The following is a 144,179-nucleotide window of genomic DNA, read 5'->3' on the forward strand; positions in this document are numbered from 1 at the left end:
TCCGCAGTGTCCAAACAGTTACAAAGTCCGTGATATTAAGACATATTATAACTTCGGTGGAATAGAGTTCCCTGTTAATATGGAGGACATAGCTAAATTTTAGGTGCAGAATACTGGAATACCGGTTCACGTTTATGGCCTGGAGAAGAAAAGCAAGTCAAATGAGCAAGAAAAGCACACCGTCGTCGGCCCCCTCCATTTTTCAAAATTTGCAGATGAGCGAGAGCTGCATGTAAACATGCTGCTCTCTCTGAAGGTAATAATTATTACTATGTTTGGATCAAAGACATGTCCCTACTCCTTTCCTCCAAATTGTCAACTAATTGTCAGCCAAAACATATTTGCTTAAGGTGTCTGAATTATTTTTCATCAAACGAGTTATTAGCGATTCGTCTATAAGATTGTGCTTCCAAGGACCCGGTACGTGTCATTAGGCCCACAGAGGAAAACAACTTCATTTAATTTCAAAATGCTCACCACCAGCGGCAACCTTCACACAAAAACACGTACCTTGTGCAGCACCATTCAGAATAGGTAACCCATGGGTCTGGAGAGCCGCTGGCCTCTGTGTGCTTGATGACTCAGCTACGGTTTCATTCCGACGCTGTCATATCTCTCGCATTCGCTAGCCACTGGAGCTTTTACGCTTTTTTTCCCTTCGATGCGAGCTTTTGTATGATTTACATTCGATGTAATTCCTTGCACATTTATTAGTCATGTGAGACGATATCTTTCGTTATTTCGTAATTTTCAATTTAATACCGATTTTCACTTACATTCTAGAAACGATTTTCACTTACATTCTAGAATACTTTTGCTGTCTCGTTTTGAGTCCTAGTAGTGCTGGAGGAGGAGATTAGTCTTTAACGTTCCGTCGACAACGATGTCTTGCAGACTGAGCACAACCTCAGATTAGGGAACGACGGAGAAGGAAATCAGTCCAGCTGTTTCAAAGGAATGATCCCGGCATTCGCCTTAGGCGATTTAGGGTAATCACGGAAAACCCAAATCTGAATGGCTGGACGCGGGTTTGAATCGTTGTCACCCCGAATTCGACTCATGTGCTAATCACTACGCTAAAATGATTTAGCTGACATGGTGGGCAGCAATCTGCTGTTGTCTGCTGGTGATGCCGTGGTGAAAGTTAAGGTGTTGAAGATTAGTGACTGTAGGAAGATACAGAGCGATTTAGAAAGGATTTCCAGTTGGTGTAATGAATGGCAGCTGGCCCGAAAGGAAGAAAAATGTAAGTAAATGTGCATGAGTAGGAAGATAAAGTCTGTAATGTTCGGATACAGTATTACAAGTGTCCTGCTTGACACAGTCAAGTCGTTTAAATATCTGGGTGTAACGTTGCAATGCAATATGAGGTGGAACGATCATGTGAGAATTTTGGTAAGGAAGGCGAATGGTTGACTTTGGTTTATTGGGAGAGTTTTTAGGAAAGAGTGGTTCACCTGCAAGGGAGACCGTACATAGGACGCTTATGTGACCTGTTCTTGAGTACGACTCGAGTATTTGGGATCGGTACCTGGTCGGATTGAACGAAGACATCGAACAAATACAGGTGCGGGCTGCTAGATCTGTTACCGGTAGGTTCGAACAACACCTAAGTGTTACGGAGATGCTTTCGGAATTCAAATGTCAGTCTATGGACGGAAGCTGAAGTATTTTCCAGAAACACTGTTGAGAAAATTTACAGAACTGGTAGTTGAAGCTGACTGCCGGACGATTCTAATACGGAGGAATACAGAGAGTTGTTTTTACCTCGCTCTCTTTGCTAGTGGAACAGGAAAGGAAATGACAAGTAGCGGTACGGGGTACCCTTCGCCACGCACCGTACGGTGGCTTACAGAATATCTATGTAGATGTAGAAGTAGAGTATCCACTAACAGATGTCCGGTTAACTGTGATCAGTGTATATGCTGCATGAACCCTTTTTTGTACAATTAATCATCATTCTTTTCCTTCAAAAGGACATCAAAAGAATTCTGAAAGTATTTTACTGTTTACTTTGTGAGGCCAATATTTAATACTCAATTTCAAAATCAGGTCTGATATTCGTAAACCCACATGTACAAATTAAATTGCAGGAGACCACATCTCAGACAATGTCTAGGCAATGTTTATGCGAAGTGTTGGTTTGGGAGGAGTAAGCATCTAATCTAGTTACACGTTTCCCCAAAGTCACTCCTAAGGATTTCCTTTTGTTAAGAGTCACCGACGACATTCTAGAAGAGGTGGTTACCAGTTTGGTTGAAGTTGTAGTCACCATTCGCGAAATACCTGGTTGTTTTGGCGCGTTAGGTCGTCATTAGCTCTCAAATTGCAGTTGTAAATAATTTTAAACATTTTCAGCGACATCTCTAAAACAACACTGTCATTACAACACCGTTTCTGAATATCACTAGCGTCAAAACCTTCAATTAGCCGCAGCGGGCAAACAATGCATGTGTGATATCTAGGTCACATAGCAAAGTAGTTATTTTCGTTTCTTCTAAACCTTCTAATATTTTGTGTACTTGGTTCTTTTACGCCCTGTATGTATACTTCCAGTTTAAAGAGAAACAAGACGCAACTTAAATGAAGGAAAACCCTTAAACTAGGGAGAAGTAGACTCGTCCAATTTCCTGAAGTGAGGAGGAAACAAAGTATGTTGTCAAAAACTGTAGTATTCGAAAGATAAGCACACACAAAAAAGTTTTGGTAATGCTTGTCTCAAGTGAGAATAAAGATCCGTCACATTTTACCCTAGCAAAACTATAAAGTCTGTATTACATAAGAAAATTTACATAATTGCCGCTGAAGACGATAGGAAATTTTCTTGTAAGAGTAGCAGCCCTATTTTCAGAAGAGATTGTGACTGTGTTCCGTAGAGCAGATCATGTCGGTCGTGGCGATGGGATCTGTGATGGAAGTTTGATTGTCTTTGACCAGTGAAATATGTCAGATGGCGTAGGAAGTGACTTTTCACATTGCTAATAAACGTTTGACTTTTGTGATAACACTACTTTCAGATTTAGATGTGATCAGACAATGCTTAACACAGCTTACGCCACTCCCCTGTGCCCTTTCTCGCTATTGTAATGGTCTCGCAACGAATGAGTAAATAAAACACAGGGAAATTAATAATTCTGGTTTAATATGGTGCCAAAACAGTGAATCGGTGTCTTGACATTTTTATGAGTACAGCCCCGAGTGGTAGTAATATTTTAACAGTTTCTAACTTCCACCTACGTGTTTAACTGTTCATGGATTTCGCGGGGTTACATAATTAGTCACGACTCACGACGTGACCATAAAATAAAATCGAGACATTCGAATAACCAATTCATCCTGAATCTGGGCAACTATGACCACAACCTTGGTGGAAGCCCAAAAATACTTTTCCCTAACCACTTTTGACAGGCTTAAATTAGGAATACAAACAATACAATATGGGCGAACGATTATGTCACAGCAAGATGACTGGCACCGCCAGCTGCGCCCATACAGTCAACCAAACGGCAAAGACGAGAAAGTCGAAAACAAGCTCCACATGACGAGCAGTCAATTTATGATCAGCTGACTACTGAGATGACGACCTGGCATGTTACAGGTATGCTGACGCTGTAGCTGGCCAAGGGGACATCATCGGACGCCAACCACAACGGTAATAGCTTTCTACTAATCTTTCCTGCATCCAGGCATGAATTGGCGCTGCTTGTACAGTCCACTAGCAGACCTGCTACCAGTCCAGAGTGTCTCAGAGGTTTGTCTCCTATGGCGTTTACTGTGGCACTTTTTTCCCCTCTGCCCTTAAAAACCACTACTCTTCATCCAATTACGTCTACTGTCCCCTAGATGTAACCCGTTAAAAACAACTACTCTTCAATCTCTTATGTCTATTCTTCTCTAGATGAGACCCTGTTAGTGGGCGATTGCACCCATTCTTATGAACAACATCGAAGATGCGCATACTGTGATTTTGCGAGTTCTCAGAGAGTACTTTGGGAATACAATTTTTTGCCGTTTTCTTGAAAGTTTATTGGGTTATTGTGTAGATCACAAGTTACCTTGAGCAAGACGTTAAACTTATTTTTATGAATTTAGCTTTAGGCATTGGGTCTCAACAATATCGTCTCTTATTATCAGATTAGTCGGGTATTTGCTTATAGTCTAACAGACCTCTTCCCTGGCCTGTGATTCATCCTAAAGAAAACATGTGCACCGTAAGGAGTGCAACGTCAGATGAACTAATACAGTAAAACAAGCTTCTTGGGCGTACCTGAAACAATAATGGCCACCTCTGCAGAGAGTGCCTCTTTATACATACGTTGATAATGAAACCTACACTTCTCCGCAACGAAAAATTACGTTTCAAACAAAAGATTTTCCTTGAGCTTTCAGGAGAAGTTCTTACACAACATTCCAGCTCTTCCACTTCATTTGCTCGTATTGTGCCACAGTAAACCTCTACTTCTTTACTACATTTTATAAACTTCATCAATTTTAATTACATTCAGTTTATATTCCTTAAGCGTAACAGACTACTTCATTTTTCATACAATGGAAAACTGTACCATCCAAACAGAAAACATTTTCAATAAATATCTTATACATTTATGTTACTAGCAACAAACATGTTTCATATTTGAATTATTTGAGAAAATCATCCAATCAGTCGCCGGTGACTGATTTTCTCGAATCATTCATTTCCACTCACCATTGTGGAACAACAGTTATCACCAGTTGGAGTCTTTTCGTCATGCCAGGATCTATATTTTTGCACAAATATTTATGATGATTTGTGAATGTTTGTGCCTTATTGCTTGGATAGCCCATTGGCGTTTATACACTGAAACGCCAAAGAAATTGGTATAGGCATGCGTATTCAAATACAGAGACATGTATACAGAATACGGCGCTGCGGTAGGCAGCGCCTATATGAGGCAACAAGTGTTTGGCGCAGTTTTTAGATCGGTTACTGCTGCTACAATAGCAAGTTCTCAAGATTTACGTGAGTTTGAAAGTGGTGTTCAGTCGTCACACGAGGAATTGGACACTGCATCTCATAGGTAGCGATGAAGTGAGGATTTTCCCGTACGACCATTAGAAGAGTGTACCGTGAACATCAGGAATCTGGTAAAACATCATATCTCCGACATCGCTGCGGACGGAAAAAAATCCTGCAAGAACGGTACCAACGACTGAAGAGAACCGTTCAACGTGGCTGAAGTGCAACCCTTACGAAAATTGCTGCAGGTTTCAATGCTGGGCCGTCAACAAGTGTCAGCGTGCGAACCACGCAACAAAACATCATCCATATGGGCTTTCGGAGCCGAAGACCACTCGTGTACCTTTCTACATCTACATCTACATTTATATTCCGCAAGCCACCCAACGGTGTGTGGCGGAGGGCACTTTACGTGCCACTGTCATTACCTCCCTTTCCTGTTCCAGTCGCGTATGGTTCGCGGGAAGAACGACTGTCTGAAAGCCTCCGTGCGCGCTCTAATCTCTCTAATTTTACATTCGTGATCTCCTCGGGAGGTATAAGTAGGGGGAAGCAATATATTCGATACCTCATCCAGAAACGCACCCTCTCGAAACCTGGCGAGCAATCTACACCGCGATGCAGAGCGCCTCTCTTGCAGAGTCTGCCACTTGAGTTTATTAAACATCTCCGTAACGCTATCCTTTGATGACTGCATGACACAAAGCTTTTACGTCTACAGCGACGTTGGACTCTTGATGACTGAAAACATATTGCCTGGTCGGACGAGTCTCGTTTCAGATTGTATCCAGCGGATGGACGTGTGCGGTGAAAGGTGGCTACACTGAGTCACAGCGTCAGAGATTGCGCCAAAGATTATTATTCCGCCGCCTCCACTGGAGCAGTAGTAGTTCAGAGGTTGCCGTGGGCAGTGCTTGTTGAGAATGTCGTGGGCAGTAGTAGTTCAGAGGATGCCGTGTGCAGTTGTTGTTCTGTTCGGCGAGACAGTAGATGCTGTTCGGTTGGTGTAATGTATAGATAGAAAGTGTTGCAATGATCACAGTGTTTTCTCGTCAATATAGAGGGTGTTACCAACAGGTACGGCCAAACTTTCGGGAAACATTCCTCACTGATAAAGAAAGAAAATATGTTATGTGGACATGTGTCCGGAAACGCTTACTTTCCATGTTAGAGCTCATTTTATTACTTCTCTTCAAATCACATTAATCATGGTATGGAAACACACAGCAACAGGACGTACCAGCGTGACTTCAAACACTTTGTTACAGGAAATGTTCAAAATGTCCTCCGTTAGCGAGGATACATGCATCCACCCTCCGTCGCATGGAATCCCTGATGCGCTGATGCAGCCCTGGGGAGAATGGCGTATTGTATCACAGCCGTCCACAATACTAGCACGAAGAGTCTCTACATTTGGTACCGGGGTTGCGTAGACAAGACCTTTCAAAAGCCCCCATAAATGAAAGTCAAGAGGGTTGAGGTCAGGAGAGCGTGGAGGCCATGCAATTGGTCCGCCTCTACCAATCCATCGGTCACCGAATCTGTTGTTGAGAAGCGTACGAACACTTCGACTGAAGCTTGCAGGAGCTCCATCGTGCATGAACCACATGTTGTGTCGTACTTGTAAAGGCACATGTTCTAGCAGCACAGGTAGAGTATCCCGTATGAAATTATGATAACGTGCTCCATTGAGCGTAGGTGGAAGAACATGGAGCCTAATCAAGACATCACCAACAATGCCAGCCCAAACGTTCACAGAAAATCTGTGTTGATGACCTGATTGCACAATTGCGTGCGGATTCTCGTCAGCCCACACATGTTGATTGTGAAAATTTACAATTTGATCATGTTTGAATGAAGCCTCATCCGTAAAGAGAACATTTGCACTTAAATGAGGATTGACACATTATTGGATGAACCATTCACAGAAGTGTACCCGTGGAGGACAATAGGCTGCTGATAGTGACTGCACACGCTGTACATGGTACGGAAACAACTGGTTCTCCCGTAGCACTCTCCATACAGTGACGTGTTCAACGTTACCTTGTACAGCAGCAACTTCTCTGGCGCTGACATTAGGGTTATCGTCAACTGCACGAAGAATTGCCTCGTCCATTGCAGGTGTCCTCGTAGTTCTAGGTCATCCCCAGTCGCGAGTCATAAGCTGGAATGTTCCATGCTCCCTAAGACGCCGATCAATTGCTTCGAACGTCTTCCTGTCGGGACACCTTCGTTCTGGAAATCTGTCTCGATACAAACGTACCGCGCCACGGCTATTGCCCCGTGCTAATCCATACATCAAATGGGCACCTGCCAACTCCGCATTTGTAAACATTGCACTGACTGCAAAACCATGTTCGTGATGAACACTAACCTGTTGATGCTACGTACTGATGTGCTTGATGCTAGTACTGTAGAGCAATGAGTCGCATGTCAACACAAGCACCGAAGTCAACGTTACCTTCCTTCAATTGGGCCAACTGACGGGGAATCGAGGAAGTACAGTAGATACTGACGAAACTAAAATGAGCTCTAACATGGAAATTAAGCGTTTCCGGACACATGTCCACATAACATCTTTTCTTTATTTGTGTGTGGGGAATGTTTCCTGAAAGTTTGTCCGCGCTTTTTTGTAACACCCTGTATAACAACTTGAATTATAAAACCAAAGTGACGAGTTGGTTGTACGGTAGCGAAAGACTGTAATTTGTTCGCCCACGCTTCTAAAAGACATACTTTTTTTTTAACAAGAGAACTATCTCTCTTCAACTTCCCTTTCTGTATGTTTGCGCCTTTTCTCATATGAGCTATAACTGTACACCGTTATTAGCAATTCCTGTTACTGAGCTGAAACGTATCGTATTTTAATCATAACTTTTATAATACTTATTTCAAAGGCACGTTATCTTTTACTGTTCGTGGCTTGTAAATACCATTTTATATGTATTTGTATCGTTTCAGTGGACGCACGGAAAAGCTTGAGAGCCGATCTTTCGGTGATACAGCGACAGGAGATGTTACGTGTTCTTTCGTTATCTGTTCATTATTAAAAAGCAGAATCGCCCTGAGATTTATTTACCGATCATTTCAACTTTCTTGTGTACATTTTCAAGTAAGAGTTTCGTTAACTGATCTGTCAACTATCACTGAACAGTGACATCATCAATCGCCTCGCTGGTCTGATGTACCATCATGTAAGCACGTGCTGGCTTCTAACTGTTCTGAACGTCCAGCGTACTATTTAGAAAGACTTCTCTTTCTCGTTGTAGTATTCGAGTTACGCATAACTTTTTTTCACGCATAGCTTTTTTATATCGCCACTTCCTGAGGAAAATTTTTAATCAAATACCTCAGTCAATAGACTGACAAGCAGGAAGGCTGCGCTATTCTCATCATCTCTATCCCCGTTTTAGCCCTTTACTTGTCTTTACTGAAATTGTAAATTAGTATTTTACATGATAACTACATTTCATTTCGTTCATATTCAGGAGCGAATTAAATTTCAGAACCATAATCTACTCACACGAAGATAAAATACTGAAACGTGCCGCGGTTCCTCTGAAAACACACGTTAACAGGAGCCATACTGTCATGTGGCATTTCGTGGAGCGAACTCTAGGCATCAGCTTTAGGGACGCATTCTCCTTAGTTTACTGCTATTTTCGCTTTTAGTGGTTATAACGGCAGACCCCGTTCCGAATTAACCATAAACTGCCAATTTCCTCCGCATCACACGCCGGAACATTTGCGTCGCTCTCGTAAATCGAAAGTATTTGCATAATGGAGTATACTTCATGCTATAAAACTGATGTCGTTATCAAGGATGCGCCACGGCTTACTGTTTACAACATGTGCATTACATTCTGATATTACACATTTACGGTGTCGTATTCTCTCGTAGTGTGATCTTGTGACGGATTATGTTTCATGACTCTTCTTTGAGGCAGTGTACTAGCTCTCGCCTAGCCTTCGATGATTGTCGTGTATACCGGTGTTGTCAGAATGTGCAACGTTCGGTGGCAGAATCGTTGCCTACGTCAACTTCACAGGAATGTCCTTATAACCTAATAGCAGATAATATTCGAGTATTGTGACTGTTTCTTCAGCGTTCACTGCGCGTTAATTTATATATTAAATTTTTTGATGATTATGTCTAACTATCGTGGTGCTTTCACACTCAAATAATTGATAACTTTTCCTTCAATTTTTACACACTTCAAGAAACCCTACCGATACTGCTAGCACTTGCAGAAAGAACCACAATAATAAAAAACTTTAAAGGAACATATAAGGGACTGAATTATCAACAAAATTCGTTATGAGGTGAAATTACAGCAAACTGTGTGCACGTTTTGTGCCTCGAACATGTGGTTCATGCACGATGGAGCTCCTGCACATTTCAGTCGAAGTGTTCGTACGATTCTCAGCAACAGATTCGGTGACCGATGCATTGGTAGAGGCAGACCAATTCCATGGCCTCCACGCTCTCCTGGCCTCAACCCTCTTGACTTTCATTTAAGGGGGCATTTGAAAGGTCTTGTCTACGCAACCCCGGTACCAAATGTAGAGACTCTTCGTGCTAGTATTGTGGACGGCTGTGGTACAATACGCCATTTTCCCCAGGGCTGCATCAGCACATCAGGTATTCCATGCGACGGAGGGTGGATGCATGTATCCTCGCTAACTGAGGACATTTTGAACATTTCCTGTAACAAAGTGTTTGAAGTGACGCTGGTACGTTCTGTTGCTGTGTGTTTCCATACCATGAGTAATGTGATTTGAAGAGAAGTAATAAAATGAGCTCTATCATGGAAAGTAAGCGTTTCCGGACACATGTCCACATAACATATTTTCTTTCTTTGTGTGTGAGGAATTTTTCCTGAAAGTTTGGCCGTACCTTTTTGTAACACCCTGTATATAAGGCAAAAAGGAGAGTACACATTGTATCGTTGCAAAAGTACGTTCACATGAACGAATTTCTTTTAAGTAGATGAATGGTTGATACTAGCTCTCGCATCCATAAAACAGGTAATGATATAGTAGGCATTTCAGTGAAGTCACCAGAAGACAGATGAGCAAGAAGGTTCATTTGTGTAACACAGACAAAACTGAGTAGCGGTAAGGAGAATGAAAGAGAAAATACAAGGTTTATTTTCTTTTTCCTTCATCATAGTTTAATTCTTGCACTATCTGCAGAGCAAAAGAATAAAAGTGTTGTAAAGATTAAGTTTCTTGCACGAAGCACGACACTTTCTAGAAGTTAGTTCCTTTGTTACATACGATGGCACTTACATTTGCCCAATTATGATTATGACATTACGGGTAGCTAGCTTGCTTAGAACACTGGTAACTCTAGGTTTTATTTGACGAGACGGCTGGATGCCACTGGGGAGTGAGATGGCTGTAATTTGCCGGGAGGACCGCAAGCGCAGCCGAGTGGAGACGGGCTCAAGCAGACAGACAGCAAGGAGCGGTCAGCGGGAATTTCCCAAGTGGACGTGGTGGCATGGGAACAGCAAGCGATGTGCTCGCTCAGTGAGCTAATCCCTAGTCTACAGTATCTTAGACAACGCAGACAACAGTTTAATACTTACTGGAAATAAATCAAACGACATACAGACATGCTACGAGAAAACTTAAAACAGTTAATGATCTTTCCTTCACGGAAGGCCACAGTCATTTAGATCTTTTTGACAGAAATTTCCACCATTTGACTGTAAATTACTGTTGACTTATTTCACACAATCTTGACTTTAGCTTTATAACCATTCTCAAGCGCATGCAGAACTATCTGCATGATATGTCTCCGCGGAAAAGACGTGTTTCTTGTCTTATAGACCAGTTGTCGTATTACAGGATATTAGTAGATATCGAAGATACATAAAAAAAACTGAAAACAGCTATGAACTGCAGCGGTGAGACAAGTTCATTGCAAATTAAACCTGACAACTCCCTCTTGATGGTTTCAAGGGCCGCCCCCGGTAGCTGAGTGGTTCGGTCTGCTTTCGGCTGCGGTGGGGCTTGGACGTCCGATGCGCCCCCCCCCCCCCCCGCCCCCCCACCCTTCGTGCCCGACCGTGAGCGCTTGCTTGTGTTTACCTTCTGGCGGCGCGAGTTGTATTTGTTCCTAGTTCAGTGCGACTATGGCACACATGCGCCACGATACGATCAAAATTACTTTCCAACCAGATCACGCGCGTCCTCGAGCCTATGAAATAGAACAGTTCATACGCGACGATCTACGTTTAGATCCGGCGACTATAGTCGGAATACATTTTTCTATAACGGCGAGCGTGGTTTATGTTAAAATGACCAGTGCAGAGGTCTGCGCGGCAGTGGTGTCTAAATACTCGAACTCACTCAGATTCAAACATTCTGGCGGGCATATCGGTGCAGTGACGGTGGATCATGCAGGCATGGGCCTAAGGACTGTATGGGTTTTTGAGCTCCCCTTCGAGGTCCCAGAGGAAGTTGTCAAGCACGCCTTCCGACCATATGGCAATGTCATCAGTCACCTTGCAGAAAAGTGTCAAACTTTCTCGACGTATAAGGTCTACAATGGTGTGCGCCAAATTAAACTTGAGCTCAAGAAACATGTGCCGTCCTATTTGAACATCGGTGGCTGTCGTGCAATCATAATGTACGACGGTCAACCGCGTACCTGTTCCGGATGTGGGCAGGAAGGCGATGTTCGATCGAGCTGCTTACAACGTAGAATTACGCAGACACCAGTGGGAGACTCCGTTTCCCCGACGGAGACGACAATGCTGCCCCTCACGTACGCTCAGACGACGATGCGCACCATAGATGAGGACGAAACGGGCGATCGAGCACATCCATCGTCGTCAGAAGGACCAAGGGAGGAAGAGGAAGGACCCCAGATGCCAACCCACATGTCGCCTCCTCCGCAGCAACAGTCCCACGGAATCCAGACGCAACATAATCAGAAAGAGATGGACGTGGACGCGAACATTGTCCCGACCGCGGCTTTCCTAGCGGAAGGTGATACGCTGGATTGCCTCCCACATTCGGATACGGATGTCCACGTTTGAAAGCAACGTTCGCCTCGACGACGCAAGCGACGTCGGCGGACCCCTTCTGACGATTGCCTCCTACACACGGCCGGTCAAGAAGGTGACATCTCGTCAGAGGGCATTGATGCTGCGCCTGTTGAGGATCTAAGTGGTGTAGACGGTTCACTTGCGCATACTACGAGTGCTCAGTTACTTCTTGCAACACAGATGCAGCAGGTCGCGTCGATGGATGGCGCTCCGTCTACCTCTACCAAAGACGAAGTGCGTGAGAGAAATTTCGGTGCCGATCAGCTACACAGCATCGTGTTGTACCCACTGTGGTCGGAAAATGTTGAGGAACTTCCTGGAGAGGGCAGGGGTGACAGGGGAAGGGGTGGCATTGGGGATGACACTCCTAGCGTGAAAGACTCATAATTTGTCACGGGTTCGGTGGGTCTGGCATCTCTTGCGATTATCTTCGATTGCCATGGCGTCTACCCTAGGTGAAGAGGCTAGGCAGCACACCTTTCGCCTTGGCACAATAAATATCAACGCGATAAGGGCACCACACAAACTGACAATGCTACAACGCATGCTCGATGCGGCGGACATCGATGTGGCCCTCTTGTAGGAAGTATGTGTCGCTAGTTTCTCTGACTTCTATGGACATACCGCCCACATCTCCCACGCCTCTTCTATCGATTGTGGTGTGGCTATCCTGCTAAGGGACGGCTTGGCGGCTACGGACGTACTGTACTTACCAAGTGCAAGAGCCATGGCAGTAACTGTCAACGGTGTACGACTCATCAATGTATATGCCCCTTCAGGATCAGGGAGACGGAGAGATCGGCCCCGCTTTTTTTCGGAAGATATTACGCCTCTATTTATGGGCCGCATTGACGGTATGGTGATCGGAGGAGATTTTAACTGTACATTATCTCCGTCTGATCAGCAGCCACATCACGTCCCGTGTGCGGAATTGGAAATCCTAGTGCGTTATCTCCACCTGATCGACACGTGGTGCCATATCCATGGCCCAGCTCCTCGTTACACCCATTATACAAGTCATTCTTCAAGTCGGTTAGACAGGATTTACGTCACAAGCACCCTTTCGACGGCGACGAGAGGAGCAGAGCTCTGGGCCACTGCATTCACCGACCACACAGCCTATATTTGCACCATAGCCCTCCAACCTGCACGTGTGTGGCGCAGTAGGCCCCCCCTGGAAACTGAACGTCGCCCATCTGGACGAGCCGGCATGTAAAGGTGCTATCGAAGAGTCGTGGAACGCGTCCTTACAGCGTCGTGGTCGTTACCGATCGACCCTCAGTTGGTGGATTGAATGTGCGAAGCCTGCTCTTAGGCGCACCTTCTTGGCTTACGGCCGGGAAGCTGTGGCATGGAGGAGGAGCACGGAAAACTTTTATTACACCGTCCTACGGGAATGTCTTGCTATGGAGCCCACACCAGACAGGCAGATCATCGTCAATCGCGCGAAAGCGCAGCTCGTCTCCTTAGCACGGCGTCATTTCCATGGCGCTGTTATATGGTCGCATGCACCAGATATGATACAATCAGGAAGGCCATCTATGCACCACGTGCTCCTAGAACGCAGGAGGCGCCGTAGGGCACTGGTAACCGACATGATAACGGACGACGGTCGACACGTGGTACAACAAGCAGATATAGCAGACGCCTTTGTAACCTCCCCACAAAATAAAATAATTAATATGAAATAATATTCACGTTTAGTGTAACCTCAAAATAGAAAAATTCCTAAACCTCTCAACAGTAAAAATTATAATTATGTCGTTCACATTCAGTGTAACGTCCCAACAAAAATAATATTCAGTAACCTGGCAATAATACAATGTAACTAACCTCTCAATTAAATTGTCGCTCACTTATAACTTTTCAATAATTGACTGTGAATTTAGCCTGGTAAATTTTGGACGTCAGCAGTGCTGCGTCATGGCTCTGAAAGATCATTCTGAATAAAAAGAGAAAAATTCTTACCTCAGTGAAGTCGCCGGATAACGCATATATATCTGATCTTACAATAAATTCTTCTGGCACAGCCCTGTGCAATGCTGGCCGATAGATTTGTCATTTATGAAAGGGAAACAACTGATTTTTCGTTTGCAATAATCGGGATGATCATGGATTGGAGAAATTAGTAAATTCTTTAAATTGAAATGAATGGTTGTTAAAATTACTTTATATGAGAAAGATTATTATTAAGACATTTTAAAAACATTTACATGGGACGTCAGATAACATTACTACATATGCGCGAGGCTGATTTTTACCTTATACAATAATACTCAGCCTCCGGCATCGCTGCACCGCGACCGGCCCAGCCAACACGATACACCAGACCAGACCAGAGCAGACTGCAGACTAGCCACAACTTACTGCTACAGCTACACAGTTCCTACTGCAGTCAACACTGCTCTCTGGTCAGCGATTCTTAAACCTTGCATATTGCAGGCAGCGCATGAGCAATACATCGAAATTACATCTGCTCGGACCTCTTATACCTTCTATGGGCATTACGCTCAACTTTATTCAGCAGTGCTCCCTGATAAGGCGACGGTAGACACCGTTTCAGCACATGTCCACGGTACAGTTCCACCAGACATGGTACCGACTTTACTGGGAGATGTGACAGAAGAGAAAGTGCTAGACACCATTGGTAAAGGTGCTCCCCATAAATCACCAGGAATCGACGGATTACGATTAGAGTTCTATCGAACCTTTAAACAACTGTTGGTATCGTGTTTGAAATTTGTCAGGAATTGATGTCCCCGGGTGTAACATTGCCTGCACCGTTCTTGGAAGGTCTGATTGTCCCCATCCACAAGCCGAAGGGACGGAATCATGTCCACGATTATCGCCCCTTAACGTTATTGAACAGCGACTTCAAGATCTTTCCGAGGCTGCTATCAGAACGTATTCGCAGCACACTATTGCACGTCCTGTCCAGCGATCAGACGTCCTTGGGGGGACCAAACAACATCAGAACTGCGTTATGTCGTTACAGAGATCTCATCTCCCTTGCACGGGTGAGACGTTTGCCGGCAGCCCTGGCGTCTATCGACTTTAGCCAGGCTTTTGACCGTGTGGGCCACACTTTCCTCACGGCCGTTCTACGGCGCATGGAATACCCCGACCCCTTTATCACAGTGTTGACCCGCCTTCTGCATGGTGCTACTTCTCGTGTTCTTGTTAATGGAAGACTGACGGCACCCTTGCCGATCCGCCGAACAGTACGACAGGGATGTCCATTATCAACATTGTTATTTGCATTGGCCTTAGAACCTTTGTTGTGTGGTCTCCGGGACAGGCTCACTGGGATACCGTTCGGTGGCTCCATCTATCGCTGCACGGCCTATGCGGATGATTTGATGATCGTCATACGTTGACAAGTCCGTCGCCTTGAGCATCGGGATTGGGCACCCGCAGGAACACATTGCCCCTTTACGCTTCAGTGATACTGTACGCTGCTTGGGCTTAGATTTCATGAGCGACATGCGACGCGCGACGACGCTCAATTATCGACGCCTTCTTCACCAAATTAGGGCCGGAATTGCAAATCAGCGCTTCCGATCCCTCAACATCGTTCGGCGGGCGTATTATGCCAATGTATACCTTGCGTCCCGCATACCGCATGTCCCCCAAACACTACCCATTCCAAAACCCTTGACTCGTAGCATTATGGCAGCTCTGGGATACTTCGTCACCGCTGGTATGTTACTGAAGATCAGATACGTGTCTCTTACCCTCCCCAAGGAAAACGGTGGTCTCGGCCTAGTTAACGTCCATGATGGGGCCATTGCCCTCTATGTTAGCTCACATTCATGTCTGCTGCGTCGTTGTCCTACGAGCCTCACGAGTCTGCTTCTGACGGCGCTACGACCTGCTTCACTAAGAGCGCCCGTGCCATTACGGGACATCCCAGAGCCCCTCTTTTACATAGGATGTTTCTATTTAGAACAAAGTTATTGCAGTGTAGCGCTCACTATATCACGACATGCTGCAACGCCGCCCCCTAAATGTGGTCGAACTAAAATATTCTGACGTACGATGGCGCGTGGTGTGGAAGACTGTACACGATGCCATACTTGATTCCGATGTTATTTCCCTGGTTGGTTGGTTGTTTTTGGGGGAAGAGACCAAACAGCGAGGTCGTCGGTCTCATCGGATTAGGGAAGGACGGGGAAGGAAGTCGGCCGTGCCCTTCAAAGGAACCATCCCGGCATTTGCCTGGAGCGATTTAGGGAAATCACGGAAAACCTAAATCAAGATGGCCGGACGCGGGATTGAACCGTCGTCCTCCCGAATGCGAGTCTAGTGTGCTAACCACGGCGTGTTGTTTCCCAATGGTACGTAGTCGTTAATGGGAAGCTGGTGACGCAAGAACGTCTCTACAATACCCACATGGCAGAATCTCCCAATTGTGTGGGTTGTAATACTGTAGATTTTGACGAGCACCGCCTCAACTGTGGAGAGGCGGAACCGGTTTGACACCTTGTGCGGCATATGCTGGCTTATCTCTTGCGAGTTAGGCTGGAGCATATATCTGCACGCACGTTAATGTTTCCGGATGAGACATTTTACCCCACGACCCGAACCAACTCTTTCACCTGGATACGTGGACATGCGGTCCATTACCTCTGTCGTGACGGACACAAGAATTTACGTGACTTCTGGCTCTATTTGCAAGAAAGACATCATGCTATTTCCGGGCATACCAGATATCGACAATGCTTCGCAAACTACCTTTGGAGTGCCTTTCACAGCCCGCCGTGTAGCTGGAATGTTCCAGGCAGTGGTAGATGAGGTCAGAACGAAATGCAGACGATCATATATTGAACAATCTTTATCAGTGGGTGCGGTCGCTGGGAAGCCTAACTACGAATTGGTCGCTTTATTTTCATGTCATTTATGTTTACTATCTTCGATGGTGTCTTCATTCTGTTTTAGTTTTCCAGGCTTGATTAACTATGAATGTTCGCACATTGATATCCACATAAATAAAAAAATAAAAAACAAAAAATTAAAAATAAAAAACAATAAAAAATAATTAAAAATACCTTCTGCGCCCTACTAGAAATACCCTCCCCCCATTCCTTTCATCGTGTTTTTGTGGGTTGATGCACACACGCTATCCCGTATAGTGTAGTGTCTACACATTTTCGATGGGGGTGGTTACATATAGTTAGGAAGGCAACGCCTGAAGAGGTAAGAGTTCATTTTTGGTTGGCAGGGACACAAGTGGCGGTGCCCCGTAGGGATGTCTATGATTTTGTTTTATTTCTTTTGTTAGGAAAACAAAATAAAAAAGGGGTGTAGGGTAGCAAAAAAAAAAGTGGTTAGAGAAAAAAAAAGTGGTCAGCGCGACGGAATGTCAATCCTAAGGGCCAGGGTTCGATTCCCGGTTGGGTAGGAGATTTTCTCCGCTCACGAACTGGCTGTTGTGTTATCCTAATCATCGTCATTAGATCCTCAAGTCGCCGAAGGGGCGTAAAAAGAACAAAAAAGAAAAAAATGTTCCCTGCTCGGGAAACTAATTATGAGTCAGTCATTTCTATACGATATGCCCTATTAATTTACATGTACGCAAATTTAGGTGTTTAACGTGATTTTCTAGCCATAGATCATAAAGTGGGGGCTTTGCATGCTAAATAATTGGATACGATGATTTCTAAAAAAGAACGATCTTTCGTTTAAATGCACAAGTTTATTTCAACGATTATGACCCTTACTACAAGAAACAGAGAAAAACTGAACAACGCTGTTTATGTGAAAATAATTATTATTGCTTATTTTGGACAACTTGAGCCCAGTGAAGTTAACTTACGTGCACCCCACGAGTTCCTGACAGTAACTGTAACTGGAACCTACTTGACCGCTGGCGAAAATCATGCACCCAACAAATGTACTCTGATCTGAGACTGGCAGTCGTGTTGAATCCCTCAAGTGCAGGAGAAACTGACCTATCTGGCCCGTGCCACCTGCAGTGCTGACCATGAATTCTCGTACGACATGGGGAACGGCGCTAACGTGGATGTGGCTTTGCTAAGAAGACTATGACATGTAGCGATATCTGCAACTATGTTCCCTGCTCGTCTGTTTAACCGTGCAGCTGGCGTCTGCAATCGAATCTCCGACTTCACACCTGGTCCGGGTCCGAACGTCTAAATACTCTCGCCTACGGTCGGCGACCGAATCGTTCCAAAATGTCTCACTTTCTTCTCTTGCCTGGACTCTGTTTCCCTCTGAGAAATGTCTTTCCCCAATAGAAAAATTTGCAGAAACACTGCAGCCCAATAGCGAAGGTACCCTCCAGAACAGAGTTCCACTGAAAGTAGAACATCGTCTTCCGATGCCAATCAAGGTACACAGCGCTTCCCTACTACTCAAATACGAGCGCCCTCGACCCTGTGCCCACGACGTCACATTCAGACACTCAAATCCCGCACCTTGCACCCGAGGGCTTTCAATATGAGGAAAACGCTGCTCGCGAGCCTAGCCCGTTATCTTGTGAGCCTCGTGTTTTCGAATGCAGCCGATGGCTGTCTCCAAATCTGCTCTGCAAAAACATGCAGAAACGTCCCAGGCCTCCTTCTCGTCCCGGCCACCACACGCAGCCAGAGAAGTTGACACCGGACAGTGCCCAGCGCTCTCCGAAGGTACCTCGGCAGCCCCGGTTCCAAGAATTTGCCGCTCTTGGCAACATTCCCTGCTTCCATTACACTACGTCTTCTCACAACGGGAAAAACATTCAAAACGCATGAGTGCTTCATCAAATTAGAGGCAAGAACGTTTATATAGGGCACCATGCTACCAGCTATTGTGGCACATGTTCATAGCAATCTCCATTGTTCTCTTTCTTTAGATTATCAAATCCATGGCAAAATAAAAATGAGACAGGCATGCAAATATTTCTGTGGTTTTCAAACCATATTTATAAACACAATATTAATAAAATTATTAACATTTATAATTACTACGCGTTATGAAAAATAATAATATCTGAATGTATTACGCAGTTTACAGATGCGATATATCAAATGAAAACTGATGATGCCAGCAATCACAACAAGTTACTTTTATTATTAAGAAATTTTTTTAATAACTATAAACAGGTTACTTCAGTTCCATGCAAATTGTGCCCACAAGTATGTATTTCCCCACATGAACATATTACGTAATATCAACATTTATATTCCAGTTCATTATCCGAGTAATTCCTATGTTTAGTCGACAATACCTAGGTGTTTATCATGTTTTTAAGATGTGTGAACTGACTAGAACCACTTTGCAGTGTTGGACATGGCAAGAATTTCGTAAAATTATTGATCGCTACAAAATGAAAATACCAGTGTTTTAGCAGGAGATCACAACTTGACCGAGAGTATTTACTATGTATACTAATACACATGTAGGTTAAATTCATGTTAATATCACCTGAATAGTTGTCGTGTTACAAGTATATACGTCGACTAGAGTAGTGCTCATATGACTGAGTCTTTAAATAAGCACTATATGTACAGCAGAGCTGTGTGTCTGTTGTCGATGAGCTGTCAGAGTACAAGAGGTTGGCGAGTGTACTTGGGCGGCCAAAGTGCTGCTGCCCTTAACCAGCTTGTGTTGCAACTTGAACACTTGGAAACATTTCAGTACTTTGAAGTTGGACGGAACGTAGAATTTTCAATACTCTCTTTGTGGCTAATTCTGTGGAGACCTTGCGAACTTTATCGTTATTTAACTATTTATAAGCAGCTGTGAATTTGCTTTATTTTTTATTTCAGATTCGGTGGAGAATTTGTTTTGTATTAGTAGCGATTGTCTTCATCGTTATGATATACAGATTTTGCTGTGAATGTCAGTAACAATTTGTGCCAACAGACTCTGAGATTTTGCTACTGCTTATTCGTGAATTAATGTGCGGCTGTACACACTTGTTCTGCACATGCTACTGTTCGCAAATGCTCTGTTTGCGCTATGTAACTACACTTCTGTTGATGATTTAGTTATCACGCAACTGATTTATCGAATTTACTTATGTAAGACCACCATTATCATATTCATGTGCATATTGCAGAAATAAACATCTTGCTCAAAATTAAAAACAAGCTGATTTAGTGTACAATATTAACCAAAAAGGATTTATTTCAATATTAAGCCGTTATCCAGTTATTTGTCATTTACTTTATTTAATTTCGCTAACTTGCCTCTCCGCTAACTATATTTTTCTGCATTAATCTTGTGTCAGTCCTAGGGCATACAAGCGATGCGCACGATATCCCTCTACAGATTTCAGAGAGCTATTCTAATATCTTAGACAGTACATTGACCACATCAATCTCACTGCGCAGTCGCAACTGACAAGAGGAGACCATAACGTTCGGATTACGAATTTACTTCAACATTCGAAAACACTTGTAACAGTCCACTAGAATAACATAATGTGGAACCAGTAAGGCGTACTACTTGTGCGTCTCTGAGCACAACATAGCGGCCGTCATGAGGTTAGCGTTCATGTACTGGATCGATTCTCGCTCATTTTCTTTTAATTTATATTTTTGTCCACACAAGTCATATTTTTTCGTGCATATTACATCTGAAAGGTAATATGATGAAAAGACATGTAAATTGCATGACTTTTTACTGAATTTTCAATATTATTTGGTTATGTACTAATTTATATTACCACAAAGAGTGGAGAAAAATTGTGTCACGAAATTTTAACCCTGGATATCTGATGCTAGTAGGAACAAAAATTAATAATGTTGTGTAGGTCGACAAAGCATCATTTTTTAACTACGAAAACTTGGCACCACGCGCTCCGATTGGCCGTGGGATTGCCCTATTGCCGACCGTCGGTTGACGGGCAACGCTATGGATGTCGCTTCACACATACAAAAGTCCCTTTTTTGTGTGTGTGAACCTACAACTATAGAATGAATTTTCGCCCTACTGTGGAATGTGCGCTTATTGAAAGTTTCAGGTAGATTGAAGGTGTGAGCTCGACTGGGACTCCAACCCGTAGTCTTCCTGCACTATCTAGGCACGTTTGAAGTTTGGTAGTTTAAATGGTAGAAGAGGGGTAACAGCGGAAGAAAAGTAGTAAGAGCGTGCCGTAATCGTGCCTGAGTAGTCAGTGGCTATAGCACCAGTCAGAAGACCGCAGAGGTTCTCCGACTTGAGTTCCAAAGGAGACAGGTAGGAAGATTAGAGTCCAACGTCCCGTCGAAAACAAGTGACATAGCACAAGCTTGCATTAAGAAAGAACAAACAGGAAATCGGCCCTACCCTTTCAAAGCAATCATCTGGTGCTTACGAAAATCACGAAAAATCTAAATCTGGCTGGGCGGATTGGGAGTTGGAACCGACGTCTTCCAGAACGCGAGTCCTGTGTGCTAACTTCTTTCTGTCTCGGTCCAGCGCACAGTTTTACACGCCCAGTCACGTTAATGTGATCACCTGTCAAGCATCCAGGTAACGACCTCTTGCAGCGCAGACGTGCAGGAAGAGCGCCAGTGACGTAACGAGAGGTACCGACAGAATGAGGAGCCATACCGACACCAGTGCTGTGACCGGCTACTCTAGGCTTCTCGGTTGATTATCCATGGCACAAACAGTCTGATCAAGGTGGTCTCACAGGTTATCGATTGAGTTTAAATCCAGGGAGTTTGGTGGCCAGGGCTGTACAGTAAACTCATCCTGATGCTCTTCAAGCCACGGACGTGCATTGTGAACTGTGTGACACGTTGCTCTGTCCTGCTGGTAGATGCTACCATGCCAATGAAAATACAAACTCCTTGTGGAGGTGAACATGATCCCCGACGGTAGATGCTTAGTTGTGTTGATAAACTGTTCGTTCCAGAACGACGCGATCACCCAGGGAATGCCACGAAAACAATCCCTTGCCTACAACGCTCCCTCTTCCGGCCTAGATCATTACGATGATTGTTGCAGGGTCGTACACACCAACGGTCATCTCTCCGATGGAGCAAAAAACGTGACTCATCCAAAAGGTCTACCTGCCGTCAGTCAATGGGTTCAGTTGCGGTAGTGGCGTACGAATTCCATCCTTCGTCACCAATTAACAGTGTTCAATTGCGTGTTTAATTGCGTGCATGAACCAGGCGTGTGCTGCGGAGGCCTGTACACAGCAACGTTCGCAGAGCGGTCGTTGAGGAGACACTGTTGGTAGCCTATTGCTTCATAGTGGAGGTCAGTAGTTCAATAGTGGCACACCTATTCGCCCGTACACATTTCCGCAACCATCGTTCATACCTTCAAACCATGATCTGTGGCGCATCATGTTTTCCTTAGCACCAGTTTTGGATTGCGCCATATGCTTTGTACGGCATACTCAAACCACGGTGGCACGGAAACAATTTACAAACTTAGTCATTTCGGAAATGCTTCCACTCGTGGCGCAAAAACCAATGACCTTGCGGTTTTGGACGTCAGATAAATCACATCATTTCCACATTACTACAACGACTGCACTATTTTCCACTTCCACTGGACACCTTTTATGTAGGATGATTCAGCTGTCCCTAGCGATTCGTTTTATGCAGCCCCGCACTAATTCCGTACCAGCTATAGTGTCCAGACAGGTGACAGCCACGTAATCGACATGTTTCCTCTCAGAACTTCGAGCGTCTGTTAGCAAACGGAATCATACTGTAAAAAATACAAGTAAGGATTTGCCATACCAAGATATACCTCACTTCTGCCACACTTATCCAAGTGTCTTCCATCGTTCTTTGTGTAATTAGCGGTGTAGTCATACAGGTTTTGGATATCTCTGTAAGCTTAAGACAACAAGAACAGTGACCAGAAGAGTAAAAACATCCTGGAAGTCTTTCCGTAACGTATAGAGAAGAAGTACAGGTAAAAATAGTAAATTCTTGTGGCATGAATGGCTGGGAGATTCCGAAGGGCAGGTTCAGCCGCCTAATTGGAAAGGATATCCCTATCTTTCGCTACCACAGGCACCTTTACTTCGCGTAGTTCAGAGAGCTGCATGCGTAAGTGTATCTGTTCACTTTAGGTGGCTGTAATTGGTATGTGTATGGTGTAGTGTAACATTCGAGATGATGGGATAAAAGAGAGGGTGAGCCGGCCGCTGTGGATGAGTGGTTCTAGGCGCTTCATTCCGGAACCGCGCTGCTGCTACGGTCTCAGGTTCTAATCCTGCCTCGGGCATAGATGTGTGTGATGTCCTTAGGATAGTTAGGTTTAAGTAGTTATAATTTCTAGAGGATTGATGACCTCAGATGTTAAGTCCCATAGTGCTCAGAGCCATTTAAACCATTTAAATTATCGTTTCGTGTTACGATTTCCATTGTCAATAGTCCATGTGTGTCGTCCTGGAGATAGAGATGGAGCCGAATGAACACATCTCCAGGGCAACACACACAGACTAACAACATTGGAAATCGTAAGTAAACAAACAATAATTTAGCCTCATGAAACTTGTACTGCAAAAGTTCTTTCTACCCTGAAAAACAGGAGAATAACAGGAGAAAACGTGTAGCAGTAACATGCTTGTAACTATTACGTAATGCACTTATCGTACATATAAAGATAAACAAGTATTACGGGGCACTTAAGTTGGTTCATAAATAAAAGAAGCGGAATGCGTCTGGCAAAAAAAGAAAGAAAAGCCTTTCCTCCAGTTTCAAAGCCTCAACATACCTCCATTAGCAGCCTCGTCTTCTGAAGCGGCCAAACTTCGCTTCACTAGTGTCCTATATTGGGTTATTCGTTTGGTGGTTTCTTCCAGGAAAAACTTCAAGGGCACTTTCATTAATGCTAGACACGTCTATGGCAAGGGGCTCAACTGATCGACATAGTGGTTCGTTGTGTAGTCCAATGCCTCACATGATTCTTTCACCGCTCCTTCTGCAGGTAACAGAATCTAATGACCTATTACACGCTTTCAAGCTATTCTGAAGATTTTTTCTTCGCAAACTTTTATGGTGTCAGTTTCTGTAACGTCATACATTTTATAGGCATGATAAGTTTTTACTCAAATGGTAAAAAAAAGGTCTCAAAAACCCACGACGCAGTTTCCACATATGACGCACAGCTAGCGCATTGGCGACCACGGCGTAGATCCTATGGAAATTATTTCCATGCAAGGACGCTTGCGAGAGCGCTATCCAGCTCGTGCGCTATTTACCTTGCATTTTGGGCTACACTGCAGGATCAGCGCCAGCGAATTAGCCTAATCTTCGAATCTTTCATACTTAAGCTGTTTGGCAAAGTAACAGCGACGCTCTAAGCTTGCGTGGACGGCTTACCGAGGCTATCGTGAGTTTCCTATTTTGTTCTCGTTTTTTTATAGCTGGCTCCTACCGGGATTACTTAGAAGCGCTTAGCTTCTTCCACTTAGGAGAGCATATGTGGAATGACGCACCATAATGAGTCCCTTTAAAGGTGCGACCATAAACTCTAGTCATCTAGTGAGAGTGTTCAAGAATACAAAGTGCCTTCACATCAAATTAAATTATTCACATTAATAGAACTGATCATATTTCCAACAATGAGCGTTCACTCGTCAGATTTTTACAGCGTCAAGATAATTTTGACAACAGCGAATGCAATAAAATTTGCAGGTACAAGCACTGTGCTTAGTGGTTTTTTTATTTTATTCTTTTTTTGGATAGCTATTCCTGAAATATTGGAAAACGTCCAGAGAAAATGTTTACGGTACCTGACACCAACGTTTTGCTAATGATTTATAGCATCCTTTTGTTTTAAATGCTGTAAATTAAGTGAAACCTCTTATTATTAACTTAATTTCTCTCTGAGTCTTCTATGGACGTACATTTTACATGCTTTATGTTTTATTTCTTTCTTCTTCTCGGCCAGTATTCTTACCTTCATTCATTCCCTACCCGCTTCTTCTTTTCGTATGTCTATGTATCAGTCCCTTACTTTATTTCAGTTACTTTTTTTTCTTCGACCTTTATTTTTTCGCTGTAGATCATTTTCTTTTACTCTTTCATCTAGGATGTTGTTACCAGCTTCCCACTTATTAACCCATTACTGGCCTTGTCCCTTTTTTGGGACGCGTATGTTTTACTTATTTCTACGCAAGCAATGGAGCTTTTGGCCTTAATTGTTGCACCTGTAGGTTCAGCTACCTGCTATAATGCCTGTAAATGTAAAATAAATAACTTTTTTCTAAGTACTTCACGTCAGGAAAATTATAAACTTGCCGATTTTTTGTTCTCGCACTTGACATCACTGTATGTCTGCTGGTAGTTCCTGGACGACAATGAGCTGTGATTTAGTTGTCTGGGCGTGTTTGTTATGAACATATAGATGTCCGTGTAAGATTAAGTATACTTCAGGTTTTTTCAAGTAAGTGCGATATCGATATATTTTATGCGTCTCAATAATGGGACAATGGCATGTTACACTATCATTTATTGTTGATGTGCCCTATTCTTGTATACACGTATTATACAGAGAAGAATTGCATTTTGCGTTCTTTATATCTGCTTTTTTTCATATTCTATTCGAATTTTACGATTTCAACAGAATAAAAACATGCCGCGGGGACTTACACTTGAAGAAATTCTAGGAGTACTAGAGAACCATCAAGAGAGTGACGATGACGATGATGACGTAGAATTGGCGATTATTCCACCCGATGCAGATGTAATAACAGATGGAGAAGACATTGGCGAAAATGTACTGAACAATGAGTCTGTTGTACAAGATGTAGCCGGTACTTTAGAGCCCATAACCAGCCAGTACTTTTACCCCTCTGAGTTCTACTAAAAGATACTGACGGGCAAAGAAAACGGAAATATCTGTTACAATGCCACATCTCATTGAAGAATACAATGCCCATATGGGTGGCGTAGATCTACTGAACAAGCAGATATCACTTTATAGGACGAGGATAAGGTCAAAGAAATGGTGGCGGCCATTATTCAGACAGATGATAGATATCTGCGCAGTAAACACATGGCGTGCATACCAAATTGTTAACTCTAATGAGAAGCCCTCACTTTTGCATGTCCGATGGAGAATAGTGATGTTTTACCTATCAAAGAAAACAGGATCTGTACCAAAATGCAGAGAACCACAAGGAAGCAAATTGATGGGAGGACGGGTGAGCACAGATGTAAGACTAGATCCAGGAAATCATTTCACTGTGTCAAGTAAAACTGAGAAGAGATGTGTTTACTGCAAGAAAAAAACAACAAAACTTTTTGATAGGTGCAATGTTGGTGTACACAAGTGTTTTGCTTCATTTCATACGGAATAGACATTCAATAATATTAAAACATTCTTTATTTATTGTTTTGTTGTTTCTTACAATATTATGCATGGAGAATAAGGTTGTGAATTTGGATAGCGCATTTGGCCAATGTCCCAAAAATGGGACGGTCTGTAGTTGTTGTTATAATAAACTGAAAATTTTCAAAACAACTTTTTATTCAATTAATCACTCACTGTAACGTATTTATGTATAAAAGTTTGCAAAAACTGATGCCACAGAGTTTTGGCCAGTAATGGCTTAAGCTGAAAATTTGACTAGTTAAGCTTTGACAACCGCTAAATCCATGTCTTGTGTCTTAATATTGCCGTATTTTCTAAAATCTCCAATATTTCCGTTTTGTTTTTGTTTTTTTCATTTTGAGACTTTCTACGCGAGGTCTTTGCACGGCTGGCGATCTGCAGCACCCTTCCGAGGACTGACTTGAGTTCCCTGGTCTGGAGCTGACTAGAGGATCAAAACTAGACACTTCGTCGGTACCGTGATGAGCAATTATTATAGTAGAGTGGACAGCAAATTCGAAGAGTGAGTTGTACATTAGCTGATACAATGTTTCCAAACCTCAGAGGTAACTACTATTTAGTTACCTGTACATCACGCTAGGATCTGACAGTTATTTCTAACAAACAGAGAGCATGCAAATATTCGAAACGTGTGGAACGTATAGCGGTAAGAGAATAGACGCCTAAGGAGGATGAATGTTAATAGCTACGAACAGAAACATTATGTATATTGGGGTTCGAAACGAACCTGGCTGAACTAGAGTAGCAGGGGTCGATGGAATTGAATTGTCACCTGGATGTGCTCTGTTACGTTTAATCGGTGTCTTTGATCAATAGAGTAGTTCGGGTTGTTGTTTCGATAATGTGCATAATATTTGTCCGACCGACCCAGCCATCTGCTTCAGGTGCCGCTAGTGGCGCTGTTATGGGTGCTCGCCACCTGGACTCAATCAACAGTGTGGACTACTGCTGGATAAGCGTTGCTATTAACAGGTGATTGTGACATCGACTCTCGACACCCAATATGGCCTCTGATGCTCTTTGGCTTTTCAGAGCACGTTCTCTTTGGCTTTCCCAGCTCTGGTGGAAGTGATGGTTGGCGATATTTTTATAAATTACGGTACCTGACTCTAAATTGACTTCTAATTTGAAGTCTCCGTCCCGATTTATTCGGTTTTCTAACATTTTTATTTCGACTCTGTCCTTATATGCTGCCCCGGAAACTTGCATTTGCACTGTGACACTGGTGTCATATTTCACCGAATCATTATACACTACTGGCCATTAAAATTGCTACACCAAGAAGAAATGCAGATGATAGAAGGGTATTGATTGGACAAATATATTATACTAGAGCTGACATGTGATTACATTTTCACGCAGTTTGGGTGCATAGATCCTGAGAAATCAGTACCCATAACAACCACCTCAGGCCGTGATAACGACCTTGATACGCCTGTGCATTGAGTGAAACAGAGCTTGGATGGCGTGTACAGGTACAGCTGCCCAGGCAGCTTCAACACGATACCACAGTTCATCAAGAGTAGTGACTGGCCTATTGTGACGAGCCAGATGCTCGGCCACCATTGATCAGACGTTTTCGATTGGTGAGAGTTCTGGAGAATGAGCTGGCCAAGGCAGCAGTTGTAAAGTTTCTGCATCCAGAAAGGTCCATACAGAACCTGCAACATGCGGTTGTGCATTATCCTGCTGAAATGTAGGGTTTCGCAGGGATCGAATGAAGGGTAGAGCCACGGGTCGTAACACATCTCAAATGAAACGTCCACTGTTCAAAATGCCTCAGCGTGAACAAGAGGTGACCGAGACGTGTAACCAATGGCACCCCATAGCGTCACGCCGGGTGATACGCCAGAATGGCGATGGCGAATACACGCTTCCAATGTGCGTTCACCGCGATGTCACCAAACACTGATGCTCTAAACAGAACCTGGATTCATCCGAAAAAGTGACGTTTTGCCATTCGTGCACCCTGGTTCGTTGTTGAGTACACCATCGCAGGCGCTCCTGTCTGTGATGCAGCGTCAAGGGTAACCGCAGCCATGGTTTCCGAGCTGATAGTCCATGCTGCTGCAAACGTCGTCGAACTGTTCGTGCAGATGGTTGTTGTCTTGTAAACGTCCCCATCTGTTGACGCAGGGATCGAGACGTGGCTGCACGATCCATTACAGCCATTGGGATAAGATGCCTGTCATCTCGACTGCTAGTGATACGAGGCCGTTGGGAACCAGCACGGCGTTCCGTATTACCCTCCTGAACCCACCGATTCCATATTCTGCTAACAGTCATTGGATCTTGACCAACGCGAGCAGCAATGTCGTGATACGATAAACCGTAATCGCGATAGGCTACAATCCAACCTTTATCAAAGTCGGAAACGTGATGATACGCATTTCTCTCCTTACACGAGGCATCACAACATCGTTTCACCACGCAACGTCGGTCAACTGCTCTTTGTGTATGAGAAATCTGTTGGAAACTTTCCTCATGTCAGCACGTTGTAGGTGTCGCCACCTTGTGTGAATGCTCTGAAAAACTAATCATTTGCATATCACAGCATCTTCTTCCTGTCGGTTAAATTTCGCGTCTGCAGCACGTCATCTTAGTGGTGTAGCAATTTTAATGGCCAGTAGTGTATTCGAGACAGCGGTCGGTGACTGCCGATTTGCTCTATTGTTTCAGTCGGGTGTGTCGCTGACGCTCCATGCATCCTCATAACTGTCCTAATAGTCCGTCATATGTAAGACATTTTTTATTTTTTGTTTGTTTGATGCGGCCCGCCACGAATTCCTTTCCTGTGCTAACCTCTTCATCTCAGAGTAGCACTTGCAACCTACGTCCTCAATTATTTGCTTGACGTATTCCAATCTCTGTCTTCCTCTACAGTTTTTGCCCTCTACCGCTCCCTCTAATACCATGGAAGTCATTCCCTCATGTCTTAGCAGATGTCCTATCATCCTGTCCCGTCTCCTTATCAGTGTTTTCCACATATTCCTTTCCTCTCTGATTCTGCGAAGAACCTCCTCATTCCTTACCTTAACAGTCCACCTAATTTTCAACATTCGTCTGTAGCACCACATCTCAAATGCTTCGATTCTCTTCTGTTCCGGTTTTCCCACAGTCCACGTTTCACTACCATACAATGCTGTACTCCAGACGTACATCCTCAGAAATTTTTTCCTCCAATTAAGGCCGGTATTTGATATTGGTAGACTTCTCTTGGCCAGAAATGCCTTTTTCGCCATAGCGAGTCTGCTTTTGATGTCCTGCTTGCTCCGTCCGTCATTGGTTATTTTACTGCCTAGGTAGCAGAATTCCTTAACTTCATTGACTTCGTGACCATCAATCCTGATGTTAAGTTTCTCGCTGTTCTCATTTCTACTACTTCTCATTACCTTCGTCTTTCTCCGATTTACTCTCAAACCATACTGTGTACTCATTAGACTGTTCATTCCGTTCAGCAGATCATTTAATTCTTCTTCACTTTCACTCAAGATAACAATGTCATCAGCGAATCGTATCATTGATATCCTTTCACCTTGTATTTTAATTCCACTCCTGAACCTTTCTTTTATTTCCATCATTGTTTCCTCGATGTACAGATTGAAGAGTAGGGACGAAAGGCTACAGCCTTGTCTTACACCTATAAAGGCACATTTGCATGCCGAGCGTGAGTTTCCTCGGAAACGCGAGATATTAATTAAATAAATAATCAGTGACAAATAAATAAAGCCTATGGCACACAACTGCAGCGCTGTGTCGCTGATAAAACAAAAGCACAATTACGTTACTCGTATGTTTGATTAAGAAAAGAGAGCTCTGGTTGAAGTGGTGCGAGAAGCACGTATTTTAGTTTATTGTCTGGCACACCGCCATATTTCATGTTATAGAAAATTACTGCGAGTTGCAACCACACTAGGCACTCGATTCTGTAAAGAATTTATATTTATAAAAGTAAGTAGGATTATGAACTGTAGGCTTATTCATTGAATATATCTGATTTAACTAACTGTGTAATTTTTTTGTTTAGTAGACAATCACCTCTGTACAACGTTTTGGCATGGCTGGCAAATTATTGTAATATTGAGATTTAGATTATGAGTCCGCACCTACCGCAGCAGTCTTTGGAAACGATTTAATTACGAAGTCCGATTATTTCAGTTTTATTTCACGGTCAACTACGAGTAACATTGCCTTTACGAAAAAGCCATTGTCAAGCGTCTGATACCGAATAATTAAAACCTGACGACTCATAGGAGAGACAATCATACAAATAAAATAATTAATATTTTATTTTATTTTATTTTATTTATTTTATATTGGCGACTGCGTGTCGGACTTGTTATTTTGTCATTTGTTACATTGTTCTCTTTGTTTCATGTGAAAAATCAACTTTCTGGACCTGGACTTGACTATATGAGAAATAACAAAAATCAGAAGATATTTGCCAATTATAAAATTTTGCGGGAAGACGCAAAGAAACTTCCAGCAAAATAAGGTAAGACGCAGCATCTTTGCATTAGCAGGCTTGACCAGACGTATAATTCAGTGTATTAGCTTTTCAGTAAAATTCTGTAGTGTTTCTTTTCCGCATAACAGTTTCAGTGATAAATTCCATTCTCAGTATTTTTCCATAAACAATAACGTATGCAACAATACCAATACACGAGTGTACAATATGGCCGACTTCTGTACGATACATAATAACATGGCCAGCAGCCATTACCAATAATCTCAAATTCAGTTTATATTTTTAAATTAACAGACAGCCATTGTTGCTACGAGCGATTCATGCTCAACTGCATTTTATTTTAAAAATCAGTGTCAAATATTTTCTTGAAACATATATCACGTGTGGCATGGTAATAACTAGAAAACAATACGCAAAAATGGAACAGCAAAGACGTACTATTCAGACGCAATCCGACTCGGACGAGAGACAAATGTTAGAAAATGACTTTACGACAGCAACCGGTAGTGACGATTCATCAAACATTGACGCAAGTGTTGACGAAAATTTTGACAATAGGCCTTCCACCACAAAAATTTCAAAGTCTCAATCAGAGCCCATGTTAATGCATGACGTCACGTCTAATGACGCGGCGGGGGCAGAGACCTTGCAAACGGTAAACATTGCCGACATGTTACAAATGCTAATGAAACAAAACGCCGAAAACATGGCAACCTTACAGACGCAAAATGAACAGTTAAAGACACAAAATGACGAAATCAAATCTGATCTCATAGCACTCAAGACAGGTAATGACACTTTATGTAAGCGTGTGGAACTTATAGACGCCACACTGACCAAACAGATGACTGAACTCAGTGCTAAATTTTCCCAGCTTAATACGAGACAAGAAAAGACTACAACTGACGTAGCACTTTTACAGACACAAGTAAAAAACCTTAATGTCACGTGTGAAGTTCTTACTGAACAAATTCAAACATATCCTTCAGTACATGACAACCTTGAAAAACGAATTACTGACGTACAGAATAAATTTGACAATGTTGAACAACACCTGACTGACATCTTACAATCTGATGCCACAGCTCATTTTCAAAATATTAATAAAGAATTTCATGATTGGGTAGTCAACAAAGACAAACATTTTGATAGATGCTTACGTGAAAATTTACCAACAATTGTGCACGACTCCGTAGCGCAATACATTACTAATAACAAACAGCTGATCAGTGACGCAGTACAATCCGTCACTGCACCCATGAGACAATTCACCGATCGACCACAGTCTGAATGTAACGAAAATATCAGTCAAAATGCACAGTTCAGGAACCAATATACATTCGAGTATGACACACGCATACCGCACACGACAAATACACAAGAACAAAACACACCACGACTACAACACATACCACGATGTGGAAACACAAACACAAGCTATTATCATGGTAAACCACAGCAACATTATCGTAATTACTCGCCAGCTGGACATAGCAGTAATTACAGTGGGACAAATACATATCATAATGCAAAGGAAGACGAAAGCTTAATGAAACACAGGCAATTTCAGATTTTTATCCCAGAAAAACGAACCATTCATCCGGTGATTTTTCTCAAATCTTTTAGTAACGCATTTCCACGCACTTGGAGTGACCGGAAAAAGATTTCATATATTGTCGGTTACATCCAAGGCGATGCAGCTGTCTGGGCATACAGTCAAGCTGACGTATGTACCACGTACAGTGAGTTTGAGCGTGCTTTTCTGAACAAATTCTGGTCGCAATCCGTTCAGGAGCGACTCAGAAGACAAATTTTAGAACCTGAAACATTTAACAGTAAAAATGGCAACTTACGCAGATATTTTGAAAAATACTTGAACATGGGACATTTTTTAGACGAACCAGTCGCAACGCGAGATATACTCCGTGCGTTGAAGGCCAAATTGCCTTTCAACATTAAAGAAAAACTCCTACATATCCCGGATGACGATTCAGATTATTTTTTAACAGCTTTAGATTCGGTTGACATGTTACTTGAAGATCAGCGCTTCGCGCGGCAAAACAGCAGCCACAATGTTTACACTAGTGGTATGCAAAACATGCAGGCTTGCCAACACAATTCCGGCGCGCCCACAGTTGGATACGCGGTACAACAAAAACAGCAAACTCACATGCCGTCTCAGTACGGAAATCAAAATCAACACGCGTATTCCAATACAAACAATAGTTACAACAGTAATAACATTTCATGCGGCAATCCATACAAGAGGCACCGCGGTAATAACTACAACGGTAACAACAGATACAAAGGTAATAACAAAAACACAAACAGAAATAGAAATAATAATAACTACGAGCCAAGACAGCATCAAGGTTGGACTCGTAACGATCAGTACCTTCATTTAAACTCTGCTTTACCACAGCAGCCACCAGGTCAAAATTGGAGCATACCATACGACCGACAGGTAAGTTATAATGCGCAACAGCAACAACAACCGCAAAAGTTTGGAGATCATAATAGGCAATATCCGAATGTGAATATAATAGAAATGACACCTGATGCACAACCTCAATCTGTGTCAGTACCTAGTACAAATGCTAATCCAACAAACTAGAAACAGTCACTACTTTGCCCCAGGTCGTGGCTGAAGAATCCTTGGGGGGCGGCTTCAATGTTAATCAGTTATTTGACACCACACTTGAACAACAGAATAATGATATGCCGAGTAATTCTAAACAAAAACTACCTGTTTTATTTATAAGATACAACCACAATAACAATATATCAGATGAACTTTTACAAGACAGTACACAATGTCGTTTAAACACAAATGAAATTGTTTTAGCATCCACTACTGGTGTAGTAGGTGGGATTCCAACTACTATTATCCTAGATACAGGTGCAGCTGTGAGCGTTTTATCTTTTAATTTTTATAAAAAGATGTGTGAATTGGAACCTGTGCCTGAGTTTCCTGCCCAAAACTGTAAAATAACTACTGCACTAGGTAATAAGTCATGTAGGGTTACGAAGCAAGTTTTTGTAAACGTTAAAATAGGTAATGGAACCGTACAATGGCCATTCCTGGTTGTACAAAACCTTGTGACTAATTGCATATTAGGAATAGATATTATGAGCGAGAAGGACTGCATTATAGACTTCTCCAAAGGTAAATGTATTTTAAATGATAAAAGCAGGGTAATTATTATTGATTTGGACGGGAGAACTCTAAAGCATGACAAACACTGTACAGGGTACAAGGTTCAGTTAGTACTTGACAAAGACATTCAAGACATGCAAACACACTCATCTGACGCAGAGCTAATGGACTTGAAAACATTGCTTGATCGTAAGATAAGTGAAGCTACAGCTCTCAGTGTACATGAACGTATAAAACTACAGGAAGTGTTATCCAAATATTTACAAGTTTTTACCAAACGATTAGGTGTTATCAACACGTATGTGTACAAGATTGAAGTTAAGCCTCACAAGATCTTCTACCATAAGACATATAACGTACCGTTATCTCAACGACCTGCTGTGTGGCAAGAATTAAAACAAATGTTAGACTGGAAGGTCATTGAACCATCCACCTCACCTTATTGTAGTCCTCTACTTGTTGTCAAAAAATCAAATGGAAGCATTAGGTTAGTGTTAGACGCACGAGCTATTAATGAAATGATTTTACCGGTTCACACAAAACCTGAAAATTTAGAAGAGCAATTACAGAAATTTCTAGATGCAAAATATTTTTCCACAATAGATATCGCTAATTCGTTTTGGCAGGTGGGTATCACTCCTGATTCTCGGAAATATACTGCATTTATGTTCGGGGGGCGAACCTATCAGTTTTGTGTTCTACCCTTCGGACTGAATGTCAGCTCTGGGGTATTCATTACAGCCCTGGATACCGTGCTTGGCGACGATTTAGTTGAGACAGTCACACACTAGGTAGATGATATACTGATAGCTACACAATCCTGGAATGAACACGTTGACACACTTCAAAGAATTTTAGAAAAATTTGCACAAGCTGGAGTCACAGCCAATCTTAGAAAATCAAAGTTTGGTTGCAGTGAGATAAAGTATTTAGGACATATCATTAATTCACAGGGCATACGTCCGGATCCCAGTAAATTAGATGCTATCAGAAACTTTCCTAGCCCTCGAACTAAAAAGCAGTTAAAATCATTCCTTGGGCTATGTTCATTTTTCAGACGTTTTTTGCCACAACCACTTTTGAACAGTAAACATTTGCTAAATCTACTCAGAAAGAATCAAGTTTGGATCTGGTGGGAACAGTGCCAGAATGACTTTAATACAATTAAACATGCTTTAGTGAATGCTAACATATTGAGCCATCCAGATTTCAATTTAGATTTTTGTATGACTTGTGACGCTTCACGTACTGGCTTGGGATGTTGCTTATTTCAAGTTGTAAAGAATAAAGAAAAGGAACAGATAAGAATTATTGGGTTTGCAAGTCGTACTCTAACTGAATGTGAGCGTACATACTCCACTACTGAGTTAGAAACACTTTCCATAGTATGGGCATTCAAGAAATTCAATTATTATTTATTTGGAAAACATACAGTAATTTACACCGATCACCAGGCCCTGACATTTTTGTTAACTTGTAAACTTGTACATCCTAGACTATCACGATGGGCAGTTACACTTCAGAACTACTCTTTTGGAATTAAGTACATAAGAGGTAAGGACAACACCATTGCAGACACTTTGTCTAGACTTCCACAAGGTATGAATGATACCAACAGTGACTTAGAAAATATAAATGACTACAGGATTCTCTTAATGCAAGACAAGCAGTATCACCAATATTATATTGATATGTGCAGAGACATGGCTGAATTACAAAAATCTGATCCTCACTGGTATAAAATTATAACATTACTGGTAGAAAAACACAATCATCCTTTGACTAAGTATTACAAGTTACACAATGATGTGCTGTTTTACCGCCGACATCCAAATGCTACTAACTGGTGTGTATGCATTCCCAAAGAGTCTGAACGTAATTTAATTTGGCACACACACTTAGTTTGGGGTCATTATGGGACAAAAAAGTGTTTAGCGAAGCTCAGTACATACTGTTATTTTAGCAATATGAGAAGAAAAATTTACAGGGATCTGAAAACATGTGTCATATGTCAAAAATCAAAACCTCAGAATTTATCCACAAAAACAGATTTACATTCTATTTTACCTAGTAAACCCCTGGAAATTCTGTGTACTGACATCAGTGGACCGCATCCAGCAAGCTCTGGAGGCGTCAAATATATCTTAGCTTTTTACGATATATTTTCTAAACATGTTAAACTTTATGCTTTAAAATCCGCCACTGCAAGTGCTATAATACGAAGATTCTCAAGTGATTACCTGACGCACGTGGGAAAACCTAAAGCAATTCTATCAGATAATGCAGCATACTACTCTGGGTACAAATGGAGAAATTTCTTGAAGGACAATAACATTAAAAGTATATTTATTTCGAGGTTTAGTCCACAATGTAACGCGACTGAGAGACTTTTCCGAGAATTAAATCGTTTCATGAGGACCTATATTTCATCAAAACATACTAATTGGGTGTCCTACCTAAGTCTTTTCGAAGACGTACACAATAACTTAAATATTTACGATACAAATTACACACCTAACGAGATCATGTTCAATTGCAAACAGAACGATCAGTGGATAGAACCATTACCTAAGTTGTCAGACAAGGAAATCACACCTGAACAGAAAATAAAAGAAGTATTGACTACATTGACACATCACGCACAAATACGAAACAAACATCACAGAAACATAATAAAAAGAAAACAAAAATTCGAGGTAGGAATGCTTGTACTACTTCGTACTCATCATAAATCTGTTGCACTCAAACGACGCAACGCTAAGTGGCGTCTGCTATATGAAGGGCCTTATATAATTGTTAACATACCGCACCCTGGTGCGTATCTGTTACAACATCGTAGAACTAACAAAATTATTGGGCTATACGCACACCGAGATCTTAGAGCATTTCATGCTGAATAATGTCAAAGTCATACCCATCAAAATATTGCTAAGCAACTCGAAAAACTCTGTTGCTACAACACAGATAAAAAGTAGTATAGAAATTTTCATTTCAGCGTTCCAGAGTCGCAGTTGAAGACAGAAGAACTTTTCTTTCAACGCCGCGGCTCCACCGAGAAGACTGAATATTAAAGTAAAATTTATGATTACGTAGCAGTGAATGACATATTAATTTTTCACGGAACAATTGTTATTATAGGTACCACTGACTTGGTATGACACCTGACGAACTGACAGACGTCATCTGTGAAGCGATCTTTTACTTTGAGAAATAGATTAGACGCACATCTCTCAACACGAAAAGCATCTATCAGTAGTCAAGGCCACACAGACACTCTACACACACGCACAAAACGCGAGGAATCGAACATTTTCTCTCTCTTACTATTTTGAATATTTATTGAGTAGTGAAAACGCCTGGTCTTGCCTACTGATGTAATGAATGTTGTGTCTAACCTATCTTAATTTCAGATGACATCACAAAAAACATCGATAATATCCCAGCAAAACCGCTAAAGAGGATGTAAATATCTGCAACTCATGTAATCAAATGTGACACAATGTAATAACCTATAGCGATGTAATGATGATGTAAACATGTTTATGTGCAACTGTATTATGTTTATACTAAGAAAATATGTGACGTGTGTATGTATAATTACTTTTTTTTTTTTTTAACTGATGTATCATGTAAAAATTTGAACAAAACGAGTGCCAAAAAGACATTGCATAGTGAACCTCTGTTCACGGACATTAACGAACATTACTAACTCTGCAACTACGCAGAAACCTATGTGAAGGAAGCGGTTAATGCCATTCATTATGCATCGTACCTATGTAAACGCGATGAACGATTTCCTTGATTAATAACTACGAACATTTAGGTGAGCTATATTCAGCAAAAAACTGAAGATGTGAAGTGCATAATTCGTGCATCGTCTAGTGACATTACTACAGTACCCAACTTCAAGATGTTAACTGGATTAAATGGACACAAAGTGCCTGTCCAGAAAACAACACGACGGGTGGAAGAATTTTGGTTGGAACTTCAGGGAATGAAATGTTCTCGAAATGTGACGGACACTCTTACCTGGACTGTCCAAGGATCGACGCCAGCTATGTGCCGTCCGAGGTTCTGCAACCAAGCTTCCACGGAATGTAAAAAACGATCTGCACGTGGACCAATCACTCGACGGTGACGTCTGATCTGTAATAAGCAATGCTTTTACTCACAACAAACTGCATCACAACGACTATAATGGAAATAGGAAATGGACACGCTTATGTATTAATCACGTTGTTATACAACGATGTTACTCTGATCAAAAAACTTTACCACGACGATACTAACCTGTAAAAAATTATTGTGCAGCAGATGAATATGAACTGCGATAACGACACGATGTGTATAGGTCAACGCACCTGAAACATACGGACATTTTTCTTTGAAGTATTTCAAAACAATACTATGTAACTAAGAACATTCAACAATCTAAGTTGTATTGTGTTATAACGAATATTGTAAATTTAAAACTAAGTTACCTGTCATAGAATGTAGTCTTCATATGTAATCTTGGTTGAATATTTTCTTTGTGCAACGACTGAGAAACGCGCGCACACGAACAATATGAACTGCAATACTGTGCCGCGTGATCTAACTGTACGACATAACGGCAGTCACACAGACGCTTCTGCGCATGCGTGCACTCTATCTGCCAACATAAGAACTTTTACGGCGCACCCGCGTCATTCAAAGTTGTATATAATGTGTATAATGTGTATAATGTAGGTCATGTAAATAGTTGTAGATAACTTAGATTTTCTTGTGCCTTTACGTGAATTGCTCGCCTGCAGGTGTGTCCTTTCGCCTCGCAATTCAGGGGGCAATATAAAGGCACATTTGCATGCCGAGCGTGAGTTTCCTCGGAAACGCGAGATATTAATTAAATAAATAATCAGTGACAAATAAATAAAGCCTATGGCACACAACTGCAGCGCTGTGTCGCTGATAAAACAAAAGCACAATTACGTTACTCGTATGTTTGATTAAGAAAAGAGAGCTCTGGTTGAAGTGGTGCGAGAAGCACGTATTTTAGTTTATTGTCTGGCACACCGCCATATTTCATGTTATAGAAAATTACTGCGAGTTGCAACCACACTAGGCACTCGATTCTGTAAAGAATTTATATTTATAAAAGTAAGTAGGATTATGAACTGTAGGCTTATTCATTGAATATATCTGATTTAACTAACTGTGTAATTTTTTTGTTTAGTAGACAATCACCTCTGTACGACGTTTTGGCATGGCTGGCAAATTATTGTAATATTGAGATTTAGATTATGAGTCCGCACCTACCGCAGCAGTCTTTGGAAACGATTTAATTACGAAGTCCGATTATTTCAGTTTTATTTCACGGTCAACTACGAGTAACATTGCCTTTACGAAAAAGCCATTGTCAAGCGTCTGATACCGAATAATTAAAACCTGACGACTCATAGGAGAGACAATCATACAAATAAAATAATTAATATTTTATTTTATTTTATTTTATTTATTTTATACACCCTTCTTAATACGAGCATTCCGTTCTTGATCGTCCACTCTTATTATATCCTCTTGGTTGTTGTACATATTGTATATGACCCGTCTCTCCCTATAGCTTACCCCCACGTTTTTCAGAATCTCGAACAGCTTAAACCATTTTATATTGTCGAACGCTTTTCCCAGGTCGACAAATCCTATGAAAGTGTCTTGATTTTTCTTTAGCCTTACTTCCATTACTAGCCGTAACGTCAGTTTGCCTCTTCGTCCCTTTTCCTAAAGCCAAACTGATCGTCACCTAGCGCATTCTCAATTTTCTTTTCCATTCTTCTGTATATTATTCTTGTAAGCAGCTTCGATGCATGAGCTGTTAAGCTAATTGTGCGATAATTCTCGCACTTGTCAGCTCTTTCCGTCTTCGGAATTGTGTGGATGATGCTTTTCCGAAAGTCGGATGGTATATAGCCAGACTCATATATTCTACACACCAACGTGAATAGTCGTTTTGTTGCCACTTCCCGCAATGATTTTAGAAATTATGATGGAATGTTATCTATCCCTTCTGCCTTATTTGACCGTAAGTCCTCCAAAGCTCTTTTAAATTCCGATTCTAATACTGGATCCCCTATCTCTTCTAAATCGACTCCTGTTTCTTCTTCTATCACATCAGACAAATCTTCACCCTCATAGAGGCTTTCAATGTATTCTTTCCACCTATCTGCTCTCTCCTCTGCATTTAACAGTGGAATTCCCGTTGCACTCTTAATGTTACCACCGTTGCTTTTAATGTCACCAAAGGTTGTTTTGACTTTCCTGTATGCTGAATCTGTCCTTCCGACAATCATATCTTTTTCGATGTCTTCACAATTTTCCTGCAGCCGTTTCGTCTTAGCTTCCCTGCACTTCCTATTTATTTCATTCCTCAGCGACTTGAATTTCTGTATTCCTGATTTTCCCGGAACATGTTTGTACTTCCTCCTTTCATCAATCAACTGAAGTATTTCTTCTGTTACCCATGGTTTCTTCGCAGCTACCTTCTTTGTACCGATGTTTTCCTTCTCAACTTCTGTGATGGCCCTTTTTAGAGATGTCCATTCCTCTTCAACTGTACTGCCTACTGCGCCATTCCTTACTGCTGTATCTATAGCGTTAGAGAACTTCAAACGTCTCTCGTCATTCCTTAGTACTCCCGTATCCCACTTCTCTGCGTATTGATTCTTCCTGACTAATGTCTTGAACTTCAGCCTACTCTTCATCACTACTATATTGTGATCTGAGTCTATATCTGCTCCTGGGTACGCCTTACAATCCAGTATTTGATTTCGGAATCTCTGTCTGACCATGATGTAATCTAATTGAAATCTTCCCGTATCTCCCGGCCTTTTCCAAGTATACCTCCTCCTCTTGTCATTCTTGAACAGGGTATTCGCTATTACTAGCTGAAACTTGTTACAGAACTCAATTAGTCTTTCTCCTCTTTCATTCCTTGTCCCAAGCCCATATTCTCCTGTAATCTTTTCTTCTACTCCTTCCCCTACAACTGCATTCCAGTCGCCCATGACTATTAGATTTTCGTCCCCCTTTACATACTTCATTACCCTTTCAATATCCTAATACACTTTCTCTATCTGTTCATCTTCAGCTTGCGACGTCGGCATGTATACCTGAACTATCGTTGTCGGTGTTGGTCTGCTGTCGATTCTGATTAGAACAACCCGGTCACTGAACTGTTCACAGTAACATACCCTCTGCCCTACCTTCCTATTCGTAACGAATCCTACACCTGTTATACCATTTTCTGCTGCTGTTGATATTACCCGATACTCATCTGACCAGAAATCCTTGTCTTCCTTCCACTTCACTTCACTGACCCCTACTATATCTAGATTGAGCCTTTGCATTTCCCTTTTCAGATTTTATAGTTTCCCTACCACGTTCAAGCTTCTGACATTCCACGCCCCGACTCGTAGAACGTTATCCCTTCGTAGATTATTCAATCTTTTTCTCATGGTAACCTCCCCCTTGGCAGTCCCCCCCGGAGATCTGAATGGGGGATTATTCCGGAATCATTTGCCAATGGAGAGATCATCATGACACTTCTTCAATTACAGGCCACATGTTCTGTGGATACACGTTACGTGTCTTTAATGCAGTGGTTTCCATTGCCTTCTGCATCCTCATGTCGTTGATCATTGCTCATTCTTCTGCCTTTAGGGCCAATTTTCCACCCCTAGGACAAGAGAGTGTCCTGAACCTCTATCCGCTCCTCCGCCCTCTTTGACAAGGCCGTTGGCAAAATGAGGCTGACTTCTTATGCCGGAAGTCTTCGGCCGCCAATGCTGACTATTTATCAAAATTTAGGCAGTGGTGAGGATCGAACCCGGGACCAAAGACGTTTTCATTATCAATCAAAGACGCTACCCCCTTTTTTTTTCATTTTGTTCGTCATTGATCGTTGTGTTTGGTCGTTGCGGACGTCGCAAGACAGCCTGTTCAAGTTCGGTGGTTGATCGTCCCACTTAGTTTTTTATTATAGAGGCCAACCGGCTCTCTGACCGAACACGCTGAGCTACCGTGCCGGCTGCCCCTAGACCACGGATCACTTTATGTAAGACATACCACATTGTAAAGCAATGTTATATTCACCCGGATTTCGGAGACGTATATCGCCCATATTACAAAGAAGACCGTTTTTTTGTTGTTAGGGGTGAAATAATGTGGATGCGATGTTTCCGTTAATGTATACCCGTTGACCCGTATATTGAGCCAGCATAATGTAAACAAAACAAAAGATTCTGTCTTCTCTTTCTTTAATTCAGAGTTAAACTCTCTGGCAGGCGTTCTTGATTTTGGCCTCAACGCCAGCTCACTTTGACGATCTGAGTACCCATTTCTTCGGAACAATGTTCGCAGGTATCATTCTTCGGCGCGGTTCTCCTTGCCTAAAGGTGTTCGCGCTCTAGGGACCAGTGTGTTAGCATCAAAGATTTTTGTGACGGCTGGTAATGGCTTGAGGCGTGGAGATAGACGTCACTGTGCGAGGATTTACACTTTGACTCACGGATCCGTGTGCTCTTCTCTTAACGGTCGACGAAAGGTACCTGGTCTTCTTTTCCCAGTACAGTTGGGGATGTTATATTAGGATAGATACAGCCTAAATGCTCCAGGATGTCTTCAGATTTCTTCGATCCATGTGGCCGCACCACAAACGTGTCGTCCAAAAATTGATAGTAACGCGTTGGTTTGAACTTATTGGATTGTAATCCATTTGCTTCATAATATTCCGTGTGTAGGTTACCCACAATGGCGATAAAGTATTAACCATCGCCACGCCGTTGGTCTGTTCATAATGTTCTCCTTCAAACACAAAAGAAGTTGTGAAACTAATGTCTTTACTATTTTTTTTTTTATTATTTAAACACTGACCTACAGAATTTTCCCTGCCAAAGACAATTCAAACTTAACCTATTCATTTATTACCCACAATATACGAGCCCAAAGAAATCTGACTGCTATACAGTCACAACATGACTTCCAATAATTAACACAAAAGAATGGCCCTGAATTGCGAGAAATCCTAACAATAATAAAATTCCAAAAAATATGAAATTAAAGAAATATGAAACTACCTAGAACTCTGTTAATTGCCTGATCTCATTTCAGTCAAGAGCCCCATTTATTTTTAAGTCACTTACCTCATAGAAAATGTTCATAACACGAACTACAGCAATTACAGGAAGCAGCAACTACAACCAGCTACATAAAAAGATTCTAACTACTACAGACTCTAACTACTAGGAGACATATGGTTAGTAAAAGAAAGATTTTGTTGAAGAGCAAACAATGTGTTTAGAAAATTTAACCTTATTCATATTGAGAGAGCAGTGCCTTATAATTTCCTTGGGACTGTACGGTTGATCGAAGAATCGGTTCTTCCTGGCCAGGGATTCGAAGAATTTGACAGTACAGCGGAATCGTGACGCTTCTAAGTCCTTTCCTAACATGATCTCCTGTTGTTTCCTCTCCTGTGTGTCTTGCGACCAACATGTCTAAGGAATGCGTCCTTAAATTCTTGGTAGGAGCTACAACTCCGCGCAGTTCCTCTGTAATCGAACCCTATAAGAAGAAACAGATAAACTGGAGCTTGTATTTCAGTGGCCAATATTCTGGTAGCACGTAATCGTACTGTGTCATCGAGGTCTTTGCATGTAATGCGATGTTTGCCTCCTTATAGACTTAAAAATTCTGGATGGTCAAGAAAAGTTTGTTTTCGACGTATTCGCAGTACGAATTTTCCCTCTGGTTTGCGGCGCGTGATTCCTTGTATCTGTGCCCCAACGATCCTCCTGCAATGTTACGGTATTGCCTCGTGTTGTCAGATTCACGTAATGACGTTTCTGACCTCCGTAGACGTGTACAATTGTTTTCCGGCTCTGTCTCTGACAAGCTGCGTGTTACCGATGGAGCATTTTCTATTACGCGTTTCGTCGCGGCAGGAGCATATTCCTACTGCATTCGCCCATTTGCAGGGGATGTGTCCTAATATAGCGGTTCGGAGAGTGGCAAAACATTTTCTTCACTTCTGTGATGCTCTCTATGGAGCTCTACAGGACGAGATTGCGTCTGCAATTGCGCGAATCGCTCATGTACCTGCCGAACGTCCTTAGCCAATTCGTTTTGTTGCGCGATGACTCGGTTCTGCTGATATTTAATTTAAGAGATTTCGGCCTGTTTGATTTCTGTTTGTTCAGTTCGCTTCGCAGCCTCACTCATTTTATCCTGCGTTTCTTGAACTTTTTTTTTTTTTGCCTTGCTTTTGGAGAGTTGCAACAGCATTTTTTTCCTTACGCACATCAGTTCTTGCCAGTTTAACATGTTCTTTGGCCAACATGCGTCCTTTCGTGCTACTTGCGCTACCAATCGCGCTGTTTTGGCGTCGTGCTTCGCCTGGTCCGCGACCTCACATGTTTCTATGCTCGTTTTCTTGACATTCTCTAGTTCTTCTTGGATTACTGCGATCTCTTTCTTGACTCCATCTATAGCGTCTGTGACCGTTCTTATGACTAATTTGTGTCTTTCCTCCTCTTCCTCCTGTCTCTTTTTCTCTGCCTCTTGTCTCTTCCTTTCTGCCTCTTGCATGAATTGCATGACAGCCTCAAACTGAGATCCACACCTTCCGGACTAGATGAACGAGATTCCATCATGATGTGACGTTTCGTTCGTGATTCTGGTCTGCCAGTCTCAATGATGGTGCGTCTCGCACCAGAAGCGCCTACATCTCGTTCTGCTGTGGTCTCCCGTTCACTTTCGTCACCTGGCTGAGTCATGCCGTCATACTCTGCAGGTTCAACGTTCGACATTTCTGCTCGATCTGCAGCTGCATTTACCTGATAATCATGTGTAATATCTGCCTGGTCACCACTAATAATCTGACGTGGATCCATGGTTAACGAAGTACAATTACTTCTGCAACTCTGTAGCAAACGTGCCTTGCTTCTTGTAAGCATGCTCTCTAATTCTGACCCAAAAGAATTTAAAAACTACACATTACTGTGCCACACAGATTCTACTCTAAATTACCCTCCCGTGAGATACTGATTCCTAGTTCCTGGCCGGCCGAAGTGGCCGTGCGGTTAAAGGCGCTGCAGTCTGGAACCGCAAGACCGCTACGGTCGCAGGTTCGAATCCTGCCTCGGGCATGGATGTTTGTGATGTCCTTAGGTTAGTTAGGTTTAACTAGTTCTAAGTTCTAGGGGACTAATGACCTCAGAAGTTGAGTCCCATAGTGCTCAGAGCCAGCCTAGTTCCTGACAACAAATTGAAATAACAGCACATTTGTCTATGCTCACAAACGAAAATCTCAATCTATCCTAACAAATCAGCACAACGCCGTTCTCCGTAAGGAACAAACAATCAAGCGACACAGAAGTCACAACCACAACATGAAAAATACACATATACAATAATTAAATATTATAACTATGTCTAGGCGCCGACAACGCGAATCTATTCTACCCAGTCCACCACATGAAACATGGAAAGCAGAAACTTCACTAGGCAGCACTATCTACTATCAGACGGTCACAGAATGTGCTATCAATTCCAAATTCTGCGCAAGGGACGTCAAATTGAATTACTACGCTAGGAAACACGATCTGACAGACACAGAAGGAGCCTTCAATCCAAGATCCTGGCAGGAGACGCCACAATGAAAGTTAACCCAGTCGGGACTACATGAATGATTAAGAATGTAGGCAGAAGTTATAGAGGTCTAACAACATTTAATTTTCAAAAGAAAAAAAATTGTGCTATTCAAATTATTGATTGAATACCATCAGCAACTAACAGGTGGTTCAAGACCACAATGGGCAAGGATCCTGAGTGGCAGAAGTGAGTCAAGAACTCTGTCCCTAAAAATGTGGATAACGCAATCAGAATTGATCGACGCTGAGCAAACTTTGAAGGGTCAAATCTACGGAAGTTTCTCTATATAGGTGCAGCTGAGAGTAAGTGGCGACTGAGATCTGCTCGCCCTGATAATGCCGGAGCAACAGTACGGTCCCCTGTTTGCTTCGTGCGACGATGTAACTTGCTGCTGGCGAGATGTGTGCGGTGGAGGCGAGATGTGAGGCGGCACCTGTGAATCGATGGCGGCCGTGAAAGAAATTCAAAAATCTCACGGTGTAGTGATCAGACAGGCGGATCGCAGTTTACTCTCTACCAGAGCCCTGAAATCATGGTAGATTTCAGTGTGTGCCACACCCGTTCGCTGGTCGTACCAAGGACCAATTCGGTTCACTTAAACGACAGAGCACACGAGGATACCAAACGTCAAGATTGGTAAACCAAAAACGAATAAGTGTGCCCTCGGCAAACGAGTAGTCGGAGGCGTTTGAAGTCACACTGTTGATACAGTAAGAATTTCACCACAGGCTTCTCAGTCTAAACTACTCACAAGTGAAGTCAGTCTTAGGAAAGGTCCGAAGCACCAGCCACACATGCCAGAGCATCAACCAGAGCTGCTTACCAGACCAAAGTCCAGCACCCGAGTGCTTCTCACCTCCAGAAAAAAAAAAAAAAAAGTTTTCCCACAAAGTGCACGAACGACACTGCCTTCACGCCGTCTTCAGCCAATCACAGGGCACTAGATGCGCTAAATCTCCCCTCCCACATGACAGTACAAACTCACGTCGAACCAGGGCAAGAGATAAGAAACCTGCATCCCTGGGAAACGAAGAAGCCGCCAATCAGTGTATTTTTAAAGTTTTTTGTGGTGGAGGGGTAAGATGATTTTCTCCGAAGTCGTGTCACTTCTCATGCCAACAAGCGAACAGATACAATCTTAAAGATCTGTATCTAAATCGCCTGTGCCTTGGAGCTTGTTAGTCCTAACTATGAGGTGTGATAAAGATTGTATTTCTGAACATTTGTCAAACACCGGAGTTTCTTATACAACTGAGGCAGCTGATGGAAGTGGTTCACAGGCCCATTTGCAGTATCGGCGACATGAAAACCTGTGAATTTTTATTATGCGTGGCTCTGCACACAATGCCTGGTTTACAACTCCACTGCATAAATGCGTTCCTTCAGTCCATCGCCCCCAGCCTAGCCTTCCACTGGTACCACTGCAGGTATCTCAGCACTGATCTGCTGGAGCCCCGTCTTGACAAGGGGCTGACCTGACTGCCTTGCTCGGCTGTGGGCCTGTCTACCAGGATTTACTGATGGATGGGCTCACTGCTAATTTCTCCCAACTCCCAACAAGCTGTTACTATGAGCTAAGAACCTTAAAAATACCTTATGCTTTTAGTGCCCTACCAGGCGCCATCAATATCTGCTCAGGCCATTAAATTTCTGAAGTCTCACTCATGCTGCATCAGGTTGTAACAAAATCTTTAATAATTTTCCATACACAAAAAATAGGCGAGAGAGTAACTTGTCCTCTCTCACTGCTCTCTACCTGCCATTGATTTCTGTGTAGGTAGTGTCTCACTTCAGTATTGTTAAGAGCGACATGAACTAGAGGGAATGATTGAAAATAGTAGGAGAATCTCATCCTGATAAGAGATATATATGTGAAAAGGTAACTTTGCCAATCAGGATTGCCCATGGCTAAAACTCGCCCTAGTTTGATCTCATTCATTCCAGGAGTCATTCACTCACATGAAGCTACAAACCAGTGAGTGTACTCAAAAACTTTTTATGAGTAGTATGAATTACATTAGACCCAGGGGTCATTGCTGCATCACAGACCTCCGATAAACACTTGATATGCGGTTAAAAGGCCTTGTGTCAAAAAAATATACACGTTCACACCGTATTCTGAGGTCAGAGATATCTATTGTCCCTGATCATTTACAATGTCCTGGAGTATGAACGGTTCTCAGCTCATTGATTAGCCCTTCTCTATCACTTTTTAATGTGTGTGAAATCTTATGGTACTTAACTGCTAAGGTCATCAGTCCCTACGCGTACACACTACTTAACCTAAATTATCCTAAGGACAAACACACACACCAATGCCCGAGGGAGGACTCAAACCTCCGCCGGGACCAACCGCACAGTCTATGACTGCAGCGCCTTAGATCGTTCGGCTAATCCCGTGCGGCTCTCTATCACTCATTTGGTCTCAATCATCAAACACGTACATTCTAAAATTCTCAGTGAGCAAGAAAATCACATGTGTAATCTGTTTGCCTTATTACCTAAGTTGTGTAAATTTGTGTCTTATTTTCTACAACATGAAAACAAATACAGGCACGTAACCAGGGCATTAATAAATGTGCAGAACAAACATATACATCACAATCAAGACAGTTCAATTGATACATACAAAACACAAAAAATTATTACATAATGATATTACAGAAGGGTATCCTATTGCTCCCTCCACAAGGGTACCTGGGGAGACAAATTTACAATTGAAAATCTCACACAAATTGAGAACATTGCACTAATGCACACGCACAAACCGTGACTGGTAGGACTGAAACATCAATTTGCGCCGGAGTGGAATGGCCTCTCACTCAGCACATGACGTGGCAAAAGTAGTGGCAGACATCTCTGGCATTTCCTCTCCTCTCAGGACAGTATCTGGTGTTGGGGCAACATCCAGCATCTTCGACAGCTTACAGACCACAGCTGGACCCTTGGCGTCATGCTGGTCAGGCAGCAGCTAGCCGTCAGTGACCGGCATGACAGCATTCCATTTGACGTGCTTCCTGCCCCCTGGCGTAGAAATCCATTCGGCATTAGTGGGACGTGGGACAGCCCTGTTTTTCCTGTTCACCTCCGCATAGTAACGCAATTGGCATCCGAGAGGACAGTCGAAAAATCTCGGCAATTTCAGAGGCAGTAACAGAGATCGCAGTTTTAGGAACTAAAGAAGTTACGGCAATAATGTCGATTCCAATAGATATCAGTATAACGAAAGAAATAACCGTAACTGGCGTGAAAGACGAAACCTTAATTCAAATCGAGAAACTAAGAACACTGGTTTCAGATCACATGACTATCATTACAACCAAACACGAGATACTTCGCATGACCATAACATTTTTTTACGGAAAAATCAGGAGAGGCGCGATCGTGGAAATTTTAGTCCTCAACAACGTGCCGAAGTAGTTGGGATTAGATCACTTAATCCTCGTGATATTGTTAAACTTCACAGGCCATCACAGGGACGTGTGATGGCACATGAGGCAAACGACTCGTTTCTCGATACAAAGAATTCCTCCATTTGTGCCATAAAAATCATACATTGTGAACCATTAGTGGACAAAATGAACAGTGGTTGCCTATTAGTAATCTAAATGAGGGACAGATGTTAGGTGAAACTGACCATAATCGTATCAATATACATACTACTGAGGACTTAGCGCTATGTTTAAAGGGAATTAGCGCTTTTGATTGGGTAACTTTTACATACCTTGGTCAGATGGTGATAGTGAATGTGAAACAGATGCATGTCGACAAGCTGTAGATAACATTTCTAATGATATGGTACTGGATTTTGGTGACACTTTGCTTAGAAAAGCGACAAGGATCCAGAGAAGAGTAGAAAAAATTTTGTCCAGTTTGATGCTGTTATATATCCCTTCTTGGAAGAGAAGATGGGCAATCAAAACATCTTAATCCATTTTACAGTGTCAGTTTATGTTGGACTGTGGTTTTTATCAGCAGTGTTAGACTCAGGTAGTCCTACTTCGGTTATCAGTGAGGCCTCTTTCATAAATGTCAGGAATTAACTGTTTGTCCAACATTTTCATTGCAACGAACCACAATTAAGGCTACGATTTCTGGAAAGACTGGAGATCAGAGACCAAACACGTTAGGATTTCGTTTACCAAGCTCATCAGTTTCCTGCCACCTTCTCAATTGTGACCCTTCTTACTACACAAATGATACTAGGTGTTGATTTCTTGTCTGAAAACGATGGCAAGCTAGCCTGTTTGAGGTTCGAGGACTGGATTTCAAAGGAGGAAGAAGACGTCAACTGTTTGAAATTTTTATCTTCGCCAAAAGCACAAACTTCCACTGAAGCCAATGGTCATAAATCAAATATTTCTTAGGAGACGCAACAGTCTTTTGATATCACTGAAATTGTACATGAGAAAGTAGACAGTGTAGAGGTTGCCTCTGAACTAGATAGACGAGCTTTATTCGATATCTTACAGTCACATTCTGAAGTCATATAAGGATTGTGTCAGAACTCTCCATTACATTGAAAAAAATATATACGACTTAACGCTATTCTTTGCATTATGTAAGCACTCAGATATCGATAGTAACAATCTGAGGGCGGAAAATGGGAGCGCGATTCTAAGCATTGTTGTGAGGCGAGGTCTGTCTGCGAGAGTAGTAGCGTCGGTCGAGAGCTCGGAGACAGAAGACGTGTCACGCTGCCCTCATGTCGTTGATGGCAAGTCCTACCGCACTCAAGACCCGATTTCATTTATATAGCCAGGAGAGATTTAAATGGCTTAAATGCGCTTGAAGATGGAATTCAAGGAAAAATTCGCAAGCATTGCGCAAAAGCAATTGCAGGGTTATGCTTGTGATTGCTAGTCTGAGTTCGCAATAATCCAACGTTTTGCTTGTCAGTTAAAGAAGCCTCATTATCTTCCAAATAATTATTATTATTCTCCACATCTAATTTATATATAAATGCTATGGTCATTAAATGTTAATATAACTTCAAAATTGAAATAATTTGTTAATCTGGCACTCAGCCATTATTGATACCTATGTCATTGTAATTGTTATTGTCTATTATTGGTTATGGATTATGATGATTCTGGAATTTGGAAATAGACTTAATTTATGAAATACCTTCTCTCAAGTTATTTAGTAGTTAACTGACCCAAGCGAACTCTTTTTTATTAAATTCGTTCTTAGTAAAAATACGCTTTAGCCGCTACTGCAGCATGCTGCTGCGAATTGCTGTAAATCACATGGAAAGAGGCAGTCATTTAAAGAGGTGAGTGCAAAACTTAGGGCCAAAACACAGACTCTGACACACCACAACATGTCATGTACTCTAATCCAGTAAATCCCGTTGCACAAGCCAGATTCTGTTTCACTTGTAAATTCATATTCAAATAGCTTATGCAAACGTTAGTTTCAAGATTTTCATGTAACGATCTGTTGGGGGCTTAAATGACAGTGACACTGACACTCATACAACACGCACACACTGTTAAGCAGGCTAGATTCTGTTTACTGACAGCTCACGTTGCTTATCGAGTCTATTTTCACAGATGAACATAGGCAATATCAGCTGTAGCTACGTGACATATTGGTTGCATAATTATACATTACACATGACGAACTCTGTTGCTACACACCATTGAAAATTACAGAAACAGAGTAAGATCTACCAGGCATTTAAATGTGATTTGCAGAGTACCCATAGACGTAGATCAACGTTACACACACGGTCGTTACAGCTGCACTGCCATGTTACTAATTATATATGGACTTTCTTTTTCAGCGATAATCTTGTATTATTGTCCATGTATGTTAATTATAAGAATTGAGTGTGATATATTTCATGACTCATTCCCAAGGTGCTAAGAGTTAGGAACATAATTTCTTTGCGTGTGACATTCCTGATGCTAAGGGCAGTCAATTTATCTTGCGTTAGCAGAAATCATTATCTCTGTTTTGTAAGTGATTTTTTAACGAGATAGATTCGTTGGTGAGAAATTATTTTCTGTCATAAGTATTTGATTATTACTAATAATGGCTCACAACACGAGATCCGCTAATCGCATTAGAGACCTCAGGGAACTTCCAAATGCAGGCACCACTAATGACGAGATTAACTCTCCAGAACATTTCCAGCTGGTCGAACAATGTAATGGATGACCTCAGCGGCAGTGTAGAAAGCACTGCCGAATTAACAAGTAGTGAAGTATCACAGCACAGTGACACATCACGACAAATCATTTCAGGAACAGTTAATTCAGGTTCTGTAACTCATTCTGAGGTACAAGAAGCACGTCAGATGGCTTCACATATCAGCAACGTTCAATTTGCTACGAATGACTCATTGCAAACATTGTTAGAAACCATGTTTAACGAGTCTAAACAGGACACACAAACAACAATAGAATGCCCACAAGTGCTTTTGCACTAGTGCCCACTGGCCTGAATATTACACTAGGCAACAACCAAAACAATCGATGAAATTCTATTCCCCCAATTTTGAACCAAGAAAGGATGATAGGATCGATTACAAACACTTCCTTCATGTATGAAATTAAAAATATTTCATAATGCTAGTAAAGAAATAAATGCAAGGGCCTGGATTGATCAAGTCCATTATTCTTTACCCTCTGAAAGGTCGATTGCAAAGCAGTTGGAATTCATGTGCTCTGATTTGGAAAATGAGCTGGCTTCTAGAATGCGTTCAATAGCGCAACAATGCAGATCATTGACAGAATTTCAGCAAGCATTTTTGACGGTATACTGATCTCTCACATCTCAGTCACACGTAAAAACCAGCATATTAAACCAGAAACCGTTCGAAAGATCGGAATTTACCACCCCAACATTGTACTTCGGGGACATGGTGCGTAGAAACCAGTATTTAGACAATCTGTACAGTCCTGCAGAACGGGTATTTGCATATCAAAACTGTCCACTTACATAATATATGTCACTGTATCTAGTGGACGCAAAGACAATACTGACGAGTTCACAGGTCTTTTGCAAGAACTGGAAGTTGATGCATACCAACATGACTATTCGCAACAATTTCCAAAGAACCCACCGTTGGCCCAGAACAATCAGCCTATGCAAGGTTTTAACAGTAGTCCTAACAACTGCAACAGTTATGACCAGAAAAACCATCAGCAAACACATTATGATAAAGATAGTGTGCCCAATCAACATTTCAATGGCAACTCTGGTAATTTTCAAAGAAACAGACACAATGGAAATTTCCAGAATGGACACATTAATGGTAAGAAAAATTTTAGAAACACCGGTAACAGAAGAAACAACGATAGTTTCCAGGGAAATAATTCTCCTCAGACAACAGCAACCACCAGTTTCAAGCTGACAACCCAGTGATGATGTAAAGCTGCAAAAATAAGATCACCAGATCCTCGAAACAATACCCTTGAAGTAGTACTGTGACTAGCACTGCCAGTAACAAAAGCATGCTATAGTAGAAATGACAATGCGGTTTTACTGGAAACTTTACGTACTCACAAGACTAAAGGCCTATGTCATATTTTAGACATACAGCCATTGACTGAATAATCCGTGTATTTTCAAGTGTATTCTTTTATGTACATTTTCTATATCAAATGTTAGTTTTAAGATGTATTTTCTTCATTATGTTAAAAACAAGTCTCCACTCAAGGTAAGAAACTACGACACCGCAATAAGCTTTCGAGAGACAGTGAAGCGAGAGTGAACTATTTTAATTTTTCCTTTAGCTTGACACAGCTGGCCACAAGGTTGGTGAAAGCCAAATGCATGAGCGGCAGTTCGTCGCCCAGCTTAGGATGTTGTAACCAGTTCACCTTTGTTTGTGTGTAAGTGCAGCAGACAGGTCGTAAAAATACGTCACAGCCTTAGCTGAAGCTTTCCTTTTAAAAGAGAAAGAGATTTACTACCTTGTCTTCACGGAAAATATTTCAACTGTCCTTCAATTTTTAAATAATAAACGATACTGACTGTTGTATCATTAGCTTAATAAAATATTTCAGCGCTTACTAAGTGATGAAATGATTATTCTTCACATATTACGAAGAGACATGTTATGTATAGAAACTTCTAATTGCTAAAGCATAACGTCAGTTTTCAGAACACTCCAACAGTTGATACATAATAACACTTATCATTGGTGAGCTGCCAGTAGGAACAGATGTTGAAAGCACAATTAAAATAACAAGATGACACCACTCCCAGAGAAGGATTAGTGTTAAGTAATACAAGAGGATTCAAAGGAATTCCTCCATATTAAAATAAGTAAATGAAGGTCAAATGCCTTGAAGTCCATTGCAGATGTCTTCAATAGTAAATATTTTGTAAGCACATCTGTGGAAGACACTTCGATTATTATATTATTAATAAATCATCATTGTTACGATTATTCTAGGTTAAGCAAACTTTTTTGAGGAGTCAGTGGAGTCGCACACAAAAGTAGTTCAGCGAATAGCTCTAAAAAAAGCAAAAATGCTAACAATGCAAATTTTGTAGAAAGGTAAAACTAAAATTGTGGAGCAAGGTAACATTCAGGTTAGTGTCGTATAGTTTTTCACTGTCACAAGTAAACACAGACAAATGCAGTGCTGTAGAATTTATAATGCATAAACGTATGCCACTAATGAAATCTTTTCAGGTAGTAATAGAAATCAAACAAGGAAGGAAAGGAGCAGAGATGGGAGTAAATCATATAAAATGAAAGCAAGAGAACCACAAAGGGTTAATTAAAAATTTAAAAATATTTCCTGTACTAATAATCTTTTTGCAGGTATCAGAGAAAACTGAACTTGGCAGCCAATCCAGAAAGAAGAAAACTCATTATTTGTTAGCTTAGACACTAACGAATTTCTTCCTTTAGAAAGCAAAATGATGACAATAAACATTCCAGCACCCATTGCGATGTAAACCATGAATGTAAAAATAGGACATAACAACAGTTTCTCCGAATAACTGAGGATTTCTTCCTTTAGAAATCAAAATGATGACATAAAACATTCCAGCACCCATTGCAATGTAAACCATGAATGTGAAAATAGGACATAGCAAAAAGTTCTCCAAATAACTTGAGCTGATGATCTCCATGAGGCGAAAGAATTTTATGTAACATTTACACTACTGTTAGTATAAGACCTAATCAATTTTTTTTTCAGATGAAAAGCCAGGAGACAACATACATTGAACAGTATTCCATAGTGAATACAACAATGAAAAAGCTAACTATCCCAATCTCCTTTACTACAGTCCATATGCTGTGGAAAGATGGATCCCATTTATGTGTAGTATAGATCCCTATGTGTTTTGTTGTAGTTAGGGTGATGGTAGGACAGTACTTCCATTCCCCAACAAAAGTGCCAATCTGACCATACAAATAACTGCTAGAATATATTCAATATATGATTATTAAGACATTAAGGTTACTTAAGAAAAACATTGATATACATCATTGTTAAGATTTTTAATCAATATACACCACATACTGCCTGCGCAGAACAATATTTTTTTACAATTCTTGCATATAGCTGCTTCAAGCAACATATCCTACGTCCATATTATATATATATATATATATATATATATATATATATATATATATAACATTTGTTATGCAGTATAATATTTTTTGTGTATTTTGTATATGATGCCGTGATATGCAAAGCATTTCCTAGGCAATAAATTTTTTGTGTCATTTTGTGTGCAACACTGCACAATACAGCCCACTTTGTTAGATGTTTATATTATAAGTAAACACTGCATATTCAGAATTACTTAATGTTCAATTTATAATTTTTGTTTACCTTAGTAAGCTTCATGAGCAGATTTCTTAATTAGTAACTAAGCAGTTCTCATAATGCACACATATAAGTGTGATGTACAATAATTTTTGTTTCATGTTAATATATTTGTGTGTCATATGAAACAGTTCACAAACTTTCATTCATATAAACTGCATGTGCAGTTACTTACATGACGATCTTCACTTACGTTTACAAGAATATGTAAAAAATTTGTAAAGTTGTTACAATAAGTGTTTTCCTTCCGTAGAGTACCAAGTAACCAGGATCTTCCAAGGCACAGACAAATTACAAAATGCACATGCACACCTGATGTATGCAGCAATCATGTCACTTCCAATGACAGCAGCAACCAAGGAGGACTGTCATAATGAAGATGCCAGCAATAAATACCTGCTCTTCAGTGACAGTCAGCAACCAAGGCTGAGCTTCGCCTATGAGAGCCACAATTACACAGTGCTGTCTCAGTGAAAGGACACTGACAATACAAGACGCTGTGTCAACAGGAATGCAGATTCTCCAAGTAAGGTGTCAGTGAAGTAGACACTGTACACAGTGCTGCATGATTCTTCTACACTCTACGTTTCTACATTAAGGTGTTATTGATAGACGCACTAAACACACCTCCACACACAAAAATCTCAGTCAGTCCTAACAAATCAGCACAACGCCATTTGCCATCAGAAATAAACGGTCAGTGACTCTGAATTCACAATTTCGACATGAAAATACATACATACAATAATTAAATATTAGTACTATGTCTAGGCGCCAGCAAGGTGAATCTGCTCCAGCCAGTGTACCACATCAAACGTGGGGAACACGAACTTCATGAGGCAACACTATCTGCGATCAATTCAAAATTCTGCCAAGGAACGTCAAATTGAATGACTAGACTAGGGCAATGCAATCTGATGGTCACAGAAGGTGCCATCAATCCGAGATCCTAGCATGGGACCCCACAATGAAAGATAACTTGTTTGGACTATTTAATTGATTGAGAATATTGGCCAAATTTAGTGTATTAACAACATTTATTTTCCCAAACAAGACATAAAATATGCTAAACAAGCTATTGAATACCCTAAACAACTAACAGGTGATTTAATGCACCTCTGGGTGGATCCTGGTTGGCTAAGACAGTTTAACTAGGTGATCAGTGAGTTAAGTACTCTGATCCCACAAAAAGTGGATAACGCAAGTTCAATTGATCTGACGCTAGTCAGACTTTGATTGATGAAACCTACTGAAGTTTTCTACGTATGTGCCGCTGAGAGAAACTGGAGATTGAAATCTGTTCGCCTTGTCAATGCCAGAGCGGCAGTGCATTACCCTGTTTACTTCGTGTGGCGAAGTGACTTGCAGCTGGCGAGATGTGTGTGGCAGAGAAGGTGAGATGTGGAGGTGGCACCAAGGAATCGATCGTGCCCACGAAAGAAATGCGAAAATCTCATGGTCTAGCGATAAGGAGACAGATCGCAATTTACTCTCTACTAGAGCCCAGAAAACTCTGTAGATTTCAGTGTGTGACACATCTGTTTGTTGGACACCACCAGTTACTGGGTTTTTTAAGTTTCTACAGGGGGGAAGAGACGATTTCCTCCAAAGTCGTGTCTCTTCCCAAGGCAACAAGTGAACAGATACAACCTCAAAGATCATTATCTAAATCGCCTGTGCCTTGGAGCTCGTTAGTCCTAGCTAAGAAGTGCAATAATTATTCTGTCTCTAAACGTTTCTCAGTCACTGGAGTTTTCTTGTACAACAGAGGAGACCGAGGGAAGTGGTTCACTGGCCTACTTGCACTATCAGCAAACATGGAAACAAGTGAACTTTTATTACACATGGCTCTGCACACAATGCCTGGTTTACGACTTCATTGAGTAGAGGCATTCCTTTAGACCGTCGCCCCTGCCCAGGCTTCTGCTGGTGCTGCAGTAGGTATCATGGCATTGATCTGTGAAGCCCTGTCTTGAGGAGGGCTTGCCTGTCTACCCTGTACGGCTGTGGGCCTGTCTGGCAAGATTTACTAAGGGATGGGCTCGCCGCCAGTTGCTTTCAGCTCCCAACAAGCCACTTGTATGAGATAAGAATCATAAAAATACCTCAAGCTTTTAGCGCCCTACCAGGCTCCGTTAACGTTTGCTCAGGCCATTTACTTTATGGAGTCTCAGTCAAGGAGTGTCAGGTTGGAATAAAATCTTTAATAATTTTCCATATGTGAAAGATAGGTGAGAGAGTATCTTGTCATCTCTCAATGACTTTGCTTCACCTTCCATATTTCTACAAGTGTGCCAAGGGCAAAACAGTACAAAACTCCCTGTGCAGTGAACATTCCCTTTTTACAAAACAAGAACACTCTACATGTTTTTCTTATTATATTTCTAAATGTGCCTAATTACTTATTTTAAAAGGCTCAAAAATTTGTCCAAAGATAATTGAGTCAATAGTTAAAACTCCTTCTAACATTAATAGAACTTCTACATCTCTATGCATTTTGTTTAAATATTTCAACATTTGTAGTAAACAAGAAATGATTCACTATATTCTTTGTAAAAAAATATTTACTGTCTAACCTATATGTTTATATAAACAGTACATACGTTTCATAATTAAGAATTCTTAGCTCCTTTTGACCTATTTGTGCACAAGTCTCATTCAAAGTCTTGAAGAAGCGACTGGAAGGCTATGTAAGGAGTGTGTCAGAGCTCTCTATTACACTGAAAACAATATATCTAACTTAACGCTATTCTTTGAATTGTGTAAGCACTCAGATATCGATAGTAACAATCTGAGGGCGGAACATGGAACAGCGATTCTAACCATTGTTAGATGAGGTCTATCTGCAAGAGTGGAAGTAGTAATGTCAGTCGAGGGTTCAGAGACAGGAGACGTGTCATGCTGCCCTCATGTCGTTGATGGCAGACCTTGCCACAGTCAAGAACTGATTTCATTAATATCGCCAGGACAGATTTAGATGGCTTAAGTACCCTTGAAGATGGAATTCAAAATGAAATTTGTAATCATTCTGCAAAAGCAATTGCAGGGTTAGGCTTGTGAGTGCTAGTCTGTGTTTGCAATAATCCCATGTTTTGCTTGTCAGTTAAAGAAGCCTCCTTATCCTCCAAATAATAATAGTTATTCTCTATGTCTAATTAATATATAAATGCTATGGTTATTAAATGTTGATGCAACTTTGAAATTGAAATAACTTGTTAATCTGGCACTCAGCCATTATTGATATGTATTGTAAGTAGCCTGTTTAGGTTTTTATATTGGTAACGCCACATAGTGCTCTATATGAAAATCACTGGCTGTGCTGTGTGCAGTTTGTGGCTGGTTGGCATTATTGGAATTTTTCTAAAGGGATGTTTCACTATGTCATAGTAACTTCCTTTATCTATTATTGGTTATGGGTTATGATGATTCTGAAGTTTTTATATAGACTTAATTTATAAAATTCCTTCTCAGAAGTTATTTAGTACTTAACAGGATCCAAGCAAACTCCTTTTTATTAAATTCATTTTTACTAACAATAAGCCTTAGCCGCTGCTGCTTAGAATTGCTGTAAACGACATGGAAAAAGGCAGTCATCTAAAGAGGTTGGTGTAAAACTTGGAATTATAACAGAGTTGCTGACACACCACAACATGTTATGTACTCTAATCCAGTAAATTCCTTGCACAAGCGAGATTCTGTATCACTTGTAAATTCATATTCAAATACGCAGTCAGATAGCTTATTGAAATGTTAGTTTTAAGTTTTTCTTATAGAGATCTGTTGCGGGCTTGAATGGCAGTGAAACACACAGTGTTATACAGGTTACATTCCATTTACTGATAGTTCAGGTTGCCTATCGAGTCTGTTTCCACAGACAAACATAGGCAATATTGGCTGTAGCTACGTTACATATTGGATGCAGGTATGTTACAGTCTTTGTCAACAACATATGAAATTTTCTGTATGAATTTAATACCGAAGGACATACGAAGTTTCTTTTCCACCTAACACAATTCCATTGGTATACAGGCAAATATTAGGTAATGAGATCCAGTCCATATTAGCCCAAGGTGTCATTAAATCTGCTATGAGTTCTTCCAATGGTTCTCTTCATATTGTTGAAAAAAGAGATGGGAATATATGTTTGGTGTCACATTCCAGACAAATCAGTGCCATTATCTTTCCTAAAAGAGATCATCCTCAAATATTAGAGGAATTGTTACAGAAATTTCATTGTGTTAAGGTGTTGTCTGCTTTAGATCTCAGTTGCAGCTTTTGGCAAATACTACTGCATCTTACCAGTTTTGTTATTTGCCCTTTGGACTTAATATTTTATCTTCTGCCTTTATTTGTGCATTAAACTCTATTCTTCCTGAACTCCTGAAGGAAAGAGTTAGCACCTATCCATAGTGCAGTGGTAGCACTACCATCTACCATGCAAGGCGGCCTGGGCTCGATTCCCGGCAGGGACTAGGTGTTGTGTGTCCTACATCATCATTATCATCACTATTGAAATGTAAGTTGCTGAAGTGGCGTTAACTAAAAAGACTTGCAATATGGTGGCCAAACTCCAAAGAGGATACCCCAGACAATAAATGCCATACGATAATTTCATTTCATTACACCTATGACAGAGATATCCTCATTGCAGAAAAGCCATGGTTAGGTCAGTCTTCTTAATTCATTGCTACAAGTATTTGCTGAGTTTGGCACCACAGTTAATTTGGAAAAGTCGAAGTTTGGCAAATCTCTAATTTAATTTCTTAGTCATATTATACCTAATGAAGGAATTCAACCTGATCGAGAAAAGTTGGAAGCTATTGCAAAAATACGTGTATCTATGATTAAACATCAACTCAGAGGGCTTTTAGGGCTCATTAGTTTCTACTGTCACTTCTTTAATTTGAAAAACTTGACCATTCCCAGGTTGTACAAGTTTACTGCTAAGAATATTGTATGGCACTGGGATGAATTTCGAAGTCTAAGGGATACACTTCTTGCTGCACCTATATTACATCATCCAGATCTGTCACATGACTTTCGCATTTTCACTGAAAGTTTCAAATGAGGGCTTGGCGTGCACATTTTTCAAGGTGTCGTTAACCAAAGGACTATTGCATTTTCAAGGTGCATTTTATCTAAATCGGAACTTAATTACTCTGTGACCGAAATGGAGGCATTGGCTGGCGTTTGAGCAATTGATAAATTCTGCATACTGAGGTATACAGCAATCACTGAGCCCTATAGTTTCTGATGACTGCTAAGTAAGGTCATGATCGTCTTAAGCAATGGGCCTTAACTTTGCAGGATGGTAATTTTTTATATTCCAGAAACGCAACAATTGTTTATATCCCAGAAACGCAAAACACAGTAGCAGACACTTCGTTTCGTTCACTTGTTGGTCTTGACAAAGCAACTGAAAAAAAAAACGGTCAGGGAAATAACTTCAATATCTTATACACTCAGAAGGTTGCATTTGAGAATTACATTTCATTAACTCTTGCTGACATCCCTAAGGAAAAAGATAAGGATTCTACTTGGAGGGAAATATAAAAGAAATGTGATGATAGGGACAATGAAATTCTGAGACAATTTTATCAGATCCAGAACAATATTCTTTTCAAACTAAGGAATCCTAATAGTGAATTCTGGGTTGTACGTATTCCTGATGACATAGCGAGCAAACGTGTGTGGCACATACACCTTAGGAACACCCATTTTTGGCCCCCAAAATGTTTTTGCATGACACATGCTATTTTCGAAATATGGAGAAAAAAATCCCTACAGACCCTTAAGGTGTAAACTGTATCAAAGGGGAAAGCCTCCTACTATATTCCACTCTGCTCCATTGTTTCCCATAATCCATATTAAACTAAGACAACTAGCAACTGTCGATTTATTTGGATCTCTTCCCAGAACAAACGATGATTACTCCTTTGTTTTTGTGGCAGTAGAACTGACATCGAAATTTGTGTCTTTTACCCCATTCCATGGAGCTACATCAAAATCTTATCTGCAGCATTTGTTAAACACGTTCTGAAAGAAGTTGGTCACATAGGCAAATTAATATCTGACAACAGGCCTGCATTCCGATCCCAGAATTGGTTGAGTACATTACATTATAGGAAAATTAAACTTATCTTAATCTCCTTGTATCATGCATCTTCAGACCCTTGTGAGCGTGTAATGAAAGGGCTTGGGAAACTTTGCAGATTGTATTCACACTGCACACACAACACTTGGGATAGATACCTTCACTTGTTTCAGAATGTACTGAATAAGTTGCCAAATGATTCTACATCTTTGCCCCCTCTTCTGGTGTTAAAGAGTAAGCAGACTACGTCATCATGAAGTGATTGATATTGCCTTAGCTAAGATTAAGGGAGTTGCTGAAAACAGGAAGCAGTTGCAATGATATGAAAACATAAAACAGTTACATAGAGGTCAGAAGTTCTTGGTGAAATCTCACCATCTTTCTCACAGGGGAAAATCCCTCAGTCATAAGTTGTTCCTTCTATACAGTGGACCATTTTGCATACATCGCATTGTTCACGAAAATGCTGTGTAAAGGGAAACATTGAGGATATCTAAATCGTGAGATGTTCATCATGTATCTATTGTCAAGGTATTTGATGAGTAATGTAGGCAGAGGATCCATCTGTCTATGATGGGTACATCAACTGGCGACTAATCTCTCCCCCAGCTGTGTATTACTGTTCCTTCTTCCATTCATGATCCACTCATCTTCTTCTACTAATCTACTCAGGTAATACATCTAAATAACTCACTCCTACTGTCCTAGTGTAAATACAGTGAAGTAAGTTTTGAGACTGGTTGATCTTTCACTTCAAGAAATTTTTTTTCCTAACTGGTGATGAATGTAATTAGTGAATGATGTTTCACAATTCTACTGTATCGGTGCCGTTTTCGAGATATTTGAAAATAGTTTACTGGTACTAGTAATTCTGAACTATTGCCTACTGGTAATACAGTTACATGAATTGAAAATTCCAGATGAATGTGTATATTGTGAGAAACTCTACACAGTTTAAAGAATGACAGAGAAAGGGTATGTTCAAACGTTTAAATGTGTGTGAATTCTTAAGGTACCAAAGTGCTGAGGTCATCGGCCTCAAACTTACGCACTACTTTAACTTATGCTAAGAACAACACACACACCCATGCCCAAGGGAGGATTCGAACCTCCGGCGTGAGGGGCCGCGTAATCCGTGACATAGCGCCTCAAACCACGCGGCCACTACGCGCGGCGAGAAAAGGTACAGTATCACATTTAGGTTAAGAAATACTAAGATCAGAAGGTAAGAAAAGAGGTGCTTGTGATGTAGCTGTGTTTGTGTGATGAAGTATGTTGATATTATGCAATAATGTAAGTCATATTTATTATGCTGAGCGGAAATGGAGGAACTATATGTACTGAACTGTGAGTGCACCTAGGTGAAGAGATGCTCATCAGAATAAATATTACAGGAAGGCAATGAGGAGTAGAAGACGATGTTATTTCGGTAGTGATGATATATGTGGATGTTTTTATGGGTTATTATTTCAGGCAGTCAATGAGGGAAAAGGAAGATTTTTATCTCTAAAGAATTTTATGTGGTTTAATATTAACTTTACAGGTATTCTGTGCTCCATTAGAAAGAATGACCAAAATATATGTAACAGGAGCATTTTATTTTATTACTGTGCTCTGTGTGTATGTCTTTATGAGGAATTTACTCATCAGATAATAGGGCTACTTTGTGGTTGATACCAGATTCTTAAATTTTCAGGAATTTGCACTTTTTTAATGAAAATTTAATTAGCATGTTACGCTTTTATCCCCAGGAATGACCACGGTTTTCTAATTGTAATGATGACAGTGAATTTGACACAAGTTAAGATCATGTTACACATAAGATTTTTACTCCAGTAGTATAAGATGTTGACTGACACATGACTGGCAGTAATTGTAAAGTGATAACGTTTCCTGTTCTAAGAGCGTGTATACAATAATTAACGATTTTGGTTGTCACCACACTTATTCCTGATTTTTATTGTACATGAGATCTGTGGCATTACCGTTCTATCCAGGTAGATAAATCATGTAACTTAAGAAACTGGGTCGGAGTCTTTTCATTTATGAGAGGTACTTTAAAAATGGAGAAACGTATTTAAGACTGAAATTTGATACGAGATTACTGATTAACTGTTTACGTGTTTAAGTACCTGGTTGAAATGGCACCAGAACTTTACTGATAAGCCTTACATGTATGAGTTAACCATTTCTACTGTATGTATATCAAATAAGGATGCTTGAATAAGGCACATGTACATAGAATGCTTTATGGTATTAACATGGATGTAGCTAGTTACCTAATCCCTTTGTAAATTTGTTTCATGTATTCTGGACTTCCATGAAGATGATCTTGGTTAACATGCACGCACACAGCTAATGGACAGGTTATGCTGGATAGCTTCATCTAGTTTGCTGTGGGACTAAGCTGTCTCACACTACGTCTCACATAAGTCCAAGAATATTTCTGACTCTCGAAACCTTTCCATGTAAGATATGATTACTCTGGTAATTTCCTCATATGCAGGCAGGAGTCAAGATATTTTCTCTCATTCGGAGACATTTGATGACAGAAATTTTTCGAAAAACCGTAACTGCAGTTAAAAGCGCATTTTTTTAATGATTGCCATCCCCACTCGTCCTGTCCTTGGCTGAATCTCTCTCTCTCCCTCCCTCTCATGATAATAGAAAACTAGCGGGCCGATTTTGAATTTACTCAACGTCCCCCCTGAATAGGTCAGACAAGCGTAGCAGCCTGCCTCTTTAATAGATTTTCTGGATCTATCAAGTATTCTCCCAATAGAACGTAGTATTTGATATGTCTTCCCCAACAAAATTATTATTGCGACGGTTCTGATGAAAGATTTTCATAATTGTACTCCATAGGCATGTTGTTGAACTTCAAATTTATGTGTTTTATCGTGTAACTGAAATGATATTAATATTGATAATGCATTAACGTTTTCTTTTTCCACTTTTCGCACCATACGCAATCCTTGCCTAAAACATTTCACAACTGCGCAATAGTTTCGCCAATTTGAGTTTTTGAATTTCCTACCACGAACGTCCTGGATTCTTCAGTGACAGCAGCCCCGACAAGGGGTTGAAACTTGCACTGTTGACTAGAAGAAACATACCAACTTACTAAACTGCTGTCATAATCTATTGACATAATATTATGTTTAAGGCTTACACTGTCAGGCAGCTATTATAGCAATTAGAAACTGTGTGTAAATCTTGAGGCAGCATAGCTCGCGACGCGCGAATTACCCAGTGTTACATTCACCCAGTATTTGAGAATAACAGCACTTAACGACTTACAAAAAATTAATACGTAATTTCAAACATTCACCAAACTTTTTCTAGTTGGCATTTCTCACGAATGGAAAGCAGATTATGATTCACTACATTTCCACTGTTGATGCAGTGACAATTAAGCACTAGGTAAGGTGTTTTAATTTATTACGTCTTTTCTACTAACTCTGTCCCAAACGCATTTTGTAGACACTATAGTACTCAATGTAGCTGTAGATTATATCGTTGTTCGACGGATAGTTCAGGAGGTATGACGGCATAAGCATTGAGTTGCGTGAAAAACTATGTCTTGCTTAAAATGGGGTGCAAATTAGCCAGACTGTATTCATCCAGTGTTTGACAATGAGAGGACTAAGGGACTTCCAACAATCTTTAAACGTCATTTCGAGTCATACCTAAAGCTTTTCTCTCACAAGCACTTAACGTCAGCCGGCCGGGGTGGCCAAGTGGCTCTAGGCGCTACAGTCTGGAACCGCGCGACCGCTACGGTCACAGGTTCGAATCCTGCCTCGGTCATGGATGTCTGTGATGTCCTTAGGTTACTTAGGTTTAAGTACTTCTACGTTCTATGGGACTGATGACCTCAGAAGTTAAGTCCCATAGTGCTCAGAGAAATTTTAACCATTTGAACTTAACGTCAAACATTTAACACATTAACTCATTTGTAAAGTAATCATACGTTTGAAATAGTTTCATAAACAACACTTCGACGCTTCAATGAATTGGGGCTTCACTGGTGTCAGATTGATACACTGCAAAAGTGTGGTCAAAACAGAATGTCTGTACGCTATTAAAAGCCTCTCAATGAACTAGGGAAGTCGATAATCCGGCAAAACATCTTATGAAAAATTATATGAATTAATCATGGATGTAGTCTAGACTCGGGCCAAATTGAACCTTCTGGGAACCACAAAGTGGAGAGGATCTCGGAGACCGTGAAGAAAAGGAGGCTGAAAAATGTAGGACACCTGTACAAAATGGACAAAAACAGATTCTTCAAACAAATATTTGATTTTCTCTGGAAGATCACCACGGTGTGGATTAATGAAGCTCAGAAAGACTTTGACGGGGTCAACTACCCGGAAACACTCGTGTTAAAACGGAACAAATGTAGAAACATCATACACGTTCTGGAAGGGTTTCATACCGTAAGATGAACTACAAAGACAGGAAGAACATTGACGGAGGAACAAAAGCAGTATACAAATACATGACTTTCTTAAGGCCGTGCACTGTGATTTAGCTCGACAATGATTTCAGATTTCGAATGCCATTTACGACTGTCTTTATGATAGGATGACAGTTATACCTAAGTGCCATCATCAACGATCATATGAAGGAGTATTCGAAATGGTGACCACGTGGGACAAACGAAATAATGAAGATGTAGCGTGATCCTTAAAGAATAGTAATAACAAAGTCCCCAACCAAAGTATTATTAGGGGCACTTAGGTATAACTATCATACTATCATACACAAGGAAAATAACATACAGACAGTGTAAGTAGTCTGTTTAGGTTTTTAAGTTGGTAACGCCAGGTAGCGCTCTACATGAAAATCACTGACTGTGCTGTGTGTGGTCTGTGGCTGGTTTGCGTTGTTGGAATATTTGCTATTGTACTGTTGGGCAGTTGGATGTGAACAGCGCGTAGCGTTGCGCAGTTGGAGGTGAGCTGCCAGCAGTGGTGGATGTGGGGAGAGAGATGGCAGAATTTTGAGAGCGGACGACCTGGACATGTGTCCATCAGAAAGAGTAAATTTGTAATATTGGATATCATTATCTGATATATATATATATATATATATATATATATATATATATATATATATATGTATATATGATGACTTTTGAACATTATTACGGTAAATACATTGTTTGTTCTCTATCAAAATCTTTCATTTGCTAAATCTTTTATTTAGTTGGCAGTATTGGCCCTTGCTGTATTGCAGTAGTTCGAGTAAAGAAGATTTTTGTGAGGTATGTGCTTCATGAAAGGTATAGGTTATTGTTAGCCAGGGCCATTCTTTTGTAGGGATTGTTGAAAGTCAGACTGCGTTGCGCTAAAAATATTGTGTGTCAGTTTAGTGTTGATCAGAATAAGTAAAGAGAGATATGTATGAGTACGTTAAATTCTGCTCAGCTCTTTGAAAATCAAATAACGTAAGAGGATTATCAGCACAGTAATTCATTAATTTTTCTAAGGGGACTTTTCATATGACGACCCTTAGCCGAGGATACCTCACTGGAATCTTCTGATTTTTTTGTTGTAGTTTGAGTAATTAGTGTAGTTATTGTTTATTGCTAGCGCGTAATTGTAGAGAGAAAGTTTCTTTGTAGCTGTACTTTTTCATTCTTGTAGTGTAAAACAGTTGTGGCAAGCACATAGATTTGCACCAAGTATTTCGCAGCAGCGCTTCCAGTTAATTGGATATTATTTTCAGTGCATTTTTAATGTGTTTTCTCTTTTTGCTCTTCAAATTGTGCTTTTCTGTGTTATCGTGTGAAATATTGTGACAATTTGGCATGCTGCAAAGTAAGTTGAGAAATGACAGTGAAGACGAGAGTAGTGTTTTAGCGCCATTGTGTGATGAATTAACAAATATTCAGAATATTAATTTGGTAACTGTGCATAGCGAAATGGACCAGGCATTAAATAATGGTGTAGACAGTGAAACAATTAGTGAACAGGGAAGTATCGGTCGGCAACAGCTCACCTCAGGAATCCGAAATGAGAGGACAAAATTTTGCAAATACCGTAGATTCTGGATTTGCGTCCTCACATTTTTCTCAATTTAGACAAGACACATTTTCTGCTTTTCAAAATACGAATGCTGTCCGTGCAAATGCACTGCCGATAGGCACAAAGGAACATGCTGCAGACACTAACACATTATTATGGCAATTATTGCAACAAATGGAACCAAATCAAAAACAATCACAGCAACAAATGGAACAAAATCAGAAACAAATTAAAGAAACACAACAACAAACACGTAAAGGTTAAACTGCTGCGTTATTTAAAATCGAAGTGAAATGTCAAAAAGTCTGTAATGACGTAAAAACACAAATTTGCCAGCATTTGCAACCTATTTTTTCGCAGCATGTAAATGCATTACAGAATCACAAAGTAGCCATAAAAGAACTGCAAACTATTGTTCATGAAATTCACGAGACCTTGCGAGCTAAAATTGACTCAGCTGCATCTACCAATTCGGTTATGCAATTTGCAAAATCTCAGGAAAACTTAAAGAACACAGTAGAAACTCTGAAAATTGGTTCAGAAAGACACATGGAGGAAATTAGTTCATTATCAGAGAAAGTAGTCGAACTTTCGGATCAGCTAAATAATTTATCTGCGAAGGTAGATGATAATCTGAATGACACAAGACCGGTAGTCTTTAATGACACAGAAGAGTACAAACAAATTAGGAAATTCAAACAAAACCAGAATCAAATTAATACACAGTACAAAAGAAAAATCGGGGAAGTACAAGATAAGTTGGCACAAGTAATACAAGAGTTACACATTTCAGAGGAGACTCGCGGTGCAACACGGGAAGAGGGACTTAGAAATACGGAAAAGCCACAAAATAATAAGACGGGGCATTTCGGAAATTATGAAAGAAATTGGTAAGGTGCACGGAATTTTGAGATGGAACCGCCGACACGACATAGCAATGACCAATATGCGACTCGTCGTCACGATTACTTTCACTATAAGCTGTTCATTACTACACGTAAATTCAAAACATTTAAGAACTCTAGCAACGACATTCATCCACAAGCGTGGCTTCATCAATTCTCTCATTGTTTTCCTCCCAACTGGTCATTGGAGCACAGATTATAATTTATGTGTGTCTACTTAGAGAATGAACCAGCTGTAAGAATGCGATCGGTCATTAACGATTGTCACAGTGAACGAGAATTTTATGATGCCTTCCTCTCAGCATATTGGTCTCAAGCTACTCAAGATCATGATGATGAAACATCTTGAACAATCTGAATTTTCCAGTCTTGTCAAATATTTTGAAGACATATTGCACAAGAATCAGTACCTGTCAAACACATACAGCCCCTCAGAACTCATCCGCATTTGCTTAATCAAATTGCCTGAACATTTACGACATATTATTTTGGCAGGAGGTTGCAAAGACGACATTGAAGGTTTTCAGGGACTGTTACAAGAATTGGAAATTGACACTGACAATCACGGGACGCACAAACAGTAAAAAAATCATTACAGGTCACATCAGTCACAATTCCGTGACGACAGAAACAATAACTGGACACGACAAGGCTATTATTACAACGCAAATCGTGACCTAAACAGACACCACCCATATGACAAACACTGGCAGAGTAATAATGATAACAGGGAAAGATCGCTTCTCCGTGGTAATGACTATGACAGAGACATTCAGGTAAATAGACAATATGGGTACCAAAAAATTATTATGAAGGGAGACAGAACAGTTTCAGACGCAACGGTCCACCATGCAGTTACGATTCCGGGAGAAATTCTCCACCATTTGACCGACAAAAAAGGACCCGTGGAAATTACCAACATAACGACAAACCTGAATTTCATCAGAACTGGTGGGATTCAAACAGGGCAGGGCCCACTCGGCAAGGTGAATTTACAGAATTTAGGTTTCTTAATCCCAATAACGACGCGCGCCAACAAAATGACGATAGGCTATGACTCACACCGCTGGCAGCCACAATACGTACTTATGAAGCTGACGACGTAGATGCCGTGGCTAGTAATTATGTAAAAATGAAAGACATTAGGGACGTCTTACTCTAGGAACACGACGTAAAACAGAACAATATTGCATATCCTGTAATTCACATTACAGTAAATGACGTAAAATTTATGGCAGTACTTGACTCTGGCAGTCCCATTTCAGCAATTAGTGAAACAGCCTTTAGCAAATGCAACAAATCGAACGATTGCCCCACACTTCCGTTACGTAAGATTAAATTACAAGGTGCAATCGTTGGAAAAAGTGTAGATGTACGCCAACAAACCAACTTAGAATTCTTTTGTCAAACCCACAGCTTCTCTATGAACTTTCTTACTGTTCCATTATTGTCGACGGAAATTATATTGGGAGTAGACTTTTTGAATGAATACAAAGCAATCTTAAACTTTCACGAGGCTGAAATAAGTTTAGAGAAAGAAGGTAAGTCAATAGCTTTGAAATTTGAAGATTGGCTCGCAAACCATGACGAGGAAATTAATCGGTTTTACCTCCTGTTTGACAATAGTTCGGAATTTTCGACGGAACTTGACACTAACAATCACTCTGCAAGTACTGACAGGGATGATGTCGACGGCGTATTTGATACTAATGAGTTAATTCAGAATAAAATTCAAACAATTGAGAATTGTAATCACACTGATAGGTAGGACCTTTTTGAGATTTTACACGCACATTCCACAGTTTTTACTCACAAAACAGGAACAATCAAGGGATGTCAATACCAATTTCATGTTCGTGAGCATACTAAATATTGTGTTAGACCATACGTAATTCCGCCACGTTATAGGGACCGTGTTAGAACAGAAATACAATCTATGCTTGACGGGGGCATTATTGAGTCTGCAATAAGCTCATACAATAATCCATTACATGTTGTTGAGAAGAAAAATGGATCGACCATGCTTGTCTTAGATTCAAGACAAATCAATACTATCATCATTCCTGAAACTGACGGGCCACAGACGTTGGAAGAACTTCCTCAAAATTTTAATGGTGTAAAAGTGTTGTCTTCCATTGATCTCAGATCCAGCTTTTATCAGATCGAACTTCATCCAGAATGTAGAAAATACACAGGTTTTCTTTGTTTCGGCGTTTGCTATCAATTTCGGAAACTTCCTTTTGGTTTGAACATTTCTTCGGCAGCATTGATTTGCGGGCTAAATTCCATATTACCTGAGTTCTTAAAATGTCACATCACCTTATATGTGGACGATATTCTGCTAGCAGAAGCCTCATGGGAACAACATAATCGCATCCTCAGCAGTGTGTTACGTACTTTTGCAGAATCTGGAATTACAGTTAACTTGGAAAAGTCTGAATTCGGTAGGACAAAGGTGAAGTTTTTGGGACACATTATTTATTCTGAAGGCATTCAGCCGGATCCTGAAAAGTTAGAAGGAATCAGAGCCATTCCAGTTCCATCCGCAAAAAAACAAGTCCGCAGTTTTCTAGGTCTCGTAAATTTTTACCTTAGCACGCATTCTTCTAAAGTCGGTCTTGGTGCCCACTTATTTCAAGAAGCCATAGAAAATGACACTACTGTTCAGAAAGCCATTGCTTTTGCTTGCCGATTGATAACAAAATCTGAAAAAAATTATTCCGTTACTGCATCAGAAGCTTTAGCTATCGTTTGGGCATTTAACAAGTTCCGTTTCTTTCTTTCTGGTAAGCACGTGAAAGTATACAGTGATCGTGGCGCATTACAATTTCTTATGTCTTCAAAATTAAATCATGACACGTTAAAACGTTGGACATTGTTTCTGCAAGAATTCCACTTCACAATAGTCTACATTCCCGGCAAGGAGAACACTGATGCGGACGCACTGTCAAGCACACCGGCTGGACTTGAAAAAAGTAACACAGAAGGCAACCTCGAGAAAAATTTCAGTATTCTTTACATTCAGGAAGTCGCCTTTGAAAACTTCATTACCCCGTCTTTAAAGGACATTGCTCATGAACAAGATAAAGATCCGATTTGGAAAGACATCAAAAGTAAATTGCATGAAAAGACACACACATAGATTCGGCATTATTATCTGGTTAGAAACAACATACTCTTCAAGCGCTGCACTGTTGACGACAATGTATGGGTACTTTGCATTCCAGACGATTTTGTTAATAAGCTCATTTGGTATATTCATTTCAGATACGCACATTTTGGTCCACGAAAATATTATCATATTCTTCGGACGACTTGTTATTTTAACAGTATGGAAAAGAGAATTCGAAGAGTCTTGTCTATTTGTAAACTTTGTCAAAAAGGTCAACCAACTACCATCTCACATCGTGCTCCGTTGTTTCCTCTCATTCCTTCTAAATTAAGAGAATTTGCTGCTATTGATTTCTTGGGACCCCTTTCCAGAACATGGAATGGAATTTCGTACGTTCTAGTAGCTATTGAACTTACTTCAAAATTTGTTTCTTTCACACAATTACATAAAGCCACTGGAAGGTCTGTATCCAACGCCTTTGTCAAAAATTTCTTACGTGAAGCTGGACATGTTAGTAAAGTCATTTCAGATAACGGACCACTATTCAGATCCGCTGTTTGGTCATGCATGCTTCAGAATCATAATATCAAACCTGTTATTATTTCATTGTACTTACCACATTGTAACCCGTCTGAACGGATTATGAAAGAAATCAATAAACTTTGCAGACTTTATTGTCACAGAAAGCATCAACATTGGGACACTTATATCAAAATGTGCTGAATGAAATGCCTCATGACTCCACTGCTTTACCACCTATTCTTGTACTGAAGAATGAAGAACCACCGAACTGAATCAGAAAGATTGTACCTTTCCCGAATACACGTAAACTTCGACACAAAGACATAAATGATTTGGCTATTAAAAATATAAATTCTGCTGAAGACAAAAGAAGAAAACTACGCGGTAAAGCAAATACAAAGAAACTATATATTGGTCAGAAAGTTCTCGATAAAGGTCATTCATTGTCACATAAGAAGAAATACTTGAGTCACAAATTCTTTCTGGTTTACAATGGACCTTACACAATCCGACGTACACCACATGATAATTGCGTTGAAGTTGAAACTCTGTGTACTAGGAAGAGGAAAGGTTTACACCACATTTCACATGTAAAACTGTTTATTGAAAGATAATCTTCTTTTTAACTTAGTCTTTGCAATAAAATTTTTCACGTCACGTTACTATTACGCTTTGTCACACTTAGAAACTGTTAACATGCAACAATGTTTGAAGTTAACTATCCAGTCAAGAACCAAGAGAACTTATTCAATCAGTAATTATGAATGCATTGTTATAGTGAAAAGACGACACAGTTTTGTTGTTTGTACATTCTTACTTGTTAGTTGCATGATTACATAACGACTATAAGGCATACGTATTAGGACATATACTCCTAACTAGATTTTAATGCAACATTTTGATTTACTTGAAAAGACATTCTTTATTTAAAATACTTTCTGCGAGATTACAGATGACTTAGTATTTGGTCTGTTTGACAGCTACACGATTATATCACGATGCTACTAATGGGTGACACAATTTACATTGTTACTTTTGCAGTGTATCTGTTTTATATCTGCACAATTTTTCTGTATTATTCTGGAAAGTAAAACATGTTTTTGTAGTAACTTTTGTGGTATAGCTACAATGAGACAGCCTTTTCGTAGCACAACAATACGTTGCAGTATAGTACTTTCTTGATCACGGTACTGTACGTAATAACTACGATATCTATACACATAGCATTTCACTTCTGTTTATTACGAGGTAAGTACATTGACTTCTACGGAACTTTGCTTATGGACGACGGTAGTTATGACACTTGGCACATTTTTTATCCTTAAGTAATGACAGAGATAATCTTACAACAAGACGCACAGTTTAGCGCTACAATACACGTATTTCAGTGATTAATTTTGTACTTAAAACATTTATTTTTAAAGATTTTTGAATTATAATGACACAAAGGTTTTCCGTGATACATTTCATTCCATTGCTGTAATCTGTAACACCTAAGGGTATAATTACATTAATCCTCAGGGGGGTACACGCCTACATGTGTACCATGTGTGCTGCGAGCGCTAGAAGCCCTAGCTAATACGGTATTTGCTTACACAACTTTACACATCGGTACCATATTTCTCTAACACAGAATTACAAAGCTATCTAATCATTTAACTGAGAGAGACACACATTTTTTTTACTACATCAGTGACACACGTTTATGCAATTACACAGTTGGATAATTTCACACTTATGAAATTGTATTTTGTCTGTACTTTGTGAACTGTTCATATTTTTTCGGAATCATTGTGATACTATGTGTGCTGCGAGCGCTAGAAGCCCTAGCTAATACGGTATTTGCTTACACAACTTTACACATCGGTACCATATTTCTCTAACACAGAATTACAAAGCTATCTAATCATTTAACTGAGAGAGACACACATTTTTTTACTACATCAGTGACACACGTTTATGCAATTACACAGTTGGATAATTTCACACTTATGAAATTGTATTTTGTCTGTACTTTGTGAACTGTTCATATTTTTTCGGAATCATTGTGATACTATGAGAGTTCTGAATGATGTATTTGGTATGGGATCAAGATTTTTAAAGTATGTTTGAGGTAGATGACGCTATTGAAATGAACAGAGAATTTTTTTTAGGTTTTAAAATTATTGGAAGAAGTTACGACGATTTTGAGATTTGATTGATGTGCTATGATGTTATTATTATGACGACAATGTGTATTATGCTGTTGAGGTACGTTTATGAGCAATAAGCTGATGCTATATGAGGAATTTGATTATGCCACGTATTTATTATGATGAAATATTGAAGAAGTGTCTACGAATATGTATATGTGTAATAAGGTATGGAATAATGAGTAGTGGTTAGGGACTCTGGTTTGTGAAAAAGGATGTTGGAAACCAAGTATTGTACTTTAATAGTTATGACTTGTGTGTCCATACGTGAATGTATCACAACACTGCTATTCATGAGATTTCGTTTCTACGCATTTCTACTGTAGTTTTTTGAGCTGTCAAATTTTTTTTTATATGAGACTGTCACTGTAGCCGAAACTGCTTTAGTAAATATTTCGGTAAGAAAGTTAAGTGGTCAACACGTAATGCATTATGGGCGCCCAGCTGTGCCAGTCGCCTGAAGAAAAAGCCATTAGGTGGAGAAAAAAGAGGCCATTAACCTCACTATTGACATTTCTTTGTAGAAAGCATCGCAAATATGACACGCTATTACTCGGGGATGTATGCTTATATTGTTGAGCTCATACTTTGTGCTACTTACTGAAATGCTTATGAATAGATGGGAAATATTCTTACACCTGCACACCTGATTATGACAAGTGTCTTTTTATGAGAGTTGAGAGAATTTCTACTGACTTATGAAATGCCACATGGCTATTGAATGATATTTTTATGCTTTGCTTTGTACATAGTTGCTTATTTCATTTGATATCTGGTTTCCAGCTGTGCTGCAGCATTATTTTTATAAAATAATATTAAATGCATTTGTTAATGTAAACACTTTCTGTCAACAGATCCGTTAAATAATAATTTTATGATCCACATTCTTCAAAAAAGGAGCACTTGTAAAAGAAAGAACAATAAGATGGGATTAAGAACAGTAACTGCATACATAATTTTATTTTCAAGTACTTTGTAATTTTTTTTGTAGAATAAGTTGTGGTGCAACACTTTAATGAATGGACATTAAGATGAGAATAGACATTTCCCTTATCTGCATTGTTGTCTTTAGAGTACTATTTTTTTCTGCTTGTGGGTTTGTCATGTTTAGATATAAGTTATTGCATTTGCTGCTGCTGATTGCCAGGCATAGTGCTACTGAATTTCACTTTGTATTACTCTGTTAAGCCAGTTTTACTACTGATTTATTTTTCTTGTTGCTGCACATTGGCTCATATTAGTTGTAATGTTGCATTTGCTTTGCTAATTTATATTTATTGCTGCTAGCTTTGCCAATTAGCATTTTTTTGTCATTGCTGTTTGTGTTAATTGTTTCGTGCTGCTGCATTGCCTCGTCCCTTAGTTCATGTATCTGAGCTCAGCAGAATCAAGTTAGCTTAAGAGAGGGTGGACTATATGAGAGAATGAGTTGCGATGAATTGCAAGAAATGCATTGAGAAGTTATACAGAAGAAGTTTGTAAAAAAAGGTACTATACAATGAAGAATATTTATTTTGAAAGAGGATATGAATGGAATACAGAAAGCAGGTATAGATAGGACTTTTTGGGAATAATGATGAACAAAGGGAGATCTCCAAGAAGTAAAGAAATTTTTGTTAGCAAAATACTGCAGTAAAACAAACCCTGTCCTTTCCTTTTGTGTTATTCCGCTATGTGGTTGTGTACCCTTGTGTATTTGTGTTCTTCCTGTCTTTATGTGGTTAACTAATAAGATTTATGTTGTAGAATTTTTCTAATACTAAGCTGCATTCACTATGATGAGGAATACTGTTATCCTCAAATATAATTTGCATTTATAATATGTTACTTACTTTGTAAAGATGTTTAGACGTTATTTTCGAAAGCTATTCTGATCTTTTATGTATTTGCGAATATCAAAATTCCTGTAACACTGATGTACATGTTTATTTCTATTCTTTTGTAAAGCCTGTACTACTTCAAATTTACTACAAATTTTATCTGTACTATTATGTTCTTTAATGATGTATTTTGTACCTTTGTAATTGTATTCTTATGTTGGAAATTTATAATTGTATAGACACCAGTTTTTCAAATTAAGTTACATTTCACTGCACACGTTTCTGTTGGTCATAATATATGCACAATATGTGAGAAGTTGGGACTGTCAGTGTTTGCACGTGTATTAATAATGCAGCAAAGGACTGGTTGACAGCATTGCTGGTTCTAAAGATAATTCCAAAAACTTTGTGAGTGCACAAGTCGTGGTTTATGGACTTGCTATATTGTCCACAAGACTCTTCGATGGTGATTGTGCACCTGCACAGTTGCCACAGATGGCTGCTGGCTGTCTCTACAAGGACTGCAGTGGGTCTGAACCTTTGATGGCCCACCAATACCATACTCTCTACCAGGACTACAATGGGTCTGTTCTGTGATGACCTACCTACCACTATTCTTCAAAACTTCGGCTGACTCTGTTGTGGGTTGCTCTGTTGTGGCCCCATTGCCTGTCTGCATGTCAAGAGACAGCACCGTCTTTCCGTTGGAAGAACAACACTACTTCTTCAAGACTTCATGGACATCCACGACTTCCGTGTGCACTTTCTCTTCTTGCTCAGACTTTGATAAAAAAAAATGAGAAAACTGTAATTACTGTTGTGATGGATGATCAGGACTGTCTTTATGAGAACAATTTTTGATTTTGACCAACAGTGTATCAATAAATGTGTGCATTTGATGTCTTTGTTATTGTAATTATGAAAAATTTTATCAAATCATTATTGGTCACTGCCCAAAACTATTTGTAAAATTTTCTGTGGGGAGCATGGGGGCTATGTAAATAGGCTGTTTAGATTTTTATGTTGGTAACGCCACATAGCGCTCTATTTGAAAATCACTGAATGTGCTGCGTGCAGTCTGTGGCTGGTTTGCATTGTTGGAATATTTGCTATTGTAGTGTTGGTAGTTGGATGTGAACAGCGCTATCGCTTTGCAGTTGGAGGTGAGTCGCCAGCAGTGGTGGATGTGGGGAGAGAGATGGCAGAATTTTGAGATCGGATGATCTGGACATGTGTCCATCAGAAAGAGTATATTTGTAATATTGGATATCATGAACTTATATATATATATATATATATATATATATATATATATATATATATGTGTGTGTGTGTGTGTGTGTGTGTGTCTGTGTGTGTGTGTGTGTGTGTGTGTGTGTGTGTGTGTGTGTGTGTGTGTGTGTGTGTGTGTGTGGAATTTTTGACATTATTCAGGTAAATACATTGTTTGTTCTCTATCAAAATCTTTCATTTGCTAACTATGCCTATCAGTAATTAGTGCCTTCAGTTGTTAGAATCTTATTTAGCTGGCAGTGTTGGCGCTCGCTGTGTTGCGGTAGTTAGAGTAACGAAGATTTTTGTGAGGTAAGTGATTCATGAAAGGTACAGGTTATTGTTAGTCAGGGCCATTCTTTTGTAGGGATTGTTGAAAGTCAGATTGCCTGGCGCTAAAAATTTTGTGTGTCAGTTTAGTGTTGATCATAATAAGTAAAGAGAGAAATGACTGAGTACGTTCAGTTCTGCTCAGCTGTTTGAAAATCAAATAACGTAAGAAGTTTATCAGGACAGTAATCCATTAATTTTTCTAAGGGGACGTTTCAACAGTTGTAAATGGCATTCGAAATCTGAAATCATTGTCGAGCGACATCATAGTGCACTGCCTTAAGAAAGTTATGTATTTGTATTCTGCATTAAGGAAAGGCCGCCTCATATCTTCAAATACGACGTAATACTGTTCACTAATACGTAACCTGCAAAAAGTCTCGTAAATATATCTAAGTAACAGTGACACTCCCAACAAAACTCAAAGCTACAAATAAAATATATTGTGGCGTCAAAGATAATTATTTATTGCAGGAGCTACGCATCCTGGTTATATATAGCCTTAAAGTTCCTTTGCAACCGTCTAACATGGGTTCTCTCACATGGTCTTAGATGTTGGAAGAAAAAGTTACTTCCCTTTCTTTCTTTTTTTTTCATTTGCTGGGCAACTGCTGTCTAGGCAGCAAATCCCATAAATTAAGCTGGTCCTCGCCTGTCTTACACTCTTCCTCGACCATAATTTGGCCTCAAGAACTCTAGATGGAGTTGTGCCAGGTGCGGAGCAAAATGAAATTTACGGCGTGGGGAGAAAGGCTACAATATCGTGTAGCAGAAGCCCATTTTCAGCACCTTGCTAAACTTAACGTGACACGACACACATTTACTGAATGGGGATACAAATAAGCTGCCCTGGCATCCTAAATGACTCTTAAAAAGAAATAATAGAATAACGGGAGCGTGCGAAGATTACTGAATCGATTTAATGGATATTATTTAGCTTTCAACAACAATACTATTTCATACGACCACCACATTTATAGAAGATTTAAATTATGAGTAAGAGCTAAGAACGATTGAACGCAAGATTAAGATATACCCTATATTAATATGAGCAGTGGAAATGGTAATCCAGTCTTATGCCGATTGTATTCTCATTGTTATCTAAAAAGAAAATGCACCACGGCTGGAAGTGCTGGGTCACTAAAAAAATTACTTATTTTATGGGTAATGTTTTGTGCGTGTTTTTTTGTAGGAACAAGAATGAAATAGCATTAAGTGGTGTATTTTGTTATGTGATAGTCGCTAGTTCTAATCATTGTAGACACATGAGATTTACATCGATATATACATTAGCCCTCACAATCGAGGATAGTAGCGTACTCACATTAAAGTCTGTGTCAGAACGAACGTGGCGAATAATGGTGGTTACATCCTAATATGAATCCAGTTGGTACATCCTGCAAATAAATCAGCGTTGAATTGTTGTTGGATTATGGTTTCTTGATTACTGGCAACTTCCATATGATTCTTGACAAGCGAATTTCACATCGTTGTAAAGACCCTCAAAGATAACATTCAGAGACAATACTGCGATAGTTCATAATAACGGCATAATGTATCGTAAATGTTGTAGATACATAATGACCCATTCTCTCTTCAAACAAGGACTTCAACGTCTCCAAGTTGATGCACACAATAAAGCGGAAAAAGGATCACCAATTAATCAAAGAAAAGATATAATAAAAATATTTCTAACACAATTGGCTACCACCATAAGGCTACCACCATAACAAATCCTATATTTGTTAAAAGAGGTAATTCAAGATACAACTTTGATTCGACTTTACTTTGACTGTCATCCAACGAAACGGGATCTTTAAACTTTTCTAAGAAAGGACAGGAAGAAAAGAAACTTAAAGCAATACTGGAAAATGATCATAAAGAGTAACGAACTGAAAAATTATTACGTGATAGTTTGACTAACGAAATTTTTACGATCGAACCATAGATCCAATTCCATAACTATTAAAATTCCCAATCAGAATCCGCAGGACTGAGAAATTCCTCCGAATTCATACCAGCTTTAGTAAACGCGATAAATAAACCCATTTGTAAACATCAACGATCTAGAGATCTATAACTCAGGAAATATCAGTTTGTGACGTAGTCCATATCATTTCTCAAAAATCCTTCGGTGTCTTTACCTTTAGGTATTTACTTCAGAGCTTGCTTACAGAAAAAAACGTAATTAACCCGATAACAACTTCACGTACTTGGATGCCAGGTACACAAACAATTATTCCTAGAATGACGAGCGTTCCACTCTCAAAATACATAAATGATAGACCGATGGCCGTCTTTATGTTTTGGTATACAATTTTTTAAATTACTAAATTTTTGCTGCAAAGTTTTTACGACGTGATTGGTGGCGTATGACTTTCAAAATGGACGTCTCACAGCAACTATCACAAACTAGCTACGACCACTTTGCAGCTCAAATGATTACATTGTCCAGAAATTAGTTTCCCCTCTCGTCTGTATGCAGCAACTGCTAGCGGAAGCTATTTTAGCGTAAAGGGATTAAGTGAAAGTCACCTACCGTCTTGGCGGCCGTATTTTGCGGGGCTTCCCCCTTAAGATGGAAATACGGCAACGACGTAGCATATTGCGGCTTCACGGTGGCTGAGCCCGATTGTTACGCCCTAATTAAGAAACCAATTACGCAGGCCTCCACGACGAGGCTGTGACCCGAGCAACACTTATGGCAAGATGTCGCTCGCCCGCCGCTGCTTTCAACGACACGAGTTTGGAAATGGGCCAACGAGTCACAACAGGCAAACGTAATTATCAAGGAGGCACGAGAAATACAGCGCTGTATCTACTGCAATAGAACGGAAATTCAGTTTCTGATCAACTTTATGAAAAGCTGTTAATGTTTACTATGAAGTAAACGCTTCGTGTGGTACTGTGCAACACAACTCATTCGAGCAAGTGAACTTGAATAACCGTGTAATTACATACTGAGGAGAAATCTGAAGCAGAAGCCTAAACAGAATTTCGATGCAGGCTCCAACAAGGGCAACCATCGCAAACATATCGCTAAGTTTGTCCGCCCCCGGAAGCTGAGTGGTCAGCGTGACAGTCTGTCAATCCTAAGGGCGCGGGTTCGATTCCCAGCTGGGTCGGAGATTTTCTCCGCTCAGGGACTGGGTGTTGTGTTGTCCTAATCATCATCATTTCATCTCCATCGGCGCGCAGGTCGCCGAAGTGGCGTCAACCCGAAAGACCTGCACCCGGCGAACGGTCTGCCCGACGGGAGGCCCTAGCCACACGACATTTCATTTCATTTCATCGTTAAGTTTGTTGAAGGGACTTCCTACAACACGCTGTAGCACTATTAATTTAAGCAATTAATTTTCATTTCGAAAGTGGCATGTGGAATGCGTAGCGGAATGATGTGTGTGTGTGTTTAGGTAAACTATGATAAGATATACACTGTCTCATTGACAGTATTTGGAAACCACTATACATTGCAGAATTGGTCACTTTATGTCACGATAAGATAAAAGAAGACGCGGAGCATTATAATGTAAGCAGAGAAGCAGTAACAGCACAGTGAGTCGGCCAGGAGTGTTCAGTGGACTCGTCTTTGCATTTCACCGAAGTCCATCAGGTACATTTCAATCCTGCCCAGGTCGACTATTGGTGATGAGATTTAGAAATGGATGTGTGAAGGAACAACCCCAGCTAAACGAAGACAAGTCAGAGGGTTCGGTTGTTTGGGGGAGGAGATCAAATAGTGAGGTCATCGGTCTCATCGGATTAGGGAAGGACGGGGAAGGAAGTCTGCCGTGCCCTTTCAAAGGAACCATCCAGTCATTTGCCTGGAGTGATTTAGGGAAACCACGGAAAATCTAAGTTACCCAGGCCGTTACTTCATTTCGATCACTTTGTTTACGTATCCGATCAGCGTCCTACTAGATTCCCCTCGAAACCGCAAGCACTGAAGAGTCTAGAGACTGTTTCGTGATATGTACATCGTCGCATGTCCTACGGAACGTTAGTAAGTGGCAAGCGTTCTTCGGCATTTGTCGTCGTTTGGAAGTGTAGGAATTGTACAATACAAAGACCATCGCAAACGAGTCAGAAGACACGTGTTAGTACTGCAAAACCATACGCATATCATAATGCAGTGGCTATTCGTCTACGAGATAACCTCCAGAAGTGTAGACACTGCTGACAATTCATCATACGAGTGGCTCATCAACGTTTACAGGCATCAGGGGAAAAATTCGAGAACCACGTCAGCCACAACTAATGAAACGTCGATGTCTGCTATGTCTGTCACCTTACCTGATGAGCTGTTTAGCCTTTCGAACACCACATCATCAGTTTGATCGGGTATTCTTACAACCATTTCTGACAGACGTAGACGAAATCGTCGCTAGAGCTATTTATGCTTCAGGAGCCTAATTACCGATGTTAGGAACCCAATATTGAAGGAAAGATTTTCGTTTAATTCGTCCTGGCTATGAGCCACCTAACCACCATGTTATGGGTACCATGCTGCTCAACGCTGAACGTCAACATATTCACGCTGTTGTCCTGGTAAGATTAAACGTTAAAAGTTCTCACTGATGGCTGGACAGATGTGCTCAGATACCAAGTGACTAATTTCATTGTCAGGAAACCGGAACCAATTATCGTCAAGAGTATTCGTCCTGGTGACTGAAGGGAAACTGCAGAATTAAGCATATAATATACCCAATGTGCAAACAAAAAAGAGAAATCGTCGGCTTCTAGTTTCCCTCTTACGCATACAGCGATGTTTCCTTCCCTGTTGGTGCTACCAATACTACCTTTAATGCTGTCATTTACTACGCCAGTTGTGTACTGTATGAAAACTATCGAAATGTAGTTACGGTAGACTCCAACTGTTATCATTATAAAAGGTAACATATTTCAAGGTCATTCGAGAGATGGTAAACACTTAATAACCAATGACTGCTCGTGGTCTAGTTTTAACTGGTGGCCCGCAGCACCTTATCCAACATCACTGGCCACTACGCTGTAGTGATAGGTGAGTGTACAACAGCTCCGCCGGCCGTGCGGTTCTAGGCGCTTCAGATTGGAACCGCGTGACCGCTACGGTCGCAGGTTCGAATCCTACCTCGGGCATGGATGTGTGTGGTTTCCTTAGGTTAGTTAGGTTTAAGTAGTTCTAAGTTCTAGGGGAATGATCACAGACGTTAAGTCCCATAGTGCTCAGAGCCATTTGAACAACAGCTCCCAGTATTATTGTTTCCAGTTCTTGTATTCCAACATTATGTGAAATGTTCTACTACCCATGAACATTAACTTAAATTTATCAACATTTAAAGCAAGCTATCGTTCATCGCAGTCCCTCTGCAGTCATTCAACAACGACAAATTCTCATAGACACTAGTGTCAGTATCAAATGGAGAGTGCTCACCCTAGTTGATACTCTATGCAAATGAAGAATAGGATCATGTGTAAGACTTTTTAGAGTCACTTGGTGATGGTCTCGGAGAAAAGATTTTCCACAAAAGCAACCAAAGGAAAACGGTAATGGTAAAACGCAATCTCTGTAAAATCGAATTAGAAAATCATCTTTTCTCTTTGAGTTGCTTTTCAACATCAGGGATGGTTGCTTCTGTCTCATTCAGTTGAGGAAGTGTGCTGTGGCTCTATCAGTTAACACTTTGTACTAAAACTAGAGGGGTTGTCCCAGAAATCTTGTGACAATCTTCGACGGGCTCTGGACGGTGACGTGTGGAGCAAATTGACGATAGGAAGCTGCTGCGAGAACGTCATCCGACGACGATACGTAGTGTAGAATTTATAGGCGCCGGCCCCTGTAACTAGGCCAGCCCTTCGGTAGCAAACGGGACTCGGTAATCAGACGAACCATGGGTTTAACTTCTCACAATGTTGTCTGTTTTTCAGTGATCGTTACTGACAGCGGCTATCTCCGAGGGAGAATGTGGAGCTAGCTGCTGCGTAGATTGGCTTTTGACTTCTATGAATGCAATGCTCTCTTACCTTGGTGTATGACGGTTTCAACACGGGTTTCCATGTGCAGTATTTTTTTCTCCTGTATAACGAAAAAAAACGGAGATTTTAGATTGTCCCAGGAGAAAAATAATCTGCAGATGTAAACCCATGTCCGAAACCGTCGCCGGCCGGTGTGGCCGAGCGGTTGTAGGAGCTACAGTCTGGAACCGCACGACCGCTACGGTAGCAGGTCCAAATCCTGCCTCGGGAAAGGATGTGTGTGATGTCCTTAGGTTAGTTAGGTTTAAGTAGTTCTAAGTTCTAGGGGACTGTTGACCTGAGAAGTTAAGTCCCATAGTGCTCAGAGCCATTTTGAACCGAAACCGTCATCCATCGAGGCAACATAGCATCGCCTTCATAGGAGACAAGGCCTTTCTCCACAATAGCCAGCTCCATCTTCTCTCCAAGCGACAGTGTCAGTTACTCACGATCACTGAATAAGAAACATTGTGCGACATTCTGCGTACAATCCTTCACTGTACAAAGTCACCTTTCCTGCCCAAAAAACGTAACCTGGCGGCATGTGCCTGCGCCTATAACTTTTACACTCCATAGGTTCGATGGATGACTTTGTAAACTTCCGGGTTATATAAATTGGAAGATTCTGGCAGTAGTTGCCACCTGTAAGATGGTGACTGGTTTTGCCAACAACTGCAAGCTGTTGGTTGGTGATCTGACTGGCAGGGTACCATTGAAAATTAACGCCTTGAATAAATATAACATTTTTGCATATTAAAAATATCAAAAAATGTTAATGAGTATATTCAAACTCATTATGATTGAACTATGATTTATGACATTTTGACTTTGACTTTAACGAAACGATGATTTTGACTTTAACAAAACGGCAAAGGTAATGTAAATCAGAACACTGGCAGGAGTCGTGGTGCAACGTAACCAGCCTACAGACGTTACTGATTAAATTCGACAAAGTAGAATGTTTACAGTCGCTTATCGTGTCATACTGCTTCTGCAAGTTACCCTCTGTAGTACTGGTTTACAAAATTCGTGTGCTCCACGAAATTACAGGCCCCTGCGAGTTATTGCTTGGATATTAATAACTTTTAGGGGGTGAGTTTAACCTACCGGTAAAAATTTGAATGCAACGGATAACGCAATCCTTATAACCACTACAGAAGGCACCTATGCAGGGCTTAATAGGAAGAATATAGCTTTTATTTATTTTTATTTGTTGACCCAGCATGCAACTGAGGTAGGGACTAACTTGTGGGGCTTTGCATGTCATGTCTAAGGCATATATTTTATCAATCATATTTTCCATATTCTAGGAAGGTTTGGATACTTTAGGTTTCACCCATTCTTTGATTTGTTAACGATAAAGGGAGGAAATAATCAGTAGAGGATTTAAATTAACCGATATTCATTACCTACCAATAGCATTTGAACAATTAACTATGTATCTATTGGAATAGTTACTGACTATTCTTATGCAACAGCAGGGGCTCTCATATTATGCATCACGCCAAATGGTCCCTCTAGTCAACAGGATTTACTTTCACCACGTAATTATGGAAAGGGAGAAGGGAGTGCACACCTGGCTTCAGTGGAATTTTATGCAGGCACACAATTATACCTAAACCCATGCCTTCTATTGATATTACATTTAATTACTATAGGTCACGCAGAACAAGTTCAGCAGAAGACACTAAAAGTGAACTCAGGAAGGGCAGAAGAGTATCTACCTAAATATTTCAAATTCTATTAAAACGTGCGCTGAAGAGGAGTAGCAAGTGGTCCACTTGACTATGAATGTCGAGTTTGGTTTACTCCTGCGTTCCGAAACAGCACCATGGAGCTGGGGGCACAGGAACATTTACTATCATGTGGTGGGAAAATTTGCAAGTCTCCATCCCATCAATGGGCATTCAAATCTGAACTTTTCATAGATACAAGATTTTAACCCACATATTTTATGTGACGCACATAATTATAAGCAAATCAAATAGTTATGCGGTGGGGGAGACAAGAAACGTTTAATAATTGTCGCCTTGATACCAGTTCACATTTCACATACATAGCCAAGTTGGGATAGGCAACAGAAATGAAAAACTTTGACACACAAGATTATTTCTTCCCTGTCTTACACTCACAACCTAGAGTATAATTATTTACTCGTGCCTTGTATCTATTGATGTGGGCCACCTTTCTATTAATGACCGTTGACACAATTTGAATACGTGCACATTTCATGATTCATATTTCTTATTCTCCGCACAAATTTACTATTTTGGAATTGAGCTACACGAAACTGTAGTGAAGCTGCTACACATTTTTGGTAAGAAACTGCACTTAACTACTATGGCGGTGCCTCCAACCGACCACGTGACTGGAAACCAAATAAACAAAGAAAACACATCAGAAATAAAATATCCCCCAAAATATCACTGTGACAGAAATACACCATTAGATTACATTAAATGAGCTTAAGGCCCATGGTGCGTGCCTCACCACGGAACAAACGCAAAGTTATTACTGAAATTTAATCAAATTACGAATATAAACTCCCTTACTGGGGTTTCGTGGTAATCTCACACTTGATTTCAGCTTCTGGACCTTAGTAAAGAACAGATTTGAAACATTCTAATAACTTTGATAATATTACCGTAAAATCGAGAGCTAAGTCTGCAACGTCTGCACAGCGCCGCTACCCAGGAACCATTGTCCTATGGTTCACATCGCCCAACTGTTGCATGTCCCAAAGCAGGGGTGGTGAGGGTTGGTTCGCCAACCTGACAGAGCATATACTCGTGCCTTCACGACCTCTCTGAACTGACCTGCACACTTTGCCTTTGCCAAACTTATTCACATTTAGGGTGCTGCGCTAGTATTAGTCTTAGTCGTAGGAAAGGAGAATTTTGTTGAAATTCAGCAACGGCGTGCTTGGGCGATGAAGTCCGGGGCAATGGCAGTGTGTGGTAATAGTCGGCAGCCAGTAGGCCAGGCAGGAAAACATGGTGCGAAGCTGCAGCAGCGTATTACACGTACGATTTGTTTGGAGTGAAGCAACAGTGAGGCAGGGAACTGCAGTGTAGCTTTAAGTTATTGCGATGTACGAGGCGAGGCTGTAGGCCAGAGCCGGGAGTGGCGATGTGTAAGTGGCTTCTAACAACCCTACCACAACAAAGGTCAAAAATTAATTATGATTTTAGTGTTCCTCACGCTGCTAAATATTGCATTTTCGGGGAACAACAAAGTTGTATTACGTGGCAGGTGTCATTAGAGCACAGTTAATAAAGTTATTTCTTGAAATAATGGATAAACTAGGCACTCATCTTTTCGTGTTTCCCACGCTGGTCTCGTTGTGAACTCATGGCTCAATCGTGTAAAATCTAGGTAGTGATGATTCCAAGCTGAGATGCAAAGAGGCTTGGGTGTTATTCTGCGATATTCAAAAGCTTTATAGATGTGTTTCATAAACCATTCTTAAAGATTAAACTTTTGCAAGTTAGGACAATGGTGATGTAAAAAAGTAATCAGCACTCCGAATTTAAGTTACACTTCGTTTTTATTACTTTTGTTGAAATATCACGTAACTCGTACCAACACATCACTTCACAATATAAAACATATTTGAAAATATCTTCCTCACTGTTAAAGTTCACATTTCATAAACTGACTACAATTTACGTCTTTTTAACATGACGACCAAAACTTGACTCTCTAATAACCGCTCGCGCACCCAAAAATCAGAGTTACAAGTACCTCAAAGACCATAGTGACAAAAGAAAGACTACACATAAGAATAATATCATTGCAAAAAATACATATCGATGTATCTAAGTACCTCTACACTAATGAAATCAAATCTGAATGTTGTCACAGAAATATGTTAACTATTTTACAAAAACAGTAGAATATTGCTGGTATCGAGAGGTTGAGGTGAGGTGACGTAATGGTTACGTAATTCAAGTACCATTACAGGCTGATGTATGGGAATTTACCCCCGCCATAGTTTCTGTCTCTCTCTGACACTACGTCAGAAGTGAGGGGAAAAGCAGTATAAATAGTCAGGCACTTTTAGCTTCAGGGGTGTCCCAGGTCAGTCGAGAGTCGGTTCGGGCCTGTGCTGGTCTACGCTTATAGGGGTCAGTCTGGCAGCGATGTTTTAAATATTCTGTGTAAACCTGTACTTTGTTTCTATGTGGTTGTTTGGGCTGTATTCCTCCTCTGGGGACACAACACCGGGGTGGGATGGAACGGCAGCTGGGTACTTGGAGATTGTATGTTCTGCTTGCAGGAGGGCAGTGACAGTGGTCTGCAGCGGGTCTAGGACAGACCACGCTCGCTTCCCACCCGGCTTACCGGGGTCTGGGGGAGGCGTACACTGTGGGAGGTGAAGCAGCGCTGCATAAGCACATGAGACGGCGGCAGGTGTTGCCATCCGGCAAGCACCAATAGCAGCGAGTTGCAGCACGGCGTCCAGGAAGGCGTGGATTCGAGTCCGGTCCAGTCCTGGGAGCAGCAGCGGCTGAGGGTCATGGGTGACCAGTACAACCACCTTTGCCCCATGGTTGGACAGAGCAGGCCAAACAGGGCGGAGGGCTGCGGGGACCAGGGACTGTAACAGTCTCCAGAATCACGGGCAGTAGAGCGGCAACAACTCAGCAGGCGGCGACAGGTCTAGTGCAGGTGACTTCCATCGTCGGGTGGCCTTGATTACTGCAGCAGCGGTGTCGGCAGTCCAGGAGTGCTGAGACAGCTGGACTCGTGGAACAGTGCATGGGCAGTGCTCCAGCATTACGCTTCTGTAAACTAGCTGAATAAAGGAATACTTCTGAATACCACTGTATCACTCTGCGTTGCCCCTTGATGCTATTGAACTTGCTCGGGCTCCTGACGGGAATTGGTGTTGTGGGCCAAGGCTTCAGCTCTGGCAACTGGAGTCTTGGGTTCGACCATCGATAGGCCGCAACAGTGGTGTCAGAAGTGGCTGGTTACAACACTGGTACCTGATGTCCACCCCCACATCTTATGGCGAGCAAGGAGCGTTTGAGGTGTGACTATGTAGAGGGGTAGTTGAGGTGTTTGGTTGCGTTCGTGATTGGTGGTCGTACACTTCTTGTTATGTCTTGTCGACGGGAAGTGTTCGTCCATACCAGTATAGGGAGGAAATCAGGACTGTCACCTGAGCACGAGTACAATGGGGATGGGTGAGTGACGTTTGATTTATTATTTATGTGGCATTATTTTGTGTTTTAAGGGGTTAAGTGTCAATTAGGATGGACTTTTTGAAGGTGTCTTTTGTAAGGCCGGAGGATCCTGTAGATTTATCTGAATGGGGGACATGACGACATAGCGCCCTAGCAATGTAATATTTATAATCTGTCAGGCCACGGATTACCGTGTACAAAGTGGGTACCAAAGAGTTGTTTTATTTGTAACAGATTTGGACATTTGGTGCGTAATTGTTCAGAATGTATATGGGCGACGATACGCCGCAAGAACTAAGTTTTAGGGGTTGCAGGTTGGAATTAATACTAACAGTAGAGCTATAAGCAAGAATGGTGGAAACATGGCAAGCAGCAGAGGCTGCGGTAGTGACTACAGTGGAAGCTGTAGACTCTCTAACTGAGCAAATTCGGGTACTGTTGGAGGCAATCATAAGGGACAAAGAAAAATATGAAGAATTAGCACGGAGATTTGAGACACTGCAAGTAGGGGAAGGGACGTCGGGTGAAAGTAAATTCCAGGTCGGGGAGTGTCATAGACCGTTTGACCTAGCAATCACGACATTGATGAACCACTTTTTGGGTAAAACAACGGAGGATGTATGTATATTCCTTAATGACATTATCACCATGGCTGAGGCCAATGGGTGGTCGGATGTTGTAATGTTGAGAGTGGTGAAGTTATGCTTGGTAGGGGATGCCAAATCGTTCGATCTGTACCATGAAACGCTGAACAATGTGGGGACGTTTGCAGAACTTGAGGCTGGGTTACGCCAGAGGAACCAAAAACAGTATAGTACCACTTTTCTTGGGAAAAATTAAGTGCGTTAGTTATGAGAGTAAATGAGACTGTGAGGTTTTCTCAGAATGGATTCGAAAGCTGAATGCACAAACGTTCGAACTGTCACCGAATGGGCGGACGAATAGAGTGCTGTTACAGGTGGTCGAGAGCAGTCGTGGACAGTGGAATCTGTTATTAACGGCGCGCGCCAGGCAGATGCAAGAATGTAGTCTCGCCTTCGGCTGATTCGGAATGCAGATACTTCCCTAAGAGCCTCTGAAACCCCAGTGGATTCCAGCGTGCAGGTGGACCCATTTGCTGGTCTACCAAACGGATTTTACTCCATGACATGACTATGCATGACATAATATGCCAAATGTTTAGATGGCCGACTCAAAACAAGTAAGTACATCCATGCACAACTCGTCCTGTGTGTGATGCAAGGAGCTGTACTTCTGACGATTCAGGTGATGACTGGCACAGGCTCTAAGTGGCACACTAGCAAAGGACACAAGTCTCACTGTCTAGGTGAGGACCCACCATTCCTTACTAGCGAAGTGCAAGTGCAAGAGTGATCTTCTCTTTCTCTACAGCTTTCCTCCACAGCTCAGTAGCATAGCACATTTGCATGCTTAGAACACATGCACTTTAGCACAAGCCAATCACGTGCTAGAGCTCGGCAATCGAAGCTGGGTGACCGTCCCTCTGCTCTGAATACACCGATTTGACCAACCAGAGACTTTAAAAATTAATTGCCAGAAAAGGAAAAACGATTCAGCTTCGCACTGACTTTCCCATGTGTTTATGCCATGTCTTTGCAAAAAGCGTGACTTGGGTGTAACCACAGATCTCCATAAAAAGATCGCTATCTCACTGTTGCATCCATTTAGAGCTTTCTAAAGAACGGGCATAATCTCACTTAAAGCCTCGTGGCTTCACAAATATGTTTTGTAACAGAGTCTGGACACCTGGGCGCCACTGCCCCGACCCACTGCATTCGCAAAATCTTTCAGCCACCTCATCCGCTTTCTACCTAACAAGGGCACATACGCTGTTTTATTGCTGGCCGTCAGGTCATACAGTGTGCAGGTCAAAGCTGCAATGACTCATCAGGCTTAGTCAGCCTACCTGGATGTAGCCACCGACTGATCGGTGCCACCCGCCCGTGACTAGACAATGGGGACAGGGAACTTGGCTGTTGGTAGACGTTTTCACCCAGGTTCTGCAGATGAAAGCTCCCCTCGGCTCTCAGCCGCCATACGCTTTTATTACTGTCAAGTAACTTGCCGCCCTCTTCCTTTGAACACAGGTAAAGCCTAGTGCTATGCCTTCTCTAGAGCACACAAGCAAGAGCGGTAACTACTGCCAACGATTTCATCATATGATTGATGTCAGATAATATCAAATGTAGAAATCAAGTAATAAAGGTCACCTTCCCCATGAACATGAAGCAGCATGATAAAGTATCAAAAGTGAGAATGCCCTGCCATCTCTTAGGTTTTCTGAACGTGGGTTCCTATCCTCGACTTGTTTCTCAAGACACCCGCTATAGCCCAACGAAGTTTGTCTCAACATTTCTGGGACATATTGCATATACATAAAACTATTAATACATAGCATAACATGGCATAAATTGGAATATCAAAATTTCATTTCTCAACACAGCAAGAATCCAGAACCTTCTCTCTTCAGACGCCTGCATCCCCTCCCTCTGCGGAGCCTGATGAAAACCACTGGTCCCCAGCCAATGAGAGAAATGACTGGAAAATCAGATGTGTCCAGTGAAGGAGTAATTGTCACATTCATGATCCCAAATGATAAATTCATCAAAAAACTTCGATTGGAGTTCAGTACGAATGCTGGGTTTCAATTTGGGTAGTCACGTGAGCAGGGCTTTGCCCTACCGATAATGTTACTATCCATAACCCTTTATCTATAATGTCATTATTATGGCATCGAAGCCATGCTCCTTTCTCAGTGACGTCATCAAAACAGTCAATGGTGGGACATTCAAAAGTTGAAGATGACAAATATCTGGAAGTGAGAAAATTAAACATCGTGGATGGTGGGAAATTTGAAGACTTAGAAGGGTGATATGTTTCAAAAATGCAAGAGGGTTGTGGCAAGAAGTATATCATCAGCCAATCACTCCACTTAAAAATCCAACAAGGCGATGGCAGGAAAATATTATATTAAAATGAAATAGTCAGCTATAGGGCCGTATTTCTATATTATATGAAAATATAATACAGTATTTCCACATAAAAAATAATGTAGGTTTTTTCACCTGTATTGGTATCATGCTAAAAAGAAGTATTACCAGTATTTCAGTATTTCCAAAGAAATTTGCATAAGCTTCTACACCTGAATTGTGTTAATTGGCATTATTCACAGCACTCTCTCTCTCTCTCTCTCTCTCTCTCTCTCTCTCTCTCTCTCTCTCTCACACACACACACACACACACACACACACACCAGCACATCAGCAAATTTCTTTGCTTTCATGTTTTACTCCTTTTTCTAATAATGTTTAATACAATTACTATAGTGTAATGTCAGAAAATTTCATCTCTTTCCATACTCCATTAAAATTTTTATCAATCTAATGTACTGCCTCATCATTAATAAATTTCATGTCTCTCGCTCTGTTTATGGTAAATATTTTTCTGCCTAATCATCAGTAAATTTCATATTTGTCTTTGTAATATATTTGAAGGGGGTGGGAAAGGAAAATCTCAAAGAAAAAATACTCTATATATTAAAAAGTATTATAAAAAGATTAAATGCACACTTTCATGCCTGCACATATTTACATTCATCATCCAGTAGAGCGTTTTACATAAATAATAGCTACAACAACATAAAGAGTTTAAATTGTTTTTTGTTTTTACACTTCCATTATCTGAATAGTTACGATGGACATGTCTTGATCATGAACAAACTAAATTATACAGACTTTCGTCGAAAAGTATATATGATACTTGGACTCAAGATAATGAGAACATATTTTCCTGGCAAGTGAGATTTTAATCTAGCCAATCAAAAAGTAGTACATAAATTCAAATCATTTACAAAGGCAGTAGTGCCCTCAAGTTAGAATTCATATTTACAGCTACCATCTACAGTTGACATTCTTTTCACACACACAGTAAAATCAGTCATGATCATCATAATTCTTCAGGTGGTAGTGATCCCACGCCAAAATATTCACCTTATCTGAAAGTATGAAATGCTTGTAATATTTAGCCAGAAGTGCTAATCTCTTTGGATTATGCCCAAAACTAAGAGTAGCTTAGGCTGAATTATGCATACCTGATTTTTCAGTTTCATTTAACACATATTCCCAGAAAGTATCGAAGGTAAATTGTTTTGCTAATGAGCATTTCACACCTTCTCCTCTATGAGACTCAATTTTTAGACTACACGTGTCTACTCTCAGTTCTATGTACTCTCTAACATTTCTTCCTTTATTCAAAAACCTTTTTTTATTGACACTTGGGATGCTATAAATGTTATTATCAGTGTAATCCAGAGACACAAAACCTATTCACAACACTTTCAGTAACATCGTAAGTATTTGGCGTATTTACGTGACATATCGTGTTATCTGTGCCTGTGTAACACTTTCTAACATTTTTTGTTCAAATTTTATTCAACGTATAGCCTTAATGAAAATATAAAAGCAGTGTTTTGGAAATCTCATATATATCCATTCCTACAGCTATATGGTTATATAAATCAGTGTTAAGTTTATTTCATGCAATTGCTAACAAAATTTTCATTAAACATGAGAATGCACTTAAAATTCGGTCGTCCAATCAGTGCAGTGGCTACATATGTACCTTCCTAACTCGTTACCAGTTTCAAATCACTCGTTGTTCACACATCTTGCATTATTTTGCCGGGAACGCTATTATTTATGAATTGGAAGGCCTTTTTTCGAAATCGTTTGTTGCATTCACATCTTTCTCAATATTAATATCACTGTATGATTCCATCCAGGGAGCCTTATGAAATCATAATATGTTATGAATTTTGTTTAGTTTAGCCGACCGGAGTGGCCGAGGAGTTCTAGGCGCTTCAGTCTGGAACCACGCGCCCGCTACGGTCGCAGGTTCGAATCCTGCCTCGGGTATGGATGTGTGTGATGTCCTTAGGTTAGTTAGGTTTAAGTAGTTCTAAGTTCTAGGGGACTGACGACCTCAGCTGTTAAGTCCCATAGTGCTCAGAGCCATTTGAACCATTATGTTTAGTTTAAGATTATTCTTCAGATACTGCCTTAAATTTCTGTAGTTAATCTAATAGTGTTCTTTATTGCATAATGTGCAAATGAGCTATCTGGAAGTCGCTCATTGATTTTAGGTGGTGTTACAGAAACGACATCATGAAAATTTTCCAGAATCTCAAAGTATACTTACAAAATGTAGCCTGTCTTTGAATCATATGGTATGCTCATTACATCATAACTATCAACTACATCAATGCAAAATGAGAGACCTGTTAGGTATAGATATATGTCCAGATGTATAGATTTTTAACATCAAAGCACTCATAAATAATACAAAACTCATCCCTATATTCATTATAGTCAGCTATGAAAGTATTGTTTGCAGCTGCATGTCTACACTGGCAGTGAACAATACCACCTATGACACTGTGCGCAATGAATTGTATCTTTTTATGTCCACAGCAAGTTCCAGGTTTCTATTAGCAGTTTTAACACATCCCATACCAAACCAACTGAAGTCACATAAAATGCTTGATCTAGTTTTCACATCTTAGTACAGAGTGTGTGGAAGCTTTCAAATACAACAAGCAACAGAAATGTGTCGATTTTCGAATATATGTCAGAGTAATCTCCTAATGGTTTGCATTCAGATAAACTCCATTTTTTGGTAATTTACTTCAGTGACGTTTCACAGCTTTTGAATGCATTAGCCGGCAGCTACTGTTCTTATAACAACACAGATTCACACGTTTCTTACTTGTGAGGAATAAGGATTTCTTGTTGACCAAATTAAACTCTCGCGGCCAGGAAAATTCTCTTTTGTTATTTTCAGTTCTTAAGTCTTTGAATATGAGACTCATTTTTTCACAAAGCTCATTGAATATGAGACTCATTTTTTCACAAAGCTCATGACAAAGTAGAAGGAATCTATAGGAGGAGGAGGATATTAGTGTTTATCGTCCCGTCGACAACGAGGTCATTAGAGACGGAGCGCAAGGTCGGGTGAGGGAAGGATGGGGAAGGAAATCGGCCGTGCCCTTTCAAAGGAAAGGAAATCACGGAAAAACTAAATCAGGATGGCCGGAGACGGGATTGAACCGTCGTCCTCCCGAATGCGAGTCCAGTGTGCTAACCACTGCGCCACCTCGCTCGGTAAGGAATCTATAGACCGACACTTCGCTGCACTATGGTATCCCACTAAAATAAATTTAGTAAATGTTTTATATTTATCCATATTCACCATAATCATAGAAATGTGACCTGGCTTTATTTTAGTGGTTTCTTCCCGTAATTCAAACAGATCTACTGTTTTATAATTCGTTAGATTATGAAGCACGATAGGCATCATAAAATTAGGTTTATAACTTAAATTGTAGCTTTCATGCACGGCTCCACGAAATCTGCATATGAAATGGATGATTGGTATGTTTCACATCTGCGTGCTTGAAGTGTTTCTTCCAGATTAAAGAAATTTCTGCAGCTCAAAATGCTTCTGGACTAATAGCCATGTGCTTCTTTAGCATAATATAATACCTTCTTCACTCAGCACTCTCATACAGCTGTTTGTTAAGCCATTCCATTGAATTTTCCTCACTACAACTGCAGTGCATTTAAGATGCAATACATTACGGTTTATGTACATGAACGTCGCTTTAAGTACCTGGCTGCAGGAGTCATTCGATGTCTGCATACATGACAAATGGCAATTGTAATTGTTCCTTATATGACTCGAATTACATGAACAATTTCTCCGATTTGGGCATGGTTCTGATGACCAGCTCAAACAGTGTGTAGTCAACCAACTGTACATCCAACTTTTCTTTGGAATAATAAGACTGGTCAATAGTGATTTTGTTGGCTATTAATTAACAGAGAATTTACGGTGCGTTAATGGCACTAATTCGAATATGTCACTCCTTCTGCTAGATTGGCTCTATTTATTGTGGTAACGTACAAAATGTAGATAAACAAACAAAAATTCAAAATATAAATTGAGACCCTTTGTCTACACAGTCAAATGAAAATGAGAAAAACGTATGAAAAAGATCGCAGAAATGCTGTTTCATTGTTGATTCACAAGTATTATAAGAAGAAAGGAAAAAACAGATAGTCTTTCAAAAAACATAACAATTAGCATATGGAAAGACTCCGCCTGTGTGATTTTCTCTTGTGTTGAGCGTCAGGACACTCACAGTGAAGATTCCAGCAGTAATCTGCCATCATGTGCTTGTCCCATCTACCTTTATATCGGTCTTCCATCATCTGAAAATCTTGATGGAATCTTTCACCTTGTTCCTCGCTGTAGTCATCAAAATTGTCCTCAAACTTATCAAGATGGCTGTGGAGGTAGTGAATCTTAATGCTCATATTAGCTACCAAGCTCTTGAAGTTCCTGAGCATGTTTTGCACCAGTTCCTCAACTGCTCCAGGCAGATGCTTCAGTGCAATTCATAACTTTAATGAATTCCAAATCATGTATAAGCTTCCAAATTTTGGAACCATCTAATATATCAGCTTTTAATTTTTCATTACTGAGTCCAGGGAATGGTTGGCATATATACTTGAAACAGTGGCTATTTTTGTCCAAAGCTTTCACAAATTGCTTCATAGTACCAAGCTTAATATGAAGTGGTGGAAGAATCATTTTGTCCCTGTCAACTAATGGTTCTTTTAGGATATTAGCTGCTCCTACAGTACAGCTACCTCTAGATGGCTATGAAAATTTTTCCTAGTGATCATGCTTTGCTCCGCTGTCCCAAATGCATATAAAACAAGGGACTTTTGTGTATCGACTCTGCTCTCGAAGAAATAGGCCACTGGTATTGACGATAACGAAGTTTCTGGAGAATCGTCTGGATATTTCCGTATTCCTCATTAAGTTTCGTCGAGTGTCCAATTGGAATGGGTGGATAGCACTTACCATTATCCAGCAACATACATTTTAGGTTTCTGGTTGAGTAACTGATTTGGTAGTCCGACTTTTAGTAGTAAACTAGGTATGTCACTGCAGTAAACAATTGCATCGTCTTGACTGAAATATAGAAGTAATGGAAGTAGATCTTCTTCTCTTGTCCAGTAAGCTGTGATTGTAGTTCCTGGTGGTAGACAATTCTTCTCATTTAGTCTGGATGCAAAGAGTTCAGAAGACTGTTTTATAAAACCGAGGTCTCTTATCAAACTGTTGAGCTCTTCCTGACTGAAGAGCTGATGTCTTGTGGAACTTCCTTCGTATTTAGATTCACTACTACTAGCGTTCAAATCATCATCATCTGAAAGAAGTAGTTTTGGCAGAGTGATGGACGCTGGTACAGGAATGTCACCGCCATATGGCACGGTCACCTTGCTGATTTTAAATGGATATACTGCCACCTACGCTTCTTGTAGCGACTGAAATGTTTTACATTGTCAATGCACAAATAACAAGCATTATAGTGGTTTTTTGGCTCTCGGCACACCATTTGCACTCCAACGTTTAAACTCCTTCGTGTATCTTTAGTCCACAGTCGTAAAGACACGGCAGAGCTTTTGCAAACTTTGACGAGCCCTACGTTTATCTTGGTCTCCCAGTTTACTCCCAAAATACCCTAGATAGGCCTGTTTCACAAAGTCAGTGATGTTCGTCCGTTTGCTCTTGCCGAGTATATTATCCACAAATATGGCAAAACACATCAGGAGAGTTGAAACAACCTCTACACGTAGAACTCATATTTACCTATGGAAAGAATAAAATAAAATAAAATTTATATTTCCAAAAATATATTATAATGAATGTGATAAGGTGGAACTAATAAGACAATAGATTTTATAATATGATTTATAACTTACATTTAACTAACAATAATGTAATAACTAATTGTAACATACCTTTTTCAATGAATGAGAAATTCTTCACTAACTAAAACTTTTAAGGGCTATTACAAAAACCACGTTCTCTCACACACTTATTCTTCACTCGACTGCCGCTCTGAGCACAAACAGCAGGGTGGGGGACCCTGACCTTGAATGCAGCAGTGTGACCAACTGACTCCTTGAAATTGTAAGATAAGAGGGTGTCTCAAATTACTACCACCACATCCCATAATCTCACCTTCTCCTCTGTAACTATAACATATAAGATATTACATTTGTACATCAATCACATAATATAAAATGAACAGGCATACAGAATTATGGAATTCACAGCCAATTTACTGATAATTTAACAATAAAGTGCTACAAGTCAGAGATAACCTGTATCTAAGAAATTAGAGCTAACTGAGGAAATCCGTTTTCAGATTCAGATTCAGCATACCGAACATACCCAGTACACATTCAAATATACCTGACAACAAGAATTTTTTTTGTAATAACATAATATGCTGACATACTACAAATAACTGTTGATGGGCAACAATGCAGCTGGTTGGTAGCATCAACAGTTTTAACCAACGAAAGACATCTATCCGTATTAGCAATCTCCCACATTAATAGATTCTTCTGTTTATCGTGACAGTGCTTTGTGACATGTCACATCATAACTTGAAATTTTTTACCGTCCCGATTTTCTTCTGGAAAACCTCACTTAAGCTGAATATTAGATGATGTAGATGCTTAAGGAGATGTCTTCATTCTGTTTTTCGAAAATGCAGGACACTGTGTGTTGGTAAAGCTTGATTCATTTGCATGCTGCCAATACTTGGACTAGTGCTCTTCACGCTTATTTACAGCATATAAGCCTGCTGCAATTGGTCACATACAAACATGCATCATCCTTTGACTTAATGTGCATAATGTTACTTTTATTTGCTGTCACATTTTGCAGTTTTGTGTACAGTCCTGCATAAAACCATTTCTTTTCATTTACTTCTACATCTACATCTACATCTACATCCTTACTCCGCAAGCCACCTGACGGTGTGTGGCGGAGGGTACCCTGAGTACCTCTATCGGTTCTCCCTTCTATTCCAGTCTTGTATTGTTTAACACCTAACTAGAATACCTCCTACCAAAACTTTACATTTGTTTAACAACTTATAAATAACATCTGTTGAGTGCTAATCATCACTAATTTCAGGTGGCATTAAACTAGCATTATTTGCACTGAGATACTCTTGATTATCTTTACACTTTATGTCTTTCAACTTACTTGGGCAACAGAAAGTTGCAGGCTCGTGAAAAATTTATTTTAATGAGATGAACTATGTTCTTAAAAATATGAAAACAGGCATCCAAGGAATGTTTTGATCCTTAAACACAATCTCATTAGCTACAACACCTCTAAATATTCGACTTCTAATTGTAGAGTCAAAAGCAATCCATTTAAAACAATTATTTGCATCTAATTCAATGTATTTTGGTGTTGGTTCATCAGTCGTTGCTAACTTGACACAAAGGCCACAGTATTACTATTTTAAAACAGTGACTTCTCCAATGGCGTGTCCTCTGTCCATTGATACTAGGTACTGCAGTTCTTCAACTGCTGCTCGATTGGACAGCTGCTTTGCAAATTCTCTTCATCTTGATCAGGTTACCAGATGATCAATCAACTGTATTTTTCCACGAGATTTCTGTTACTACTTTATCCATCTGCTTGCAGATTCTACAACATTGAATGAGACATGCGGGAAGGTCTGAATAGACTGGAAAAAGTCAAAAGGAAGGAGATCCTATGTAACAAATTCCTGCAGGAGAAACTAAATGACTGGAAAAGGTTTTCTCAGCAAAATACACAATCAGAAACGTTTAAGGAGTAAGGAGAAGAATCAGTAAGTGCTAGATGAAATATTTCTAATAGTAATGTATATGTCAGACTTTAGAGAGTTGGTGCACATGTCGAATTTTTTCTCACGATCAGATATTTTGATTGTAGCGGCTGGTGTAAATTCCATAAAATTATGTGAGAAAAAAGCATAACATATTTAATACAAGTAATCTTCATTAGGTAAAAGATGTAAGATTGTTAATAATTTTATAGGTGTAAGCTTATCATCATAATTCCTTTCTTTTCATTAGGTTACACAGGAGGACCATACCCCTGCCTCTATTTGTTCTTAATGGACTGTTTTCTTGTTTTGCACACAATTTGATGATGACCCAAAAGGACGAAACACATTATTGAAATTAAACAACTTTGAAACCCAGACTGTTCTATTTTTCAATTTGAAGTAAATTCTCGATTTTACTTTTCATATTTGAAAATGCAAAAATATGACGAAGGCTGATTATATTGTATATGTTCGTCGGATTTTTAAAGTTTCATACAGACATAAAAAAGAATCACATTTAAGTTTCTCTTGCAGTGTAAGTAACTTTTAAGGGTCTCCAGAAAGCCATACCTTTCCAATGTTAAAATAGCGCTTATAAATCTTATGTTTTCTCAGAAAGTATTTGAGCAAGCAAGTCGAAAATTTTTACAGGTTATTTACTGGAGTATATTTAAAAATTTGCATTCAGTTGTTACAGGTTACTTTTTTCTATTCTAGTGAAAATTCATTATTTTTTGTGTGATATTTTTTGTAAATTCAACAGTATACAGGTTTTTGGAAAAAGGATGTGTTAAGCTATGCGGAAGGGACTGTGTAACATTTTCTAAAAAATTGAAGCAAATTGGTTCGGTGGATCCTGAGAAAACACGTAATTTGTATGAAAAAATTAAACCTTTCGGAGTCGATCGACAAAATTTGGTTTATCTTTTTAGTGCATTCCGGGTCCATAGGATGGATTAACTTCATCTTCTGCAAGCTCCTCCTCCAGTTTCCTCTTTGTCCTCCTCCTGTTTTTTCTGGCTTTTATTTCTAGGCTATTTACAGCCCTGTCAGCAGCCCGAAGACGTTCCTTGTCTAAAGTAAGCACCCTTCGTACCATGTTGAAACCTATCTTCAATCCCACGTTTCCAAATTCTTCGCACCTTACAACGCCGCTATCACTGAAAGTAGCAACTGCATCACACACACCAAAGTAAAGTGTTTCTGTTCCAACAGACACCGTTTTGGGGCGCCCTGACCATATAACTCTACTTACACTTTCCTTGGGGTTTTGAGTTTTTCTATAAAGACACTCCTTCAACAGTTCAGGTGCCACTAGAGCACGCCTCAACCATTTGCTGATATCCAGCCCAAAACTGTGATAGACGTCCGGCCACACCTTTGCCTCTGCTGGGCATATTTACGGTCGTATCACGTTCCACGTGGTCGATACACAAGTCTCTGAAAATAGGTATTATCGCCTCCATTACCGCATCAGTCAGACTATGTTTATGAATGTACACTTCACCAGTTAGCAATTCCTTGTTGTACTTGCACCAACTGTTTTCTCCTTTGGGACACAAGTAATGATGGGGCCTTTCGTTAGTCGAAAAAGTATGAGAAAAATGGTCAAATATGGCCCCTTCATTTCATCGACACTATGTGTGTTTTGCAAAACAGCCATTCCATAATAGTCCTGTATTTTGTCAATTATACTCTCAGTCAACCTTCTCTTCCCATCCAGCCGTTTACCACCACTGAGTTTTTGTTTTTTATATGAAGATTTCAGTCTCCAAAGTCTTCATTCCATTCGTTTCTGTACGTGTCCAATGCACTCAAATTTCTGCGCTACAACATCATCACCATATATATTCTTGAATATGTCTGAAACGTTTAGAATCACCGTCACCAAGGTAATTCACGTATCAGACTTTATCACACACGACAGAACTTTGAAGTATATTGCCACCAGCCACTTCCATTCCTCCACTACTGCCACTACAGTTAACTGTGCAATTATTTTCATGTGTACCTTTATTTTTTGGTGGATGCCTACGATAATTAGATATTAATGCTACATTTGAAACTTTCCCCGTATACATACTGGTGACAGATACTACACCACGAAGAGATGTGCGTCCCCATTTATGCCAGGTATCGTAGAATGCTGCAGACAAGTCTCTATTACAACCGTTTTCTGTTACTGCTTCTTCCACAGCTTTCTTCGTAGGTTCTATGCTGACATCTTCTAATTTAGACCCTATAAATCTATTATAGTTTGTTAACTTGTCTGGGGGATTTGGAAAATTCATCATCACACAGAAAGCTGCACCTGAAGTAGCACCCTTACCAATTGTAGGCAAGGTATAAACAAATCTAAAGTTGTGTTTATATATTTTGCTACAGTTGTCTTCATTTGGAGTTACTGCAACACTATTCCAAAAGGTGGTCATATATGAACACTTACCACCCTTCAGTTCCATTTCACTGGCATGTCCTATGTGATTTTTTATAGATCGTTCCAGACTGAATTCACTACACTGAATACATCTTACACAGTTTGCAAAAATTCTATTGAGAACTGACATACCAAATATCTCATTCACATCCGATTCGGCCATAAAACATTCATACTTATCGCTAACTGAATCAAGCTTGCTATCCGAATTACTTCCTTTCTCACTTTCATTGAAATGGGCAAGTGTACAAACAAGGTTAGGTTCACACACTTGCCGTCTTTATTGTTTACGGGTAATAACACCAACCTTTGGCTTTCCAACATTTCTCCTTTTCTTAAAAGCCTTCAGTCGATTTTTAGTCACTTTACGTTTACCCATGACTATCTGTCAATCAAACAGAGACTTTAATGAACATAAGGCACTGCAAATATCTTCAAGATTACAAAAGAGTAAATAAACATGAAACACATGACAATCGAACGAGGGATATATATATCGAACTATCACAGGTTAGGCACAACACTTATTTTGTAACACTTATTTTCTCTCACATCACTAAAATGTACATGATGTGCATATATATTCATGAGTACAATATCTGCTAGCAGTTTAACAGCGTCACAGTGGGTCACGCCCATGCAGACTGTATTACAAAAACATTTTAAAATAGTTATAGCCTTCTGAACTGAATGAATTATATATCAATTGAAGGGAGAAAGTCTGTAGATTTTTAAAAATAACGCAGAAAAGTAAAAATTGAACAGTTAATGATTTTGAACGTCTTAGGAGACCCTTAACTGTGAATGTGTTTAAGCTTCTCACTGCACAATTTCCTTCCAAGTGAACGGACATAATTTAAGGCACTGCACAGACCTAGTCTGTTTATGGACACTACGCATCAGAATTGAGGACAGAAATGGTGTGGTAAAGTGATTATTGACGCCGGGATGTACAGGGAGACAGTGGTAGCATTAACAAGTGTTTATTTCCAGCAGCAATGTACAGAATGATAGGCTTCCTCTAAGCCACCCAGCAGGCGTACAAGCGCAGCTAGCTACAGAAAGCGCTGATTCTGACGGCGCCCGTCCTTTGTCCTGAGAAATCGACGGCTGATACCGCAGCACTGTGTGATCCACAAGAAGATCAAGAAACGGGTGTGGCACACTAAGCATCGCCAGAGTTTGGTCGGCTATGCATATACGTGCTTACTTGTGGTTTCAATGTCGTACACTTGGGTGGAATAGCTGACATCAGATGTTCGATGTAGAGCAGTAGTGGCCCCAGTCACGCACCAGGGGTTGACCAGGATGTTGGCCGATGCCATTTATGTCGCTACAGGGTCGCGAGGACCAACCCCAGCTAGATAGCATATAGCCTACAGTCCATTGGTTCAGATCCCTCAGAGTGCAGAGACTGGCTGCACACCAGCTGCTCACATCGGTGAAGTTCCCATGACCAACAGCTGCTACTCACTTGTGTGACGCACCTCGGGCCATAACTTGACAAGTTGACCAATGGAGAAGCAGCCAGTAGATCCTCATCAACACAGTGTTAGCTGTGGTTTCTCTGACACTCAACAGTTTGTAATCCTCTCCGGTTCAAGAAAATGACAGAATGGCGGCATGACTGAATACTCTCAGACTCTAGACTCGATTGATTATACACTTACACTGTAGGAGATACTGCTACCAGCCACAAGTTTTTTTTAATTACATTATTGTAGTACCATCAGGCAGTAGCGTTGACATCTTTAAGTTTTACATTTGTGTCTTCCTAAAAGCCCTCCTTTACATATTATAAGGCAGAGGTTTGCTTTTCTTTCACAAACCATACTGATCAATGAAATAAAATAAACAGTTCATTGATCAGTATGGATTGTAAAAGCATGCAGTTAATTCAGTGTATATTACATGGTTCATTTATTGGCTGCCAAGTTTTATTGATTGTAATTTTTTCTTATTATGGCAAGACTGGCAGAGTCAATTTTGATCATTTTCTATTAGTTCTGGTTTCTGAATTTCGGCGTTATTAACCACTTTGTCTATTAATCTTATGTTCTGTAATGATTTGCTACATGTGTTTTAGATTTCTTCTGAATTTTGCATTTGTCAATGTACGAGGGCTTTTCAATAAAGAATGATCATAATTTTTATGGTCATAATTTCTCGCACTGAAATTTAATCTTATCAGATTCTGTTAGCTTAATGTGCAACAAACACGCCGTAGTAGTTTCATTGTTGGGACTCATGGTTCCCGCCTGTGAAAGGTAAGACATGTTCAGTATCGCCTACTGCTGCAATGGAGGTAACAATCGAGGAACAATATGCGACTTTGAAATTCTGCTTTCGTCTCAACAAATCTTCAGCTGAAGCCTGTACAATGTTACAGGAGGCCTATCGATAGTCTTTTTCCCGACAGCACAGCTCGAAGGTGGTTTAAAATGTTTAAAGAGGGGAGACAATTTCAAAGGATGGTGGACCTGTTGCTCCAGTTACTACTCTTACGGAAGAAGACGTCAACACTGGACCTGTCATTGTGATAGAAGATCGACGAATTTCCTTAAGATCACTTTCTCAAATATTGAAAATTTCATAGGGTGCCACACACACGTAGGTGACAGAAAAATTACATATGGCACGTGTTTGTAAGCGATGAATTCCAAGACTGTTGATTCTCGAACAAAAGGACATTCGTGTGCAGGTGTGCATGCAGTTAAAGTTGATGTTAGAGGAAGATCCGGAATTTATTTCAAATGTAATCACTACTGATGAAACCTGGCTACATCATTTTGATCCTGAGAGGAAAAAGCAAATCTCAGATTAGAAATTTCCTTCATTACCAACCCTAAAAAAAGCAAAATTGGTCGCTTCTGCTGGGAATGTTATGGTCATCTCATTCTTTGATATTCATGGAATGTTTTATCAGTATGTTGTACCTGTACACACATCAGTAACTGTACAATACTACGGGAATGACCTGCAAACATTGCAAGTCCGTATCAGACGCAAAAAACCACATTTCTATGAAGCAGGCTAAATGCTGCACTACCATAATGCGGGGCCGCATGTTGCCAATGTTGTTGCTGAAGATCTTGCAAAAATCAACGTGAAGTGCATCCCTCACACTCCCTATAGTCCGGATTTAGGCCCATGTGACTTTTTTCTATTCCCTAGCATGAAGAAACGCCTTCGTTGGAGGCATTGTCAATCATCAGAAGCAGTGGTGAAGGCTGCGGATGCGATTTTGAAGGACCTCTCAAAAAATGGTATCCAGCATGTGTTTGCAGACTGGCAGAAGCACTGGGACAAGTGCATCGCATTTATTGGAGACTACTTTGAGAAGGACCATCAAAATTACGAAGGTGAGTGAAGGTATTTGTCAAAATAAATTATAATCATTCTTTATTGAAAAGCCCTCGTATTTGTGAAGGCAGCTGTCAGGAATGCTGTAGGCGCCGTTTGCGTGTGAAGGCGTGTTGCATCTGGAACGCCAGTGTCACTTGAAATTGCTATAAATGGTTCAAACTATGATATGGTATATTTGTCATAACTTACAGATTTATTTGTAATTTACCGCGAAATATATGTGTGGAGTTATTTGTGTTTGCTTTGGATTTGTGTCCACGATCCTTCCACGTCGTAATTGAGAGTAATTGACGATTTAGCTGAATGGTATTAAAACTAAAGCTCAGTCTGCACATCGTTGACTGCAGTGGTGCAAACCAATTCCTTCAACTGCCCCCTTAAACCAAAAATGTAGAGGACAAAAGTGTAAGCCCGCTCGCAGCAGTTCAGTGGTCCTGGAATTTCGGCGTCAGAATTCTACCCACACTGCTGCGAAAATATGATGGTGCACCATCATACATGAACCACAATTATAGCCTTTGTTGACGCTGTACCTCTTTTAGCAAGGTACACAGTTAAGTTACCCCTAGCAGGACTAAGGGGGGGGGGGGAGCAAAAATTGCCAACAGTACAGCAGTATTTGTTTTATTTGTGTAATATATCTATTTGTTGGAGTGAAGAAGCAAGAATTTAGGTAGCTGTAAAAAAAAATCTAGAGTATGTGCTGCCATGGTTTTATAATTTTTGTGAATTATTTAAATCTGCCTATTAGATTTAATTTAAGTGCGGGGCAGTTATTGCCCCCCCCCCTCCTCCCTCTTAGACATCGCTGACAGAACTTTCCTCATTAAAATATTTCTCAATAAGGCAGAAAGAAATGCAGCTTCTGAATGTTGGTACCACTGTATTGTGTTGCCATTGTTGTTTTGAAATGAATCTCCTTTGTTTTTCGAACAGTTGTACATTACTCGCAGTTCTAATAAAATGTCTCGTCAGTATCAGAAGTATCTCACAGATGAAAATGTGTCAGCTATAGTAAATGAAGCAAGTGAAGGTGATGAAAGTCGTCCAGAAGAAGATGATACAGTTGTGACATACGCTAGTGACACAGCAGTTGAAAATGAGTCACGTTCACGGAGTTAATTCCCTAACAGCATGCAGCTGCTTCCAGCATCATTGTTACAGCAAAAAGCGGTCGAGAGTATATTACTGCGCCTCCAAGACAAGTGCGCAGGTCAGTACTAAATATAGTGAATTTTCGCGAAGGTTTGACTCATGAAGGCTGACCTCTAGCGAGTTAGAATCTTTCAAATTGTTTATAACTCCCGAAATAATGAAGATTATCGTGGACTATACAAACCTAGAAGCTCGTAATAATAACTTAAAACTTACAACCATAGAAGAAATGTATGCCTTCATTGGTATTTTCATACTCATGGGCACAAATAATGCACTAGACTGCCTCTTGAAGACTTATGGGGAAAGTACTGGGAAAGAATATCTACATAGCTACAATTAGTCGTATTCGATGTGGGGAACTTCTGTCCCTGGTTAGATTTGATGATAAAGAAACAAGAACCAAAAGACGAAAGCACGATAAGTTTGGCCCCCTTCGTGAAGCTTTCGACAAAATTGGCGGAATGTTTTCGAAATACTACATACAAAGTGCAGATCCAACGCTCGATGAAATGCTCTCCCTATTTGGAGGAAGATGTCCCTTTAAGGTCTTTATGAAAGACAAGCCTGGGAAGTATGGCATATTGATTAGGATGTTATCAGACGCACACACCACGTATGTTCTAAAAATGGAGGTCTGTGCAAGGATGGATGAACGACCTGCCGAGGAATGGAGTGCAAAGGCAGTTGTTAGAAGCCTAGTGAATCAGCTGGCAGTTAGTGGAAGAAATACAACAACAGATCGTTATTATTCATCCATAGACCTAGCCGAGGAGCTTTACTATGATGGCAAGTTAACTTTGGTGGGAACATTGAGAAGTAACAGAAAACATATACGAGAACAGCTAAAGAAGATGCAGGGTCGAGAGCTTATTTCCTCTAAGTTCTTATTTACAGATCCGAAAACAGGCAACGCACCAGTTACCTTGGTCTCATACATCTCCAAAGTGAAGCCTACTAAGTATCTCCTACTTCTTTCCACACAACACAATGATAACAAGGTGGATGAGCCGACAGAGAAAAAAAAGACAAACATCAATCTCTGCTATAATGAAACAAAAGGGGGCATAGACAGCATTGATCAAATGACGCGACATCATTCAGTAAAACGAGGGACGAGAAGGTGGCCATTATCTCTCTTTATCGCCTTGGTAGATATTGCTTTTCTCAATGCTGCAACAATTTTCATGGTAAACAAACCAACCTGGAATAAGAAGAAGCATAATGTAAAAAGGCTGTATCTGCTAGAATTAAGTCAAAAGCTCGTTAGGCCAGCTGTGGAAGTGAGAGAAAAGAATATCATGGGTTTACAAAAGCCTATCATCTCTGCAATGGAAAGTGTTCTAGGGTAAACGCTGCCCAGCATTACTGCAACTGTTCAATCTTTTGAATTTTATTCCAGATGAAGATGTCACATCTGTTTCAAGAGTAAAAACTCTAAAACGAAGAAAAAAACAAGTTGAGAAAAGTGTCTATAGTTTGTTGCAGGTGTTTCAAGTATGTGTGTTCCACTCATTCTGCAAAAACAATCATGTGTAAAAGTTGTGAAATTGAAAGTGAAAGTGAGTAGGAAGGGAAAACTCAACTGTAATTTCTTCTTTAATTTTCTGTTTACTTATTTGTGGTTTGCTATTGTACGTTACTTTATGATTTCTTAATATAAGCCTGATGTATATGAAAGTGTCAATTTCTTGGTAGAAATATAATAATATTTCTCATATTCATTACATTATTTGTTGTATTTGTGTATGTTATAATGATCCTAATCACAATGGAAAGTGTGTTGCAACCTGGTAAAGAAATTCCTAGTTCATTAAATAATCAAAACAAAACAAAATGTTAAAAAGGGAAAAGAACGAGAGGGAAATTTTTTCCGCACCCCCCCCCCCCCCAGCCCCTTAGACATCCATGTAAAAGATCCGAGCTTAATGGTGCTAGAGTTAATCATACTGTTCTGATAATGAGCCCCATTAATCTTTGGGGTAGCACATATGACATTATCAGTGTACCGTAAAGATTGTTTGCTCATGCGGTAAACGAGGAAAGGAGCTCATACCCTCTTTTAGAATTTGAAAAGGATTTTTCGACAGCTCGCACATGCTGATTATGAGAAGTCATAACACGATCTCTTGTTAAACCTGTCTCGTCTGTCAATAAAATATTACACGTTATCAGTGGAGCGCCATCACACTTTTGCAAAAGCCGTGACTCAACGGTAATCTGGCACGATTTTGTTTTGGGCTTTACCTGGACTCGTGGAAGATGGTATGGATGCATTAACCGGCCATGAAGTAGCCCCCAGGCAGCAGGATGACTCACGACTTGCGCTGCTACTAACCGACGCACTCTGGTGCCGAAAGTTTCGTCCACTAAACGTAGCGTACACTCTCCGATCGTAAACATGCGAATAGAGCGAAGTCTACCACCATTTTTCGTTTGCGGTGTTAGAACACTTGGGCCCATTAGGCTATGGAAAGTTCGACCTCACAGCTTGTCCGGTGGTACGTTCAGAAATGTATAGTTTTCAGCGTCTAGGTCACGCACTCGCAAGCTAATTGCAGTGGCCAGACCCTAGAAGAGAATCATATGCGACACATCACCTGTAAAGCAGCAGGCTTGTATTGTTAACAAGTAATATGAAGACAAACGAAAATTAAGAGAACATTTCATATCTACAAACAGTATAATAACAGTAAATGCCTTTCAGCCCTCTTACGAAGAAATGTTCAGAGTTCAAGTAGCAGACATTTTCAGGTTCATGTTTACTAGATCTGGTTTCCTCTTTCAAGAGTACAGCCACCTCTCGAAGTACAGACACTGTTTTGTAAACATCATTTATGGATTACAAGATTTGTGGGAGACTGTACTAACTGCGCAAGAAGCAGTTGACCGGGCACTACGCAGTCACAAGTGTCACGGCTCTTTATGCCAGAATAAAAGTTCCATGAATATCGGAAAGCTGAGTCGCGACGACAGATTCATCAGTTTGCTTTCCTAGCATTTGGAACAGATTATTCCTGGTTCGTTGCAGAAATATTGAAACTGATTTCAATTATCGTCCTCCGGTCATACCTACAGATTTCCAAGAGTGTGAAATTTCGACTGTCAGAATGAAACCATCATTGTAACTACATTCAATTAGCAAACACTTCCTTGCGCTTTCATTTTTTTTTTTAATTTTTCCGTTGGAGAACTTGTGATTTCAGGTACACTAATCCTTTTAATCTATGCTTGTCACTTTAACATGTTTTGAAAAACCACTGCACGTCAAAGCCTGATCACTCATTTCTAAAATTCCATTCCCCAGACGGCTACATGTACGCCTGGCTCAATCACTGATTTACCGCGGAATGCATACAGATGAAATTTTCGCACAGTGTGGTAGAAAAACGAATGATTGGTATCTGACGCCACAGCAGTTGTTTAGATTGCCGCGCGAGTAAATTACGGGACCTGTTAATGAAACATGGAGCTGGAACGTGTTTATTCGTGGCTGCACTATACAATACCAGCTGGGCGCAAATTTGGTTGTCATGTCGGGCAATGGACGAGGCTGCCACGCGTTACATAACGGTAACCTCAATTCCATCATTTTGTACCAGTGTCTGTCTAGAGATGGCTGAGTCGCCACCTAAGCGTATCTCAGGTGAGCAACACGACGTGGGAGATGGGACGTATATATCAACAGATGTAACTGCCAAATCCTGAGAACTTAGCTAACGATTTACAGCAATATGCTACGTCTCTTTCACTGTCATCAAAGATCACTCGCGTTTATTCCCACTTCTAGGGAAAAAAAGGGTCTGTTCCATCATGCACACTGAATTTAGAAGTACACGACAGGCCATAAACAAATATCCAGACTCTGTATTTCTGCTTAAATTATTTGACACTGCTGATAAAGAACAGCAAAACTCGGTTATTTCATGTAAGAGTATTTTCACGACTTTGATTCCCGCGAGTAAGCAAGAAACCCGTCTACCAGAATGAGAAATGCTCCTACCGTAGCAAATGAAAAGGCGAGTATGTCGTGGGCAGAGTTACCTTGCGCAGAGCTTGTCTGTCAGCTTCGAAGACATTTAAATCAAAACATCTTGACATACTCGCCTATTTTCACTTGTTAATAGCAGTATCCACGTCATGTAATGTAATACATCCTGTCAAGTAAAGTAACATGAGACAGGATGTGATGTCGTATAGTATGACACATGCCACCATGTCATCCAACGTGGCAATTACCATGTAGTGCGATATGACACGTATCATTTCAATTTAGGATGCAAGCATCCCCCTCTGGGATACTTCCTGTTGTAGATACGCCCCACTCTCTAGAAGCACATACATTTTTCTCTATGTGTTCTTACACCCCTCATCATATATGTAAAAGGGGGCCGGTCTAACAGAGTTCACTACGGTGTGGACGTAGGATCAACTTGTAAAAAAGCGCGAAATGTCAAGCTGTTTTGATTTAAATGTCTTTAAAGCTACCAGGTAAGTCTAAAAGCTGGTTCGCTTCTTTTACATCCCTAACTCTACGCAAGACAAATAAATGGCTCTGAGCAGTATGGGACTTAACTTCTGAGGTCATCAGTCCCCTAAAACTTAGAACTACTTAAACCTAACTAACCTAAGGACATCACACACATCCATGCCCGAGGCAAAATTCGAACCTGCGACCGTAGCGGTCGCGCGGTTCCAGACTGTAGCGCCTAGAACCGCTCGGCCACCCCGGCCGGCTGCGCAAGACCTTCTTTGTGCCACGAAAGGATCATTTTTCATTCAGATTCCCAACTTCTCCGTAATTTTGGTACGACCATCATAACCCGGCAACTACTTTTTCTTCGACTCGGGTGTTCACTGATCTGGTACAGCTTTTTTTGTTGTCTTTTGAAACATGTTTCTTATGTCATGACAACTTATAAAGCTTTCAAAAACCAACAGGAAGACCATGAATTACAGGCGTTTTTCAACCCTCTTACAAAATATGAACTGATTTCCACCAGTTTGAAATATAGAAGTGGCGCGAGTAAAAGAATTCACAAAAACGTGCTTTTTTACATGTTAAGTACGAATGAATTTAGATTTTTGAATGGAAGTTTTCAACTTTAAAGTAAGAATGCATTTGTTATTTATTTGATTCACTTTAAACCGTTTCCGCGCACTCAGTTCACACAAGGACGAATTTTCCGTGCTACGTTTAGCTCGAATTTAAACCATCGTTTCTCGATAACAGACAAAGGTTACCGATTAAAAAAATCGTTTCGATTTTATCCATTTATCCACCTCCATTCAAATTTTAACCAATTCGTATTAGTTTAAAATAAAGAACTCGCGCGTTACAAAACCCTCCAATAAAAAGGTGTCTTTTGGTACGTAAAATCCAAAGTGAGCAAGATTTTTTCAAACCGTTAAAACTTGTCATAGAGCAAGGTCCGATACACCGGTGGATCTAATTTTAACCATCAGTCTTGCTCCAATCCGGAGTTATTTAAAGGTGACTATTTTTGTACATACTATTCCAACTGTGCACATGCAAATGATGCCATTAGCGAGCATTCATTTCAATCCAGTTAAAATCTTTTGCAAAAGGAATTCATAAATTCGCACAATCTGTCTGGGTGATAGCTCCAATTAGTCGTTAAATCCGTGCTTAATACACTATAGCCGGCCGGTGTGGCCGTGCGGTTAAAGGCGCTTCAGTCTGGAACCGCGTGACCGCTACGGTCGCAGGTTCGAATCCTGCCTCGGGCATGGATGTGTGTGATGTCCTTCGGTTAGTTAGGTTTAATTAGTTCTAAGTTCTAGGCGACTGATGACCTCAGAAGTTGAGTCGCATAGTGCTCAGAGCCATTTGAACCAATACACTATAAAATAGCTACAGTAAGCAGACAGACGTGCTCATGGCAATACAAATGGCCGCTGGTCCGGGATTAACCAAAAACTGTAGAACTTATTATTTCAAATGAAATAACGAAGTTACAGAATGTAGTAGTAGTATGGTATTCTGCCTTACGGCAAGTCTTGTCATGGGTTAAGCCTCTTCCACTTTTGTCTGTCCATAGCCAGTCTTTTCATTTCTGAATGTTTGCCTCCTTTGATACTGTCCAGCATGTTATATCTTCTTTTTCCTCTTCCCATTTTCCCTCCACCATTCCTTCTATTCCTTCCTTCAATAAACAGTTCCTCCTCAAACAATGTCCAATCCAGTTGCATTTTCTCTTTCTGATGACTTTCAGCATGTTTCTTTCTTCTCCAACTCTTCTTAATACTCCTTCATTCCTTACTCGTTCTTCCCATTTCACTTTTTCCATTCTTCTCCATATTCATCAGCGACGAAGGCCAGAATTTGTACGTCAATATCGCAACTGAATGTTCACTGAGTGGTAACAGGTGATCCTTTTCGATAAACCACGGTTTATGCTCTTTCGACGTGAAACGTCTGATAGCAAACATCTTGCAATAATCGTCCGAAGGGCCCAGATCGCAGGAGGTTGCACTATAGTCTGCGAAATACTTTCGTGGCATTTCCCCGGTGGTTTCGTCGTTCTGGAAGGCACAGTAGATTAACACATAGAGGCATCTATCGTTGGGGATCACTTCCACTCCTATATGCAATCCGTTTTTCCTCAGCACGATGGCATCTACTAACAGGACAATGCAAAGTGACACACAGCTCACAGTGTACGTGTGTTGTTGTAACAGCACCAGGATGAATTTACCGTACTCCCCTGCCCACCAAACTCACCGGATTTGAACCCGACAGAAAATCTATAGGACTATCTCGATCGGGTTGTACGCTCCATGAATCCGCAAACGAGAAACCTAGCGCAGCTGGCCGCAACACTGGGGTGGGCGTGGTTTCATATCCCTGTCGGTAACATCCAGAACCTCAGTGACTCGCTTCTTGGACGTCTCGGAGCACTCCGCGAAAAAGCAAACACGGTGGGTTGATATAAAACCATTAGATCCACGAAACACTTGATAGTTCCACGTTGAAATAGTCGACAAAGGGAGGTTGGTTAAAGCGCAAAGACCAAGATCGTAAATGTTACATAAAAATCGTTCAAACGAATAAACAGTGTACTGATGTAACTGATTCCACAACTCGTCACAAAAGCCCACCTAACCACACGTGGCAAAAATCACAAAGTCTTATCATATAACACATGAAATGGCAGTAGTATTTTAACCACACCATTTGAACCATCTTCACTCACAGAAGACCGGGAAACTCCTAACTGCAACTATCTAGCCTTCCTTCGTAAAATCCTACATTCACAGCTTACCGGTGTCCATCCATCTTGGACACGACCTCAAGGGCGTATGTCGGCTCCTTTTATTTTAATTTTTACTTTTTATATTTTTCTTAACGCCAGTCATCGCCACTCACACAATGATACAAAACTCAACGATCTCTCTCAACCACGTGACTCCTATTAGCCTCTGTCATTCAGCTAAAAGATTTGACTTCTCTGATCAACGATCTCCCTGCCAATCCAGATCTCCTGTTTAAACCCACGACAAAGTGGTGAGATCTGAAGCCTGTTAAATGATTGCCACACAATTGTTACTTCTTAATGACATGAAGTGGTGGGATAAGCATGCTGTAAACAGGCACAGCATTCCATTGCCCATCGCCGGATTCGGACAAGGGTTCTCCGCTGGGCGTGAGGAATAGGATGGTGGGAGTGTGTCCACAGATGGCTCCTGATGAAAGAATACCAACATTTATTGATCAAATGTAGTCCATTGGTTGTTCGCCTTCTGGGCAGGACTTGCTTCCGCTCGTAATATTCTCGCCGGCGACGAAGGGGGCGAGCAGACAGTCACAAGTGTGCCCACGGCGTAGCTGGAATGGGGACAGGTCAGTGGCTGTCTGGCGTCGGCAGGCCAGCATCCCTGGGTCCAGGACCGATCACGGAGTTTGTGAAGGCGGCGTTCCAAGATGATAGTGACAGTGGGTCCAGGACCGATCACGGAGTTTGTGAAGGCGGCGTTCCAAGATGATAGTGACAGCGCATCTGCACAGTGCACCCCAGGCCATGACTCCCATTACAGACAGCTGCCTGCTGACGGCGTGCAACGATAATGACGGTGATCACTACAGTGGCAGTATCACTCTGGCGCCTCCTAGGCGACGACCTGGATTACGACCGTCACTATTACGATGACTGCGATGGCAGCAGTGAGTGAGATTGGTTCCGCATCACTCCAACGCCTCACGATGGTCGATAATGATGAGCTGGCTCCCAGTCCTTAAATATGGCTTTCTGCCACCAATGTCTGCGGTTCTCCCTCTCCGGTAGATCGGCGGGATTGTGTGTTTCTTGTCTGGCGTAACTGACCCAATTACCACCCACAGTTCTGACACCCTGGCGTGCAGCGAGCTGCTTCTTGTCACGTGCTCCGCTGGTCGATGACAGAGTGTTTCCCTTTCGTGTTGCTTAACTCGGCGCTCCGCCGATCCACTTGTGCCACGGTACCATACGACTAAGCTGCTCAACAGAATGTAACACACGTGCGACTTCTGTCTTTCAATATTCCTTCACATTTCAACTAACTTCATTGCTATAAAACCCTTACCTTTGTGTAACTCAGTGGCTCTAATCATTCGACCCTCTACAATGCCATTTAGTTACAGATATCATTCATTTCTCCTATTCATACAAACTTCTACTGTTTCAGAAACAATTGGACGGTTAATCTTTCATCTAATGAAAAGACTCTGTCCGACCCTTGGTATATGTGTTTCGTACAGAGGACCGACTCCAGGGTATGGTGGTGGCCATGACTTGATCCATTACAAACGATTCGTCAATTCGCTGCTGCACGTGGAAACTGGAAGCACGTTTTCATGATTTAACTATCACATGCTTCAGATTTATGTGACTAATGTCTAGATGTATTTCTGAGAAAACAATGAAAATAAATTTACAGAAAATTTGTAGATAAGCATTGTATAGGAAAATTTTCCATTACCATGTAAATATGGTATAATATCTTGTTCTTTCTTTTCCCCAGCATTTATTCCGACTATTCCAGGGTCCGCCTTTTTCATGTTTAGCACGTCTGTTAACTTTGTGGCTGGATGCTCTTTCATACACCACAATCGTCAGGTAACCTAAGGGAGGGAAGGCTTGAGTGCCGTCTGCCTGTGAATCGTGCAAGCTTTGTTCTGCTTGTTATGGTATTTTAATTGTTTGTACATTGTATTCTTTGAGGTGGGACGTGGGGTTTGGCCCAGCATTTGTGAAAACGGGCCTGGAAACCGCCTAAGAACCACACTCAGGTAGAGCGGTGAAACAGCTCACTATCGTTAATCCGCTGCACGGATTCGATCCTGATCTTCATGTATCGAAAACTAAGGTGCAGATCATTATGCGCCATGAGAAGATAAATCAAGGAAGATAAGCGTTTAACGTCCCATCCAAGGCTTGGTCATTAGAGGTGGAGTACAATCTCAGATTAGGAATGGATCATTCCCACATTTACCTTAAGCCATTTAAGGAAATCACTGAAAACCTAAATGTGGATGGCTGGATGCAAGTTTGAACCGTTATCCTCCGGAATGTGAGTCCAGTGTGCTAACACTACGCCACTTCACAGGATGAGCAGACAAATGTAGCATCTAATTTGTTGTTCCTTGGTCTAACATTGAATGTATTAAAGAATGAAAAACGAATGATGAGGCGGTTTGTTTTAAGTTGTACCAAGGGATATCTGATACCTTACAGAGGTATGCTGACTGAGTTCACGCTTTATGTGCCTAAGTTTGATGCGTTAAGCATAATGACTCGATGATACACGTACTAATTTTGCCTTAGTATAAAGTATATCTCATACGGAATATATGAGCTAGAATCAAGAGTAGTAGAAGGTAAACAAATCCACATAGAGAGTATTTTCCTTGGTATTGTATTCTCTTATTTATTAAGATGACGTACTGACTACGGGAAACGACCTATCGCTTAAACGTTTCAAAAACAACTGCATCGTTACTCGCGCTTACGAGGAGAACACGGCAAGTGTCATGATACGATTTCCCAGAAACTTCGCTCAGTGGAAGAGCAGCGTTTTCTCAGCCTCGTGATGACTGGGTGTTGTGTGATGTCCTTATGTTAGTTAGGTTTAAGTGGTTCTAAGTTCTAGGGGACTGATAACCATAGATGTTAAGTCCCATAGTGCTCAAAGCCATTTTGACTGATGACTGATGACCATAGATGTTAAGTCCCATAGTGCTCAGAGCCATTTTGAAGAGCAGCGAAAATAAGCGAACGCATGTCTCGGATTATCCGTAGACAAGCCATCATTTCTGAGAAAATGAAGGCCAAAGTTTGCCATGTAATTCATATGCCTTTAAACAAGTATCGCTCCGACCAAAGCGGTGGCACAGTGGCTAGTGTTGCGGCTCCGCACTTCTGCTTCCCATGTTCGAAGCCCGATTATTATTTTAATTTTTTGTTTTTCAGTTGTCTGCACATGTGCTTAGAAGATTACTACACAAATGTTTTCCACTGTAAGTTGTAATAAGATTTTCGTATTCGTCTACTAACTCCGTGACCGGTGAATGAATTTCAAAAAATAAAAGTAGAAGAAAAATAATAAATAAATGGAAAAGTTAATTTAAATTATTTTCAGCGTAATTCCTGCAGTGCATCTTGATTCATAATCAACTGCAAGCTCCAGTTTTAGGAAGAGTGATCCGTTATATGTGGTTTGCCCCGAAATTGTGGGCAACGTGTAAAATCTTCGGCAATGCTTAAGGTGTTTCTTTCCCGAGTCACTGCGATGTTTATAGATCGCTATCATCTAAGAGGATGCACTAAATCTTGCTGAAGAATAAATATAAGAGTAAATTATAATTATTAAGAATTAAGTATGAGAATATGAGAATTAAAAAAAATTGTAACCCCTGACAGTACCATACACACAAATTTATATTAAAAACATATGTCACGTATTTCTGGACACAGATACAGTTTCACAATCAATATAACGCCCTTGAGTTCCCTAACGTGATGAGAAAAATTCATGTAGGAACCTTCTACAGACATTAGTAGATAAATGAAAAAGTAATATAAAATACATAAAACCCATAATAGGGTTTCGAATACGGCACGCAAAAGTGAGACACCGCGACGCTAAAGCCATAGGCTGCACCGAGCTTATCACCCTATAAAATGCATCTAAATTACGTCAAAACTTTGATGGACGTTCTTTGCCGCGTTCTCCTCGTAAGAGGTCCTATAGTAACACGAACGTTGTCAACAGCCCTCCTCTGAAAATGTTCGCAAAGTGTCATCACTGTTCTTCTAGATAAGCAGCTGTTTCACGGATTAAGTTCATCATTGCAACATAGAAATTTGTAATAACGCTAATTGGTCAAAAATTTTTAGAATGCTAGCATACAATATTTGGCAGAAAATCTATGAAAGTGAGTTGTTACGTGTCGCAAGCGAGCCATCACTTCCAAGTGGGAATCTGCTCTTGGCGCTGGTAACGAAGAAACTTGATTTTCTTAGTATTACATACTGTGTGCACAGTTTATGATACCTACTGGAAGAATAACCAATGCGATTGCGTAGTCCCAGGAAGCTATAGGCTCGACGTTTATATTAGCTACTTCAGCAAGTAGCACTGTTATTGTTTTTTTAGACATTTTATGTTTTCGACCACTCACATTATATCATGTCGGTACTGCACGTAATCCCGGTACAGTCACTTATAACTATAAGGAGATCACTAGACCAGCATTGTTAATAAAGCAACTTCTCATCAATCATTAGGCTAATGCCTCATCAAAAAACTTAACATTTACGACTGTTATAATTTTTTATACCTGCACTTGTTTAGCAGACATATATGAAGTGAACTAATAACTACAGAAATTTGTGGCGTATCGTTTTTCCTTTTCCTATCACGTTATGTGCTGTGGGATAAAGTAGATAGCAGAGTAACCCAGAGGAACATTTTCTGGATTGATTTAATGTAGAGTTCGTGGGGAAGAAAAAGAAAGAATTTGTGGTACTACTGACATGGAGCTTGTAATAGCCAGAACAGCAGGTCGGATCGAGGAAGTTTGGTGACGAAACCGAACCGTGGATTTGTTCAAAGGATCACTTGGACGTTATCCTGAAGCATAAAGCAAGGAACTAAGGTTATATGTGGTAACGTTTGTTCGCTGCTGCTACCGAACGACACCTCATGCCACGTTTCTAAAGGGCAGGGAGAAGAGATAACTTCTCAGGCAGTCTTGACCTGGTATTGAATCAATGGGAGGTAGCAGGCTTCCTTTGGTAAGAGATCGCTAACCGGGAAAAAGAGTATTGAAGCAGAGAGGACGCATAACTCATTTTGCTATAGAAGAGTTAGTAAGTCAGAATGGTCGTGAATAATGAGGAGGACAGCCCTACTTAAAAATACAATTTTGAATTTTTAATGCCGTTTAGTGCAACACATTATTATGTACTCTTCGTAATATTTTCAACTGTTTGTGGTGTGACATCACCAGCAGGGATGAATCACACAGTCAGGAAACAATGAGTTCTACAATTATTTCTGTGTCGCTCGGTTCAGTATGCAGAATTGTTTGGGACTAAGGAGTGGTTATTTACACTGGACAACGAAAAAAATACTTTTTTGATGAAAGTGGCTTATTCTTGTGGGTTTCAATGTGCTGATCCTAACGCGAGAATAAGAAGCCGTATTGACCCAACAGTTTTCTTACAATTAACTCTCAGTATTTAAAAAATAATAAATTTTCGATTTTAATTCAATATACTTCATCCATTATTTCAGTTAATAATTATATAGAGTTTAAATTCCACTTTGAGTCATTGCACTGGTTAGTATCGACCGTAACAACTATGATAAGCTCTTTGACTCTTCTTCCATTGTAAAAGGATATCGTGCTTCTATTACCACCACTACACTATAAATTGAGTCAAATCGAACAGTTTGGAAAATGCTTTCCCAAAGATGGAAAGTGTTTCAATCATCTATGTGAGGAGTTTCATCTGTAAGATGTGAAACTGGAAGAGAGTGTTATGTCAGAACTGACATTCGAAAAAAGGTGGTCAAATTCATGAGCAACACATGATGTTTGTGTTCACACAATATGCAAGTTACGAAGTACTAGCTTTTAATGCGGAACAGGCCTATCGTTCGACAGAGTGCATAATAATCATTGCATCTGATGTTACTTTGCCATAACGAAATGTGATCAGCATGATCTCAATGGCCGCACTACATACGACGACCTTTAATTTCGGGATAATTTACTTCACTGTTACACTGGATTGTATACCAAGCGATTCTGCTCACAAAAATTATGACGATACTTTCCGCCGTTTGGCTGTTGTACATTATTCAATGTTTTCTGTTATGAAGTCGTGTAGATAGGCCGAAACTAGTCATCAATAAAATTAGATTTGCGATCTTGACTATTAAGCTATATTTTGGATCCACAGCTTTACTACAACAGATTGCGTATCTCCAAATAAATACTTCTTGACGGATGGCTGCGTCAGAATATGACAGGAACCAACATTTCTATGAGATCCCTTGTAGTTGTCAGAAAGTACTCATATTGTACGTAGTGAACTGATTGAAATAAACCTTGTAGTTAAAACAGTACTTTGCATTTGCAATGTAAAATCGCGAATAAGGTGTGTGCCCATATTGATAGTAGATGGGAGTATGGGAATACCTGTTATCGACGCTAAGATAATAGTAAAATAGAGTTCCTATTCACGATTGCACACTTACGTTGACTCATTACATTGTATAGTGTTTATGCCCTTAACTGAAACTCAGCGTTGAAAAGAGTGGTCACAAAAGGTCCTGTGTCTATTTTACTATTATCATAGCGTCCATAATACCTATTCCCATACTTCTAACTAAAACAGTGCTTGATAAAGTAAATCCTAGGTCTGTGTCCCCCACCCCGAGCACCCTCTCCTATGACAAAAAGGGAGACAATAAAACACAATAAAAGATTAAGCTATTCCCTAATCAAACGTAATAACGTCGGTGCTTGAACATCAGCTGAGGTTCTAGTTGCACAGAGGTAATTAATCTTAAATGAGCTATCTTATCATCTGTACAGTTTTTTACATAGCTGTCATAAACATCTGCATCAAATGAAGAAATTATTGAGGCTTCTAGAGATAACCTTACATGCTCCGAGCCGAATGAACCCAAATTACACTTCTGTTATCAGCAAACCACTTACCTGACATTTACTGATATTCGACAGACTTTTCGTTTTAAATTACATATAAACTTTCCATTCATAAACATTGAAAAAAATTTCTTGCTGCGGCAACTTTTCTACGATGGACAAGTTAACTGGCCGTGAAAACTAAATTAATAAAAATAATTATTTCTTTTATCTACTTTCTTCAGAAAACTTGTTTAGAATTGTTAGTGAGATTTCGTTCGTAGTTACTATATTTCGGCGTAAGATGTCTGACAATAATACAATGAAACTTATGCAGACATAATAAGCAGTGATATGCTGTAGGTAGCGTTAGTAAGGAACTACAGCAAACATATTATTGCACGAAAGAAGATCATTAGCGCTAGATACTACAAGAGAGGTGACGTACTAAGCAATACCAAAACATGTATGCGTGCATTAAAACTTGTCTGCATACATGTAGCTGTGCGAGAAAGCGGTTTTTAAATAAAATTAATAAATATCACAATGTTATCAAGAATACGCTGATATCTTTGAAAACTGTTTACAAAAAGTAGATTATATCACTAACTGTTACGTTTTAAGGAAACTTGCGTGATAAAAAAGCTTTAATATAGCTGTCTTGGCAACCAAAATCAATAACGGCCATGTCGATCCTCAAAATTAGCAAATATCCATCAAGTGCGCTGTCTCCTTCTCGATATATTAGTCTTCTACTGCGTTCAGACACACTAGTTGCTAGAGTATCTTATTTTTTGCCTGTCCCTTGGCTTATCATGCCCGTGGCATTGACGTAGGGTACTAATTGGAAACGATAACTTCTGACGATACGCTTCAAAAAATGATATAAGATAATCAAACTTCTGGCAGAATACGCTTAAAAATGAAATAAGATAATCAACCTTATGTACTATCGTACTATCCCTTCTGCTTGTAATTTTTCGGCATGTTCCTCTTGAAACGTCCCCTTTGAACAATTATACACGACTGTCCTTAAACTGACACACAATATTTTGTTAGCGCAACGCAACCTGACTTTCAAAATTCCCTACAGAAGAATGGCCCTGACCAACATTAAACTATACCTTTCACAAATCACTTACCTCACAAAAATATTCGCTGCTCAAGCTACTGCAATACAGCGAGCGCCACTACTGTCAGCTAAATAAAAGATTCAAACTATGGAAGGCACTAACTACTGATAGGGATAGTTAGCAAATGAAAGATATTAATAGAGAACAAACAATGTATTTACCTTGATATCATCATATATAAATATAGCAGTTCATGACAAATTACAAAACTCCGCCATCTCTCTCCCCACATCCACCACTGCTGGCGGCTCACCTCCAACTGCGCAACGCTACGCGCTGTTCACAGCCAGCTGCCTAACACTACAATGGCGAGTATTACAACAATGCAAAGCAGACACAGACTGCCCACAGCACAGCCAGTGATTTTCATACAGAGGTGGCGTTACCAATAAAAAACCTAAACAGCCTACTTACATAGAGAAAACATAAACAGCTTACTTACATAGAGAAAACATAAACAGCCTACTTACATAGAGAAAACATAAACAGCCTACTTACACTCTTCCTACTGAATCTAAGGAGAACCTCCTCATTTCTTTATCGTAATAGTCAGCCTTATATTTCTTAACCTTCTTTAGCATCACATCTCAGACGCTTCAAACCTCTTCTCTGCGGTTTTCCCACAGCCATGACCCACTTTCATGCATAGCTGTGATCCAAATTGTGCTCAGTCAAAATCTCTTGCATACTTCGTAAAACTTCGTAGCTATTCAATCATCGTCGATAATTTAACAACTTGCATTTACTATTTTAACTAGTTCATTGCATACTAGTGTTGTCGTATTACATCTCTGATCACACGTAGGTCCGCCTCAGTACTTGCTGCGACGAAAGCGGTCTTTGTAACTAATATTTAATTAATAAAATTCTAAGTTTATCGATGATATTTATGTGGTTTCTCTGTGTGCAGATAGCCAAGCAACATTCTCTCTCGTGCCACTTATAGATGTCCTCGCTCCAGTGACACAAAACTGCATCATATGATGCGTTCTTAACCGACGTCTGCGTGAGAACCAGCTTCTCACTCGTTACTGCTGTACTCTCCAGAGCCGCTTAAGAGGCTACTGCTGGCTGCAGTGACCCAATAAAATGTAAAATTTAGAAAATAAAATACTGTCTAAGGTAAAAGGGACCTCACCACGAAGGCAATGGCGCAAAGCAAGCAGTTCAAACATGTGGAGTCGCCATCGCTAAAAAAGGTGAAGGCTTTGTGCAAGGTGACGCTAAGTTTTTTGTGATTGTCGTGATGTGGAGCTCGTAATGGGTACACTGTCATTGCGGCATACAACCGAAATCTCATAACGAGAGAGTGGATGTCAAGACTAAGCTTCAAGGGACGCCGTCGAATGGTATATTTCTGCTCCATGACCACATCCCAGCTCATGCTACACAAGACAAAAATGCTCAGCTTCTTTGGGCAGTTAAATTGTGCCTCAGCCCCTGAGTTCATGTCACATGGCACCTAGGGACTCTTTCCTCTTTCCTTGAACGAAGAAGCATTACGTGAGAGAATGACCATGAGGTATATGTTTACTGAAAAGTCAAAGTATAATTCTCCACCAAGACATCCATCATAGGGAACAATGTGTCAACCTTGGAGAGAGAACATGCAGAGAAGGACTGAAATCACCATAAAATTTCGTGGTCGCAGGCCCATGTTTTCGAGGTGATGATTTAAATTTGATGTTACTCCTCCTATGAGCAATCCTGAACTCAAACAGATAACTATTCATTACACAGTCACAGTGTAATGGCTTAAATGAAGTAACTCTCTATCTTTCTTATGTAATTCTTACTTTTAAGCAACACAATTTTACACAGATTTTTCTGAAGTCTCTTGGGGGTTTTAGAAGACGCCTGCGTGAAAAATACCAGACACACAGGAAAATAATACATATCAGAGGACAGCACGTTGCTACCTTGTCTCGATTCGTTATACGCGCCGTGGCGTAGTTGCACAACGTACTAGCTGGGGGCAGGCATATCAGAACATTGAGACAAATCATGTGCACCGTATTGTCGCACCAAATTAGTTAACGCCTAGAGATAGGCAACCAAATGAACATATTTCCAGAGCGGGCCATGTTGCCCTCACACAGCAGCGACTTCAATTAATTACAAGCACGTATTGATTTTTACCGCATCACAAACGTTGCCCACAACGAGCACCTGCAATGTGAGTTAAGAACTTGTAGAGCTGATCTAGCCTTTTATGTGCGTCATTTTTTCGTGTATCTTCTAGTTTTCGAGCAGTCATCTTCTGAAACCTCAAAAGTACTTACGAATAACCCCGTAGTGGCCACCAAGTATAAAGCGATAAAAAGAGAGGAAAAGAGACCGTGTGTTTGCTTGGCCTTATATTGCAATTTCCTTAAATTAAATGTTTAAATATAAAGTATGCAGCTGTATGCCTCTCTAAACAGAACGCCGAAAATAGTGAATAATGCGTGTGTAGTAATAGACACTATAATTCTCTCGCGCCATATCTGTCGCACCACAACAAACATATCACGGCTGGATTTAGATCACAACAGACAGATGGCTCGGATGCTGCGTTTCGTGTAGTTCATGAAATAAAAGAACACAGTATGACATCTGTATCTCGCGCTGCACATCTAATTTAAAACTAAGAGTATGAAATTTATACCCTAAGTAATTTTTATTCTTACCTGGTAAAGAAAAACATCTGCATGAAGAGCTAGAAAAACATGCAAAACAAAAGCAGAAAAAATGTTAGATGACATTCTCCTAATAACGTGCTCTGTTCTAAGAAAAAGAAAAATCAAGCGCTACAACACCATGAATATGAGACTCGGAATAACAGGCGATGAACTCATGTTCGTGAAATTCGCGCTTGTGCGTCTGGGACGAAAAGTCGATTCCTCCTTTCAGTAACTTCCCGCCTGTAGCTTAAATTTCTTTTTCTTCACAGACTCTCGACGCAGAGAGAGCTTCAAGAATGTTAGTTTATTGTGCCAGCGTATTACTTGCCGCAGTGAAGTAGGACTCCGTTCCCCGTATTCTTCTACGCAATTCATTTGCTCTGCCTCGAGACAAATGTGGCCCAGTCTCTTCTGGAACGCCCTGGCGACATTTGCTGCAGATTTCAAAATATTCTGCCTACTGACTGATAATTCGAGTGCGGAATAGTCGCTGAATGTGCTAAGCTCTTTTATGTTAAGCAGTATTTTAATAACGTTAAGTAGTCTTGATTATAATGTTTAAAGGTTTCCTGTGAGCGAAATAAAGCTTCCACAATATGAAAAACTAATAACATTTGAGAAAATTGCAACGGTGAGAAAAATACATATAATTGAAAGGAGTTTCCTGCCACAAGTTAAGTGCATGATAATAGACAGATGAATAACTTAACAGAACTATGCACTATCTCAAACTTTGAAACATTAATTAAAAATCACGTTCCCAAGTGCTACGTTCTCATGTGCTGCAATCTAAGCCTCGAAAAATTTTGGCATGGAATCAGAGATGAATCCTTGCCGTCTATTAATACATTCATCGGTACGCATTTGTTTAGAACGTGACTTGTATTGGAGCTGTAACAACAAATTTTGCGCTTGAATATAAACTACGCGTTCCTAGTCCGTCTTTTACGTTAGATGCTAAAATTCCTAGCTTTCTTGACGACCTTTTCACTTTTCGTGATCGTCGTAGCTATGCTAGTACCATAGTCATTAATCCATGTCTCTTTAATGACACTCTTTAAATTTTCGAATCTCTATTTTTTTCTAGGCGGTTATCTGGCAACTCTTTGAACAGAATGGCTGCATTTCTTTATCGCCGGTTTATTACGTAGCAACTATGCAAATCAGTCACTTTATACTACGAACTTACGATCATGTCATTTACGTGATACCGAATTTCAGCTGCTTTGAATACTCATCCAAAGCCGATGAAACCGAGGGCCCGGAGAAACGTGAGATTGTTAATCCGTGTCTGCCATCTTTGATTACTCATGAGTTTCGCTCGAATTCATATTCTACCTAGGTCAATTAAATGCCACTACTTGCGAAGCATTAGTTGACAGTAATAACGATACTTTACCATTAACAATATAGATTTTATAATTTTATTTTTTGTTCGTGATGAGATAATCGTTGGCAACTAAGGAGCTCAGCTTCTTAGAGCCATACATTAAATAAGCAAGATTACTGTTAAATATATAACGACAATTTCAACAAATAAAACTAAACCGATTTGCTTGTAAAATATCGGACCATGTAAGTGCTAATTTTAAGTCGGCAATCCTTTCATTTCCAACCTAAGCCATTCGGAATCCGCAATGAGTCCGTATCTGTACTACGTTCTTGATCTCACGTCGTTCCTTTTCGAGGTCTTTTTCGTTGCATTCCATGCATTTTAACTGTGTAAGGGCTGCTAGCAACCGGAAGTATCCCCAGAGGGCGCTCCGCGAATTCTGCTAGATGTTCACCAAACGGGCATTAACGATACACTGCCTCAGAGACGAAACAATTTGTTGTCAGCGCTTCCTCCCTTCAACCAGTGTCATACGGAGAACGTACACTAAACACTAGAATAGATTAGTTCTGCTCAGTAGACCTGAAAATCCTTCTAAGACTCTACTTTCCTATTTTTCAGTACGTCAAATGGTCAAGTGGCTCTAAGCACTATGGGACTTAACAGCTGAGCTCATCAGTCCCCTAAACTTAGAACTACTTAAACCTACCTAAGCTAAGGACATCACATACATCCATGCCCGAGGCAGGATTCGAACCTGCGACCGTAGCAGCCGCGTGATTCCGGACTGAAGCGCCTAGAACCGCTCGGCCACCGCGGCCGGCTTTTTCAGTATGTAAGTCGGATTTACTACTTTTATGTTTTAATAATTTTTTTTGCTCATTCGTTCCTGCATCGAGACTATACAATGAATTATAGTAATGACTATCGTAAAAGTTCACACAAACTCTCGGCACTTGAGCATGGCTTTTTTTATTAAAGATCCGTTAATGTATTTTTCACCGAGTTTCTTCTCTTTGTGGTAAATCGGACTTCCTTATGACACAGCACCCTTCGATCACGATGGATCGAGGTGACAGACTTTTTGCTTAGAAGTACGGAACCTTTTGCCATGCCAAGTCACACAACTGTCTTACAGTGACTAAACTTACATAGATTAGTAATAATCGTATATTCTTACAGTGATTAAACTTACATAGATTAGTAATAACAGTATTTTCTGAAACAAACCCAATTTAATCTAGGACACTTACATTATGCAATTACAAGTTCTGTTTGGTTGCAACTCGTGAATATATAAATAAAATAATGTAGTATTAATGGCGGTGCAACTAAATACGTCGGATCTGGACAAGACCTAGAAAATAAAATGTGGCTCTTGTTCTTTCGCCAATAATACGACGATCAAAAATCTTGAATGTTTCCAGTAGCTGCATACAATATTTACAACTTTGGGCTATATCTATGGCTGAAATATTTCTTTATTTCATAACTTATAATTACGTTTTCTGCTAACAAAAGCTCAGCATGCAAATGTGCCTTTAAAACGTGGTTCCATCTATGCTTCGCCGTCTCAATCACGGCCTTCATAGAACATGCCTCCTAGTACTCCATTTGTTCTCTGACGTTCCATACGTCTTTGCAGATCCCACGAGGCCTGGTCGTATATAAGTATGGAAAAATGGCTCTGATTTTAGAAAATACAATTACTTTTAACATCTAAACAGGTTTCGGTGAAGTTTCATCATTACCAGTGTATTAATTTATTTTGTATCAAATAATACACAAAAGTATTGCAAGACAATATATACAGTTTTGGAATTATGATATTTACATTTGTAACATCACTAACGAAAGTGTGTACCATAGTCTCACATATTGAGGTTTATTTGGCTGTGTGTCATTTGAAGCGTAAGTGATATTTTTCTCCAGTTGTCATCTGTAGTTAATCAGAATTTCTCAATAGTACATACGAATATTTAACGAAATGTTAGGCTTTTCTCCATTTTGCTACTGTTAGGTTATTGTACTGTCATGACCTTACGTTCTGCTCTCAGCACCGTTATTTTTTCTTAATCTGTCATTATTTTGATAGGTGAACATCATGGCTTTCCAATATGTTGTGAAGATCTATTTTTATGATGGGCTTGGTAAATTAGTGAAATGGGCGCGAAGTGGCTTGTGTGAAATTTCTATATACTTACTTTTCGTTGTTCCCGCTTTTTCATGCCTTTGTGTAAACTACACTTTCTAACATGCACTAAGTCATTGTCGATTAGGTGGTCAGCTGTTCCGCCATCTTGTTTCATGTCCTCTGGGCGGTAAAATAGAACTCTGGAATAACAGCAGGTTCGGAGGAGAGTGTCTGTGTGTGTGGTGGTGTGGGGGGGGGGGGGGGGGGGGGGCGTGTTGGTCCATCTGTCTGACAGTTATTTTAGAACAAAATTAGATAGCGAGGTGGTATTTTTTCCATTCCATTACGGTCACTTACTTCATATGTAAATTTTGTTCTATTGTAAGTTTGTGTAAGGGCGGTTGCTGTATTTAAGAATTTTTAGGTCACTTCTTATGTCTGTCGGCCTGTGATTTATATACATAAGCTTATCTTCAAATGCAGAATGATTGTTGTTACTTTTGAATGTCATTTTGTGTTTACTGAATCTAATACTGAAATTTATGCCTGTCTATTCGATATACATTAGAGTCTTAACATGTGAACCGAAAGACTCCAGACGTACTGATTTACCTCATGTTAGTGTTTGCTGCCTCCAGTTTCTGTTTTCAGTCCTAAAAAAAGATGTTTGAGTACCCTTTCTGGAAGCTACGCAACCACTAGCGTAGGCCTTAACCACGTCGCAGGAGCGAGGGCTGCTCGACACGTCTTACATAAATTACAATTTCTGCGTATATTTAGCGCAATGACAGGAGAACAGAAACGCCTTCGGCTACTGTTCGTAAGCGAACGTGACCTACGCGAGAAATAAATCTTGTTGTTCAAGAAAGACCTTTAAGATAAAGTGCACATATGAAATTCGAAATGTTGGGTACTACAAAGTCTAAATTAGGCATGCGGTGTATGGAAATTATTTATGAGTTGAAAGGACACGTAAGTGCATCATATAATGAAGGACTGAAATGAAAAAACCATATAAGAGAAAAAACTGGAACGTAAATTGTATAGTTAAGAATGGAAGAGATTATTGGGTAAAATTGGTCAATTATTGTTTAAAAAATGAGTAAAGTTAAGAACTGCGCTATATAATTCACGTATTTAATGTTTATGAGAGGGTGTTCTCTCTACAGGAAATTTCCACTTAACACACATGTGTTTACTGTACGTATGACATGAGTGCGGCCTGCGCTCTTGTAAAGTGCAACAATTATCCACTGCCTGAAAGCCACTGCTTAACAATTGTCCCTGCCGCTTACATGCATGTCGAGCAGGTTCAGTTATGTGAGTACAAACAGAGTCTTTCATTTCTGTTATGCATAATCTACTAACAGCTGTCATATAAGCCACTGTAAAAATAATTGTAAAAATTTGTACGTGTTTAATAACAGCTGGAGAAATGGCGAGAACCAGTGCAGTGGAATATTTTGCTTGCTTAGCATTTTCCATTCACGTTTGTTTCATTGGCTACTTCGAAACACGCGACACCGAATTCTGTTTACCGTGTAACGTTTTTTATGCGCTCTGAAATATTCGTGAAATTACCAACCGTTATCTTTGCGTAATTCGGGTCTGAAAATATTCGTTTCAGTGACGACAATCAATCGAACACCGATACATTGTGTTCCGCAAATGAACGGCTTTTAGCTCAGCGCGCTGCATGGAATTTCAAAGATGGAAGCAAAGAATGAATGATAATTCTGAAACCGATGTAGAAAACAAAACCACATATCGATAGCTGGATAGCCTCAAGTATTAGCGTCGAAACAGTGGTATTCACGAGTTACTGGCCGCCTCCTTCCTTTAATACCCCATCTGTTACCAACAAATAAAGTACTTCAACTTCGAGAGCTTCAAGTTGCACGCATTGATAGCACATACTGAATACCAAACGTTGGCTCTAGTGCCACTGTAATTTTTTTTGTTTTGTTTTTATTTATTGAATATTCAGTGAACATTATTCCTTATGGTCATTTTCATGCTAATACTGTTCACTACACCTCCATTCTTTTGTAAACATATGTTTCGCTTACTATAACAGCGTAAAATGACGTTCTACATAGCTAATTCAGATTTTTTTCTCGAAATACAGAGTACTTCAAAGAGATTCGTCCGATTTCATAAGAGAACTTCAATGAAGATAGAAACTTGGGGTGGGTTTTTGACTTAAAGGTCGAAACTAAAAGTTTATCCTTGCGATAGCTATCAGTTGCCAATTCATGTAAGTGCCGGTAGGACTCTGCTTAGTGCAGCTTGCAGCTGCCTCGATCACGCGCTCACTTGTTTATTACCCACCGTGTTCGAGTCGAGATGGCGAGGGAACAGCAGTAAAAAGCATTCTGATATCTCTGTTTCAACAGGTGCACTTGAGTTACAATTGGGTGGCATGATTTCATCGAGAGTACGGTGCTGCTTCTCCTACATGTCAAAGCATTCGACCATGACACATGAAGTCAGGACACTGGTAGTTCATGCAAAGGCCATGCCTCTTTACTCGTTCAGTAGGGTTCTACCCGTAGTCCACAAAAAGTCTGCTTGTCATACCAGCTGTGGGTTAGCCATTCCCAGTGTGTCCGCTTGGCAGGTTTTGGAGGAGTAACGTTTGTTTTTCAAATAATGCAGGGTTCAACTGCTAGGGTTCAACTGCTATAGACCCCTTCGGTGGTAATAAAGAACCGGGTGTCCACGATGCCCCGTTATCATTTCAAAAATCATAGCCTGACCCTATTAGAGGTGGAGAAGGGTCGGCCATACACTGAGAAACTGCAATTGTGTATAATGTGCTGCATTAATGCGGTCCGAAGCGACACGCCCTTCCTCGACAATACACAGTACATCTCGTCTCTGCTCGGTCATTTGCACAAGTTCTAGACACAGCGTGACATCTCATTTACCACTTCCGTGCGGCATTTTTCGCTTGGGGTGACATTCTTCAGCCGAATCATGGTGTCAGAGCTGTTTGTCCTTAACTATTTGTTCGTGGTGTAAAGGAAGTTCGCAGGTTTAGTTGCTGTTTACACAGAAAGAGTCACACAGCATCATCAGCAGTCGTTAATTGAGTAAAAGATTCTTTCATGTTTTTAATGGATAACGATAGGGAGTGAGACAGGCACACTTTGATTATTCAGACATTGAACATTTTTTCGCCTTAGACTCTGTGTTTGTTTCATATCACGTGTCAGTTACCTCTAAGAGGAGTTACAGCGTCTCAGCTGACTGGAATATTCACACTATCCACCTCAATCGTTGAAACCAATATGTCTGCCAAAATTCACAGCTTCGGTGCTGTTTAGAAAGTTGTACATAAAACCACTCTGTCGATGTTATAGCGCTCTATGAACAATGTCACAAAATTTTTATGGGGATATTAATTTCCTCGGTCTACATTATAGTGAGGATTACGACTACGATTGTTGTATATCGTCAGTAGTTTGAGGTCGAGTTCAAAGGTTCTGTAATGACTCGTAATTCGTATCTGGCGTATTCTGTGTGGCATATGACGTTCAGACGTTTAGAAGCTAAGATACAGCATTCTCCTGTAAGCTCCACTCATTTCCCCACGCAGGGAAACTTCGGTCGTTTGCATATATTTCAGCCATTTTTTGGAAGGGAACGCAGCTGTACCCGTTTATAGCAGTAAGTTTGCGCACGCTGCCAGAGCACGGGGACACATGTGTTCACAACAGTTCACGAGGGAGGTCTGCAGCATGTCGCCGCGATAAAGAGTCTCAAACAGTCTCCAACCAAAATAAGAACTGTCTAAAATTATGTGACTTCGGAAGAGCGACTCTGATGTGTTTTTTAAAGTTTTCATTTGGTCACTGGTTGCCTGTGTCATACAGCAGCAATATGAATAAAACATAGTTGTGATTGACTACGCAGGAAATGACGCATATGTATGACAGCTGTAATCGTCTACTTTCTGTCACAGTTTCTGAGAGGCATACACATGTTCTGAATCAACACGATACCACAGTTCATCAAGAGTAGTGACTGGCGTGTTGTGACGAGCCAGTTGCTCGGCCACCAATGACCAGACGTTTTCAATTGGTGAGAGATCTGGAGAATGTGCTGGTCAGGGCAGCAGTCGAACATTTTCTGTATCCAGAAAGGCCCGTACAGGTCCTGCAACCGTCGGTGGGGCATTATCCTGATGAAATGTAGGGTTTCGCAGGGATCGAATGAAGAGTAGAGCCACGGGTCGTAACAAATCTGAAATGTAATGTCCACTGTTCATAGTGCCGTCAATGCGAACAAGAGGTGACAGAGACGTGTAACCAATGGCACCCCATACCATCGCGCCATACTGGCGATGACGAATACACACTTCCAATGTGCGTTCACCACGATATCGCCAAACACGGATGTGACCATCATAATGCTGTAAACAGAACCTGGATTCATCCGAAAAAATGACGTTATGCCATACGCGGACCCAGGTTCGTCGTTGAGTACACCATCGCCGGCCCCTCTTGTCTGTGATGCAGCATCAAGGGCAACCGCAGCCATGGTCTCCGAGCTGATAGTCCGTGCAGATGGTTGTTGTCTTGCAAACGTCCCCATCTGTTGACTCAAAGATCGAGACGTGGCTGTACGATCCGTTTCAGCCATGCGGATAAGATGCCTGTCATCTCGACTGCTAGTGATACGAGGCCGTTGGGATCCAGCACGGCGAACTGTATTACCCTCCTGAACCCAACGATTCCATATTCTGCTAACAGTCATTGGATCTCGACCAACGCGAGCAGCAATGTCGCGATACGAAAAACCGCAATCTCGATAGGCTACAATCCGACCTTTATCAAAGTCGGAAACGTGATGGTACGCATTTCACCTCATTATTCGAGGCATCACAACAACGTTTCATCACGAAACGACGGTCAACTACTGTTTGTGTATGAGAAATCGGTTGGAAACTTTCCTCATGTCAGCACGTTGTAGGTGTGGCCACCAGCGCCAACCTTGTGTGAAAGCTCTGAAAAGCTAGTCATTTGCACATCACAGAATCTTCTTCCTGTTGGTTTAATTTCGCGTCTGTAGCACGTCATCTTCGTGGTGTAGCAATTTTAGCAAATATATATATATATATATATATATATATATATATATATATATATATATATATATATATAGTTGTGGTCTTCAGTCCAGAGACTCGTTTGATGCAGCTCTCCAGCTCTCCATGCTACTCTATCCTGTGCAAGCTTCTTCATCTCCCAGTACCTATTACAACCTTCATCCTTCTGAATCTGTTTAGTATATTCATCTCTTGGTCTCCCTCTACGATTTTTACCCTCCACGCTGCCCTCCAATACTAAATTGGTGATCCCTTGATGCCTCAGAACATGTCCTACCAACCGATCCCTCCTTCTAGTCAAGTTGTGCCACAAACTCCTCCCCAATTCTATTCAACACCTTCTCAATAATTATGAGATCTACCCATCTAATATTCAGCATTCTTCTGTAGCACCACATTTCGAAAGCTTCTATTCTCTTCTTATCTGAACTATTTATTGTCCACGTTTCACTTCCATACATGACTACACTCCATACAAATACTTTCAGAAACGACTTCCTGACAAATCTATACTCGATGTTAACAAATTTCTCTTCTTCAGAAACGCTTTCCTTGCCATTGCCAGTCTACATTTTATATCCTCTCTACTTTGACCATCATCAGTTATTTTGCTCCCCAACTAGCAAAACTACTTTACTGCTTTAAGTGTCTCATTTCCTAATCTGATTCCCTCAGCATCACCCGACTCAGTTCGACTACATTCCATTATCCTCGTTTTGATTTTGTTGATGTTCATCTTATATCCTCCTTTCAAGACACTATCCATTCCGTTCAACTGCTCTTCTAAGTCCTTTGCTGCCTCTGACAGAATTACAATGTCATCGGCGAACCTCAAAGTTTTTATTTCTCTTCCATGGATTTTAATACCTACTCTGAATTTTTCTTTTGTTTGCTTCACTGCTTGCTCAATATGCAGATTGAATAACATCGGGGAGAGGCTACAGCCCAGTCTCACTCCCTTCCCAACCACTGCTTCCTTTTCATACCCCTCGACTCTTATAACTACCATCTGGTTTCTGTACAAATTGTAAACAGACTTTCGCTCCCTGTATTTTACCCCTGCCACCTTCAGAATTTGAAAGAGAGTATTCCAGTCAACATTGTCAAAAGCTTTCTCTAAGTCTAAAATTGCTAGAAACGTAGGTTTGCCTTTCCTTAATCTATTTTCTAAGATAAGTCGTAGTGTCAGTATTGCCTCACTTGTTCCAACATTTCTACGGAATCCATACTGATTCCCGAGGTCGGCTTCTACCAGTCTTTCCATTCGTCTGTAAAGAATTCGCGTTAGTATTTTGCAGCCGTGACTTATTAAACTGGTAATTCGGTAATTTTCACATATGTCAACACTTGCTTTCTTTCTTCTTGAAGTCTGAGGATATTTCACCTGTCTCATACATCTTGCTCACTAGGCTGTCAGTAGTTCTAATGGAATGTTGTCTACTCCGGGAGCCTTGTTTCGACTCAGGTCTTTCAGTGCTCTGTCAAACTCTTCACGCAGTATCATATCTCCTATATCATCTTCAACTACATTCTCGTCCATTCCTATAATATTGTCCACAAGAACATCGCCCCTGTATAGACCCTCTATGTACTCCTTCCACCTTCCTACTTTCCCTTCTTTGCTTAGAACTGAGTTTCCATCTGAGCTCTTGATATTCATGCAAGTGATTCTCTTTTCTCCAAACGCCTCTTTAATTTTCCTGGAGGCAGTATGTATCTTTCCCTTAGTGATAGGCGCCTCTACGTCCTTTCATTTGTCCTCTAGCCATCCCTGCTTAGCCATTTTGCACTTCTTGTAGATCTCATTTTTTAGACATTTGTATTCCTTTTTGCCTGCTTCATTTACTGCATTTTTATATTTTCTCCTTTCATCAATAAAATTCAATATCTTTTCTGTCACCCAAGGATTTCTACTATCCCTTGTCTTTTTATCTAGTTGATCCTCTGCTACCTTCACTATTTCATCTCTCAAAGCTACCCATTCTTCTTCTACTGTATTTTCCCCCCATTCTGGTCAATCGTTCCCTAATGCTCTCCATGAAGCTCTCTACAACCTCTGGTTCTTTCAGTTTATCAGGTCCCATCTCCTCAAATTCCCGCATTTTTGCAGTTTCTTCAGATTTAACCTACAGTTCATAAGCAATAGATTGTGATCAGAGTCCACATCTGATCCTGGAAATGTCTTACAAATGAAAACCTGTTTCCTGAATCTCTGTCTCGCTTCCCGCGCCCGGGCTCCCGGGTTCGATTCCCGGCGGGGTCAGGGATTTTCTCTGCCTCGTGATGACTGGGTGTTGTGTGTTGTCCTTAGGTTAGTGAGGTTTAGGTAGTTCTAAGTTCTAGGGGACTGATGACCATAGATGTTAAGTCCCATAGTGCTCAGAGCCGTTGTTTTGAGCCTGAATTTCTGTCTTACCATTATATAAACTATCTGAGACCTTCCAGTGTCTCTAGGCTTCTTCCATGTATACAACTTCCTTTTATATATATATATATATATATATATATATATATATATATATATATATATATATATATATAATACAATGTGGTCATAAAATGTCTGAAACGCTTGTAGGGGTGTTGCAGGGCGGGTTGTACTGAGATATGAATGTTACAAAAAAAAATTGATACGTTGCGCTGTTTACGAGTTATTTAGCATTGAAGTTAGCCAATCAGATCGTCGCGCGCGTAAATTCAAGTTTCAGCTAATGAGACAAAGCAGTCGTTGGGCAACACCGCCCCTGACAGGCCGCTTGAATACGAGCGCGCGACGCCCCGATTGGCCTAATTCTACGCTAAATAACTCGGAAACGGAGCAACGTATCGAATTTCTTTCTTAACATTTATGTCTCAATACAACATGCCTTGTAACATCCCAACAAGCATCCCACACATTTTCTGACCACCCTGTATAGCACTAATTGACAGATTGTATTGTATTGTATGTTAACCGGGGGCCTAGGAACAACGGAGAGGCTCCGTCCCCGCCGCAGCTGCAGTGGTCCACAACGCCTCGACGACTACCGCAGTCCACTTCACTCCTCCGACACCTCACACCGAACCACACTTTCCCGGTTAATGCGTGGTTGGGCCTCCGGTGGACCCCCTCAGGTAAAGTCTCACACGAGACGAGTGTAACCCCTATTATTGCGTGGTAGAGTAATGGTGCACGTGTAGGTGAAGAACTTGTTTGCGCAGCAATCGCCGACATAGTGTAGCTGAGGCGGAATAACGGGAACCAACCCGCATTCGCCGAGGCATATGGAAAACCGCCTAAAAACCATCCACAGACTGGCTGGCTCACCGGACTTAGACCCAAGTTCGCCGGGCGGATTCGTACCGGGGACCAGGCGCACCTTTCTAATCCGGAAAGCTGTGCGTTAGACCCCACAGCTAACTGGGCGGGCTAGCTGACAGACACAGATTAACATGTGAAAGGTGAAACTAATATGTTAATGCATGGGAAACGAGAAATACTCTAATTGATGAAAAGTATCTAGACACCTCTGTGTAATGAGGAAATGACTACGAGAGGCATACTGGCCAGTATAAAAGGAGGCGTGGGGAGTGTTGTCAGTATGGAGTCAGTATAAAAAAAAAAAAAAAAAAAAATGGCTCTGAGCACTATGCGACTTAACTTCTGAGGTCATCAGTCGCCTAGAACTTAGAACTAATTAAACCTAACCAACCTAAGGACATCACACACATCCATGCCCGAAGCAGGATTCGAACCAGCGACCGTAGCGGTCGCTCGGCTCCAGACTGTAGCGCCTAGAACCGCACGGCCACTCCGGCTGGCGAGGCAGTATCAGCAGAATTGGTCAGTCAGGAGGGCACACTGCCTTCGAACGTGGACTAGTCATTTGATGTCACCTTAGTAATAAACCCATCAGGGACATTTCAACCCTTCTAAAACCGCCCAAGCCGACTCTTGATGACGTGACGGTGAAATATATACACTCCTGGAAATTGAAATAAGAACACCGTGAATTCATTGTCCCAGGAAGGGGAAACTTTATTGACACATTCCTGGGGTCAGATACATCACATGATCACACTGACAGAACCACAGGCACATAGACACAGGCAACAGAGCATGCACAATGTCGGCACTAGTACAGTGTATATCCACCTTTCGCAGCAATGCAGGCTGCTATTCTCCCATGGAGACGATCGTAGAGATGCTGGATGTAGTCCTGTGGAACGGCTTGCCATGCCATTTCCACCTGGCGCCTCAGTTGGACCAGCGTTCGTGCTGGACGTGCAGACCGCGTGAGACGACGCTTCATCCAGTCCCAAACATGCTCAATGGGGGACAGATCCGGAGATCTTGCTGGCCAGGGTAGTTGACTTACACCTTTTAGAGCACTTTGGGTGGCACGGGATACACGCGGACGTGCGTTGTCCTGTTGGAACAGTAAGTTCCCTTGCCGGTCTAGGAATGGTAGAACGATGGGTTCGATGACGGTTTGGATGTACCGTGCACTATTCAGTGTCCCCTCGACGATCACCAGTGGTGTACGACCAGTGTAGGAGATCGCTCCCCACACCATGATGCCGGGTGTTGGCCCTGTGTGCCTCGGTCGTATGCAGTCCTGATTGTGGCGCTCACCTGCACGGCGCCAAACACGCATACGACCATCATTGGCACCAAGGCAGAAGCGACTCTCATCGCTGAAGACGACACGTCTCCATTCGTCCCTCCATTCACGTCTGTCGCGACACCACTGGAGGCGGGCTGCACGATGTTGGGGCGTGAGCGGAAGACGGCCTAACGGTGTGCGGGACCGTAGCCCAGCTTCATGGAGACGGTTGCGAATGGTCCTCGCCGATACCCCAGGAGCAACAGTGTCCCTAATTTGCTGGGAAGTGGCGGTGCGGTCCCCTACGGCACTGCGTAGGATCCTACGGTCTTGGCGTGCATCCGTGCGTCGCTGCGGTCCGGTCCCAGGTCGACGGGCACGTGCACCTTCCGCCGACCACTGGCGACAACATCGATGTACTGTGGAGACCTCACGCCCCACGTGTTGAGCAATTCGGCGGTACGTCCACCCGGCCTCCCGCATGCCCACTATACGCCCTCGCTCAAAGTCCGTCAACTGCACATACGGTTCACGTCCACGCTGTCGCGGCATGCTACCAGTGTTAAAGACTGCGATGGAGCTCCGTATGCCACGGCAAACTGGCTGACACTGACGGCGGCGGTGCACAAATGCTGCGCAGCTAGCGCCATTCGACGGCCAACACCGCGGTTCCTGGTGTGTACGCTGTGCCGTGCGTGTGACCATTGTTTGTACAGCCCTCTCGCAGTGTCCGGAGCAAGTATGGTGGGTCTGACACACCGGTGTCAATGTGTTCTTTTTTCCATTTCCAGGAGTGTAGTTAGAGGTATAACTACAGCTAATTCAAGACCAGGCAAAGCTCATGTACTGAGGGAGGTTGTAAGGTATCGCACGAAACCAGATCAAGGAAAGTACACGTGAGGTCCAAAGTGCCATCAGTAGCCCAGCTAGCACAATGACTGCTCATATGTCACACATTAACATAGTTGACGCTAAGCCACATTTGAGGTGGTACAAAGAGCGACGCCACTTGACGCTGGATGACTGGAAACGAGTGATATTGGCAGTCCGACAGAAGCGTTTACATTTGGTGAATGCTTTGGGTAACGTTACCCGCTATCATATGTAGTGTCTACAAAGAAGTACGGAGTAGGTCGCGTTACGACATTGGTTTTCTTTGTGGCCTGTAGTGTTCGATCCTCTTACTGTGTTTAAGAAAACGCTAAATGTGGGAAGATATGAACGCATTTCTTACAGTACTGTGTCCTGCATACAGCAGAGTAACAGTTCGGAGGCGATAATTGTTTGTATAACAACACACCCTGTAACAAAGCAGAATCACTGAGGCAATGATTTGTGGACAATAAAATTATAGAAACAGACTGACCTGCACCAAGTTCCAAACTGAATCCAGTGTACACCTTTGCGACGTGTTAGAACGTCGACTTCGCTTCAGAGCGCAGAATCCAATATCAGTGGTTTCAGCTCTTGACAGAGAATGAACAGAAATTCCTCCACAGGCCTTCAGATAACTCATTGAAAAAAGTCCCTAGCAGACTTCAAACCATCATAAAGGTGTAGGTTGGATACAGCCCATATTAATGTCCACTAGTAGGTATTCGGATACTTTCAATCAGACAGTGCAGAAATAAGTGAAGCTGTCCAACACATTCGGTACATATTTTTGGAAGGTACTGTAGACTTCCAGACCCACATTTGAATCTACACTTCGTGAAACCTCATGAAGCTTTTTGGCAGAGGACGCTATTCAATACACCGTACATTAATTTCCCCTTCCACTGTGGTACGACATACTATGAGGACCTTTATATGAAATACTCGGTACCATACTTTTATGTATTACACGACACACATTTCACCGCATAACAGACGTTAAAATACAACTCTTGGTGTTCTGTATTGTAGCACATATATTTATTAAGCTACAGCTCATTTAAATACATTTTACAGAACTCTTTAATTAGTAGAAAAGTATTTTTATCTTACGATAATCATCAATTTTACGAAATTTACAGAAAACTAATTATCTGATTTGTGTAACCATCAGACAATAATCACCTAGAAATCTTAGTGTTAAAATCAATTCAATCATTAAATGGGAAATTAATTGTCAACATTTGATTATATTTTCAAACGTGAAAATTAATGTTTTGGGTAGATTTCTGATAACTGATGCACTAACAGCTACGTTCACTCCCAAGAGATTATGCTTACATAAAAATTCAAATGAGATTTTCTGCAATTAATTCTATAATTACGAGTTCTACAGCTTTCTGTCACAAACAAACTATTATTTCGATCATTTGGTCAAAACGAGATTATTACTTAAAATTTGAAACTCAAAATCTAATGATATAATGTACTGCAGAATACGTTACCATAAAAATTCCTGTTGTAATTAATGAGATTAATTAGTTTGTATCAAGTATTGTTAGTCACATTTCTCAAGCAGAATTTCCATACTAAATTTGAAAAGCAATATTAGAAACCACATTTTTTATAACCAGCCATTTATTATCTTCAACACTGTAGCTGTACTTCTTATGAAACAACCGATTTTAATTGTAACTCAATTAATGTGACTTTGTTAAACAGTGCTTTCAAAGAACTTGTATTGTCAAGAAACTATATAAGCAGGGAGCTCGTGGAAGGGGGGAGGGGGGGCAGTAGTGTGGCAGTTGTTTTCAATTAGTTCGAGTGCATGATCTGATGATCTGTAAAGGCTGTTTCTTTGAGCCGTGCATTGTACGAATGTTCTCGAGCAATATAAACATTCACACAAAATACAAACAATATGTTGGTAAAAATTATTTAATATCATCAGTCGTTCACATTGACTCCAGGGATTTCTGCAGTGAAGTAATTGGTATTAACACCCCAATAAACATTGAACTGGTGAAGAAAAGTTGCTTAAACCAACAAGATAAATACACACCCGAAGCATTTCATTGAACTTAACACAGATTCGTAATCTACAAATATGTTAATCCAACATTTTTAGCTACAACCTAGTAAAAAGATTGTGTTAGACCATCTACCTGAGGTTTTTGATTGGGAAGAATAGCTACTCGTACGCCCCAATTACAGTGGAATCTACACCTAATACATTAAAAAGTGATTTATATTTATAATGACTGTACTGCATATCACAACCTGAATTCTTACACTATTATGCACGTATAATGGTTCAATTCGACAGATAGTTTCCGCTCGTACTCCAATATTACCAATGTTACCCCAAGTAACTGCATTCCTAAGTAGATAAACATTTTCTCATAATCTATGCACACAATAAATTTCTGCATTATCTGCATTATTTTGTTTTCAGTTACCGGTGTATATGTAAAAATGAGATCTAGCTTGTTAGTATTCCTTTACAGCAGCTGTTTTGCTAATATCAAATACTGTCTAAATAATACAGAAACGAAACATTTAGTAACTACGTCAGTATTTCTTTTACAAACTCTGTTAGGAGACTTCATCGTCACACATTTGTCATGTTTGACATGTTTGACAATCCCACGATGTACTCTCCCATGATGCCTCTACGTGTTTTCAAATATATTCAGCCTGTCTTAAATTAGGCCATCGTTTTGATCTTGTCTAGAATCCAGACAAGAACCTCATTGATTCTTCTACTACCCATTGTATTTACAACACATTCCTCGCACCCCATTTCATTTTCTGTGTGATAATAATTTGGTCTTCAGTTTCAGCCCGCAACCTGATGGTAGCATCAGCAAAAGTCCTCGCCTCGCTGCCACAAGTCCGAACTGATTTGTTTAGACCAAAATAACTCCAAGACCATATCAGGACAGAAGACTGTCATTCGCAGTCCTATGACAATGTAAGTAACATGAGTGTGAAATATTATGTTTTAAATTCAAAGTAATGGAACTGAATTCATCAGTTTTTTATGTACCCTGTGTTGTGTTCTCATTAACCCTCTTGGCCCAAAACTGTGTAGAGAAATAGTTTAAATAAGTTTTCTTCGACGTTTGCACGACTATATGACTTTTTCGTAGCTTATTTTCATTGTTGGCACATCCTTTTGAAAAATAGTGGGCGACGTAAGACATTATCCGATAGAAGATGGTCGTGCCGCGAAGAATCAATATCAGCTGTTCGACAAAATTTCAATGCCGTTTTCGTGTCACTTGAAGAAATTGTCAATAACAATAAAGAAAAGGCAGCGACGAGGAATGAGGCACAATCGCTTAGAAAAACAATTAAAAAACTGGAGATGACAATATTGGTTGCTTTCTGGGATGACGTGTTATCTCGGATGGACATAACTAGCAAATATTTGCAAAAGCCTGCACTGGATTTAATTAGGGGAGTCATGCGTTACAGTCATTGATTCCGTGATTTTCAGCTTTATTTGGTAAAATTTTAACGAATATTAAAATTAACTAGGAGCTTAATTGAGCATGTATATCAAGAATGTAGCGGTGAAAGGAAACGCAAAATAAGAATATTCCTTTATGGAAAAAAAGCAGAAGAATTGAGAGAACAAATTACGTGCTACAGTGCAAGAAGAACGCATTAACGCTCTCGCTTTATTATCAGTTGCACATCAAATTATCAGTTCTCTTGACTTCAGGATGTGGGAGAGGACTCCGCTAAGACGTAAGTGAGGAACAGAAATTTTTGAGGTAATCGTTTTTCACTTATTACATTTATATAAAAGGGTAACTGTGCTTTAAAATCCAGTTGGGAAGTTCCATTAGGTATAATATCATCTAACGCGCGGCATGGTTGAAGTCGTAGAACAACATATATTTCCTAACCTTTCCTATCGAATTTTCGTAGAATTTTATTGGTATTAGACCTATGTGAAGCAAGCAAGGACCACACATTTTTTTTTCTATACCCGGGTCTCCATATAGGTCAATACAGCCCTCAATAACATGTACAGTTAGAGAGAGAATAGATACCGCCTATAACAAAATTAAAGACACAATTGGGAAAAGAGAACCAGCAGTATGAATATCAAGATGGAAACTAAGTGCCAAAAGCTGAAAGATGGAAGAAATACGTGGAGGAGCTCTACAAGAGAAATGAACTAAAAGGCAAGAGGCAATCGATAATAGATGAGATGAGGCATCTGATACTGGGAGAAGAGTTTGTCGGATCACTGAAAGATCTAAGTCGAAACAACAAGTTAGACCGCCAGCGAGAGCGCATCGCTAATTCCTGCTACCACTAAGGCGAGTACACCGTTCGCTATTTACATATTTTTACGAGCTTCAAACAGGAGGAGTTCAGAAATGGATAGGAACTGAGATTGTTGTGGCCGGCCGGAGTGACCGTGCGGTTCTAGGCGCTAGAGTCTGGAACCGAGCGACCGCTACGGTGGCAGGTTCGAATCCTGCCTCGGGCATGGATGTGTGTGATGTCCTAAGGTTAGTTAGGTTTAATTAGTTCTAAGTTCTGTCCGCATCTCGTGGTCGTGCGGTAGCGTTCTCGCTTCCCACGCCCGAGTTCCCGGGTTCGACTCCCGGCTGGGTCAGGGATTTTCTCTGCCTCATGATGACTGGGTGTTGTGTGATGTCCTTAGGTTAGTTAGGTTTAAGTAGTTCTAAGTTCTAGGGGACTGATGACCATAGATGTTAAGTCCCATACTGCTCAGAGCCATTTGAACCATTTTCTAAGTTCTAGGCGACTGATGACCTCAGAAGTTAAGTCGCATAGTGCTCAGAGCAATTTGATTGTTGTGTACAGATGCGAGCTGAGCTGGTGACCCTTCGCTCACCGCTTCAGGCTGCGTTGGCTTCCGTCACACAGCTTGAGGCTGCTGCCAGGGGGCGTCACTGTGAGGGATCGGAGGCGGGGATGCGAGGGACGTCGAGCACGTCCCACGTGTCCTCCGATCGGTCCACTGCTGTTACCTCCCCGGATACTGCCTGCACTGAGGTTGACCCTTCACCCGTTGTCGAGTGGGAGATCATTCCAAAGTCTGGCAGGCAGCGAAAAACTTTCCGTGGGGCCGATCGTAGGGCCTCCCCAGTTCGTTTCACGAACAGGTTTCGGGCGTGATCTGTGGCTGACGATGTCTCTGAGCCGGATGCAGTCGTCCACGCCGTTCCAGAGGAAGCTCCTTAGCCCGCAAGGTCTGGGCATTCACAGAGGGTGAGTTTTCTGGTAGTTGGGAGCTCCAACGTTAGGCGCATAATGGGGCCCTTTAAGAACATGGCTGCCAAGGAGGGGAAGGAAGCCAGTGCGCACTCTGTGTGAATTCCGGGGCGAGTCATTCCGGATGTGGGAAGGGTGCTTCCGGATGCCATGAAGAGTACAGGGGGCAACCAACAGCAGGTGGTGCTTCATGTCGGTACTAATGACGTGTGTCGCTTTGGATTGGAGCAGATTCTGTCTGGTTTCGGGCGGC

Source organism: Schistocerca piceifrons, chromosome 3 (genome assembly GCF_021461385.2).
Source record: "Schistocerca piceifrons isolate TAMUIC-IGC-003096 chromosome 3, iqSchPice1.1, whole genome shotgun sequence".
NCBI lineage: Eukaryota > Metazoa > Arthropoda > Insecta > Orthoptera > Acrididae > Schistocerca > Schistocerca piceifrons.